The following is a 117089-nucleotide window of genomic DNA, read 5'->3' as shown; positions in this document are numbered from 1 at the left end:
GTATTGGTATAGAATTCAAAAGTACTACGCGGGTGCTATAATTTACAAATAATTTTCAAACCTCTTGCCCATTACCGACTAGGGCAGCACCTTGCCGCCCGTTCTTATAGCTACCGTTCTCTTGTGACGTAGATGTTGACAGTTTAAGTTAAAACAGCGCGCAGGCTCGAAACAGTGATGAAAACTAGATAGTGTAATCGGTGTGTAGCAGGTGATGGAGAAAGCTATGTATTGTCAGTGGAATCAGTGCATATGAAGCACTGGAGAAAGAGCGGAAGCGGTACGTGACAGAGTTTCTTACTCTTACCTAGAGGGAAAGCTGTGCTGCCGTCTATGGGAGTTTACATGGAGTTTTCAGGCGGCCAGTTCAGCCACCATGGGCGCTCAAAGCATCATGGGCCGGAGAGCTACCGAGTGCAGAACTTCAACTTTTGGCCAAAACTAATGCAAAGATAAACGTTGTTCCACCATAAATAATGTCCTAAGATTGAATATTGTGACTGTAAATTGCAAAAGAGAGAAAAACAGCATGTCAGTGTGATATTTATCCAATATAAGCGATGGCTCCTTCTCCTATTGGCTTAGTTTTGAGCAGCACAAATACCAATATTTCGCACTTATTAGGCAAACTTTAAAATAAAAAAAATGTTATGGAAATATTTATCGTTGTGCAATCACTTAAGGAAGTTTTTAGTGGCATTTCGAGAAACAGAAACCATTTATTGGCGACGTCTGCTTTTTCGCCTTCGCTACTATGGCTTTCGCGGTCTATGTACGCACCTTCAGATGATGATGATGACGAAAAAGAAACATCGCAGTAACGCCACTCCACGTACCCGAGAAAAACCGACTGTCCCGCAACAAGTAGCACACCGGCCCATGATTCTTAGCGCGTCCATGGTGGCTGAAGTGAAGCGCCCTCAGCTTTCCCTCTAGGTAGTGTAAGGAACCCTATGGTACGTGAACTGTGGCCGGTAGGAATTAGTACTAGCCGGATTGTTAATTAATGTGAAAGCGGTACATAGGAGAAAGTGGCGCAAGTTTGATATTGTAAGTGTAAGATAGCACGCACTTGTGGAAGCTAGATAGTGAACGCGGTGCATATATAGGAACCTCTGGTGGAAGTTAATGTGAGCGTAAGTATTGCAGAAAAGGTACCTGTAGGAGCTAGATAAGTTGGAAGCACTGCATAAAGCCCCGCTCACAGTAACTGGAAACCACTCCGCGGCACAGCGTGAAAAGCGAAGTCGGCCTCAGATATGTGTAATGATGTCAGGAGCAGATAGCTTTGCAAAAGCTGGGGGATCATCCCGCAAGCGAGACATTTTACGTGGGAAAGTCGCGCAGAAACCCAGTTTCTCGACCAAAAAATCCAACAATTACATAGTTCAAATTGGTCCCCCTTTCTCCACCTCCCACCCCACCTATTGCCTTCAAAAGCCACCCACAAATCCACCCCTCGGTGACGTCCACGCTACACTAGTCACATTACACCTGACCCGCCATCGCCGTCCGAAAGCGTGAGGGGACTGCATCCGCGCTCAAGGTGGCGGAGCTGACGTCCCTTCGTTAGGGCATTAGCTAGGGTGCCTCGATGCCTTCGCTGATCACTCAGGCCCCCACGTGATCAACTGGAAAGTGCAGAACGGGAAAATACCTTTTGAACCCATCGTGTGGAAGAAAAACCGGTTCGTGCGGCAAGCGGCGCGCAGAGGATGTTTTGCGTTGCATGTTTTCTTGTTAGTGTTAGTGTCTCTTAATCCTTACAAGCCTATAGTGTTTATGCTATGAATAAATTGACTAAATTCTTCAAAAGAGACTTTTTATCAGTTCCTTGACAAGCCTTGAAGCAAGAAACAGCATGAACGTATATGAAGCGAAAATTACAGCTACGGGAATGTCATTCTCCGTGGCCTCTGAGGAATATCCCACCTCCGGTGAAACTTGGCGAAACAGGGAAAAGCGCAGAACATCGCATGTTGAACATCTGGTTTTGATATCTTGTCATTATTTTCAGTCGATCAGCACCTGCAGCACTAGTATGAAGTAGCGCCTTGAAGAAAACGGGGTGTATAGAGGCAAAGTGAGTTTCACATGGCACACTAAGTTTTTTTTTTCGACTTCTTGACGGAGGGTCATCGTAAAGCAATGACTGCTGACATTTTACTGGCAGTGTAACCACTCACAGGTTGCCTCGATAGAATTATCAAAAGGCGGAGATGGTCATCATAGCCAAACTTTGTGAGTCGATACAACACATAGGTATCTACAGCAGTGCAAAACTGTCGAATTGCGTCGATATGGTCACAGCGCACAAAACTGATAGCAAAGACGGTCAGAGAAGACGTCACACAGTGCAACTAGCTTTTTGCCACGCAATGCTGCAATATATAGCTCGACGCTTAATCGCGCGCAGAAAACTAATTGTAAAGATTCAACTATTCTTTAACCAAGTTTCACGAGCATTAGCTTTCGACCGCAGCCACAGTTGCTGCTATCGCTTCGATCTTGGCTTGCTTCCGCGCTTGTTTCCGCGCTTGCTTCCGCTCTTGCTTCCGCTCTTGCTTCCGCTCTTGCTTCCGAGTTTGCTAAGCTTTTCAGCAACAGGCTGTTCATGGCTTCTCGTTGTTCGATAGCCTATTTACCTAAGTTAAATGAAGGAGCGGCACAGATGGAACTTCGTGAATACGGCGATGTTCAATGCACAGCTCTAAAGTGTGTTGCAGTTTTACACGAGGCTCATGATCGGAGATAGCATCATGCTCTCATACTTGGGCAAGACGATGAAGGCGACGATGTTTGCTGCACAGCGCAAGATGAATACCACAGTGTTTGCTGCGCAGCACGCAACGAGACAATGGGCGACTGACGAGTACGTGGTGTCATCTGTGGAACGCACATGAGATACTAGGGGCCGGAGATGGGGGGCACTTAAGCTCCACATTAAAGGGTATGAGCTATAGCGTAAGGCTACCACTCGACATATAAAGCCCCGCTCTAACCGAGCCATGCCTACGAGAGTTAACGTGAATGCAACTGTCCTGGCTGGCTGATTCTGATGTGCACCATCTGATATGAAAGGAGCGCCCCGAGTTTGCAGCTCCTGCCAAACGTAATCTCAGGCAACACTGCATCCAGTTAGTGCTCGTGGCCATGTCAGGTGCCACCTAACGCATTCCAAATTCTGTATCCATACGATTATTTGCAGATGATTGCATAGTGTTTAAGCAGATAAGGGAAACTTCTGATCATGGTATTCTTCAAGCCTCTTTGACAGCTATTGACAAATGGTGTGTGGAATGCAGCATGAAACCTAATATCAAGAAAACTGTACTCCTACGTGTAACAAGGAAAAAACATTTTAGCCCATTCACTTATTCCCTACAAGGCTCCGATATTAAAGAAGTAGCAAGCCATAAGTATTTAGGGCTGACACTTACCAATCAATTGGACTGGTCACCACATATCTCACAAATTTGTTCTTCGGAATTCTCGACACTCTGCTTCCTAAAACGAAAACTTAATCGCGCCCCCTCTAATATAAAACTTTTGGCATACAACACATTCATCCGGACTAAGCTCGAGTACGCCTCAATCATTTGGGACCCTCACACAAAAAAGAACATAACTGCTCTTGCAATGATACGAAGGAAAGCAGTCAGGTTTATTTTCCACAAGTACAGCAGATCTGATTCTCCCACACAGCTGATGGATGAAAATGACATCCCGCTCCTTTCAGTCCGCCGCAAAATGAACAGAATTTTGTTTCTTCGTAAGATTCTGTCACAGGAAGTTAATATTCCATTACCTAACTTTGTCCAACCTTCTACTGCCAGACGAACACGACACACTAGGGAACATATGCTGCAACCTGTCTTTGCCCGAACAAATTCATTTAAGTACAGTTTTTTCCCACGGACCATCTCTGATTGGAATTTGCTTCCAGAATTTCTTTTCCAAAGCAGTAATTTTAACAACGCACTGGAAGGTCATTTGTTTGGTTAGGCTGCTCAACTTTTTAGTACTTTATATCTGTTTCCTTTGTTCATGCCGAATTGTGCTGTATGTTATTGTCTATTTTTATTTGTTAGACTGTGCAATTTTTTAATAATTACTATTACTATTATGATTCCTTTTTGCTCTCCGAATTGTAGTGTGTATTGTATTTTTTGTTTTCTTCTGTGTGTGATTGTTACCTGGTATGCCCCTCCTGCTTGGGCCATAAGGCCTGCAGTATTTTGAAATAAATAAATAAATTAATTAATATGCCAGCGCCATGCTCGTGATTTTTCGCTCACAACCACGTGCTCACAACGGCGGCGCGATAATAGAAAGCAAAGGCTTACTTATGCCCGTGTTTAACGTCCCAAAGCGATTCAGGGTATGGGAGACGCTGTAGTGGCGAGCTCCAGAAATTTCAAACACCTGGGGTTCTTTAACGTGTTCTGACATCGCACAGCACGCGGGCGCTTAGCTTTTCGCCTCCATCGAAAAGTGACCGCCGTGGCCTGGATTCGATCCCGCATCCTCGGGAACAGCAGTTGAGTACAGTAACCACTGCATCACCATGGAGGAGCAGAAAGCAAAGGCTTTGCTCACGTGACTTGGAGACTAATGTCACTAAAACATATCTGAACATCGTTCTACCAACTTCGAGTGCGCCATTTCGAAGAGCAAGACGTGTTTCTTTCCCCTAGGCTGGTAGGCCGAACAGACATGGAGTGCAGAAAAGTAGAGGCCTATAAGTCTAAAAGCGTCGTAGGTGTTGAAAAAGGGTGAACTTAGTATAACGTTCGAAAGTACTAGTTTAACTTTGTATAGATGACAGATGTAATTGACTATGTCGCTGTCTTTTTGTCGCCACTTTCCAGAGGCACGATCGTGTGGAGGACCGTGATAAGTGCTGCTCAAGTTGCCATGAACGAAATGCACCTAACACCCTTACGTAACCACGCCTTACAAGCCTGTCCGCGCTGCCAACGCCCATGACTGTGACCAGACCAATCAGCAAAACATGACCAGACAAATGTTACCACGATGTGCAAGCTCCGCGCGCAGTTTCACCGTAACAAACCAATATAGTTGAGGCGAGAATTTTTTTAAACCGTAATTCATGATAAAGATGCACAATACTGTATTTTCGCATTACATTGTCTGATTGTTTCGTCTTTTTAGTGGACAGCACTCATACGCTCTCTACTCATAAGCTGACCCCCATCGACCAAAAATATCGACCGTTCTCGTTTGTTAATTTGGTCGCGCCTTATGCTTCCACACTTAAAACAAATAAAAACATGAATTCGTACCGGTCAGGTTCGAACATGGGTACCTGGTTTAGTAGCCGACGGTTTTATAATCACTTGGCCACCATGGCTTTTTTTTTCTTTATTGCCGTTCACTATAGCTTGTTGAGGCGACAGCATCACAACGCGAGGTAAAGCCAAGGTCACCGTGTGCTTCCGATGACCTTCAAACATCTTCGAGGTCATGTTGGAACTTAAACCACAACCAGTTTGGGTAGCTATGTTCCCACCACAGGTCAAGGGTCAAAGGTCGACTGACGTGGACAGTAGCTTAACACGTGAGCAGATGCGTGGTGAGGCACGTTATCGTTGACGTCAATAGCAAGTATAATTTAACTGCGAACTTAAGGTCGACGGCAAAACCGTACCAAAAGTTCAGCAAATCAGAATCCTCGGATTTTTTTATTCAAGAGGACGGATATAAGAACGGAACGATAACAAAACTCACCAAATACGGGGCGCAAGTAACAAGGATAGTGAGTAGGATTGCACTAAAGGGCAGAGGCATCAAAGAGGGAAGCCCAATGAGACTGATACAGGCGTACATAATAAGCCGAATATGCTTCCTTTCCTGAACATCAGTACCAACGAAAAAGATAAGATAGACGCGCTCATCAGACGTTGCGTCAAGAGGGCGCTGGGTCTACACACCTCCTCTACGGACCGCCTGCTAAATAGGGATTGCGTAACAGCTGGACGGAACTTGCTGAAGCGGCGAGAATCGCCCAACATGAGAGATTCAGTAGGGCAAGCACTAGCCACTGCATTTTTATCTGTTATAGGCCGTCATTGCACCCGTTTCCGTTTCAGTGGTGGACGACGGCTGCTGCGACGCTCGTCTTTCTCTCCCTATCCCTCTTCTTTCTTCTCTATTTTCTCTTCGGTCCGCACGAGACATCGGAGGTGGCTCAGCTACAGAGCTAGTACTAGGCCCCTGCATTTTCTTTTCTTTCTTCCTTCAGTCGCAACAACAACCACAAATGGCTTCGCACAGCACACGGACGCCTCACCGCTTCGCCTTCATCGAAACGCAGCCGCCGACGGAATCGAACCCGGGTACATCGGCACAGTGGTCGGACGTCTTAACCACTGCACCACCACGGCGGGGCTCGCGGAGATCGGCCCATGTAACTTTCCAGCTTCAGAGCAGAATATTCTTGTGTATTACATTCAAGGAAAAATGCTCCGCTATCTCCCGCTTGCAACACAAGAGGCACCTGAAACCCGATGGCAGAAAAATTAAAAAAAAAAAAAATCCCGCTCTCGAGTTCGTTGCATGGGAGCTTATCGCAGAGGCCACCGTTACAAACCTCCACAATTTGACGCGGCGGCTCCCACATGGCTAGGATGCCCCTTTTATGACGTTACATGTACAACCGAATCTGCAGCTTCCCGTGCTTTTTTCGCCGTGTGAATTTTGAAATTTGAATGCCTCGGGCAATCTGCAAGGCCGGCTGGCCCTCGTGCGGCAATCCAATCACCAACTTAGCGGCTAAAGAAGCATGGAAGAAAATACTCCATGCTAAAAATCTTCAAATAAAGTGTGTTCGTTCTCTATGCTGAAGGTTTGTTTCATAATTTTCCCGCGCGTGCTAATGGAAGAACAAAAAATGAGAAACCGAATCTATTTTGCTTTCGTGGTAAGTTTAATTTAAACATTCATGTATTCCAATTTTAAACTTTTTATTTACATTAAAATAACTTTTTTTTGGTATTATAATATGCGTTTTGGCGTATGATGTAGGCGTGTAGGTTAGAAACGAAACGGCTAGTCATGGCAGAATATTTGGCACTTGGAAACGACACTGGGCACCGCGTGCTGTGTCTGTTTTCTGCTACTGCTTGCTCTTCTGCAGCTTGAATCTGAAGTTGTGAAGTGCAAGCTTTTGAAAACGTGTGCTAAAAGGGTCGGCGATGCGGAATCTACAGCTTCGGCATACACTGACGAAAAAGCTGTCTGTTGCCGATGCCAACAGTCACATCTGTACCGACACTGATTCTGGAACCGTTTACATCATCAGTGGGAAATGCATCCTTTCTGTTGGAAGCGACTTAGAGGCAAGTGTGTAGCTGGGTATCCCTGAGTTTGTCACATTGCATGCAGTTTGCATACCAAAATTTAACAAGAGAAAGATGTTGCGGCTATGCATTGTAGTCAGTGATATGGTAACGTTACATGTTTTGTGCTGCAGGAGACGAAGACCCCGATTGATGAGCTGGACGATGACAGTGGCGAAATATCGAGCTTTGTGTTCTTGTCGGAGTACCGGTCAATATGCATTGCGAAGAAATCCGGAGACATTTTGCTTTACGACGTGGCTAACGGCAAGGTAAATTCATTTGAACGTAGTCATTGCGACGCAAAGCTGATTGTTGTCGAAAAGAACTGAACTTGCGTTTACTTGTTGGTTAGTGCCTGAATGAGTACAACAGCTGCCACGCGCTTCATTACCTTAATCGCTAAGTGCACTGCATTTCAGTTTCGATACTGTAGTCTTGAAGCGCACGTAACCTGAATGGCTGATGTCTACGTAAACAAAAATAGGGTGGTGGTGACTGTTCTGACTTCTTAGTTCGCCTCAAATCCCTTTCTTGTAGGCGGAGGTGGTTGGTTGTGTCTCGGGAGGCATTGTTGCCATGCAGTGGAGCCCAGACTACGAGCTTGTCGTCATTGTATCAGGTATGCACAAGTTTTTGTAGACTTGCGTTTGCTTTTTCCCTAATGATCCTCATTGGTTTACTAGTTTCACTTGACGCAGATACCTTGGCCACAGTACACTGGTACACTTCAACAGGTGGCTTAAAAGTGTAGGGTCCCAGCGAAGAAAGTTGCATCCCAGGCTTGGAATATTTAATCAAATATCATCATGAAGTGTCAAGTGATACTGTGAATGTCCCGGGCATTTGGCTGCTTTGGCCATTCCTGGGTGCCCCCTATTTCAGAGTCTGCTAAAAAAAAAAAAAGTCACAGCAGGTGAGGCTTCTGATAGCGTAACCGTCAAATAACGCCCTGTCTGCTGGCCACACCTGCTCTGACTTTGTTTAATATTGTGATTCAAGCAAAGATTACTGAAAATGAACTGGTGTTCTTAGCTCATAGTTTCAAGGAATTAATATTTCTTGAAGATTGTGATCTTTGCTGACAACATTGATTCAAACCAAAAACACGTACATGCACCATTAGTACAAAGTAAAGTGCATAGTTTGTCAAATTTCAGGGGACCATAATGCATTACTTGTTAGTTTTCCATGCTGTCACATTGTTAGCTTCTGTTAGTTTTGTCATTTCTCCCTTCATTGAGCTCGGGTGCAGATAGTGCACTATCGCTTGCATTTCTTACATCACTGTAAATCTCTGTGATTTGTATGTTAAAGTAAATTGCAGTACGTAACTGTTCTATTTCAATATCAGGCGAAGAAAAGCTGCTGCTGATGACAAAGGACTTTGATGTGATCTCAGAAAAGGACCTCCACCCTGAAGAATTTGGTGAATGTGAGTTCACATAGCTGTTTGTTATTATGTTTCATGCACATCCACAAGAAAATGTTTTACAGGTCATGGTTGTAGAGAGCGAAATGCTGCTAAAGAACCTGAAGTCTTTCTCAGATGACTTTAAATGTTCTTGTTTCTTTTCATATTTCCTTACCTCTTCACTGTACCTTGATCCACTGTTATCATGTCACATCACTTCTAATCAAGTTATTGGTAAAGGGCAGCTGAAGAGGTTTCAGATATTGACAAGCTTAAATGGGACAAATGTATGAAACTTGCAGGTAAAGAATGTGAAGTCTTTTTGGGCTAGCATTGGAATTGCCGAATGAAGTAGCTTAGGTGTTCAGACTTCTCTGCACTGCACTGGGCTGGGGTTGCATCAATGACGTCATGTATAGAGGTGCTCCATATCGAGTGAAGAAACAGTTGCTTGAATGGAGGAAAGCAACGCAACAGAATGTATAGCTCAAGAAGAGTTCTTTGGCATGCATAGGAAGATGCACGACAGCATGTGGGAGAAGCGAGGAGAAATCTAAAAAGTCGGCAACAGTGACGTCACTACAAGTTTCTACTCTGCTCTGCCGTATTGAGGAAAACACCTAACTTTAAATCCGTTATTACATCATCATTTTAAATGCTAGCACAAAATCAGTTCAGATGCTTTACATTTAAAACTTGTACATTCAAATCATATCTCGTCCAAAATTTAAAAAACCACTCATTTTCTCTTTAAAGGGTTACAACTGAGAACCCATTCTTAGTGTCTCGAATGTTTTCTTATCACATACACGAAAGCATGCTGACTCTCAGTAGAAAGCACTGACCATACTGCGCATGTCCACCATTTTGTTCAGTGTTGCCTCTCTTTGCTGTGCTGCTAGGTATTCTTATATTTCGGCGTGGTGCCCGTACAGTAGTTTCTGCTGCTAAGTTTTTGGCCACTTGAAAAGCTTCTTGCTTGCTCTGCCAGTGTCATAAATGCCGGGAGATGCTTTCTGTCTTTCCAAGAGCTTGACTTTTTGCACAGCTTATATTGTGCACTTTGTCTTAGTTTTGCATTTATGGCCAGCATACAAAAGCATTTTTATCTCAGCGCAGCAGCATCTATGTCCTTAAGGGATTTTACCCATTAACAGCCTCCCAAGTGCATCTGCAAGCTACAGAAGGAAAGCTATGTAGCTTTCACTGACTTTGCAGCTGGTGGAAAATTTGTCCCTGTCTAGGGATGAACCTCCGAGACAGTCATTCTACCAGTAAAATAACCAAAATGGCTAGCATATGGTTGGGCGAGGATGATTTGATAAACATCAAAATCTGGGAAGGGTCTTAGTCCAGCATTAGACTAACCGCAAATGTCTTTGTTTTATAAAAGCTAGGCAACTCACCTTAAGTGGTGGAGCAGATGCTGCATAAATATTAATTTTTAATAATTTGTTTATAACCTTCTGTCCTTGCAGGTGTACCTATTACTGCAGGCTGGGGTTCAAAGGAAACCCAGTTTCATGGCTCTGAAGGGAAGCAAGCTGCCAGAGTGGAAGCTAAGGTATAATTACACTAGCTGTACTCAGTACATTGTGTTGCTACCTAACGTTCCGAGGCCTTTTTGAATGATAGTTGCAATGATAGCTGAATGACAGCAGTCACTGCTACCTGTGTAAGGAAATGGTGAACTGCTGCTAGCTTTTTGTTTCATTTGCAGCCTCCTGAACCTGCTTACTGCTACCTGTGTAAGGAAATGGTGAACTGCTGCTAGCTTTTTGTTTCATTTGCAGCCTCCTGAACCTGCTTTCCCGTGGGATGACAAACAGCCCCGAGTCTCATGGCGTGGTGATGGACAGTACTTTGTCACTTCTTGCATTAACCCTGCGGGAGGTATGTACTTATTTATGCATAATTTCTATCTGTAGCTGCTGTGTAGGAAGTTATTTGGGTAATTAATTATTCACCAATATTATACATTTAATTTCTAATGTGATAGTGATCTTCCCCTACTTAATTTCCTCATTTGTTGAAACATTAGAGGGAAAGTGCTGCAGCAAGCTCGTTTGTACTATTCAGTATGTTGGCTGGGTTTTACAATATTTATCATTGCTAATTTGCTTCTTGAGATGTGGAGAATATTTTATGTGAGATATGTGTAAGCAAAACACCTACTCAAATTTGTTCCCTGAGGGGACTAGAGAACAAATATGAATTAATGGCTTCCTAGTCCAAATCAGAATGAAGTGGGCTTAGGAAGGGCATGTTGTGCAAAGGCAAGGTAACAGATAGTCATTAAGGGCAAGGGACCAGCTTCAAAGAGAAGGCAAGCAATGCAGGGTGGCAGCAGAAAGTTAGTATGATGATGAAAGTTATCATAATGATACGATGCAGGAGAAAGGTAATCATATTTGCTAGCATCATGACATATAGAATGCAAACAGGGCAACTGAAGCGTAAATACAAAGCACAAAGGCATCAGCGGCAGGAGGGAAATACAAGCGAGGTTCTCACTCCAACCTGCAGTCTCTGCCCTCATGGTGAAAGTCTACTGCTCTTGTATCTTTCCTGTTCACTCTTCTTGATCATATCCCAATCGTTTTCAACATGCACTGCTTTACCTCACTAGTGGTTCTACCAAGTTATTTTATTGAAAGAAATCAAATTTTTTACAGGAAATCGTAAGCTAAGGACATGGAGCCGAGATGGCATTTTACAGTACACCGGAGAGGATATGAATGGCCTAGAACAAGCTCTCTCCTGGAAGTGAGTACCTGATTTTTTCCCATAACAGCTTTATCTTCTTGAAATTGCCACATGTGGCACATATCATGTATTTTTAATTTTTATAACTAGTTGAAGAAGAATTAGTGATCTGCACCTGGCCTGTTTCTCTGATTGTTTCCAAGGCTCTTAATTGGGCTAGCTGGGTGCTAAGATTTCGACATGGTGGCTAGTGCACAAGGAAGATGCACACAGAAAGTAGGGGAACAAGGGGCACGCTTGACTAGATAATGCTAGATAGTGCGCTAGCCAATATGTTGAATCTCTGATTGTTGTTGATCATTATCTTAGGGATGTTAAATTCATGAATTTAAGGTCATACTTGATTTTTTGCAAATATGCTAGCACCCAACAGTAGTTTATTACGCCTAAAGCAATACGCATAAATAAAAAAAATAATATTGAGTGTAATGGATGAGAATGCCAACAGATGCTTAGTCTCCATAGCTGTGTGGGCTATTGCCTTCACACTCGTGGCCAGTTGTGTGATATCTATTTTGTCCAGAAAAAAAATAAATAAATAAACATTTAGTGGTACACTTAAGTCTGCTTAATAATAATAATAATAATTGGTTCACAGGAAGGGAAGGGTGCAATATCTGTCACACTTGTTTCTGTGGACACCTGAACAGCACATAAGGGAAGGAAGGAAGGTAGGAGTCAAAACGGAAATAAAGAAAGAGGAGAGGAGTGGTAGTGGAGGGCAAAGGAGAGGAAGGTGGGAGTGAAAATGGAAATAAAGAAAGAGGAGCCATAGTGGAGGGCAAAGGAGTAATTTCGACCACCTGGGGATCTTTAATGTGCACTGACATCACGCAGCACATGTACGCCTCTTCGTTTCGCCTTCATCGAAACGCAGCCGCCGGCGGTCGGGATCGAATTCAGGTACTCCGGCACTGTAGTCGGGCATCTTAAACACTGCACCACCGTGGTGGGGCACTTAAGTCTGCTTAGGTGCTGTAATGCGAACACATCACTCTTAATGCTGCCGAGCGAAGGATTTGAACACACGACCTTTTTTTGGACATGAACCCACAACCTTTAATGGAACTCAAACCCGTGACCATGCTTGATCCCGCAACCTTTTTTTGGAGTACTCAAACCGACAACCTTCTTTGTGACTTGAGCCCTTGGCATTCCTGGGGACTCGAACACTTGCTGTGCTGCTGGAACTCAAACACTTGGTTGCAGTTTGGCACTCGAACCGTCTACCTCCTCTCCCTCTCTCCCTAATATCAGTTTTCTTAATAATGATTGACAGTTCGTGCGGACACATTCTGATGGCAGGCTCAGTCCACACACTCTGCCAACAGTCTGTGACGACGGCACTCGCATTACAAAATGCCTGTCATACGCGTTGGCATTTCTGTACAGTAACGCACTCTGCCGACAGTCTCTGGTGATGCCACTTGCATTACAAAATGCCTCTCATACTCATTGGCATTTCCGCACAGTAATAATTCATTCCTGCACTTCTGGTTTCTTTACCCATCACTAGTCTATTGCTGACTGCAAATTTCTCTTTCCTTTTTGTTTATTTTTTGTAACATCAGTCGTTACAGTGAACGCATACATACTTCTCTGCCTATAAATTTTATGCGGTGAAGTAGAGCTTAATTTTAAGAGTGCTTGTGCACAGTTGTGTTTGCTTAATGTTGTTATTGCACTTCTTGCTATGCTCCTTCATGAAGACCAAGCAGCGAAGCACACATTTGGCAATAACCGCAGGGCTGTGTCAACAGAATTCTCTGATTGATCACACACAATGAGGACGCCACAGCTTGTGATGTGATTTAGCCGCCGTTGCTAAGTGCCTCCTGAAAAAGAAAAATATTATTGAGTGGGAATCGAACTGCTGCCCTTTCATTTCCATGTCGGGCACACTGCGTCTACTCTACTGAGGAACTTTAAGTCATTGAGATACTTTAGAACCCTTATGCAACCACTTCATGCCATAGAGAGGGCAACAATCACTAATTAAATTAAAGCAAAACTGAGTTTAAATTAAGGCAGCTAATTAGTAACACTACTAATTAAAGTCATATAGCAGTGCTATCGCGCCAACTTTTAATGATACATCTCCTTATTTTTCTTTTCATTAGCTCCAAAGAGGGATGGTATTCTCCTATAATTTTAGTACTTCCATTGTTTTCAGGCCTTCTGGAAGTGTGATAGCGTCAAGCCAGCGGCTTCCAAACAAGCACTTGATTGTATTTTTTGAGAAAAATGGCCTTAATCACGGCAGCTTCCAACTTCCCTTTGGTCCCAAAGATTTTCAGGTAATATATTCTTACTGTGCTCATCAAGTATGTCATCAGAGTGGTTGTAACCTGTTGTGCTGTTTCCTTCAAGGTTAAAGAAGTGCTATGGAGTCCGGACTCTACAGTCCTGGCTGTGGTTGGTTCGATGTTTCCTTCTGACAGTTCGTCTCTGGCTGCCACAGAATTAGGTAAATACTAACCCGTCTAATACTTGCCTGCCTGGAACTCCATTGTAAGTTAACTTCTATTCGCAGCCAGTTTACGCAAAAGAACAGACTTGAATTGTCACCAGCTGTGAGAGAGCTTTCAGTGACATATCAGTGATTTTCACGACGCTGTGCCAAATTTTCATTACTGAAATCAACCAAGAAGTGCCCGCGGTCATGGATGAGCGGTTAGGACACTTTACTGTTAAGACGAGAGACCCAGGTTCTATCCCACACCCGGTGATCGCTTTTTGATAGAGATGAAATCAAAGCATCCGTGTACTGTGTGGTGTCAATGCACATTAAAGAACTCCAGGTGCTCGAAATCACCCGATACCCTTCACTGCAGCATTCCTCACAGCTGGAGTTGTTTTGGTATGTTAAATCCCATAATGAAACCGAACCAGCCGAGAATTGCTCCAAAAAATTTTTTATCGGCTGTAGTAGTTCTGTGAAATACATAGTCAAAATATAATTTATTTAACCTTGCCATAGCATGCATCCAAGCGTCACTTTTTAGATTCGTAAAATATCATTTTTCATCTTAGAATCCAGCACTCCATCATGGTTCCTTATGCAGATTTTAACACCTGAAAGCTTGAAAGCCTGGCACAGGAAATGGGGACCTTTGATTATTTCACACAATCTGCATTGAATTATTTTCATTTATGTAGAATTGATACTAGTACATTCAAGAGAAATTCATGGCTTGAGAATAAATACAATTACCAAAGGGAAAAGTGTTTATATATAGAAAGAACCTTTAGGCAGAAAGTACAACCTCAGAAAATACTCACGAGCAAAAGAAAACAATGGAAGAAGCTCTTTTTGGAGCTGTGTAAAAATAACGAAGTAGAGTTAAAAAGGAAAACATCTTCGACAGTTACAAAGAAAGCAATTCACTTTTCAAAGCTAGAGCTGAATGCTTGTGGATGAAATGCTAATGGGAAATGTTCAGCACCTCGAATGATTTGTTGTTGCTGGCTACAAGACAGAAATGATGGAAACTATTCTTATTGATTGAAATGCTCTCCAGCCCTCAATGCATGAGGTCACTACAGAGATTCCTAGATGCACCGGGGTTTAGTTATGGTCAGGGAATGCTCAGCTTATAAAGATGTATATCATGGGACTCAACTTTGAATGTCTTCTAGATGTTGCTTTTTCTGGGTTGTGGCTCACCTTGTAGAGCTGGATTCTTCATGACTGTTTTGTATTTTCTTTTTTTGATGCCATTAAGTTTGTGCACTTCCACGGGGACACTATAAATGCAATGGCAATCTTTTTGAGATTGGTGAATTGTGAATTCTTGGCATGATATTTTGTTTACATTCAGAAGTCTTTGGCAACTGCACCACAAGGAATGATGTCTAAAATTAAAAATTTGTATTAAGTGAAAAAAAAAAAATGTATAATGTCATCACACATAGCTTACATTCAGAATTCAAGTGAAGGTTGAAATAACCTTTTGCAGAGTTCGAGCCTGCAGGTTATTCACAAGGTATAGAAGGGAAAAAAATTGCAGAAAGCAGTGCTGGAAATATTCTGCTGGAATCTTATGCACTTGGGTGCATTACTAACATGCAGAAATACTTTTCATCTAAACTCATTAATAAAGTTTGAGCTAAAAGCTAAGTCCCCTCTTGTGTCTTGTATTTCCTATATTTCGTGTTCCTTATGCCTTTATTGTTGCTGTGCTTGTACAGTTATGGCTAGCTTTTTTTTTTTTTACCTCCAGTGTTAGAAAATTCATCTCAATCTCTCTTCAGTGCTTCTTGATTGAGTGCCACAATGTTTCTCTCTGCACAGTGCTTCTGTACAGCATGAAGAACTACCACTGGTACCTAAAGCAGACACTGCAGTTCGATCCGAACAAGCAAGGGAGGCTGGCTGACCTTCACTGGGATGAAGGCAGCACGCTCACTCTGCACACCTTATCTGTTGATGGGCAGTATTGGTGCCACGCCTGGTCGTGGGCTGTGCACAGAAGCCAGTGTGGGGCTGAGGAAAGTACCGCCGGCGTTGCTGTCATTGATGGAGGTGGGAGTTCACTTTCAGATACACTTCATACCTTTGAAGTGCAGTACTTATATGCCTGTTGGTCGTTGGAGCTGCGTCAGCCTCGCCAGTGTAACCGAGTGGAAAAGAGTGTATAGAAGGCGCAAAAGCAGAGCCACGAGCTCCCAGCTGCTCACGCGTTAAAACACTCAAGCCGGCCCGCTGGGCAGAGTGTGGGTCTCTCTGAGGCGCTGATGGTGGCGTCAATAAAGGCCCTGGACGGTCTCTCTCTGGCTCCCCCCTGTTTCATGCTCTGCTCTTGCATTCCTTTCGCTTGTGAAAAAAAAAAGCTTAACAGCCACTTAGGATCGCTTACGTCATTAAGGCAAAAGTTGCTGCACACGATAGTTTGTCAGCATTGGCCATGCCACTCACAGCGTTGTGTTTCAAGTATAAATTGTCTGTAAAAATAAAGTAGTATAGCAGTCTCAGCCTGTTCTTTCTGAAGAATGAGTGATGTAACAGGTGGAAATGCTTCATGTGCTGCTGTTATATGAGTCAAAGAAGCAGCTAGGCATTGCCTTCGAGAGGACTCTGCTGTTCGCACTGCCGAAGCCAATGAGTAGCGCTCAGATTTGCATTAGGGAGTGTCGTAATTGTCCTCGGAGTTTTTTAGTAACGTATTGTTTTTATTCATGTTGTTTAAACACTCCAGTTTCCAGTCTCGGGCATATCAAGTAGGAATTGTACGGTGTCAGTTCTATAGTATAAAGCAGAAAGATTTTGGTGTGGGAAAATTGGAAAGTGTTGTTTTTATTCACAAAGAACAGTCATCATATGTCGAGTGGCAACTTAACACATACTGTTTTGACTAGTTGGTTCAATATTTTGTACAAAAAAGCACCATAAAGAGAAACCCCAGAATCCAGACAGGGGTGAAACAAACAAGATATGCATATGCCTTGCTAGGTGCCAGCAGATGGCAGTGGCAAGTGTGCCATTCCTTAATTTCCCTCAACCACAGTCCACTTTATTTGAGATTGGCCCCCTTCATACTATTGTGCTTATACAAAGCTGTCACTAGTTGAGACCTTAAAGTGAAGTATTTAACAAAGGCAGGTTTTCAGGGCTGAGCTCTTAGGTTGATGTCAGAGACCTTACTGAAGGAAGTGCAGGATCTTGAGAGAGAGTGCTAGTGATCCTTATTAAGCACGGAAAAGAAAAACAATGAGCCAAAGTCCCCCCATATGTGCACAAACTTTTGCAGAATGCAAAAAAGGGTAAAACATTGGGTATCGTCATTTTCACTGCACCTGTTCACTTCACCAATTTGTGCAGTCTGGGCTGTGAGCATTCAGCTGAACTGAAAGGATATAACAGCAAACACGACGTAAAATTTGTAAAATATGTCTCTTAGCATCCTTGGCTTCCAATAATGGTACAATCTTGTCTCAGTGCTGCAGAATGTGTAAGTGGGGGTGTCGTCCCTTGTTTGGTGCTACTCAGGTGACAGGGTGCACCTGAGAAACTAAGTGGGTAAATCTTCGAGGCCTTGGTGATCAGCAAAACTGGGTCTGACATGGGCGAGCACATCTTGAGAATGGCCATTCCAGGCTATTCTCAAGACGTTAAATGCATGCAAAAAAGAAGCTAGACACTAATATTACCACTAGGATGAAGTTTCTTGGGCTCAGCGATGCATATTGAATGGGCATGTCTGCTAAACAATATGTGTGGTCTCATCATGGGACATATGGCCGTTTTTTTTACATTTTTGTCAGTAATTTTTGTAAGAGTACCTTTGTTACATGCATTAGTTAGGATGCTTTTTGCAACAAATAAAACTCAACTATTATGTGTCACAGGATTGTTCCTTTTGTTTTTGCCTGCAGTCAACAAGTTTCCATTAAAGTGAGCAGTTTTTGCTTTCTTATTATATTTCTAGGTTCGCTTTTAAGTCTAGGTTTACAAGACAATCTTTCAGGTTAAGTGTGTTGAATGGGTGTTTTTGGTATTTTTTTCCACTAGAAATTTGTCTGGGTGCTTACCTTCCTGAATTTTAGTTAGCCATCAGCGCATGCTAACGGAAGTTGCAATCATATTTAGGTATTCCTGCATTTTGATGCGACAGTTTTAAAGGCCCCATTCTCAAAAAAAATTTTGGCATTGTCGGCGCTATGAGCGAGAAATCACAAGCACAGCTTTGACAGGTGGTAGTTGACAGGTAACACGGCTAGGCATTGGTTGGTCAGCGGGTTGTGTGACATCACAAGAGCACAGAAAATGGCAGGAACTACCGATCTGGGTAGCCAACTAACCCACTGTGACCCTTAGATTCTGGGTAAGATTCACTACTCCTAGGCCGTGCAGTTCTTTTCGTATGGCTTGGTTAAAATGGGTGGGTGGCCTTTCATATAATGTAGTAGCCTATGACTGTGTGCTAAGGAGATGGAGGGGGTAATTAAGGCACAAATTAAGGGATTAGTGATTAAGTGAGCTGCAAAGTACATATATGCAAACAAGGATCTGTTAAGGGAGTCAGGGCAATTAACGCTCTCAGATCGCGAAGCTAAAGTGTCTTCTGTGTTACTGTGCATGGGAATTGTTTGAAACACTGTGAAGGCAGATCTGTTAGGAGGTCACATTGCACAAACAAATTCTGTATATTGCTTGTTTCTTGTTCTGAACATATATATGACTATATCACATGAAAAATGTGCAGCCCTAGTTAACAGTCTGTGTTGCGCATGCACTCAAAGAGTGCAAATCCTTTTTTGCATACGGTCAAAGTGCTAGTCAGGTTGCCCATATTTTCTTGTTTCACACTTTCTAGGGGGTTGCGGGTTTCAATTTTTTCGCTCCTTTTATTTGCCCTTTCTTCAGATGCTGTGCTGACAACACTCTTCAAGGTAGCTGTTGTTCCTCCACCAATGTGTAGCTACAGAGTCAAGACAGCCGCATTCGTCGAACAGGTGGCATTTGGGGTTGGGCAGCATGAAGACGATTTTGTCATTGCACTGCGGGGCCAGAATGGCCTCCTTTTTGTGCTGTCTAATCCAGGTGTGTGTCTTTTTTTTTTCTTGCTGGCTGTGTACATCCTGTGAGTGTCGATACACTCACTGCAGGCATTCTTTGTTGTTGCTATCCTATTGCAAAAGGCAGTCAGCTCCGACAGTAACGATTAGTTGCATAAGATTATGCTCTGGTGGATAGTTATTCTCCAGAAAGCAGTATGAAAATTAATGTCTATCATTTATTATGTGCTTTATGGAGGATGCCTGTAGTGTATGACATTTGGTCATGGGAAAAAAAATAATTTTAAGAGACATTGTCATATCCTGTGATTGAGGTGGACAGATATCTCCCTCATTGCTATGTGTCGAGCTCCTTGGCAAGCCCTGAAGGGATCCTCTTGGGATGCTGAGCCTGCTTTACTGGCTTGTTGCAAGCTCGATTAAAATAGTGTTGCTGAAAACTTAACCAAAGTACTCTGGGCGTGCACTGTTGCCACATTAGTGAAATTACTGATTTGGGAAATCTCCTGCCTTTTGGAGCTTATTATGAATAGAATGCATATAAGTAAGTCTTGGCAGTTTCATTCTGTGACGTTCCAGGTTGTAATACACACTGCAGATTTTCATGCAATAGAGCACTACACGTGTGTGTTGGCACTTATGGCATCAGTTTCTATCATCTTTTGTCCGTTACTGTTCATGCAAATTACACTAGAACTAGAAATATAAGAGACCAGTGCACATGGGCACTGGAGGGTTGCAAGCCTGGCGTATAAAATAATGGTAATTTTATTGTAACTGTTTGTTTTCAGTAACCTTAGCATTATTTTTTCATGCATCTGCACTCTGCATTTTGTTGCCTAGTGAAACGTTGCTGTGCTAGCACATTCCACAACTCTCATTACAACACTTTGTTACAATATTTCCTACTTTTAACTCTTATACATAGAGCATATTATTGTTTGCCTTTCATGACAAGTTGTTTATTGTAGTACGCTTAAGATTCGTGCATTTGCTACCTGAACGAACCACAGCACTCCGTTTTATTTTTTTGTCTCTTCGCAGGGAGTTTTATAAAGCCACCCACTGAAAGCTGTGCATTGCAGCTTGAGTGTGCAGGCGGACGAAATGGCTTCAAGGTTACATCACCTATCCCTGAGTGCTATGGCCCTTACAGGTGTGCATTTTTATGTCTCACATTGTATCTCGGAAGCAATGCTCCTCTTGTGTAATTGAGAAGTTCTAAGCCGTTATAGTAGAGCCTGCTGCTGGACTAACATGTGCTTAATATGCAATAGGTAAGAATCCCTGGTAATGTTAATTAATCTGAAGCACTCCACTATGGGAGAACATTTCAAAGTGTGGCCAGGAAAACCAGAGGGTTGGTGGGAGGGCAGACAGCGTTCAGTGTTTTACCGTGCCTCACATGTGTCAAAAGAAAAAGCACAGACTGTACTGCAGATGCAGAGAAACCCCACAGATTGCATCAGTCTGCATTCAAAATTCCACTGTTATTGAAACACACTACAGTTCAGTTCAGTCGTTCAGTCGTGTCCGACTCTTCGTGACCCTATGGACCATGTCACGCCACGCTTTCCGGTCTCTCACTATCTTCCTAACATCACATAACTTCATCTGCAGTGCCTCGAGGATGCCATCTAACCATTGCGTTCGCTGCCTGCCCCTTCTCTGGCGACCCTCAACTTTTCCCAACATCAAATCTTTCTCCAGTGACTCCTCTCTTCTCATCAGATGACCAAAGTAGCTGAGCTTTAACTTTAGAATTTGACCCTCCAATGAGCAGTCGGGGTTTATGGTCGACAATATCGACTGATTTGATCTTCTGGCAGTCCAAGGAACTCTCAAGAGTCTTCGCCAGCACCACAATTCAAACGCGTCAATCTTCGGCGGTCAGCCTTTTTCACAGTCCAACTCTCGCGTCCATACGTCACAACTGGAAAGACCATAGCACGAGTTATACGGATCTTGGTTGGCAGACTAATGTCTCTGCTCTTTACTAGGCGGTCAAGGCTAACCATTGCTCTCTTTCCCAGAAGCAGGCGTCTCCTAATTTCATGGCTGCAGTCTCCTTCCGAGGTAATCTTGGAGCCCAAGAACAGAAAATCTGTCACAGCTTCCACTTCTTGTCCATTGATGCTCCAGGACTTGATAAGGCAAGACGCCATGATCTTTGTCTTTTTAATGTTCAGTTTAAGCCCAAACTTCTCACTCTCTTCTTGTACGCGCATCAGAAGTCTCTTGAGTTCCACTTCACTTTCTGCCATTAAAGTGGTATCATCCGCATATCTAAGGTTGTTGATACGTTTTCCAGCAATCTTCACTCCAGCTGAAGACTTGTCCAGACCGGCCTTCCTCATGATGCACTCTGCATATAGGTTGAATAGGCAGGGCGACAGTATGCAGCCTTGCCTCACTCCTTTCTCAATCGGAAACCAATCAGTAAGACCATGCCCAGTTCTGACTGTGGCCTCTTGCCCTTCATACAGGTTCCTGAGGAGACAGATGAGGTGAATTGGAACTCCCATCTCTTGGAGAGCTAGCCACAATCTGCTGTGATCTACGCAGTCAAACGCTTTCGCATAATCAATAAAGCAGAAGTAGATGGGTTTCTGGAACTCTCTTGCTTTTTCCATGATCCAGCGAAGGTTAGCAATTTGGTCTCTAGTTCCTCTGCCCTTGCGAACCCAGCTTGCACGACCGGAAGCTCCCGATCCACATACTGCTGCAGCCTACCTTGGAGGATTTTCAACATCACCTTGCTAGCATGCAAAGTGAGCGCGATCGTGCGGTAGTTGGAACAATCTTTGGCACTGCCTTTCTTTGGAATGGGGATGTAAACTGACCTCCTCCAATCCTGTGGCCACTGCAGGGTTGTCCAAATCTTCTGACATAATGTATGCAGAATGTTAACAGCGTCATGGTTGAGGTTTTGAAGCAACTCAGCTGGAATACCATCAATTCCGGTAGCTTTGTTCTTAGCAAGGCTGGCTAAGGCCCATTCAACTTCACTCTTTAGGATGCCCGGCTCGAGATCAGTAATCACAATCGTCTTATGTTGAGTTTGCACATTCGGGTCCTTCTTGTACAGTTCTTCTGTGTATTCCTGCCACCTCTTCTTTATCTCTGAGGCTTCAGTGAGGTCCTTGCCTTGTTTGTCGTTTATCACGCCCAGCTTAGCACAGAAGCTTCCTTTGATATCTTTGATTGTCTTATACAGAGCTCTTGTGTTCCTTAATTGGCTGTTGTCCTCAACTGCTTTGCACTGTATGTTCAGGAAGGCATTCTTATCTCTCCTTGCTATTTTCTGAAAATCCGCATTGAGAACCTTGTATCTTTCTCTTTCCCCCATAACTTTTGCCATCCTCCTTTCCTCAGCTATTTGCAAAGCCTCTTCAGATAACCAGTTTGCTTCCTTGCATTTCTTTTGCTTTGGAACTACCGTAGTAGCAACTTCTTGTATTATATCACGAACATCAGTCCACATCTCTTCGGGCTCTCTGTCTTCTAGATCTAATTCTTGAAATCGATTCCTCACTTCCACAGCATATTCTAATGGAATTTGATCCAGATCATACCTGAAAGGCCTTCTAGTTTTCTGCTTTTTCCTCAATCGAAGCTTAATTTTGGCAACAAGAAGCTGATGATCGGTGCCACAATCGGCCCCAGGCCTTGTTTTTACTGCTTGTACAGCGCTTCTCTGTCTCTGCCGGCAAAGAATATAATCGATCTGATTCCTGTACAGACCGTCTGGTGAAGTCCATGTGTACAGGCGCCTCTTGTGCTGTTGAAAATGAGTATTCGCTATGGTCAGGTTGTTTTCTTGACAAAACTGAAACACACTACAGGTAGCTACTAACGCACACCTTTCAGCTCACTTTACTGTTCTCCTTTAATGTGCACAGGCTTATGAGTAAATTTAATGTCATCCCTGCTGGTATTGGTTTCTTACTTGATGTTTTGTATATTGGCTACTTTTTTTATTATTATGATAGTGTCTTGATAAATCCAGTAAGCTATTGTGACAGGCAGTTGTCATTATTTAACCTAATGCTTTATCTGAACCTGTGGAGAACAAATTTAACACTTGCATTATTTATGTCATCTTGTTGCATCATCTTTCAGAAGCACCTTTTGTGTTCTGCAGCAAGGAATTCAAGATGAACTGGGTGTTTTAAGTGCATTATTCAGCCTTGTTGATACATTGTTGTTTTAAAGTGCGTCAAAAAGGTGCACATTTATAAGGACAGATGAAAGCTCATTTTCTTGTCACTGTTTATTTATCCGAGCTCATAATCTGAAAAAAGGGGTTGATTCTTGTGAAAGCTCTGTTCACTTGTCTTTGTCAAAGCCACGTTTATGCCAGCCTTCTTTAAGCTATGGAGAGGTTAAACAAGTTTCATTTGCACACCTTAAGTGTAGTGTGATGCAAACTAGATTCCATGTTGCACTGCTGCAGAATAGAATTTGATGGCATTGAAGTTCCTGAGCGTACACTCAGCCTGCGTCACTGGGTGTGGCCCTCCAAAGACTACCTGCTCTGCGTGTGCACATCTGAGGCATCCCATCATCTCTTGCGAGTGGATGTCACGCATGGAGGACAGACACGCCTTGTTGCAAAGTAAGATATCCACAGCAACTGCATTACTCTCTCTTTTGGCACTGGTTGCGTGTTTTTTTCTTATTTTCTTATTATTATTTATTTATTTTTGAGAAAGGTACTTTAATTGCGGCAGTACTCCTGTGCAGCTGGAAGCATGGTGATCCGTCCTTATGAGGATTTTTAGCACCAACAGGAATAGATAAATAAATCGCTGGATGTATGATAATGATGGTTCCAGCAGGCTTGTACCCTGCAAGAGAGCGGTTTTTTTTTTAGCTGTACAGGAATGTTCAGGAGGCATCTGGTATATACATCTACGACAGTATGACTCCACTATCTAATAGTATCTGTGTAGTGTCCAGATCACTTGCTCCATGATCCAGACGTAAGAGCGAACCCGCCTGTATGGCAACTGTGCTGTGCCCATTCTATGGGAGGTCCGAAGCAAAAAGTGGACGATGGTGACAAAAATAAGAAAGGACAAAACGTGACTGTAGCAACCTCTCAGTTTGTGTTGCCCTCCCTAATTAGGTTAACAAACAAAGCCAAAATGCTATCTTGTAACTGGCATCACAATATTGTATGCACACTGCAGTGGCTTGCTTATATATTGAAAGGCGTTTTTCTTTTCATTAGAATTCCTGTTTTAACAATATTTTGATAGAACATTCAACAATGCAGTGTGCTTTGTTGCGAGTATGACCTCCTTGCTTTTGAAAGCACTGCCATTCTCTTCCCCTTGCCATCTGCCAGAAGCCGTACATTTTCCACACACTTTGCTGCAGCCTCTTCGCATATTTAGGACAAAAGGGCTCCATCGGAACAGATGAGTCCATTAACATGAACTTTCACAAACTTGAATTGCCGTCCAAGTTCGTGCAGCGGATGACATCTAAGAAGGCTACGAGCTCAGAACATATGTGCGCAATATGCCAACCTGTAAAGAATACCAGCCCTGTCATTTAAAAGGCTCTGCTTTATGATGAATGGAGCTTTATTTGACTAAATTCTCAGTCCCTGTTGAAGTCTGAATGAACGAGAGTTGACATATCTTCTCTGCTACTTTTGATATTAGGTTGCTGGATCATAACATTAGACATGAGCTCAGGCCAGGTCAGCTGAATTGTCAACTTATATGACAGGTGTGTAACATGTTAAAAAAGTCATTTTTGGTACTCAGTTAGATATGCTTACAAAGATTGTTTCCTTTTCAGCAGCATATACCCTACTTAATTGCGAGAGCATTAGTATCCCGTCGTCAAAAAAAATTCATCCTCAGCATCGGCCATTTGAAGCCTTGCAGCCTTAAAAAAAAAACAGGAGCATGCCTCTGGTCTGAAGGCTTTCATTCAAAGAGCGTTATTAACCTCATGTTGACGAACATTGTCAAGTGGCATTGGTTTTAATCATTTCAAGCTTCACAGACTAGCACAGGGACCATTTTGCCCCCCATGTGAAGCACTGCAGCCTTGAAAAATAGTGAGCATGCCTCTGGCATGGGTGCTTGTCAGGTGACTAGCACCAGCACCTTTTGAAGTCCCCATTTGAAGCATCGCAGCCTTGAAAAAATGACTCCTTCTCCCATGACCGAGAGTAGATGTAAGCATGGAATGGTTACGGGCATAGCACATTGTTGTGGATGGTACCAGTCATTATCTTGAAATGAGTCTAATGCACAGCAGACCACAGCTGGAGCTTTTTTTCTGCCAACAAAGCACCATGTTCAGTCTTTCTCCTAGGTTTCCTTATCGCATCGGCGTGATGGCCCGCAAGTGCGTGGCTTTTAGTAGGCAGTTGCAGTCTGGGGCAGCTTCGTCACCTTCGGGAGTGACTGCATAATCATGGCGTTGTCGGCACGGGGCATGCAGTCAGTCTTCTGTTGTGGCGTATAACTTGCAAAGCAATCGCTTTCCTCAAGACTCTTCCTACCTCTCCTTTCATCAGGCTCTATTGCTCGACGCAACCAGCTGTGATGATGGCAACAATGAAATACAGAACGGTACAGATGCATACGTGGCCACAAAGAGACGCTGGCCTGACAAGGACGTAGAAGGAGCAGTGCTTCAAGGGCTCCCCAAGCATGTATATGACCATCTGATAAAGAGATAAACGTCATGAGTTGACAAAGGAGCACAGTCACAGACTGGATTCCAAATGCTACCTGGACCACCGGCATCGGGTGGCATTCCACGCGCGAGTGTGTGGCACCATTGCGCCATCCTTGGGGAGGGTTCAGAAGCCTGAGACAGCGAACTAGTCTTGTGAAATCTTTTTCGATGCCTGGATGTTCACATTTTAGTGCCCGGATGAAGGAGAATCTGTGCCTAGACGTTGGCTCCTGGTTTTATTGCAACGTCCCCTCAACATTGCCGTCAACAGGATATAAAAGCATGCCATGCTTAAAATCACATGCATGCCTCTGACAGGTGATAAGTGACCCTTGCCACCTACCACCCACAAGCACCCTGGCAACTAGAGCTGTGCACGAGCTCGGGCTGGCCCGAAAGCCCATACCCAGCCTGGCCCAGAAGCCTTCTTCCTTGGGCTAGGGCCGGGCTCGGCCCAGGTATATTTGTCTCGGGTGGGTCGGGCTGGTCCGGACGCATGTAACTTTTTCGAAAGCGTGAATACTGCCATAGTGCTATAAGTTGAATGCACAGCATTTTCCCGTGTCTTCCTCATGCGAGAGCTTCTGAGTTCTTTCCTGGCGTCAACCCGGCTTTCCTCTCCGCCTCCTCGCCGGGAACATATCTTTGGTAGCAGTCAGTGACCGAGCAGAGGGGTCGGGTCCAGGAGCACCACAAATGCCTCAGTTTAATGCAAACTTGTTTTTGCACAATAAGTTAATTCTGTATATGTGCTGTCTCTATATATTCAGCAAATTTTTCATTTAAAATGTGAGAACTAAACATTTCAAGATCTTGGATAAAATTGTCATCCTGAAATTATTTCCTTCTGTATCATTGCTTCGACTGCAAATATGGCATGACGGGCCGGGCCGGGCCCGGGCTTTAAATTTGAATGCCAGGTCGAGCCAGGCTCAGGCCCATTCAGTCTGGCCGGGCTGGGCTCGGTCTGTAGCAACGGGCCTGGGCCGGGCTTGGGCTCAAAATTTTGGCCCGTGCACACCCCTGCTTGCAACCTCCTTTGGAGCCTTGCAAGCTGCTAAGGTTACAAGCATGCCTCTGGAAGGCGATAGTTTGCAGGTGACGTTGCCTGAAACTGATCAGCCAAAGATGCAATCCCGCACCTGTGCTCATTCTGTTTCATTCGTGGATCTCGGCGAGTTGTGTGCAGTCACAAGACCAAATGGCATGGTCGAGTTGGAAGGAGCTGCCTACTCGGGCAGCTCCTTTCATAAGGAAGGGTGAGATTGGAATCGAACACACGGGACCCTTACAACCCCTTGTTTGAAGCCTCATTGCCTCGAAACATCATGAGCATGCCTCTGGATGGTGTCTTGGGAGTGTCCGCTTTTCTGACCACAAGGCTACAATGGCCCCAAAGGGATAAGGACAATTCCGTCCGTTTGGTGTCCTTAGCGAAACTTGAATGTCTCGCTCTTGTTGGGTACTTTAACGCTTGACTAGCAGCAAAAAAGGAAAAAAAAAAAATTAAATAAATCAGCTACGGATGAGAATTCCTTTTTGATAACTTACCTTCTAGCAAAATCTCGGTGATACGAATCTGCTTGATACAAATTTCGGGATGATACGAATTTGCGAAATTCCCCGGCTGGAGTGCATTTCGGAATGTGCAAAATTTAGGATGTTCCAGATACTCCCCCACACCACTACGAATGATGCAAACATGCGAACTGCGACCGCAGGCTTGAGCATTATGCACTGCCCGCCCATCGTTGACTTCGCGATCGCCAGCCACGCTGTATGTACGCATCACGGGCAGTTTTCGGTGACTCGTGGTCCGCAACTCGCCAACGTCGTGATTGTTTGTTGGCTCACGCCACGAAAAGCTTTCAGCGGCGCGTGGCCCACAAACCGCAGACATCACAACTGCAGCAGTTGGCGGCGGCGTACGTGGCCGGCATGCATGGACCGCACACCCGCTGGCTCCGCCATCCAGTCTGCGGCACCGCACGGCCCGCATGTCGCCATCCCCTGTCGTGCTGTACGAGCTGCTAGAAGTGCGCGGAAGCAGGCAGACCGCATATCGCCAGCGTCACTATCGTTTTCTACACCGCGAAAAGTTGCAGCGGCGCGTAGCCCTGAGTACTAGTCGGCGGCGCACGCGACGGGCGCGCACGAGCCGCACATCGTAGACTTCGCAACCGCTAGCTGCGCTGTGCGCATTGCGAGCAGTGTGGTGGTGGTGGAAAGCATTTATTACAAAAGGAGAGGTTGCTTGGCACCGCGAGAAGTCTGCGGAGGCACGCGGCGTGCACGTCGCGATCGCCTGACGCGCTGTGTGCACCACGAGGGGCGAGCTATGACCGCGCGACCGTAATAAACCTTCTCGAGCGTAAACAGATCTGCGTAGCTGCCTTTCGCATGCTTCTGCATACTTTTTTTTTTTTTTTTCGTTTTGATGGTATGAATATTCGGATGATACGAATTTTTTCGCAACCCCATGAGATTCATATCACCGAGGTTCTAGCTGCTTGATTAAAACTTGCAATGTTCATATTAAGAAGGATTGGTGTAGTGTATAGCCTGTGGGATCTGTGCAAGGAATTCGGTTAAATGCATGCAGTTTAACTTTAAAATCAGTCGGCTGGGTCAACGCTGAAATTTCTATCGCTTGGATTTTTCTTTTCTGTAGAAGGTCCACTTTTGTTAAGAGTGGTCTATTTTTCATTAGGGTTCCACAGTCTATGGTTTCAAGTCAACTTCGATATCAGTTTCTCTTAAAATATTATGTTTGTGGCTTTCGGGTTTGAATTATAGACTTGGAACTCTGAAAGTGGACACCATTTGTCTTTAATGACATTTCAGGTCGCTCTGTGTTTTAGAAGACTCTGTGCTGACTCTGTCTACAAATTTGGATGGAAAAGTTGTTTGCCTTCAGTACCAGGATGGCAGCTGCTCTACACTCAGTCCAGGTCAGTTAAGACATGTGATATGAATGTGGTCTTTTAAAAGTGCGACCAGCACCATGTGCTCGAACTTACTTTGCAAGTTGAGTTACATTAGTTAGCCACTTATAGTTTTGAGGTTTAGTAGCATTACATGGAGACTTCCTTTTTTTTTTTTTTACAGATGTGTGTGTGTATTTGGCACTCATAATCATTTGTAGCACTGCACCAAATCTAACACCGTAGCCAGATCACCACATTGTTTTAGGTTTCAAGTGTTCTTGGTCTGCTGCTTTTGCTAGGGAATAGTGGCAATGAAACTGTTTTCTTCATTTGCATTCGTAAACTAGCTATTTGTTAACTGAGGAATGTTGTCCAATTCGTGGAAATTCACGAGCTTAATTTGCTAGCGTGCCTTTTACAGTACTCTGCTTGCCAGACATGACCTCAACATATTTTTGTATTTGCTCGCTTTATGTAATTTCACAAAAACTTTTGTAAAGCTATGGAGAACTTTTATGCACATTTCAGCTTTGTCTTTGCTGATACTTGGTGTCTGTCTGAATTTTAGCGAAGATTACTTATCAGCAGGGGTATGTGAATTTTTCAGATTTTGAATGTGAGCCAAGTATGTCACTGACTCAAGATATAGATATTCTATCAATTCATTTTTTTTTTTTTTAATCTTCAGCAGCGACCAAATATTTCGACGTTCATAAACATAACTATGGCATGGTTACAATATCTGGACTTATTTTACGAAGATCAAGTTTAAAGTGCCAGAAAGCAGCAAAAAAGCATCCCATTCACCATGCTTTCTGTCATTTATCACGTAGACCTGTTGAGTTCCAACATTTCAACATTGATAGCCTTGGACATTGTGCAAAATTTGTTTTAAATAGGCTTTCTCACATATCATATTTGGAGCGAACAAGATGGTTAACTACCTGCATCAAACAGTAACAGCATGAAAATTCGTGGTTTTTTGTCTGATTTTACCATAATGCTTAACATACCCAACACCCACAACCATGAAATTCATCCCGTATCTTCACAACCCTTCTACCATGAGCTCAGCCACCTTATTTTGTCAGCTATAACATGTGGAGTAGCCAATTTGCTGAATTTCGCTCAGGACTCCAGGAGGGACTTGTTAACCAACAGCGGACACATTTCAATAACAAGAAATGCTACCTACCTGTGTGCTGTGGTACATCAGTGCATGTTAATGAGCCCCATGTAACCGAAATTATCCGGAGCCATCCATTACACCGTTCTTCGCTGCCTGAGTTGCTTTAGGACGTTATTCCGCATAAACCATAAACCAATTAAGCCATCATAAATCTACCCCTATCAGGGGCAGAGCAACTGATTGAGTAAAAATGCCACCTATGCCATCTCTCGCATCTTTGGTGTGCGCATAATGGCAGAAGTGACAGCAAGAGAAGGGTCTTAAAGCCAAAAAGTAGTCTGGCTATTTAGTTTTCCTTTCTGTAATTTGCCACGCACATTCGCCAGTTGCACAAACCCAGCTGCATACCGCTTTCAGAAACCTACCGGTGAATTGGTGGTTGGTCTTTTTTTTTTCGTTATAAGCAGTCTCACTTTCCAGGCATTTCATTTCCAGTTCAAATTTTAAAAAAGAATATAGCCAATTTCATCCCATATTTTGATGCCACTGAATACATTCTCCTCCCTTATTAACCTTGTTTCATTACCCCTCATGCCCATCATGTTATCTTGAGTTTTTAGTCACATGTCTGGACACTATAGACAGGTTGCATGCTGTTGTGCTATCTGAACAAACAGTACACATTTCTGAGCACGTGATAGTTTTTTTCGTATGGTGCTGATTTAGTCTAGCTTTGTTCACTACAGTTGCAAGGATTATGTGCTGATTTGGGAAAAGAAAAGAAGCAAATTGATTAGTGGTTTTTTTCTGAAAATTATTTTTGCAAACAGCACTCGAGACAGAATGAGAGGACAGAAGATAACACTATGTATCCTATTTTGCACTCTCTTTGCTAGAATTATGATGTAAATGATTACCCAGCTCAGCATAATGTCAAATCATTTGATTGTTTGCTGCAAAATAAATCACAGGGCTTTTGATCTGGCTGTAGTAAAATCTCAATATAACGAATCCTGTGGTATTGCAAAAAATTGTTTGTTATTTTGAAATATAATGAAAAATCTGCGATTATAAGCCAGTGGTCAAACCTAGGTGCGAAAATGACGTACCTTGGCAGTAGGCACGTTTGTAGACAAGTAAAGCCTCAAATGATACGTTGCAGTAATTCCAAAACTGATTTATTTGAAGAAATCAATTATTTTTCTTCTGCCGCATGCAGCAAACTACCACGCACTACATTACTCCACTGCTGTACATGCACCTTCCGCTTTGAGCAACACCTCATCGGGTGCTTGATTGCACTGAGCGATGGAAGTATGGGCTTTGTACATGTGCAAAAAACATCAACATTCTATATGACCTTATCTTCAGTGCTCTCTGAAATCTGAAAATCTTTTCTCAGTCTTTCAAAATGATCGCGACAGTCAGTGGGGCAATTCTAGCTGTTTGCAGAGGACGATTCGCTTTTTTCCTGCGTCGCTTTCTTGCAGTAAAAGCTGCTTTCCTATCTTTTTGGCACTTCGCTGGCTGCAGTCATCGTCACATCTCACACAAACTTTGCAATAAGATCATCCGTGACAAAAAAAAAAAAAAAAAAAAACGGCCCGCACGCACGAATGGAACGAACGACCGACCAATGAACAATACACAACACAGGAAGAAAAAAGGCAGGGGACTAGGCCTGCTGGCTACTGCATAATAAACCACAGCTTTGTGGGGGCACTAGGAGCTTGCACTAGATGTGATGATGATGATAGCTACAGCCCATGTACCATACACACAGAAGCGGCGGTTTCTGTTCCACGCGTGAGTTGCGAGCTGCGGCGCTGTTAATTTCAGCCTAATCCATAATGCTGATGTTCCTAGATTATAGAAGAAAAAATAAAATGTGTGCATTATTCTGAAATACGTATTGATTATTTCAAAATTCGTAATTTTGAAATAGTTCTACATTGAAAATTAGGAAATCTGCTGGGGATTATTAAAAAATTTGTTAATGTGGTGTTTGCAATAACAAGATTTCACTGTATAAGGTATTTTTTTGATGACGGGGACGGACGTAAGGTAACAGAAGATATCAGCAAGAATTGTAGTGGTATTTTTTTCTGGTTCTCACTGTAGTAACTGACTATAGGGTGAGGTGCAGTACTCGTCAGTAACGCTTGTTTCAGATGGAACGTTGGCTCCATGGCTTCGCTCTAATGGAATTCAGCTTGAGCTTCCAAGGCCGTGCACCACAGTTGCTGTTGGCGAGGTCCTGAGGCAGGTGAGTTGGTATTAATGGCATACAACAATGTAAAGTTGAAAGCCTGAATATTTTCGACAAAATCTTTCAAAATGTCTTTTTCGGGGGATTTTTATTACATTTAAGAAACTGATTTTAGAAGAATTTGGTTGCTTCATAAACACTAGGGCTATTCTTTTTTTTTAGACACTAAGTATGGCTTTGCATTTCTCTCTCGTTGTCTTTTTCCAGCCAAGGGTAATAGCACTGTCGGATCGTTTTGAGCTTTTCTGCGATGATGTGAAGATATGTGATGATTGCACATCATTCAAGCTTCATGGGAAGTTTCTTCTGCTCACCACACACCACCATACCCTGCGCTGCCTGCTGCTGGACTTTGACCTTGCAAGTATGTCGATATAGTTAGCATTATTCGTTTCAGTATCTAATCACCAGCTGCTTGGGCACAATTCTTGGTGGCTGCCTCTCATGTCCATGTCTCCTGTTGTTCCCCTGCTTTCATTTTCTCTCTCCCTTTTTCCATGTGATTCTTACAAAATATCTAGCTGGCAGTTATAGAGGCTTTCAGTATTCTTATTTTTTTTTCAAAGATCTGGAAGTTCAGTACTTCAGGACAAAGAATATACTCTTATGCATACAACATTGAAGTGTTGTGCCTTTTGGGTAACATCAATAATTGTGGCCCTATCGGAACTTTGAAAGCTTTTAAAGTTACCTTCAGACCTCGAATATTTTGTTTCTTCCCCTCTTTTATACTATTTCATCTCTCTCATCCCTTCCATGGTTCAGGTGTACACCTGTAGCGAAACAGTTACCACGCCTTTCCTTGCACCCTCGCTCTCTCCTCTGCACCTAAAACAAACACACTTTTCCTGGGAAGTCTTGCCTTATCGGTGAGCACCGTAAAAGCTTCTGTGAGCAAATGAAAAACTGACTGTGTAGAGCGATAGGTGTGGGAAAGCTGCAGTTCAAATTTTTGCTAACTTTGTAATATACAGGGCTCAAAGACTCTGCAGAGTGGTTGTGAACACTTGGTCTATAGCCGTGATTGTTTATCGATGTGCACAGACTTGGTTGCATACTGCCTTAAATATAACCTGCGTGTTGATTGGTCATTCTAGCTTTTGAGCTAGAAATACATGTTGTAAGTACAATTATTCTTGCTTTTGTCTTTAAAAGCATAGTCTGGGAGTGATAATAATTGAATTGAAGGTCCGTGAGGCCCCTTCCATTGTCGACCATGTTTATACACCGCATATTTTCAGCATATCCCTAGCCTTAGCCTTCTCTCTAAAGTACCGGGCACATTCTTGGCGCCTGCTTCTGAAACAATTTCAGACTAGGCCATTTCTTTTTGCACATTACAATTTGTCCTCAGCGCCTTACTTTTCATTTCCACACTCATTTTGTTGTTGTAAATGGCAAGAAATGTTATCCTCTCAAGTTCAGAGCACATTTGCATTTTTGGTTTTTGTAATGCATATTAAATGCCACTGTTATCATTACAATGCAGCCACTGTTTTTGTTAGTATGCTTCAGTGTTTAATAAAAAACATTTGCATGGTTTTATGAGCACAGAATGTGAGCTACCACAGGGAGAACTCAGTAAGTGCTACGTAATGGTAATCTGCGGTCACTACTTGGCAGTGTTCTTCTGTGAGCAGCATCATGTGCTTTGTACGTCACTCATAGCCTGAGTCACTTTAGTCGCTAAACCCTCTAAACTAACCGTGTGCTTTGCAGACCTTCTCAACGGCAAATCAGTGGAGTCCCTGAACGATGCCCCACGTGAGCTAGAGAGCGGTTCCCTACTTGTGACCAGTGTTCCAGTCAATGGTCGTGTTGTTCTTCAGCTTCCGAGGGGGAACCTCGAGACCATATCACCGAGGGCGGTTGTTCTGGACAGGGTGTGTGACCATCTGGACAGGTTGGTTATATCCTTTGAGCTCCTGTCTTTTGTGCAGCCCTTGTCAGCCTCTTCACTAGCATATGTATCTTTTTATGTTACAGGAGGGAGTACGGAGAGGCATTCCTTTTGATGAAGATTAACCGCATTGACCTGAACCTCCTTTGCGACCATGACCCATCAGTATGTGTTCTGTATTTATGTTTATAATGTAGAAGCTAAAAGTACTAAAAGTAAAATACTAAACTACTAAATGTACAAAAACTTAAACGTAAAATATACTAAAAGTAGCATTTACCATCGTGACATAATAGTGAGCATCCGTGTGCACGAAAGATGCTGCAGCTTTCCTAAATGCGAGTAATAATAGTGTGCTGATGTAATTGACAGAGTTTGCAGCTACCAAAGTTGACCCAGTACTAGTAAGATTTTTTTCTAGTTTTTATTGGGTCGCAAAAAGTATCCATCTGCACAAGTGTTGATGCATATTAATATTTACTCATGCAATAAACCCACTTATTAAATTTTTAAAGACGGTTGACATCAATTTGGAGGAAGATTCTTTATGTATGGAAAGAAAGTTTCAGCAATTATTTTTCCAGAGTAAAAATTTTATATCATATGCCCACCAGCTCATTTAGCCATCACAAACAATAGTGTGTAGTCAGCCATAATCATGATGCCAGAGTTTACATTATCCACTTCAGAAGGTGTCTTATCATACAAATTGCTTAATCCGACAGTTTTGCGGCAGCATGAAATTTAGAAATTAATTTTAAAAAGAAGGCAACACTTCAAAAAAATAAATTCTTCAACATCATCATCACATCACTTTATTACTTTAAAAACCCCAGTTTCAATTTTAGGTATTACAACTGAATTTGGAGGTGGGTTCGTTATGTGAATTGTTTCAAGCAACTCACATAATAAACTATGGTGATTCTAGCATTCATGAACACATTATAAATGTACAGTTTAATGAACCGAACGGAAGCCTCATTCTTTCTTCTTTTTTTTTTTTATATATATATAAAGAAGCCTTTGGTGAATTTGGTTGCCCAAGTGAAGTAGATGTGTAAAGGTTAGAAGCTGAATTCTTTTCCATAAACTTCTACTGGTCAACAATAGTATTGACATATGTCTTTATCACATCTTAGATGAAACCATTTCTCCCACATTTTAGTGTTGAGCATCTCATTTGTGCACGTTCGATTATAAGAATTATGTACCATGCATAATTAAATTGTAATTTTTCACATTTTCTTTTTTCAGGCTTTCCTGAGCAACCTGTCAGAGTTTGTACAGCAAGTAAAGGAGCCAACAGAACTCAACCTCTTCATAACAGCATTGACGTAAACCTGATTCCTGCGATGCAGTTTTGCATAAGTTGAAGGAAGTCCGCCATCAACATTCCTGGTGTTTCTTTTCAGGGACAAAGACGTATCAGTCACAATGTATGCATCAGCATATCGAGCCCGAAAGCGACCACCTTTTGCATTCTCAAAGAGCAAAAGAGATGAAATTTGTGATGCTTTGCGAGATGTCCTTGAGCGCCTAGACTGTGACAGGTAAAACTCGACCTGCTGCAATTTTTACGCTGTGAGGGCCGGTGAGACACGTGCTTTTCCTCAAGGCTCTGAGGACCTTGCAGATCTGGCTTTTTAAGTTCACGAGAAAAAAAAATCGACGTTTTGTCATAATTTGCTTGTGCCTCTGGAAAAAAATAGGCCTCTCTATCCTACATTGTATGTGTACAGTGACGTCATGACATCATATTGAGGGAAGTATGTCACTGCAGCCACATGCACTTTACTGTGGCCAGTTCTTTATTGAAATGTCTTTAAAATAAAAAAATATGTACAGTCGTCTATGGAAGGCTAACTGGGAATGCAGTTTTACTCTACTTATATCCGAGTTTACTGTAGCAGGATCCTACTGTAAATAGCATTTCAGTCAGTGGCACAAAACTTATGGTATCCACTCTGCATGCTTAAGTGCACCACTTTAACAAAGCTTTTTTTTTTTCTTTTAACAGGTACCTTTTATCCATATTGACATGTCATGCGAAGAAAACAGAACCAGAACTGGATGAAGCATTATCAAAGATCTATGGCCTCAAAGGTAAATGTGCAGACCTATTTTTTCTTGCATTCGCATTGTTATTGTTTGTCACCCAAGAAAATCTCTAGCAACTCAAAACAAATGTAATGAGCATTGAAAAGTGAGATTGTACCTGAGTGCAGTGATATATATATATACATATATATATATATATACATTTGAACCCAGTTATATCGAACCCGGATATATCGAATTTTGGTTATATCGAACTCACGAAATATCCCCTTGAAAATCCCATGTAAAAGTATAGGAAAGCCGCGTCATATATCGAACTCAATTTCACCGGTCGTTCGATATATCGAACTCCGCACCACGCACTGGAAAGTGCGCCTTCCCCAAAGACAATCGCATCACCCTTGGCCGTTTGCCGTGTGACGTTTTCAAGCCATGTGCGGAAGGAATGAGAAGGAACAGTTCGGCGACGGCTGGTCTGGGCAGCAACGCGTCCATTCCCCATAGGCGCGCGCATCTGCAGTTATCGTTTCCCGCGCGCCAACACATGACGTTTGCTTTGCAAGCCATGTGCATGGGTGTGACCGTTCTTTTGCCGAGCTATTTCTCTCCAGCGCGCGCTACACATGCGCCATGCCAGCTAAGCCCGTTTTCAGACAGACCCTCTGCGCGCGGCGGCTGACGTGGCTGGCTATGGCGCCTGCGGACGTTAAGAAGCGGCAGCTCTGTTTTTCTTTTCTTTTTTCTTGAAAGTCATCCTTATCGTTGTGCTGTGCAGGCGTTAAACGGCGGCAGTTTTTTAATTTTATTTGCGGGAGTCGTTTATCCTGCATGTATGATCAACAAAAGCACGCGGTCAGCTGCTGCGATCATGACGCCCGCCCCAAGCGCGGCGTGGCTTGTGCAATCAAGCCATCACGGGCACTCAGCCAAGTTCGCTCCCCGCCACCGCAGGAGCTATCAAGAGATAAACTCGCCCCGACGTTATCGCTGCGCAGCATCTTGGCACGCTGCCAATGAGCTGTGGATGAGACGACCGAAACGGACTGACGCGCGCCATCGACATGCAAGCGAAAACGCTCGCAATTTCTGCCGCCGCGACACAGAAACCTTTTGAGCTGCCGCGGTGGCTCGAGCGGCGAGAGAGACGCAGTTCCAACAAGTTTGAAATTTTTCGCTGTGTCGCTGCCGCTCGTCGCTGAGATCGCTCAATCGCTTGCATGTGAGCGAGCTGGCCTTTACGCATTTTTGTTTTTCAAATTCTCGGGTGCAAAAGTGGAGGGTGGGTTCATTTTGCGAGTGGGTTGATTACGTGACAAATACGGTATCGTTTTTTCGCATCGTAAGTGCCGTCACAAGCGGATTTCTGTATATCGAATTATCGATATATCGAACTATTTCGCGATCCCCGTCGATTTCGATATATCCGGGTTCGACTGTATATGAAGGAAAGAAGCCAACAGTCGGCGAGGCCAAGGAAAGCATTGGGGATTGTATTTTATGCATTTTATGTTTTGTTTTTTTAAATTTTTACTTAGATATATGTATACGTATATTTTATTATATATATATCCTTTTTTTCGCAGACTCTCCAAACAAAGCAGGCGTAACTTGTGACGCGGCCCTCAAGTATCTCTTTTACCTTGTGGACAGAAAAGACCTATTTGATGTGGCTCTGGGGACATACAACTTTGACATTGTTCTCATGGTTGCAGAAAAATCTCAAAAGGTATTTCTCCTAATTAAACAGTGGCTGGCTGTTGCTTAGAAGCCACACAACTGATTAATTGAGGTTCTTACTTTCGTGTCTTTGCCCCTGTATGCTTGCAAGCATATCTAATGCCTGTTTCTCTGTTTAGCTGCATTCGTTACATTGTATTCATTCTAGGAGTGTGAGAATATTATGCATTGCTTCACTTCAAGACTAACGTTGGCAGACGGTCTGCCAGGATGTCTTGTACTGAACTGCATTTTCAACACTAGCTTAATTTAGTTTGGTGATGTGTGACATTTCAGCAACTCTACTACTCATGGCTGCTTTTTTAACAATGTCCCACTGCTCTGCAACTGAGATCATAGGTAGCACCCCCTTGGTGTCTGCGCTGCATGCTTGGTACTTTCTTGTAAGTCAGGTATGAATGCATATATACTTAAGGGGACCAAGAACTGAATTTTAACCGTGCATTTGTTTATGTGCAGTGGAAAGCTTACAATTTAAATTGCTTGTTTTCACAGTGGTTTTATTAGAAACTGTAGAAGAGATTACTGTGAATTTTTCTATATGTATCCTGATATTGGGGACTATGATCAGCGAGCGCAATGGCGACTGCCTGGCGACAAAAGTGGTGTACTAAAAGCTAATGTACAAGTGTCACCTACCAGACAGTAATTAGGCAGTCTTCGTATAGAACAGCTTCCATTCAGTTTCCACCCCGCAGTGATGTAAATCTTGTCAATAAATGGTGAGCCATGGTTATCACTCCATCAAAAAAAAATTCAAAATACTGTAAGGCCAGCTTGTGACAAAAGCTGAAACCAGATCGTCGGTGATGCAAAAAGAGCATCGCTTTTCTTTGAAGGGCATACTGGAAAGAATTATAATAAGGAATTATAATAATTATTATAATAATTATAATACAAATTATAATAAAGCAGGCAAACGCTCTAGAAAGCAGAGAACACTGTGTGGTCATGCCTTTGGTACAATACTTATGATAAGGTTTCACCACAAGTTAGATTTTCAGTGCCGTCCTTGAAATTTGAATCTTCAATATGTAGTTCAGTATTGCCGTGCTCGACTCTTGCAATACGAGGCAAGATCTTTAATTTGCACCATAGCCTGATGACATGTTTTAGTTCCTTTAAGCGTATAGAGTAATGCACGTTGGTACTGATTTTCATTTCTGCATGTTTTGTGCTTAAGGTACCGAATCTTGTGAGCACACTCCTGTTTCAGGAAAAAGGAAAGTTAATGTGCACAAATATTCCTAAGGGTGGCTGTAAGAAAGCTTATGCAATGGCTAAGTGTCTACACCATCAATGTTCCTGGCAAAATTTGAACTCCACCGATATATTATTGGCCCAAGGCAGTTAACGTGCCTCTGTAGTTTTTGTAAAACTTTGGAAAGTGAATTCATTATGCTGCATTCATTATGGTGCTTGCAAACAGTCTTAGTGTGCGCAGTTTTGCAGAAGCGCTACATGTTTGTATGGTTAAGTGAGCATGACACATTACTGTGTGATGCATGCCATGCTCGTTCCAGGACCCCAAGGAGTATGTTCCTTTTCTGAACAAGCTTAACAAGCTTGAGCCAAATTATCGTCATTTCAAGATAGACATGCACTTGGAGTGCTACAAGAAGGCCCTCAAGAACATTAGCCTTTGTGGCAAGTAGCTGTTTCCTTTAAGCTTATTTTTCATTCATTATTCGTTGTTTGCTTCCTGCTAGTTCACAGCTTGTGGAGCACAAATGTCCAGCTGTCTGCAGAACAAAAAAAATTAACAGGGTGTAACTATGGTTGGTTGAACCTAGTTTGACGAGCAGGAGCTCGGTTTAACAGCAAAATCAGTCAGGGAGGCTTCAAAGGTCAATGGGCCAATATTAAAGTCAAGAACCATGTCCACCTTGGTGGACAGATGTCCTCACTTTGGTGGTTACCACATCAACATCATACATATTAAGCAGTGATCATTGGCAAAGGAATAGTCTTTGGGTGTCCTGATGCCTTTTTTATTATTTGTTACATTGCAGTTAGCACTGAAAATTTGTTGTTACTGCCATGATGATCACACTAAAATCAGTGCTTCAAAGCAATTTGTAATGAAATATTGGTGATTGCAATAACTGAGAAAAATAGTTATGTGAATCTCATTGCTAGCCTGCTGTATACTATGTGTTTGTTTCCTGCCACCTAGGTGAGGCCCACTTCAACGAGTGCCTCAGCCTCATCAAGTCTCAGAGGCTGTACACCACAGCACTTAATCTCTTTCCTGAAGGCTCTCAAGAATGCAAGGTACCACATAACTGCAGCTTTTTGCCACTTTGTAGCTATAAAAGCTATGAGAGTGAAAAAAAAAAAAAAAATCTTGTTAACAATTTCTTTAACTTTTTTGCCGATGCATGCCTTCTTTATTTGCCATTATTCTTTCAGCTGTCATGTTTGCATTAATTGGCATGCTGCTTAGACTTGCATCACGCACTCTTGAGCACAAAATTTTTGGGCTCATGCAAATTGCGAAAAAGACAGAATTTCTTTGCAGTTTGGACATGTAGCCAGACATGTAAAAGCCCGAACTGCGGTTTTGTTTGCAACAAATACATACGCAGCGCACTTCTTGATTTTACCCTGCTTCATCCTTGGAAATTCAGTTTCTACATGGTTTCGTTGCTTGGCTATTAATAATAATAAAGCATGAACTCGCCAGAATGGGGGTCGAGTTCATTACTTGAGAAAATGCGCGAGTTTTGACAGAGATGTACATGACTAGTCTTTTAACTCTCTTTCTTGGTGCTTTTACACGTCCTCTTCAAAGAGAGCCTGACTCAACTTTTGTTGAGTTCATGTAAACTTGGCATATGAGATTACGGAAGAAACTAAACAGCATCACTAAAACATGCTTAACAAGCGATAGTCTGCATTTAAATAAGATGTGTACCTATATATGCTTCCTTCCTGATAAAGGTCTCTCAAGGTTTTTTTCAAACCGTACTATATGTTACATAACTTATAATGAATTCATGTTCATTTATGTGTTCATTTATGTTGAGCAGTGCTACGTTTCCTGTAAAGAGCATTTAAAGGTGCTATTACAGGCGTGCACAGTGGAGTTGTCCACAGACCAATATGAGACGTGCAGTGGTTTCCCACCTGTAAACTGTGAGAATGCTCACCTGGGACTTGAGAGCTTCTCTATATTCCTTTCCTTTTTACTCTGTAAAATACATATGTTCAAAGATAAGCTCTCAGTTTTCCTGCACTACGTGTTCTCTCAAACTACGGGGCTGACAGTTGACTATTGGCAAATCAACACTCTTACAAAATATGACCTTTGAGCATCACCACTTGCATCTGATTTTCTTAGGAAAACTTCATGAATGATGTCTCGAAAAACGTCTTTTTGGGTGTCCATCTTCACGCTATTTTTTCTGGTGTCAATGAAATGTCTGCAGTCACGTTCACATAGTTAAATATTGTGTACATCACAAGGGCATGCAAGACAGTTAGGAACATTATTTTGCACTTTCTAGTACTTTCTGCAGCTGAACATCTGCTTAAATAACGGCTATCGCTCTAACTTCGTTGTTGCAGGAAGTGTGGGGAATCTATGGTGACTACCTCTTTGAGAAGAAGCATTACGAGGAAGCTGGACTTGTTTATAGGCGCTGTGGGAAATTGGAAAAGGCCGCAAGGGCTTTCGAAATGTGTCTGAACTGGAACCTGCTGCTCTCGACAGCGTACCAGCTGCAGTACGATGGCGAGAGCTTGCGAGCCCTTGCAAGCCGGACAATTGGCAAGTTCCAGTAGCTGCATTCTGTCTCTTGTGTTCAGCTTGGAAATGCTTGGCATACCACTTTTGGCTTATCAGTGCTGCATCTGAAAAATTTTTGTCAAACCTGTTAAGTTATGAATAACTTTCATTCATTTAGCTTTACTTCAAGAGTATTACATTCTGCACTTTATATGTTTCGGAAATAAGTTTTACTAATTAATTCGATGCTCGATCCTGTGGTAGCTACTGAACACATGCTTGTGCTGATCTGTGTGCATGTTTGTGTTGTAGGGAACAAATCTATTGAATGACCGTCTGGCCAAAATAATCAAAGCCAAACAATGCGACACAGTTGGCAGGCTTCAGAACGTTAGTGATAAGCTTCCAAACATCCTGCTGGAAATTGGTGTGCTCTGCCTCAGTAACGTTGAGTGTAAAGGAGTCTTTAGCTAACTAAATAAGGCTCATACTTTGTTCCATTCTTCTCAGTAGGAAAGGCAGTTGAACATTTGATAATAGGGTCAGAAAGGTCGAGGAAACATTGTAAGTTGTAATTCAGTTAGGGCTCCCTCACAAAAACAGCCCCAGTGCTCAGTAGGCCTTCCATTTTTAAACCATGTGCTTAGAATCTCTGTTCCGGGTTTTTGGTCAACAAATTCATCATATGCTGCGTAAGCAACAACTTTTAGTTAATTCTCTTATGGTTTTAGTACTTAGCCTTGACTTTTGTATTTGTCGTGTTTTGAAGTTCGCAGGCCTACAGTTCTGCGCACGCTTCATAAATGCGCCTTACTACTAATTACTGTGATTACTATAATTGAAAACTTCATACCCCGAATTAATTTCTTCTAGTCTGTCATATGCACATTATTATTTATTTACTTATTTATTTCTGTAACCTCCTGAAACCTAGAGTTGCAGAATGTCACCAATTTTTCTCAGATGTTCAGGTACGTTATCATATTTTTAATGCAAAAACTTGTCGAACTATCTTGTGCTGTTCTTGAACAGATAAACTACCATGTGCTGTTCTTGAACTTATGAATGTGTGCACTAGGTGATATCCAATGCACATTAGCTTTCCGTCAATGTATTGCACTGGGTATCTCTGCACTCTAGTGTAGTACATTATTTTATTGCTTGTTCTTTGCCCTGCTTCTAAAGCAAATGATAATAATGCTTTTTCAGATGCTTTGCTGCTTGCTAAACGTCATGCGGAGGCTGCCGAGATATCAGAGGCCTTTTTAAAGGTGTGTACCCGTCTTGAAAAGCTAGTGTGCAGACTCAATCACATTTGTCTGGAGCACTCAGGCAGTGCGCCATGGAAGAAATTAGTTCAAAACCTAAAGCAAGTGCTGACTTATACTGATAACACTTTTGCTCGTGCATAGCTCAACGGATGTGCGAGCCACACTGACGCAAGTACTTTGCCCCCAGCAGAGCAGCTGCAGTATGTGGACTAGTGTTACTGGGTCTGTGTGTATTTGATTTTGAACAGTCCCTTCAAGCAGTATTGCTCTGTAAGCCAGAAATTGAGAAATGCCTGAAGGTAAAAGGAGGGATAACAAAACAGTTACCTTTCACATGCTGTGCGGACGCAAAAACCATGGTAGCTTCCAAAAATGATGAAATAGTACAGGTTGTTACAAGCTTGATACTTGTTTGAGAGTCTAGTATTTTCACCTGCTAAAGGTAGGTGTGCAGTAAGGATACACAGTAACTTGAGGTATGTTGTGTATTGAGAGTAGGTAGTCTAGGGCTGTAAGATTCCATGCTACATTTTTCCCATGTGATTGGTATCACGGTGGAAATAAAGAATAGAAAAATTCTAGCCGCCACTTAAGATCTGTCAAGAGTGGCAAAGCAAAAGCTTTCCGGGGCAAGCTCTGCAGTGATGTTTATTTGATTCACAACCCACATTGCCATAGAGACAGCAGGAAAGCTAGACAAGGAGAATTAAGATGCGTTTCTCACTTGCCCGGCGTGGCATAGTTGGTTAGCCCTCGGCTGGTGCTCATAGGGGTAGGAGCTTGTTTCCCAGTGGAGGACGATTTTTTTTTAAAGGTTGAATTAAAGGTTAATGGATTTACTGAGTTGGGTTTGAATTAGATTATGGCCTCATTTTTGGATTGGCTTCTGGATTGGCTTCTGGACTGGCTTCTGGATTTGACTGGGGACTATTTGGTTACGGACTGGATTCTGGTTTGTCTTTTTATGCAAATTGTGTTGGATTGGTTTTGGATCTGCTTTGTCGGACGCACACCATGGATCAGCTACTAAAGGCTTTCACCTTAAAATGGTTTGGTTTGGTTTATGTGGTTTAATGTCCCAAAGCGACGCAGGCTGTGAGAGATGCCTTAGTGGAGGGCTTCCAAAATTTCGACCGCCTGGTGTTCTTTAACGTGCACAGACATCGCACAGCACATGGGCGCCTTGCTTTTCGCCTCCATCAAAAAATGGCTGCTGTGGCTGGGATTCGATCCTGCATCCATGGGCTCAGTGGTCGAGCACCCTGACCACTGCCCACTACGATAGGGGACCTTAAAATGGGTCTGGGTGAGATGTGTAATGTGGTGAATATATAACTGGTGATCTGCTGGTTAACAGTGTAGTTTCAAGGGAAAGAAATCATCACCAGGGACAACCAAAGATCAAGTTGAGAGGTGGGATTAGCAGTAAGTTTGCTAGGGCAGTGTGTCTGCTAGCTCGTGCAGGATGTTGTTCATCGGAAATTGCTAGGAGAGTGTTTTCCCTGCAGCGCTCATAGTCCAGCTACTGCTGCTGATGATGATGATTGTAATGGTGGCGGTTGTGACAGTAATGACACATTCTGCTTCTTTTTGTTTCCTCTCAGGATGAAGAAGAAACCATTCACATCTTGCTTGAAGCACATATGTGGGATGCCGCATTGGCTAAGGTTTGTCTCTGCACGGCAATACAAATGCTCAGTAAAAAAAAAAAAAAAAAAAAAAAAAAAAAAAAACAATGTGTGTACTGTGCACATTAGAAAAATGTTACGGGCAGCCCTTACAATGATGATTCGAGAGTTTGTTAGTATAATGACATGTTGCTGTAGTTTGTTTTATTATGCTTACTAGGCATAATAAAAATGTGAATCCTGGAAGACTTAAATATGTAGCGTGATTTCATCTTTTGCACCATGAAGGGTAAAGTTAGCATTAGTTTTAGTTCTGTTAAAATCATAATGACTCCAAATTTGCTCTGTTAGCTCTTAGAGCACTGTTCATAGTGCTTTGCTAAGCTAGGGCAAACTCTGTGTTCAAATTATATTTTAGGCTGGCAATGTTTATAGAGGCGAGAAATGTGAAAAAGGCTTGGCAGAGTTAAAGCATTAGCCGCTGTTTTTCTAGATTTGTATGGATGCTCTTGATCAAGGGTTCTCATTTTATTTTTTTTAGCCTTGGAAAATCCTGACAACTTTCAAAGGGTGTTAAGACATGGGTGCAAAGAAAGAGCAGGGAGACGTAACTCCCCTTCATATGATAACCAAATTTGATAAATATGGCTGCTGAGGTATAAAACATTTTATTCGTTTGTTTGTCTGTTTGTCAGCAGGCACAGTCTGCTGTAAGCAATTTAAGTAGGGTTAGTACCAGAATAAAGCAGGTAAAAAACACAAAAAGCGAGATCCAAGGCATACATAGGTACCTGGAAAGCACTGCATGGAATATAAGTGTTCTTTGGAACCAAGTTTGAGTGCATTTGTATAAGATTCTTGTCTAGCATATGCTTTGTGTGTGATGAAGAAAAAGGTTCTTTCTCTTTTCACCTCTTCAGATTCACCACTTTGGCAGGCCAGAATTTATACAGCAGTTGTGGAAGCCAGCTGTAAAGAGTGAGCTGGAAAGTGTGCTAGAAACACTGAACTCCCTCAGAAGCACATGGTCCAAATACACGACGAGACTGGCGTTAGTTCGTGAGCTCAAGGCCAGTGAAGAACAAGGTGACACAATATTATTTCGGAGGTTCTGTTGTCCGAACACTACTTTAGCACTATTGTAGGCATTCCTTCTGTTTAATGGCAGAGTTCCCATGATCCCCTACATGCTACTTGTTTCAGAGCACATTTCATTATTTGGTTGGTTTAGTGCACAGAATGTGTGCAAGTACTGACATGCGTTTCAACTAAGGCACGTGATGGGCTGCGGTGCTACCCTGTTGAGCAGAACGAGCTAGTTCTCAATTAAGTGTGTTTCCCACGGTAGCGAAACCACATTTTAGTTCCAAGTATGCGCTTAGTCAATTCCTTGTCTCCTGTTACCAACAATTTGACAAAACAATGAATGAAAAGCTTATGAATTAGAGATAAAACAATCTGACTATGCTAATTGCATATAGGTTGGCGTTTGTGGCCCATTCATGGGCTGTGCATCATTGCAAGCTTGCTAGTATCCAGCAAAAAGTTTGCAACAAATTGCATCACACTTTTCATGTTCTGCTTTGCAGATATCATTTTAGGAACAGTCAATTTTTCCTAAGCGCGTCATTTTTTCAAAAGCCTTGTAATGAACTAATATCTACTTGGTATGCTCGCATTTTGTAAGCACCTATGTCTCGTGGTGGCTGTAGTGACTTGAAGATATCACAGTGGCTGCACAGCAACTATAGTCTGCCATAAAAAAAAAAGTAATATAATTCCTATAAGCAAAGGTGTTAGGCAAGGAGACATAGTTCCTCTGGTACTATTCACAGTTTGCTTAGAGAAAGAATTCAGACTATACAGTCAAACCCACTTATAACAGTATTGAAGTGCCGCGAAAATATCATTGTTATAACCAGTAATCGATATAAATGGGCTAAGCCAAAACAACAAAGAAAACATGAGAAACTTAAGAAATATTATTAAAGAGAATGTAGCTTGCACTTTTGATATATATTTGCAGGCAAAAATATATAATCAATCAGCTTAAATTTAGTTTGACTGCTTCACGTCAATATTGTTGACATCTCTCTGCAGGGCGTCCAACTGCTGCACAAAGCTGAGTGAGAGGTATTTAGCACAAATGATGTCCCGCAGGGACTTGAACATTCTTAGGACTTCGTGATGTGGTTTGGCTGGCACGGTCGCTGTGTTCGTTAGTTTTCTTTTGCTGCTAGGGTTTGCACTCAGTGACAAAATGTAATTGTTATAACCAATAATCTACTATTACAGCATTTTTATATGCGGGTTATTTTATCAAAGAACTCGTGGCAAAGTAGACGGTGCTATGGCTGTCCATTGTTATAACCAGTGTATTGTTCAGAGAGGTATTGTTATAAGTGGGTTGGACTATATCGGAAATAGTTAGGGATAAATGTTGATGGAGAATACCTCAGTAATTTGTGATTGACCGGTCAGATTCCTGTGCTGAGTAAATCAGGGGACGGATTGCAAAGAATGAATAAACGAGAAATGAAAAAAATTAACAGCCTCGGAAATAAACAGCAGTTTATGATAGGATCTCATTCCTCTACCTTTCGCCCCATAAATTTTATCTCGCGGTCTTTTTACGACCAACATTACCCACAGAAACTGAATGTTATGGCTTCGCGTGTCATGTGCATTCATTTGAACTGCATCTCATTGTCACCAAGTGAAGTAGTGCAGACATGACAAATGCATGATTCTGGCTGGATAGCCTAACTGGACAGTTATAGTGGTTATAGTCTAGCGCAGTCCGCTTCTGCGGGGCATCACTGCACACATGCAGGTTGCCTTAAGGAAGTCGCATGCTTCTCGGCGGCTTGCAAACTTGCCGTGTTGGGACCAATCAGTGCATGCACATTGGCAGCCGTGCCCGCCATATCGGATTGTGCTAGCACGTGCACAGAGGCGGCGTGCAGAATCAGATCTCAGTAGCAGATAGTGCTATGCTATAACTCCCTATTACGGATACATATACGAAACGTGGAGAGCGGCGAACTTTGCGATTTTTAAGGCAGTTTTTCACCGAAAAGTTATTTTTTTCAAGTTCACGGATTTTTCGGACACCTCCCGGATCCTGCTAAGTTGAGTTCAAAAAATCGTTTGGCGACTGCAGGCTCACAAGGGGAGCCATAGATGGGGGCTATTCCGTCACATCATACCCTTAAAGTCTGAGCTTAAGTTCCCCTGAATTATTTGTTTTCGTCATACATTTTTGGATGTGCTTTCCTTAAACATTTTCTCTTAGATCGTCACTAAAAGAAAAAGATAGGCCTATGACCACTAACATTAATAACAAAAAGTCAGGTGCCTTTTCTGTGAAGGTAAACTGCCCGCAGACATAATAAAGTATAGTACCTTACACGATGGCTTCACTGCCACATTGCACATGTAGCATGCAAATGTGCAAGGTTCAAAACATGCATAAGTGCTTCGAATTTTATCATTGTCACACTGCACACCAGTGTACAAATTTATTTTGTTTTTCATGTCTCATTTTTATACATGGTACCACTCCAAAACAAAATGCAAGTATAATATCTTGTGCAGCCAGCCCCTCTGTTATACTTCTTTGATCTGGCAACAGTATCACTGTGTCATAAAAATGACCTAATGTCGTTGACAAGTTCACTGCTGTCCATAATTATGGATGAAAGCTTGGTTATTAGTACGAACTGTCCTGGGGTAGGTATCAGTTTCTTTTTACTATTATTTCTCACCTGCGCACAGTGAAGTGCCTTTTGGCACTATCTTCTGAGTTTGGCACAAGTCACGAGTCGAATTGTTTACCTAGTTGTGATCACCATGTGAAAACCAATATAAATATAGTGTGTGTGTGTGTGTGTGTGTGTGTGTGTGTGTGTGTGTGTGTGTGTGTGTGTGTGTGTGTGTGTGTGTGTGTGTGTGTGTGTGTGTGTGTGTGTGTGTGTGTGTGTGTGTGTGTGTGTGTGTGTGTGTGTGTGTGTGTGTGTGTGTGTGTGTGTGTGTGTGTGTGTGTGTGTGTGTGTGTGTGTGTGTGTGTGTGTGTGTGTGTGTGTGTGTGTGTGTGTGTGTGTGTGTGTGTGTGTGTGTGTGTGTGTGTGTGTGTGTGTGTGTGTGTGTGTGTGTGTGTGTGTGTGTGTGTGTGTGTGTGTGTGTGTGTGTGTGTGTGTGTGTGTGTGTGTGTGTGTGTGTGTGTGTGTGTGTGTGTGTGTGTGTGTGTGTGTGTGTGTGTGTGTGTGTGTGTGTGTGTGTGTGTGTGTGTGTGTGTGTGTGTGTGTGTGATTACCATGACTTGGTTTAGCTTCCTTCTTCTTTTTTTTTTTTAAGAGGTTGTCTAAGGGCGCTCCTATGCATACTGTGTATTGCCTAGCCAAGCAGGTTTGCACTATAAATGCGTGTGCCTTTACTGGTGGACTTGTGTTTTCATATTTTGCCATGGCCAAGGGGAAGGAGACATTGACGATGGTGCTTTCTCCGACATCGCTAGCGTGACCTCCAGGACTGTTGCTGGAAGTGTAGCCGGTGGCAGCTCTCTGTCAGGGTAATGAAATGCACTTGTCACGGTGTCTGCGCAGCAGTGCTTTGACATGTACGTACCTCTTTTAGGTCCATTGCCACCATGAGGACGTCAAGGAATCGTAAGAAACAGGAGCGGAAGAAGTATGTGTTGAAAGAGGGCTCCCGTTATGAGGACTTGGCGCTCGTCATCGCACTTACAGAGGTGGTCTCATCTGCTGACAAGCTGCAAGGCAAGTGTGCTGGGTGGTCTTTGTGGGGGCTTTGGCGGCCAGTCCTAAGAGAACACCGAAGACGGCACTTCATCCATTTTTTTTTCCTTTAGTAAAAAAATCGATTGTTTGGCTCCTTCTGGGCATGTTGATGTTTGCTTGACAACAAATGACATATTTGTTGCTGAGAATATTGTAGATGAAAATTTTCCTGTCCTCTTGATTGAAACTCATGCTGTGTACATCAAAAAGGACTTGTGATCACTGGTTCATGGTAGATGGTAGTGAAGTAGACCTTCGGCATCCACTCCAAAAGTAAGCGTCGATGCACCACAATCTACTTGTGAAATTGGCTTGTGAGTGCGGCACCTGTATTTCATAGTTTGGCCTTTTGTGGCTTACAAGAGCTCCGTTTTCAGGGGAAAGCGGTGTCTTCCTGATCTGGCTATACATACCAGTGTCACGTTTTTAATCTTTGTCCCCCGCAGAATAAAACAAACACTATTACATGCCATTCTGGCAGCATCGCTGTAAGTAGTAGCGACAGCCGACTGCAGCCCATGTAACCCTAATGCGTGCCATAATGCTAAGCAGAATTTCCCTGATTTCTAAATTTTTCAATTTTGTTTCAAGTCCATTCGAAGCCTACACAGGAAAAGTGCATTTGTGATCATTAGTACTCCTTTACATTATCATTACAGTGATAGTACTAAGAATGTTGTCTGGCACACCTTAATGGCCTGCATTTAGGTGTAATTTGTTTCACCCTGTGAACAGTCATTTCTGCCACCACCAGTTGAAATGTCGTTTTGGCCATGGTGTTGGCGAAGAAGGACTACATATGCGTATAAGTTTCAGATGCAGGTACTGTCTACTGACCTTTATGCAGGATTTTTACCCGGCACCTACTATTTCTTTAAAAGTTAGGTGCATGCATGTGCTACTAGATGTTTCTGTGAACACATTTAAACGTTCATAGAAATAAGGAGTTCAAAAAGAAACAAAGTATATTTTCAGGAACAAACTTTCAGCCACGGTAGGTGTAATTAACTGTGAAAAGTATCTTAATTAAGCAGTTAACTAAAACTTGCCAATTAACATTTAGGCTTTCACAATAGGGTGGCTAGTACTAATGGGTAATGTCGAAGCTATAAGCAAGGCAATGCAATACCAGTGTTTGGGAAGCAAAGTAATTTTCTACAGCCCCTGCAGCATGAGGAAATCTGGTGCTTTTTTTTTTTTTTTGCACAAAAGTGAAATTGAGCACATTAGATGCGCAGGATACTCAATGGAAACACGACATCCGCCGATGACATGTGGCAATGAGTGCGGTGGCCAATACGAACAGCAAGCTCTATTGTTGTATGCCATGTACATTCTTTCACTTTGCCGCTTGTTTCAAGAAAAGTAAAAGTCATTGCCAACTCCATTGTCGTGTATTTTTGAGAGCAACAGAAGAAAGTGCATGACACGGCACAGCAGAGCAAGCAATTCGAATTGGGTGCCATAGTCGTTGCAACATGTCATGAGCAGACATGCCATTTCTAGCGAACTTCCTACACACTGAACGCACTTTGTTCCGCTATTGAGCAGAAGAAAGCACAGAGTTTTCTTACATCCACAATAGCCGAGAGTATCTTGATAAAATTATCTTTCTTTTTTTTATATAAACTATGCCAAGGAATTTTTGGAAGTGTTCGCTGAAGCATACGTTGTATATTTGAAAATCTCATATAGTTAGTCGAATGATGTAGTATTTGGTATTCTGTTTGGTCTTTATGTTGATATTTGAGGTCTCAAAGTATGCATCTAAAATAAATAATGTTTGCAGAATGAGCATGGCTAAGTTGGGAGCAATGACATTACGAAGTCACATTTAAGACCAGCAGTGTAAGAAAGTGTCAATCAAATACTATAAAATAGCGAAACTTCCATCTTTCATGCCTTCTACTTGTGCGTAACACAACTCGCTGTGTGGTGAACTGAAGTGTCAGTGGTCCTGTAGTTTTGGCATCGAGTGCAATGCTGGCTGTAGATGCTTCAAGTGGAAGTTTGTTCTTGTGCTACTTTCTACTCATCTGGGAAAGCGACCGCTAGTGCGAGTGAGCCATTATATGGCATACAGTTTGAATTTTTCTTCGTGGGACAAATTTTTATCCAAACCATCTCTTTTTCCTACACACGAAGCTGCTGGGAAGAGGCACATAACACCCGCGGCTCAGCTGACTTTACCTCATGCACTGCATATAGGTTGGTTCTGTGTCTAGTCTAACTTCTCCAATTCTAGATGGCCATTTTTGTAAAAGGCCAACATAGCTTCGATGTATTCTTTCTTTTTTTTTTTTCATGATTGTGCCCGTCAGCCTTTTCTGCGTGCAAAAATTATTCTAAGCAAATTACTGCCCTTGTCTAATTCACTTCAAGCGAAAAAGGTACTATTTACATAAACCTGGTAAAGATACACCCACTGAAGTTTTTTCTTTATTGGGAATGCCTGGTTGCATGCAGACATTGCTTTCTCTTTTGGCATATTACAGTACGGTATGGTATGATATACTGTACATGGTGTTTTAATACCCCTTAAGCAACATGGGCAACACCATAATTTGGGCTCCAGGTTAATTTAGACCACCCGGTAATCGTTAACGTGTGCTGATATCGCAATGTACATGGGCCCCTTGCATTTCGCCTCCATAAAAGTATGGCCGCTGTACGTAACGTCAAATACTTGTCCGTGGGCTTACTACTTGAGTGGCCTAGCCATTAAGCTACCGCAGCGTGGCGAATATTCTTTTTTGAGGCAGGCGCCCAAGCCTGCCATAATGCAAATTTAAATAAAGTCACAGTACCCGAAATTTTAATCTGCGCAAAACTTTGCCACAATTTCTAGAGGAGTGCAGAGACCTCCTACGTGCTTTGGTGCTGTGCAGCCTGGACGAAGATGCCAAAAGTCTGCAGCATCAGTTTGCAGCACTGCTGGATACCATAGATAAAAGCATTCCCTCTGTCTGGCCGCCAGAGACAGGTGAAGGCTCCCTGGTAAGTCCTCTAGCGGTCCCTTTCGAGAATGTCACTACGTGACATCCTTACTTACACATCAGTTCAGAATTGCCTACAAATTAGAAAGCTAGACAGTTACGGCTCTAGTAACTTACTACCGATTTGTTCCACACATCATGATGAACAACAGAACTACAGAAAACTTCGTCTGATTTTTTAGCTACAGTCGATCGCGATAGTTCGATATATTGATAATTCGATATACAAAAATCGGCTTGTGACGGCCCTTACGATGTGAAAAAACGATACCGTATTTGTCGCATAATGAACCCACCCTCCACTTTTGCACCCGAGAATTTGAAAAAAAGAAAAAAAAAAGCGTTAAGGCCAGCTCGCTCACATGCAAGCGATTGAGCGATCTCAGCGACGAGCGATCTCAGCGACGAGCGGCAGCGACAGAGCGAAAAATTTCAAACTTGTTGGAACTGCGTCCCTCTCGCCGCTCGAGCCACCGCGGCAGCTCTAAAGGTATCTGTGTGGCCGGGGCAGAAATCGCGAGCGTTTTCGCTTGCATGTCGATGGCGCGCGTCAGTCCGTTTCGGTCGTCTCATCCACAGCTCATTGGCAGCGTGCCAAGATGCTGCGCAGCGATAACATCAGGGCGCGTTTATCTTTTGATAGCTCCTGCGGTGGTGGGGAGCGAACAGTGCCCGTGAAGGCTTGATTGCACAAGCCTGGTTCGATTTATCGCGCCTCATGATTGCAGCAGCTGACTCGTGCTTTCGTTGATTCATACATGAAGGATAAACGACTCCCGGAAAACAAAAAAAAAAAACACCTGCCGCTTTTTAACGTCCGAACAGCACAACGATAAGAAAGGATGACTCGCAAAAAAAAAAAAAAAAAAAAAAAACAGAGCGAGAGCTGTCGCTTTTTAACGTCCGCAGGCGCCATAGCCACGTCAGCCGCCGCGTGCAGAGGGTTCGCAACAAACGCTGCAGAAAACGTCCGACGCCTGTCTGAAAACGGGCTGAGCTGGCTTGGCGCATGCGTAGCGCGTGCTGAAGGAGAGAGATAGCTCGGCAAAAGGATGGGCACACCCACGCACATGGCTTGCAAACGTCATGTGTTGGCGCGCGGGAAACGATAATTGCAGATGCGCGCCTTTGAGGAATGGCGGCGCTGCCCAGACCAGCCGTCGCCGAACTGTCCCCTCTCATTCCTTCCGCGCGTGGCTTGAAAACGTCATGCGGCAAACGGCCAAGGGTGATGCGATCGTCTTTGGGGAAGGCACATTTTCCAGTGCGTGGTGCGGAGTTCGATATATCGAACGACCAGTGAAATTAAGTTCGATATATGACGCGGCTTTCCTATACTTTTACATGGGATTTTCAAGGGGATATTCCGTGAGTTCGATATGCCCAAAATTCGATATATCCGGGTTCGATATAACCGGGTTCGACTGTATATATTTGGCAGTGTAGGCATCAGCAGGTTGGTTCTCTGATCATTAAATTCATGTTAAAGAAATGATGTTTCCTTACTAAATATTACATCATATTTAGCTGCCCACTGCTTTGTGCTGTAACCTAAAAGAGCACGGAAATACTTTTTATAAAAATTTTAAAAATGTGTTAAGTATGGTTTATGGAGTCAACATCCTAAAGCAACTCAGGCTATGAAAGACTCCAAGCAGCAGAAGCAAATATGAATAGGCTTGTGAAATTGCCTGGCTTCCAGCAATTCATTTTCATATAGCGGATAGGTATATTCTGCGACACGACCATTGATTACATGAAGAATGTTTGATGTATGCAAATGGAAAGCACTCCATACAAAGGCACTGTGACCGAAGCAGCCGAGGACTGTTTCATTTCAGAACATTATAGCGTTCCTGTGGGAAATGTAATACTATGTAGTTGGTTTAGCTGTGGACTCAAAACAGCAGTAAAATGCTATGTAAAAATAGCAGTGAATTTTTACATACTAAAAAGTGCAGTGCCAAGAATCTAGCTACAAACTCTTTTCTTGTTAAGCAGCATTTAAGTTGCTTAAAGTTCTAGACACTGCACTATGAGGTGGGAATCATTATGCAATTACTCGTAAATGAACACTGCATAGTTTCAGCAAGCGTTACACTGAACTGGTTGGTTGTGCATCATAATGTAGAAGTGCGTTAACAAAATAGAGAAGGAATGACACAACACAACAAATGCAAACTTACAACTCAACAGCGATGAGGATGAGAAAAACTAAGAAAACAAAAGGGAAGAACAAAAAGCTAAGAACAGCAAGCATCTAACAGGCCTCACAGTGCCTTGCCTTTCTGTTCAGATAAAACACCTTTTCTTTCCTGGTCAGTGTAACCTAAGGGCTGCTCACATAACCACCTTCATCCATGATCGAAACCATTTCAAAGGCCTCCCATAACTCCCATTTGACCTGGTTTCTTGATCTTATAAGGATTGATGTTCTGTTGAACAGGAGTTTATAGTTATGCCTTGAGCAGTGTGCTGCCGGGTTGCCAGTTGTGACTTGTGTTGTCAGAACCTAGCGTGCATGAACGAGAGGTTGCAACAACATAATAACAGTGTCTCGCAATTCACAACTGGCAACCTTGAATAGCATTGCTCAAGGCATCAATAGAGCTTCAATACTTCTATAATCAAGAAACCAGTCACATGTCACACGGAAGTTCTGGAAGGCCTTGTCAATGGCTTTGATTGCTGATGAAGGTGGTTAAGTGAGCGCCCCTTCGGTTGCGTGGTCAGGGAAAGAAAAAGCAGGGAAAAGAAAAACAAAAAAGCAGGGTAGTGAGACACCTGTAATATTTGTTTATTTATTTATTTAGGAATACTGCGAAGTCATTTGACTCCAAACTATCTTTCGCTTTTTTTTTTTGTCCTCATTGGCGTTGTTAAGGATGTCGTCATGCGACGTTACTCCTGTATTTTGTTAGCGCTTCTCTTTGTGGAGGCCAATGACACAGGTTATACTTAAGTTGAGGAGAACGCAGAGAACTACGAAACGGAAAATGGTGGGTATAAGATTAAGAGATAAAAGCATGCGGAGTAGGTCAGAGAAATAACTCGACTTAAAGACATTCTAGTCTAAATAGAGAAGAAGGAATAGGCAATGGCAGGATGTGAAGTGTGAAGAGAGGGATAACCGATGTTCAATAAGGGTAACACATTGGATTCCAAGGGAAGGAAGGCGTAGCAAGTGGTGGCAGAAAATTAGGTAGGCGGATGAGGTTAAGAAGTTCTTAGGGGTCAAGTGGATGCAGCTAGCACAGGACCGGGTTAACAGGAGTAATATGGAAGAGGTCTTTGCCCTACAGTGGGTATAGTCTAGCTGATGATTTTATGATCCAAATTGCTCTCGCGTGACATACATCCTACACAGGTAAACTGCTGCTTGCATCTGAATGTGCTGTTACAATGGTTTGTGCATAACTTTCATTGCTTTTTCTTTTGAAACCCAGCCTCTCGGTCCATACTCGTCCTCGACTTTGATTGCTGAGGCAGTGCAGAAACAGAAGATGGTGGAGCATGTAATTTCAGGTGTGTTCCAGAACATTCTCTTCAGAAAATACAAGTGCTTAAAACACCACCTTTCAAAACTTGTTTCAGATCCAGCTCTCCGGCAACCACCTAATCTCCGAAGAAATTTCTGCTGGAAGCTTCAGATGTTAAGCTGATCACCCACCACCTTCTATCGTTTGTGTACAGGAAGACGGCAATGTACAGAATGACTGACTGTAAATGTCTTGGGATGTTTGTATACATCGCAGCGGCTATATCAGGTCATAGATTACAGCGATTGCCCCAAGATTAATGCACACTTTTTTTTAGTTAGTGTTATGGTACAGTAGGAACACAACCATGCCTTTGCAGTTTCACTGTGTGGCACAGGTTACTTGCTGTCCCTTATGGCTGCAACTCTCGCAACACTTCAGACTTGATGCTTATATAGCGGACAATGTCGGCAACAACATAAGCTAGAGATGACGTGTGCTAGCCATTATCCCATCACACAAAGAATACCAGTGCATCGTTAGAAGTGGCTAATTTTAGGCACAACTCATATTTTTATAAACCAAATTTCTGTGCTGAAAATTTGGATTAATGTGATTCTGTTGTACAGCATAGAACTCAAATGTTGATGTTACACCGTAGGAGATCTGCGTAGGAGATCTGTGGAATCAAGCTATCACCTGCAGTGTGTCTGAAACGTCGCCTCATGGGACCGTGACGGTGCTGCATAAAAGCCTGATAAATTTGTCTGGACAAATATATTGCATAACTCGAGCCTCTTTAATGGATTTTGTTCACATGTGCAGTTGTCATGTTCTCTTGGGAAAGTGTTGACAACGATGCCGAAGCAGATTTCAAAAACAGACGCACACCTTCTACTAATGGTGCATTCGGTTGGGGGGACGAGAGCAGAGGCGCCAAGCAGTACAGAGCAGTACAGTAGCACGCCGAGCGAGGGCGTTACTGTCCTGCCACGGGAACGCTCTCTGCGTTTCGAGAGCAGCGCGCCACGACCATGTGACTGCACTTCTCTCCGCAGCATTCTCCACCTGCCTGCAGTGGCAGTAGTTGCAACCCAAGGAGAGGCCAACGCTGTGTTAGAACCGCTTGTTTTGTATGCCTCTGTTCTCACAGCGCGGCGATCTGCCTTTTTTGGCCCTTTCGACGCCAGCAGCGACTCTCAAGCATGCATACAGCACCTGAGCAATGTTTTCCGCTAGCCCGAGCGCAGACGTTTTGCAGCCGCCATTTCGAGTGTCGCCGACTCAAGAGAAGAAGAAAAAAATATGGCGCGGATATGACGCTTTATGCCATGCAACTTCTACTCTCGCTTTAGACGAGGGAGCAGCCGGGAGTGCACTCGGGTGCTCTCAGCGGAGGAAAAGCCCTCCTCCTCTACCACTGGAAGCCAGTGATTCTACTCCTGCTCTCCCACTGGAGGGCGCCCGCTTGTCTGAGAGCACTTTCGAAGTGCTCTCGAATGCGCCTGCTCTCCCACTCGAATTCATTATAAGAGAGTCAGGAAAAACTTTGTCCTTGAGTGTGTGATGCAACAGGGGTAGAGGAACGCTACTTTAAGCATCCAATTTTTTTTCAGTGCAACGGAACTTTTTAGAAACACCTTTTCAGTCCTTAATAATTGTGAGGTATTGAGGGTTCTTGGGAGATAATAAAAATCGAGTTTTGTTTTTTTTTTAGATTGAAATCCATTGTCCCCTTTTTTGCTTTTTTCTAAATTTTGCTAAATTTTATGCATTGTGGAGAAAACAGCTAATGGTCTAGAGCCTCCAATTTTGTCTGAAATTAAGACCATAGCCTCGAAAATCTAGACAAAAAGTTTTGGTGACAACAACTTGCTTCTTCGTGCCAGAATGTAGGATTCAAAATAGACTGTTTAGCAGGGCGTTTGCTCCCGGTGCAAAGTTTGCATTTTTTATTAAAACAAGTTCGGCAAGAAATAGTTTTAATATTTTTCCTTGGTGTAAAACTTGCGTAGATGTTTTGATTAAAAAATAATGCACAGCAAAATTTTAGTGTACAAGCAGCAGGGGTCCGAACCTGCAACTTTTTGAAATGGCAAAAACCACCTCTAATGTGATGTATGATTTTTTTTCCGAGAATACTGAATACTTTGCAAAAATAAGATTCATTCCTTTGTGTCGAGACATTTGCCCACCACATATAAAGACTTCATAGAAAACAAAAAATGGTCATGGGACCTCAATTACCGTTCTTATCTGAACACACCCATGTATATATAACATATATTAGCAGTGGACTCTTTCTTTTCCCTTGACTAAAATATGTTCTTACTGTTCGCTCAACTCATGCTTGCAACAAACAAAGGGAAGCCTAATTTTACATTTTATTTGTGAGAGCTCTGCATCACTTCAGACCAAAGAGGGAAAAATGAGGTTCTACTGTTGAAGTGTCCCAAAAAGGAGGTTCAAAAAGTGCCTAATATACTTGCATCGCATGAAGCATATGACACTGAGCTTGCATGCTGCATATACTTGCATCGCATGAAGCATATGACACTGAGCTTGCATGCTGCATACAAGTCCTCAGAACTGAGCTAATAATTTCCAATGATTTTCTTTTTTTTTTTTAAATGCTGCTGCCAGTCGTGGCAACCAGCTGCGCTGATATTTCACACTAATTTTGCCTCTGAGCATCTAGAGACTCACGTGACATCACCGGGAAGAGGCTGTTGCTGGCTCGCCAAAAACTGCAACACATCTAGCTCCCTTCCCCCTCACTCCTCTACTGTCAAGCTGTGACGAGAACAAGTGGAAAAAATACACAACCGAGCCAGATTGGCTTGGTGGTGCAATCATGGCCGAAGTGCAATATTTTTCTGTTCTTTGTTTAGGAGCGAAAGCTCTACTACCACACGTCTGCTAAGATCAAGTTTGGTGAATGTTTGACCTTGAGTTGGTGGAGCGCACTTGACGGTGCAGGTGCAACGTGCAGAGTCGGCAGCACTCACTTCTTTGCACACCTGCCAAGCTCTACGGAGAGGCGCACCTGCACGCACTCGCCCGGCTCCACCGCTGTGATACCACCTAGTGACTAGGAGAGGGTATAATAGTTGCTTCACTTTAGATTCGCTAGCTACATCGCTGTATTACCACGTGGCTAGGAGACTGTTAGTTGCTTTGCTGGCAGTTTCTCCTCCAGTGTCACCTTGGATGAGGCACACGCTGGACTGAGTATGTCAATTCTTGGGTGGCAGCATCAGGCGACCTCCAATCATCAGCAGATCTTTTGGCTCTGTATATCTAGGTTTAGAAGAGTTAAACCTCGCCAACTTTTTTTCTTGCTCAGCTTGATGTAGTAGTTGAGAAGGAAAATGTGGAGGCTGATTTTATTCACCAATATCTCCGGTGCTATATGTATCAGATTAATAATTTTTTGCGGGAGGATGATAGGCAATTCAAAATCTATTTATATCACCGGCTTTCTATACCCGTTGTGGACAACCTTCTTGCAGTGTGTTTGTAACATGACCTTAAGCAGCGCTTCATTCATCAGGTCAGAAAAGCTGGAAAAAAGAAAACTTTTGCCTGACCAGAAATGTGGATTCAGCTCCAGGATCACGGCTGTGTCATGACGAATGTTACTTTGTTCAAAATAACTTCTAAGACAAAAAAAAATTGTATTCCTCTAAAATATTCATGCAGGTTTCCAAGCTTCTGAACAGCACTTATCTCAAATTCAAATGCACGATTCACTTTTCTAAGCATGGTCACCGTAAGTGTGGATAGTGAATATATTAGGCAAACGGTCAGGACACCACTTTGCCCTCTAAGTAAGCATATCACTTCTGTGATATAATAAATATAGCATCACCCATAAAGAACAAATATGGAAATGCATAATTGAGTCGTGACCAAGTCTTTTGTAATGATAACATGTAGCAGCTCATTATCTACTGCATAGCCCCAAGTAACTTTCCAGGGGTGCCAACAACTATGAAAAATGAAAGGCCAAAAAGACCACATCACTGTACTGCAAAGGGTCAATGTATGCTGACCTCCAGCTTTAATTGAACATCAAAGCTACACTACTGGGAAAAGCTGTGTCCCTACTGTTGCACAACCTACTTTAGCTTGACATGCGGTGAAGGTGGGGCATCTGGGTGCCACTTGTAGATCTTCACCCAGAGGGGAACTTCTTTTTTGAGAGCTTCAGTCAAATTGAATCGACAGTCATAATTTCGTATCCACTGTGCCCGGTGCTGTTGCACCTCTTCTTCAGGACGGTCGTCCACGCCCAAGTATGGACGGAGCTCCACTCCTTCAGGCACCTTGGGTTGACAAAGCATGAACCGAAGCAGATGTTTGAACACGCTATCATCCACACCCTTAAGCTCCCCGTTCTCATAAGCTTCAAAAAGTCGTAGGTTGCCAGATGTCCAGCAAAGGTTGCGAAGTGGGTTACTTTCATAGTAGTCTTCATGGAAGCGAAGTGTGTTGAGCTGATACACTGCAAAAGTCCAGTGCTGCCCATCCGTGTTGATGACCTGGCTCACCAGAGGGTATGTGGGATCATGGTATATGGTGAACCCTGCAAAAGCACAGCATCGGGCCCTCCTTGTACCTCTCCATTTACAATATGGATTACAGTTCAGGCTAGACATTTTGAATAATTATAGCCTATATCAAACACACTTGGAAATCCTGTTTAAGAGTATCGGGGAAAATCGTGTGCGATTTTCAGTCTGCAGTTTCACTAGTCTGATAAACTGAAGTGTGCATTATTGCACCAGATCTCTACAAGTGGCTCTTCTTCTAATCACACTTTTTGAACACTCTGTGCAGCCTTGGCACTTGCATGCTAACGGCAGTGACACTGTGAAACCATGTGACAAAAGTGAGCATGAGGTATGAGGCACAGTCTCTTGTATTCACTTTGCATGCCACTTCTCTGTCATGCAGTCAAGCAAACCTACTAATTTCAGCCCAATGGCAGCTCTTACATGATGCTTCAACCTCTGCCCACTGGCACTACTCGGCAAGCACTTGCAATGAACCTCGTGAGCCAATAACAGAACTCATGACAGGCAGTGGCTAGTAACCAAGCCCATCTGCAGCAACTTCAATGTGAAGGTTAGGCCTAGCCACATCTAGTAAACTGTGTGCTGCCACCACAATGGCGAGTGGCACGTCATGGCAAAATGCGTGCCATGTTTCTTTGTTGGTTACAGATAAGCTTAGCTATTGCCATTATTATACACTGAATTATCAAGGTGCAGAACTATTTTGTGATGCCCTTCAAAATCGACATGTCCAGGTTCAACGGTATCCTTATAATAATATGCAGTTTCCATCAGCTTATACAATAATGTCAGCTATGTGCATAGGGATATCAATATTTGCAGTTGTACATTATCAACAGACTTATGCATGTAACTTGCCTTTCATTATCATAATGCAGCGACAGACGTCATTCACAGGCAGTCAGCAACAGTAACAGGCACTATTTAGAGGCCTAGTGGCAGCCATCAATCAATAGCCACCAGATTAATTGGTGCTTCCATACCCAGTTGCGTTGCCACGCCATTGAGCCAGGCAAAGCCTGCAAGCAGAGCTGCGGCATTTGTTGCATCTTGCACCTCCTCAGCTGTTCTGAACGGGGAGTCATGGTGGCCAGTCAGCATACTGCGCTGCCGTATACTCAGCAAGGGAAAGTTGCAGTCGTGAAATGGCCATGTCCCTAGAAAAGAGTTTAGATGCTGTGGACATCCATACCCATTCAGACCACCTGCGACCACCACAACCTCGACAGAGTGAAGAACCCAGCTGTGTTCGACAAAACTCTCTTTAAAATTGCAGTAGTGAAAGCGGACGCAATGTGAACTTCTGACAGCAACGTAATGGACTTTAGCAGCAATCCTTTGAGCACAAACATACCCACAGACTTTGTACAAGCTGATCTGGTCACAGTAGTTATTTTTTAAATTAAGTGCATCAAAGCATGTTTCAGGTTCACTACACGCAAGTAAAGAAGTAACACTTCACACCAACACTGTATGGCTGCTAAAGCAGAGCGTTAAGGTACCCACAACAAGCCCAGGCTATTGACAGATGTCAGCATGTAAATTTTGTCTCAAGACTGCAAATCAAAACTTTATGGCTGTGCACACATTGGATTCTGTTATTCAGGTCAGGGCTATTTTCAAGATACTAAACTGGCAATGAATCAGTAGGCAGGCTAAATAAACACACAATTTTATTCAAGAACCAAAATATGCAGTCTGTTGTTTTAAACTTCAGTAAGCAGATGCCTGTGCCAGCCATATGAAATCTGCCTCAGTTCTATAAGTAGGCCTTAAGGCCATTTTGTACCTATTTATAGTTGCATTAAAGAATCTTTACAAGCCAGAACCGCACCCAGAATATGAGGTACATTGAAATGAAATAAAAATACCCACGTCAATATTTATCAACTGCAGTTTAACTCTGCTAACTGTGCCTATTCAAATCGTTCAATTTGAATGACGGAGCAAAAAAGCACCATTCTGAGCGATCCGTGCCGCTTCTGGACAAATATTCCGCTCAGTATATTACACATCAAGTGTACTTCAGTTTCAGTCAGTCTTTTTTTGGCCATATAATGAAACAAAAAAAAATTTAACCATGACACAAAGCCTGTCAACAGTGGGCGATGGCAGCAAGCATGGCATCCTAGATGGTATCATGGCCTTGCACCAAATATTGCTTAGCAGCAATATCACAGCACCAACACTCAACTCTGTAGTGATAAACAACGGCTCTGTATGAAAAGATGTCCATTCAACTTATTTTAGTTCATAAAGGGTACCCACAACAAGCCCAGGCTATTGACAGATGTCAGCATGTAAATTTTGTCTCGGCCGTTGCTGAGGAGACTCAGTTTTCTCAACCTCCTAAAGATTTTGAACAATTCCACACCGCCAGCTGTGTAGCAAACAACTGTCCTCAAAACAGTGCAAAGGACCAGAGCACGGCATGTGAGAAACTTTTTTTGTTTCTGTTGTTGCCGACCGTAAAGTTTATCTCAGAGTCTTGTTATTCTGAACATTCATTTCTGACACAGTAATGCAAAGAATATATATTCTAGATATTTTATTCTCCTATTTTCTGACTGGATGCATTATATATCTGTGTAAACCTTTGTGCTAGTCTCTCAAATTTTCCAGACAGCAGCTTGAGCATTCTAGTTATTCATTTGTGGCATTCTGTGCTGTCATTCTGCACTTTTCAGTCACAAATCTTAAATTTTGGCAATCATAATTTTTGTTTTCCTTTTAAGTAATATATATTCTGGCTTTTATTTAAGTCAATAATTGATCATTCTCTTAGGCAGCAATGAAGAGATTTTTTTTTTTTTTTAATTTGTGGGTTTAAGATATTTTTATGAACACCAGCCCGAAACCACCCTTTCAAGAAGTTAACATTTACCAATTTTACAAGTTTACATTTACATTTTACATTTAATTTTACATTTACAAGTTAACCAATTTTTTATTCTTTTTTTTAAGAGGTGCTTTCACATTTTGTGTGGGAACTTGTTAATATAAATCAAACCAACAAACCTGAGCTTGACAACTTAGTGCCACAGCCACAGGGTCATCACAGTGCATGAAATGAACGAAATGGCTTTCCAACTATGGACAATATGGCAAAGATGAAGGCAGCCAATATTTAGCTGGTTGCAATTTAGTCAGTTTTCACAGTAAGCAAATGTTTGAATATTTCTGCAAAGGAAATTTTCATTCAACTTACATAATAAAGCTTACTAAAATTCTTTCCTTTCCCGAATTACAGCCATGCTAGCCAACCCTGTTTGTTGTTATTTTATTTTTCTAGATAGTATATGAACCATTACCAGATCTAGCAATTCGCCGTGCCAACAGCACAGTGTCCCCATAAAACACTTGGCATACAAGTATGTTTGTTTAAAGGTATAGAGGTTGTCCACTTTCAATGCAGATAGTTAAAGACACATGCTTTTATTACATCACAAAGTGGCTCAACCTTGAAAAGTGACTGCCTCCAACCTTGCATCATACACAAACACTTTTAGGCTGCCGATTCATTACAGCATACTATTCTCCTAGTGATCATTACACTTTTTCTACTCGCCTTAGCTGGCTACAGCAGTGGTACTTGTACCACAGCCATATATTTAATCTAAAGGCAAGAAAAAGGCAGCCTGAGCATGAACTGTTGCCAGGTGCATTAATACGGAAGTAGAGGCAGCACTGGACCAGTGAAATGAGCCAACAGTGTGAATAAACACTCAAGATCAGGGGAATTTACCAGGAAGACTGGTTAGGACCTTGTGCCTCCACTTGAACTTCATGTAGGATGGATGGTAAGGAAATTCTGGAACTTCTTTACTACACACAAGAGGGTCATCCAGGCTCACTATCTGTTTGGAGAAATATGAAGGTGATGAGGAATAAGCACTATGTTACATGGTCGTGAACGTCGCTAAAATTTTTGCACAGTTCACAACTGTGTACAAGCAACCAGGCCCAATCCTTGCTGTTTTAACTATGTCACAGTTGAAATATGTTGGCTGTAGAACCTGATCACCGAAGAGGTTGTTTCTAACGAAGCGTCTGTTGTTCTCTGAAATATCTTGAGAACTTGCCAAAGCTGGCAGGTGGCAAAGTGGAGAAGGAAATCCCATTTCCAATTATACAGGAGAAGATGGAGGTGCCAGAAGATGGCTACCGTGGATGAAGAACGTTCTGATGACAGTGGAGGAAAGTGCGACCTGAGAACAGCTGGTGCTACATGAACAACTACATGGAGTGGCTACGATGAAAAGTAAGCTGAGGCGAGGAGTCCAGATGAGAAAGCGAAGTGCATGTGCCAGATGCTACTCTTCTGTTGAAATGGTTGTGTGTAAGCCTCCCTTGAAATTTAGCAGTGCTGTACGGAGCTTGTGAGTGGATTTCATGAAAATGGGGCCTCTCAACAACCGGTGTCTAAAATGTCAAAGATGTGCAGCAAGCACAGTGAGCCGAGCAGCAACAGCTTCAGGAAGTGCATCAGCAAAAGATGGGTGATCCTGCTCTTAAGCTGTAAACTGCAGAAGCATGCAAGTGCAAAGATGGACATAGAAGAGAGTGTGCAATTAAAGGTGGCTGTAAAGTAATATGTATGTGTGTCGTGTCATGCAAAGGAAAATGAAAAATTAATGGTATGCATTTCTACTGAACAGATCCATCATTTGCCTGTCAATTTTTGTAAGCATACCATTGATATTTATTTATTAGGTGATAGTCTACAGGGCTCATTGGACCGAAAAGTAGCAGCCGTATCCTGGAATTGAGAAAAACGTGTTGGGGAAAATATGTAAATGATTTCGTTATCAAAACTGTGACACAACCTTTCTTTGTACAGCATTCAGGATAGTGTCGTACAACTTCGCTTCCCATTTATCATTCTTCTGCTCGTCAAATTGGTGGCCAATTTGCGAAAGGGATTCGAACCAACGACGGTACCTTCATTATATGCCGTTCATTGTAAGTTGCAGGAGTCCACTAAGAAGTGAGACAAATACTATGCCTTTCTCTGCCCAAGAAACCAAACCAACTAGAGATATTTGACTTTGCCAAACTCTGTGTCAGTCTTTGAATTAAAAGAAATTCATGAAATGAAAAGGCAGTGTCAAAAACGTTACCACGTCTGCTCTGAAGGTGAAGCTTGAGTGTGCTCCTAATTTGTTTCATCTATATTTCAGAATTGTGCACTCCACCAAAAAAGTTGTTCGCAATGTGGAAACGCAGAACTGAAGCACAAAACGAAAGAACACTGCGTTCTCCTGAATCAACACAAACAGTGCCGTTACGGCACAAATTAGCATCTAAGTAGCTTGTAAGGGTGACGTACATCGCACATGATAAGTATGTAGCAATGAGCATGGTGCTTAATGCTGCAGCATGCCTTTCCAAGCCAGTTACTTCCAACACTGTTCTTCATGTATGATGCTTGCCAGTAGAGAGCATGATGAAATCCTTATGACAGCACTTTTGAAGCCACTGTGCTCATCCAAGAATGCATCATTATACCACCACTCGCTTGCCTTAATTATCACCAATCCTCCTTGGAGCATATTCTTCAGTGCCCTCATGCAAAGTATTGCTCGTGCCAACCTGTCCTTTGAAATGGTCAAATATGGCCTTGAGAAAATCAAGGATGCTGCTGCAAATGTGTCCAAAGCAAAAAGCATTCTCAAAGAGAGTTATATCAGCGCCTGGCTTAAATCAGTGCAAATTTTCAAACATTCACAGAAAGAATGACCATCTTGGATAATTCTGGACTCTTGATAGATAAATCATTGAAGCCAATCGAAGCAGTATGATGTGGCAAGTTGGGCGTGTTGGTACATGGTTCTCAGAAAAGCAGCGCAAAAAAGATGCGGACAAAGACGAGATGACAAGGACAGATGCTGATTCAGCGCCTGTCCCTGTCCTCTTGTCTTTGTGTCTTTTTTGCACTGCTTTTCTGAGAAGCAGTATGAGAAGCACTTCGAGGACTGAATGGAAAGGGCTATTGCTACTGCCTCTACGAAGATGGAAAAACTAGTAAAAAAAAATACAGGCCTTGAAACTATTTTCCAAATCAGAGATTTTTTATGCAAAGACGGTACAGCCACATCATCTCAAAGCCTGAATGCACATGAACATTCGTATTTTAGACTCACTCCTCAATATTATGTGACACAGCAAGAAGCTTTTCAATGTAAATATTTTTGCTATGCTTACCAAAAACAGAAGAAGCTTCAAGTTTGAAAACTTGAGAACATGCTTTATTGTGGCATGCTTCAGGGACTGCGTGGTCTCAGTGACAAATCATGCGCTGTTCTTTTGTGCTAACTGCTTACCAGGTCGAGCTGATTGCCTTTTTTCATTAATAGCATTTCAGTTAATAGAGATAAAGTATGTGTTATCAAGAAGCATTGGTAATAAATATGAAGTATAAGCAGAATGACTAATTTTGGTTTATAGTACCTAGCTCAATATTGCCTAGAGCCTAAATGGCTGCCTACTTCGAGGTTTTTATTGCATAAATTTCCGGGCCCAAATTGCGACTGTGCAGCCCACAGTGTACTGTCCAAAAAGGAAGTTAATATCACCCTAATTAGTGACTTCATCACGAACGCAAAACCAATAACATGAAGCAGAATTGCTCACAGGAACAAGTGGCTCTGTGATCCTAACTTGAGCGTCGGGGGTATCCTTGTATTGCAAATTCATGGGAATAGTTTCCTTGTCCTTGTATTTCCTCCGCTCATTGGGATAGTACCGGCCATGTACCCAAAAAGCATCGCAGCGTGGTGTCAAGTCCACCTGAAAGAGGAATGATGCAAGAATTTTGTTGCCTCAACATGGTTATGCATAAAGCGGCTGTCCTGCTCTGCGAGTGCAACTAAATGTACAGCTTGCGGTGAAATATATACGCCTTTTGTTCTTAATTATTTTGTTCCATAGTTATGATTACCAGCAAAACACCCGTGCGCTCATTTACATAAGGGCATACAGCTGTTCATTTTACGTTACGATTTCACATCTTCATGTTTCCTTTTTACTAACCTGCGCAGATTTCAGGTGAGGTGCGTCCTTGGCTAGGCCCTTCAAGAGCACAGACAAAACACCTGTGATGATATTCTTCTGCTTGGTTGATTCACTGTATTTTCGCCGAAATTTTTCGCTGCTTCCATGCGCATCCAGTTCTGTAGCGATGGCATCGACCAAGTGGGACTTCAGTCGAGCATACGCATCTTCAACATCCACTTGCCCGTAAGTGTCGGGCAACCCTTCGATCAGGTGCGTGCGCGTCGCGTACTGATATGCTGGAAGAGAGTTGTAATATAAGACATCTGGGTTTAGTGTGTAGGAGAACTGAAGACCCTTTTCGGCAAACATTTGCAGTTTCTGCGGAACGGTGGGCATCGCCTTGACGCTGTCTCGCCATTCTTCCCTCTCGCGCCTCTTCTTGGCCAGGTAAGAAGTGTCCAAAATTGGCGGGTACTTTGGTTCTTCAGTGTACGCGTATTCTGCGTCGATGTCCGGGTTAAGAAGCTTTGGGTAGTGGCTCGTGAACCTCAAATTTCTGAAGGCGCACATGCGCCGCTTCGCTAATATTTTGGTGGCCATTTTGCATACAAACATGGCGCTGGTTTCATGTGTTGCCAGAGTAGTAATTGTAGTAAGTCGCCCTTTGCCGAAATACATTGTACTAGAATCCTAGCGCCGTATCATATTGTAGCTTTTTACAATCACAATTATTTATTTTAAAAGGGCAACTTATTTTGCACCTTGTATTTTGACTTTTCTGGCTAATTGTAGGGCCATTTTTTTAACCTACACCAATGATGTTTTGGTTTTGCTGCCGCAAAACACCATTCGGGGTATTGGAGATTTGGTACACCGTTGTGGCTGGTGTAGGGTAAAAAAAAATGACCCTGGTATTTAACGTTTTTATTTTATTTTATTTTATTTTTATTGGCGGGCAGTCAATGTTTGTTGCGACCACCACTATGTAGCAGCACCTCCCCTCTGCCTTCAAGGCCAAGGGGTTAAGGAGGTTATAAAGAAATTTGTAACCTCCTTGGGGGAGGTGGCCAGCGCACCAAATTTGAACGCTCATAAGAAGGGAGCTGATGATATCCAAACCCTCGACCTCCGAATCTAGCAAGGACAGCGACAGCTATGTGTTAACTTCCTTGCGCAACCTATGACGTGAAGGCCGTCTGATTCGAAACCCTGCACCAGGAGCAGTGGCAGCCATCGCGGAAGCTGTACCGCAGGTACCTACATAGATGATTGAAGAACGCACACTGAGCTCAATACGCACTGGGAAGGTGGCTTTGACGGACGTTGGTGATGTCCTGTCCTCCTCGACGGGGGACGTCTGGACAGCACTACATGCCAAAATTACTTTCGGAGGAAATAAAAGGACATCAACAATTACTTTCCTAAATATCGCTCGAATGTAACAATTTCACATTACCAATTACAGCTTAGAAAAAGTAATAATATTACAGCTATTTCGGAAGAGTAGCTGCAATATAATTTTACCTTTTTTACCTGGGTATACGAAAAATGTTTTCCATATAAGCCTTTTAACAAGCCTAAGCGAGCTAAGAAGCCGTGGATCACACCTAAAATTCTTAAAATGATATTAAAAAAAAAAAAGGCAAGTTGTTTAACAAATTCTTACAAACACGAAATTCAGAGCATTTTTCTCTTAAACTGTAGCGGAACAAACAACTCTGCTTTAAGGAAAGCGAAAAACGCGTATCAACTCAACTTGTTTGATGGTGTATAGTAACTAGAACCAAGTGTGGAAGAAGGATAATTTGCTTTTAAACCGAAATTCGTCAAATCAAATAGAGACAGTAATTATCGACGGCTTCAAATACGCTGATTACGGCCTTGCCAATAAGTTTAATGATTACTTTTCTGAATTAGAAGACAGTGTTGATAACCCTTAGGCGCCAACCTATGTTAACAAACACATTAGTAATACTATATTTATCCAATGCTGTAATGAAGGTGAAGTGATGGAGGTGTTCAGACTTCTTAAACAAATAGCGGTGACCCCTTTGGCCTTAAATTGAAGCCTATTATTTCAGTACTGGATATTATTTGCCCACTTCTAACTCACATCCATAATATATATCGTTTAACTCTGGCATCCTTCTGGCAGGAATGAAAAAATTAAACTAAGGTTAATTGTTTTGCACAAATGTGGCCCAAGAGACGACATTAGTAATTATAGACCAGTATTACCGTTTCCAGTATTTTCAAAGTGGTCGGAAAGAATAATAAACTTTAGACTTTCTAGAATTTTTTTCTCTTTGTTTCTTTTTGAAAGATTTAAAGTAATCACACCGCTACAGTTTGAGTTCAGGCCAAAATGACCTACAGAACTTGCACTTCGGCATCTAAAAGAAATAATTATCAGCAACATAGAAGACAGGAAAATAATTTTAGGGATATTTATTGATTTTTCAAGAGCTTTCAAAACCAGCTTACTCTTATTGAAAAACTTTCCATTTATGATATTAGAGGCACAGCACTGAGGTTAATAGCTAATCTAGGTTATTTATATCACCGTGTTAACCCAGTTCCTCGGATAACAATTAAGTCAATATTCGCACGTAACCAAGTCCGAGAACTAATTATGGACTTCAATCTCTAAGTTATGTGCTGCCATCTCTAATGCATAAATTTGGATTTAGAAATGATGCCATTTGCTCCGTAACCGCCAACCCACCCGAAACCTGTTCCTTTAGTGTGTTGTTTTTGCGTGTCAGTGCAGTGCATTTGTGTTTTGTGTGAAACGTTTTGTTGTTTATTCATTATCAAATGTTGATTTTGTTTTTACAATTTACAAAATGTCCCCGAACGGGGACTGAAGTCTTGCGCTATATAGCAAGTAGGCTGCGTTTCCCCGTTGCGAGCTGCAATGATGAATTACGTATGTTAACTTTATTACAGCGGTTTCACCTGTCAGCTAGGAATCGACCGCGAACATCGAACTGATGCGGGAATTCATAACAAAATAAAAAAAAATGATGGCAGCGGGAACCTGCACTGGCTAGGCGGCGCTGCATTTGTTCCGCAGCGCGCCTAAAAAAAATGTTACTGTTAGCCGCTTGGTACGCGATAAATGACCGAACATATTCATCACTGTTACAGATACGCATGTGGCAGATAACGTCCTTGCCTAGGCACTCTCGATGTAGCCCAGTTATCTTACACGCCATGTAAAGCTTTGACAGAACCCTGGAAGCTCAATCTGAACCCTGGAAGCTCAGGTGGCGTGAAAACGCCCTACGCTGGGATATGTGTTACAGTGCGGCGATCGACACAGCAAACTTCACTGCAGGCTGCCTATAGTGAACTAGGTCAGTATTTTAGTTCACTATATTGACACCCAACCGCGCCGCTGGCCGCCATGCTTGCGGTGCAGGGGCCAGACGAACGCCTTCGCTAGCGCGCTTTCCTCGCGCGGAACGCATTGCCGCTTGTAATGAGCGAGCATGGGAGATTCGGCTGGCCGTCGCCGCGCGTGACAGCAGCAAGAAACTGCGTCGAAAATAACGCCACTCCGAATGGGCAATTGCGCTGTTTAGCGCTGCTCTAACCGAGGTCGAGAAGCGGGTCCAATGGACATCGTGGGCTGACTCGAAGAGCGGATAATAGTCAGTAGCAGCACTTCCGTGAAATAGGAGGGCCGGAATTTTGAAGCCTTTTTTGTTACCACACAAGAGCAATTTTTGTTTTTACACACAAGGGGTCGTCCACTGTCGCAATTGTCGCTCATTAAGGCACCAAGCTGGGCTAAGTACCCGTTGGTGGTTCATTTTTTGCACTGTGAGCCGCCTGTGTTTACAAAAGTCGACATTCGACTGTGTAGCCGGTATTCGGTAGCCCGCGCTTCATCCTGTAGTGTCTGTCTTTCGTGTTGGTATCTGTAAACACAGTACGTAAGTACACATGGAGTGCAGTGACCGGTTTAAGCTGGCAGGTCGCCGAGTTAGACGGCGAGCTTGTACGTATTATCAGCCTGATGCGGACACAGATTTCCAGTAGCGTACAAGCAAAAAAAGAAAAGTAATCGCCAGGGTGGTCACGACACCCCCGTAAACAAAGTGCATGCCTTACAAACTCATTTCAAGGTCCAAAACAAGACGAGGGCACATACTATTTCATACAGCTTTTGGGCAAGTTTAATGGGTTCCCTTCCTGCGCTTTTTCTGGATTCACCTCGTGCAAAATTTTCGTAGGTAGTAACCCCGAGACACATACAGAGATGGAAATCGTGTTCTGCTCAGATACGTCGTCCAGGGCAATGCTATACGACATGCGCAGCGCCTGTAGGGGCGTCACTGAAAGCCGCGTAGCGGCGGCCGTCGGAACCCGAGGCGGGCCTCATTCGGCAAGCGTGGCCGTGGTGCGCGCGTGCGATCTGCCGCTTGTGCGCGTCTCGCGGGCACTTCCGCGGGGACAGTGTGCGCAAGGGGATCGCACTTGATAATAGTGGACATGTGTCCGATATCACGGCTGTCTGGAACTACCTCGCCTCCATATGCATCAAATGTCTGCTGCATACGAGCGCCAACAAGATTGCGTACGAAGGGGAGGTCATTTTGAGTGCCCCGCTTTCATAACAGCGTCACGCTAATTCGTTAATTCCTTGAACTATGAACCAATCTTCTTTCTTTGCTTAATGGTACCCGCTTGTTTCATTAACATGCAATATATTGCTGCAGTAAACTAGGCAGCGTCGTCGAAACTGCGAGCGGTTTCGTACCGGTGCGACCGCAGGAAAACTCAGCGAGCTTGCAAACCAGCATTCTCAGCATCAGAAAAATAGCGCATATTGGGTTCCTGTAGCAAGAGTTCAGTCTGAATAGCAAGTGCAGCGACATGTTATGTTTTCATAATCTTGCCAGACAACAGGAATTCATACTGGCTCTGGTCATCAAAATAATTGCATGACCAATTTCAAAACGCATATTGGCAAATATCTCTTCAACAACCCGCTGCAGTGGCTCAGGCTACTCAGCAGGATCGAGTTATCGGGACCGCAGTCGACCGCGCCATCCGCGTTTTGGTGGAGGCGGAACACAAAATGCAACCGTGTGCAGCGCGACGTCAATGCACTCTAAAGAGTCTGGGTAAGTGTTTCACAAATTCAATGCGTATTGTATCTTCCCGGCTAGCGGAGGCGACAAAGTTTAAACAAGAAGTGTTCACGGAAGGTGCAATGACAAGCAGAAAACACTGAAAACATAGTTATCACTCAGGCCTGGCACACGGCAAATTTAATGCCTTTTTCATCGAATGACGCTCGTTCAAAATGATATTGGTTTTCTGCTACAGGAGAAAATATAATTAAATTTGATGAAAACGACATAATGAGTTTGAGGTACTCATCCGAATGCGATCAACGAGAAAGTGTGAATAGCTAGCAGCTTGGACATGTTGGTTATGCATGTTGAGGTAACAGCGCGGAACGTGGACGGGAGCACAAGATTAGAGGACGACACAACAGCGCTCGTTGTGTCGTCCTCTAATCTTGTGCTCTCGTCCACGTTCCGTGCTATTACCTCAAGAGAAAGTGTGCTATGTCGACATCAGAGACTCGGTGAGAAGATACACCAAAAATAAATTACAAAAGTGCACCGGCATTAAATACTACTTTACTCCTATCATTTTGCAGCTAGTCATCTATGTGAACTATGCCAAATAGCATCGTAAAAAAAAAAATAATACACTGGCACCCATCGTTGCCAGCCAACCCGTAGCCACTGCACTCAGCGCAGGCGGAACAGGTCGCTCCTGCTGCCGCGGTCCGCGGTCCGTAGACGCCGAGTCGCCGACACGGCGGATTTCTGTCGCCACCTTCAGAAAAGCATGCTCCGTTCATCCTAAATAATACGCGCTTAATTTGAGGAAGAAATCTAAAAAAAAAAATATTATCTTTACTGAGGATCGCCGTTATGTAACGAGATTTTAGAAGTGATAACGGCAATACAAGCAAATTTCTGCTTTTAGCGGCTGCTGCCGGTGTGACGCAGCTCATCCGATTTCGTTCTCTAGCTCCGCTGCTAAGACGTCGCCGAAGTTACACCTTCAGCTTACTGTAACAGAATTTGTGAGACAATTGGACTGATAGTAAGGCAGGTTTATGAATAGGAAATTTGCTATTTCTAAAACACTTCCAGCTACGGCTTTTAAGCGAAACCGTTTAGGCGTTAAGGCCTATACGACTATATAGGGCCTAGCACACAGCCAGAACGCCGTTGTCAGCCGCCTTCGCGGGCAGCGTCGTTGCGGTAATCACGCGGATTCAATGTGGTAAGCGTTATGAATTTGCCGTATGCTTTCTTGACGTTTTCGATGGGCCTTAATACGCCAAGCGAACGATCTGGCGAAAAAGTACGGGAGTTAACGGGACTGTAGTACATGCTGTGCCGTAGGGCGATACACGAAGGTTCTATAAAAGCGCCGTCAGACAGTATACACTAGATACTGCCTATTTTACGTGTTGCTCTTGACACTTGCTTTAGTGCGGAAAGTGTACGTTGTTGACACTTGTACGCTTTTCGCAGTCGAGCGCAGACGTACCCTTTCGTAAACTAACGCCGCCGACACAGCCTCTGACTTCGTAATTAATAGTCCTAATCACGAGGTTGGTTACAAGGTATGCAAGACATGAATGTCAATTTAAAGGCTGCTTTCGTTTACAGCGCCGTCATCTTCGTAACATATTGAAGGCACTCCAATATTTGCATATAAATCACAGTTACCATAATTTGGAAATGGCATTAGCTTTGATCGTGTAACAGCGCGTCGAAAAAAATGACATTAACCTGAACAAATGCCATTCGGTGCGATTGCTTGCTTTCTGCGTCGATTCAGCCGCGATTGACGTCCGCCGTCCTTCTCGTGAAGCATCACTGGAAACTTGTACAAACGTGTTCCTGGCAAGGTTTTATGTGTGTTCGAAAAATCAACTACGCAGCAATTCTTCCCGGACATTGCTAAAGGTTGACAGCGGCGTTATGTCTGTTAAACCGCGACCAAAGACGAAAACACGACACGCGCGCATAGACGCTGACGTGAACAGCGCCCGACCAAGCCCGCCTACGCTTTGCGGCTTTGGCGACAGGTGGCGCGGTCGGCGTTTTGCGCATCACGTATAGAGCACCGCAGATCCGCTGCATGCGACCTGGTCGTGTCCTCTTCCCCGTTCCTGCATCACATGCGGCTTTCCGGGTTCACAGAAGGGCCATTCTCTGAGCATTCATTCTGGAATAGAAAGAAACTGAATCGAGAAAACTGAATATATACGGGCTTCTGCCACACGAGGCGGACTTACATGGTTGTCTGATCTTTTGCGCTGATGGTGTCGTGAATCGTTCCGCCATTAGACAACATAAGTTCGCCTCGTGCGAAAGAAGCCCATATGTGGTCCTTTTTTGATCGATTACCTTTTTTCCAAGCATTTCACTCCAGAAAATCCTCCGTTCACAATGACGGTGAAACCACCCATTGAAAAACCAATGGGCACCCGACGTCATCAGGGATCAAGCCTGGTATCACATGAAATACTCATTTTCAAATTAAAGCAGTTAGAATATTCTAGTTTCCTTGTTGCTTGGATTTCCGCCTACGTAACTGATCGTTCTGAGTATAGGTACATGTTAACTCTGACTTTCTTCCTGAGTTGTTCTCGGGCCGTTCTATTTTCTGATCTTTTGTAATGACATAGTTAATATGATCCATGATCCACTGCTTAAAGTATTCGTCTCATTCGCTGAAGAGTGCGTTATATATAATAAAATTATGGTACCTGAACGCCAACACGAACATAATGTTAATACACTTGAGTGGTACCAGAAGTGGAACATGCTGCTTAACTCGGAAAAGTCTGTTTCGCCAGGAAGAAATAGCCACTTCAGTACTCATACTGTATCCAGGACCGCCGTTTAATTGAAATTCAGGAATAACAATATATTGGCGTTACATTAAATAATCGCCTCAGCTGGAACACGCATATTAATAACTCCTCCTCTTCAGCCTTTTGCAAACTCTATGCCTACTCAGACGCAAGCTTAAGGATGCTCCCGCTCATGTTAAACTTCTAGCATACACAACACTTATAAGGCTTTTAAGCTGGAATATTCTTGCATTGTGTGGGACTTCCATACGATGTGTAGTGTAAATGCTCTTGAGAAAATTTAGAGAAAGGTTGTGTGTTTTATTTAAATTCCATATACGATGGCACCGACTTGGTATCTGAAATAATGGCACAACATGGTATTCACACTCTCCAAGCAAAAAGAAAGTTCCCGCGTCTCAAATTGTTCTCTCTTTTAGTTAATCTTATGTCTTAGTTAATCGCAAACTCGCACTTTATCTGAGCCCTTACAAGCGCCCTCTTTCTACAAGACATGGCACGCCACTCCCATGCACTCACCTTAGCTCCTTACTTTGCAAGGACTAACTTGGACAAATTCTCAATTATTATTATTTTATTTTATTTTTTTATTTTTGCTAATAAAATTACAGGTTGGAATAGTTTTCCTACTTCTCTTCTGTCTTCGGATATGCTGGGATTAAGCATATAAGGAGTTAAGAATTTTTGTCTCCTTTGCATTCTTGAGTGACATTTCCGCTCATATATCTCATGTGTAGTAATAACCGCTCCCGCTGACCTATACAGATATGTGTTGGTTTGGTTTGTAAAGTTGAGTATTCATGCTTTTTTTTTTATTGTATATACCTGTATGCCAGTCCTGCTTGGGCGATCGGCCTATGGTATGTTATAAATAAATAAATAAATAAATGTTTTCTCCATTTGCGATACATCCCCATTATGACTGGAGAACAAAGCAAGAAAAGTAGAAACCTTCACGAGAGAAACAGGCGACGTTATAAAGGGGCCCAACTGAGAGCGACGTACGCTTGAAGAGTCAGAATCGACAGGATGATGGACGTTAGGAGCTGTGGTGAGGAGGTCCCGTATATGGTTGCATTATCTTGGGACCTCTATATTTATTAATGTATTACCAGGTTGCCCGAAAACAAATTTTAGTGCGAGGCTATTAAAGGCTTCATTTTTTTCAGGAAATCCGTAGCGCCTACGTTAGCATTGTGCGCGTGAAAGCATGTGCACGGTCATACCTTTTGCATGTAATTTGGTTTTGATTTTAAGAGAGAATATTGAGAAATTGAAGGCCGTCAGCACCTAAGATGAGTCCCCTTTTTGAATTTTTCTTAATCACAATGTGGCTCAAAATATCGAACGTCAAAAATACGCGCTGCGAGCTCGTTGAGTTGAGTTGACATTACACACACAAACACATTAAATGACGTCATTTTCCATTTTTTGTACATCAGTCCAATCAATAACCTCTATAACGTACATGTACAGGGGTATTCAAAAGTTCACAGGCCACAGGCTCTGCTTCTGAGCAGTATGTCAGGCAGCTACGACGGCCCTCAAATTTAAAAATATCTGTGGAGGATAGAAGAAGTATTATTCTAACCCCTGAGATAACTCATAGTGTTAATGGAATCTCAAGTGCCAGAATGTGCTGGCTAGAAAGTGACCCTGTGGCCTGTTAACTTTTACTTTTACTGTGGCCTGTTAACTTTTACTTTTACTGTGGCCTGTTAACTGTTACCCGCGTACATATGCGCAATGTCTATACACCCACCTGCGGAGACCTCGTCAAGGCATCTCTTTTAGTGTTTAAAATAAGAATATGTAAACAATGAAAGCAATAGCGCGGTATATAAGGCGGGGCTTCACAAATTCGACACTTTTTCTGGAGGATGAAATTGGGTAGTGATAGGCAGCTGTTTAGGCGGCAGAAAGTTAGTGGGGCGGTTGAGGTTAAGAAGTTCGCAGGGGTCCAGTGGATGCAGCTAGCACAGAACCGGGTTAATTGGAGGAATTAGGGAGAGGCCTTCGCCCTGCAGTGGGTATAGTCAGGCTGATGGTGATGATGATGAGGCAGCTGTTCTGGAGTCTGGGTGGGGATGGTGGCGATGTGTGAGTGGGCAGCGCTGTGGCCAAGTTGTGGGGTTCGCAGGGGCCTTCATTTTCCGGGCCTGAAACACGCAGAGCTTCAGGAGTGCCCCTCAGACTCCCGTATATGTTTCTCAGCAGCAAATCCAGTGGTCCAAGGACATTCTGTCAATACTCTATGCATTCAAGTACAGAGCTCTAACCCTCCACATCAGCGTGCAGTCGTATGCGAAGCGCGGGGCCGTCCTGCCTTCCGGCTGGAGGCGGCCAAGGGAAATTAAGGACCATGATGCACACACAACAGGGTTGCACGTTGCGTGTCCCTGTGTATACACACACAACCGTCGATAGTGGCGAACTCCGCAGCGGTTAGGTGTGGGACACCACCGCGCCACAGACAAAGCGGAACGTCGGAGCTTCGGAAGGCAAAAGAATCCCAATTCTGCTCCAGCGGGCGGTGCTGCTCTTAACGAGAATCGGAAGACAATGGGCCCACGGCGCAGCCAGGGGAGGGAGGACCGGAACATATCGCTGGATAGCAAAAAGAACCACGAAGGCGGAGAGAGGATTTGTGTAGGTTCGTTTCCGAAGCGGATGTCCCTGCGCTGCAGGACGGTCGGATCCAGTCACGAATCGTGCCTGAAAACCTTGTCCTTGCGTGTTCCGCGGAGAGAGGCGTCACCGCGCCCTAATGATGGTCTAGCAGCGCCGCCTCGAAGCCACGCACCTCGTCCGCGGCAGTCTAACGACGCCTGTCGCGGTGTCCAGACTACAACGTGTGGCGGCAGATAGGATAGTGGTTCTTAATAAACAAAATAGAATAAGAACGGTCAGAAATATATATATATATATATATATATATATATATATATATATATATATATATATATATATATATATATATATATATGCATTATTTATATATAGTGCATATATGCACTATATATGCATATATGCATATATAGTGCATTATTTACAAACGCAGAGAATCGTAAATATGTTTACGCGGTTCCGGCGAGACCGAGTGTCCAGCACACAAAGTGCGCATTGCGAGGTTTAAATCCATATATCTGGACGGCTTCTAAAAACAATAATAAAATAATCGGGGATGTGCGCTGCTTCTGTCACGTCTGCAGTCTGCACACGCTTGGTGCTTGTGGTGCAAGAGAGACTTTTCAATAGCAGAGACGAGTTGATGCTTTGCGCGGCGAGTGGCAATGGCTGTCGTCAACGGCGGGACCTCTCTTGTGATTTATGTGTGTGGCTGCTCGCTGCTTTTGTCTAGTGATGTCGTAATTCTGACTGGCTGGTCAAATGGAATGGAAAATTGGTCATGGGTATTTGTGGAATACTGCCCACTGTTCATTGTCAGTGCACCTTAAAGAGCCCCACGTGGTCACAATTATTCCGAGAAACTCCACTTTGGCACTTCTTTCCCTCTCTCCTATTTCACTCCCTCCATGATTCCTTCCCTCAGACCGAGAAGAGAGACAACACTGCACCGTGTATTCAGCAGATGACAGGTACTCGCCCCGGGCTCCAGAACTCCCTTCTCCCGGTACTGGGAAGGCACTCGCTTGAGCCTTCCCATAGGCTCGCTGATTACCGGGCATGAATTCGTAGCCAGGGTCCATATACTAGCTTGGCGGTGTGGTCGCTCTTATGTTTCATCAGTAGCCGGGGCACCCGGCTTTACCATTCGGTGTGAATGGCGGCGAGGGCAATGGCAGCCTCTTCCGTTTCTACAGAGCTGGAGGCTCTTATGGATGCCGTGACGACAGTGCTCAGCTCATGATTTATACGACGATGATATCTGACGCACTGTGTTGCTCGCATTCTGCCGTGCCCTTGTATCTGACCACAAGGCAGTTGGCAAAATTTCTGGAGTCATGAACTTTCCCCGGGGCCTTCGATCGTCCTTTATAGTGTTCTGGGTGCATATATTTTGGTATCGAGGCTACCTTTATTAGTTCACTGATCGTGACCGGTAGTGATTGTGGCATTAGGCTGTGCCCGTTCGTTTCCGCAGAGCTCTCTATACCTTTTGCAGCGGGTGTCTTCCAATGACTGACTTTATAGTAGCGGCGGTTGCTGATTTGTTACGCTAGCTTCGGTAATTCCTCTGACGGCCGGTGTTGGTGGCTCCTGTTGCATGCAGCCTTTCCGTGGACATAGTAGCTGGTGGTCCCAGTGGTAACCTTGTACGTCTTTCTTAGCAGCCTGTTGACCTTCTCTGTTTCCGATGGTCGTATTGTTATAGGAACTGTCCCGATGATCAAGATGACAAACGCGTTACTGTCTTGAAGTTGTGGTCTTTGCTCACACAAGAATGTATTTTACCTTCGTAACTGAAAAAGCTAGATAAACTATCGAACCATACATTAATCCATTTAACGCGTTCTGCTAACAATGCTCGCGCTTTTTGATCGCTTCGGTCTCATTATGCCGACACTTATGGACGAATATAAACCGTCCAGAGGGTAGTATTTCGGTATTTCTCACTATTCCTTCTTCCTTTTTCGCATTCGCCAGCCTCGAGTCTCCGATCCCCGAGCCAGCGAATGGCGCGCTGCTTCAACTGCGCTGTTAGCTTTAAGGTCACGGGTACTAGCTACCAAAGCGAGCGAAACGAATTACTGCCTTTCTCGTAATCAAGAGTAGGTTTAAGCAAGAAATGGTTACGAGCATGGGACCTTGGCACCATCCCTGGAGACGACGCGGGAGCCATCATTCCGGGCAGCGCTCCCCTCACTCTGGAGCAGCGCTCTCCCAAAGTCCCCTTAAAATCTACAGATGATGATGGAGTGTATGTTACCCTCTTTTCACCTTCTTTATACGACGTTATTAGAGATGACAAATTATTATTCAGCGTATTTCAAATGGACATTGAGTGATATCTCAACGAACGTTAAGAAATTAAAAATCATAATTGTTGTAGTTCGCTTGGATAGCATCTAGCGTTTGCATGTCCATCCTGTACGAGGGCGAAGAAGTCTTCTCTTTAAATCTTGTTTGGTCCCCGGATGTTCCCATTTCGGAGCCCGGAGGGCGGCTCTCGGTTTGGGCTCGACGTCACCTGAAGGTCAGCGACAACTGGAAACAAAAAATGCTCGTGCTTTTAAAACGTTCAAAACACGGTTAGCTTATTTGATATAATGATTGATCACAGTCAATGGGCTTACGGGGCCCGTATTCTGGAGGTGAGGTGACTTGTGGTGATTGTGGTGCTCATGAGTGGTAGCTAGAAATGACTTCGTTCGCTGTGGAGGGGGAACATAGAGTGAACACAAATCTTTATAGATTGACGATGGAATTAAGAGTGGTGGAATGTGTCGCTAAGAATATCTCCGGTGATGGCTATATGGAAAGGAAGGAGATAATACCATCTGCCATCTTGACATTGGAGTCACCTGTGGGAGAAAGAGTGACGGCCACTCCATGGGAGGCCTCTCTCTTTTACCCCCTTGCCACGCCATCCGGCCGCCGGCGGTTATTTACACTGTTGTCAGCGCCCGATACAGGAAGCTCTCGAACACTGCATCCACCTACTCCGGAAGCAGGGACAGGGAGACGCGGAAACCGGAAGTGGAGATACTCGACACGCAGTCTCCCTCTTTCTCGTTCTTACTTTTTGGTATCTATTTAGGGCTCCCTTTTTACCTGATGAGAAGAACGTGACACTCGTAGGTCCCGTACACGCCTTCGCCTTTCGTCGACTTCTGGTCACTTCCTCCCTGCTTTAAAGAAAGTGGAGTGGCTTTCTTTTTTTCTTGTCTTCTTTTCTGTGCACGACTGTGGAAATGTTTCCAAAACAAACAAAGTGCTCCAAACGTAAGCAGCAGGAGAACAAAAAACGAAAAAGAAAACCCATGGCCTCAACGTAGTGGCGTGAAGTAAAATGGATGAGTGACCAGTGACCTTTAGAAACTTCGTGTGTCCTGCCGTCAACACTGTGCACATCTTGAGTCACCAAGTTGCTGCAGAGTTTACAAGGAGACGGAGCAAGATGTCGCAGTTTGACCTTAGCCGCGGCACTTGCACGTTAAAGAACCCCAGGTGGTCTAAATTTCCGGAGTACTCCGCTACGGCGTCTCTCATAGCCTGAGTTGCTTTGAGACATTAAACCTCACAAACCAAACCAAACTTGCATTTCGATGAAGGGGAAATGCAAAGACGCTAGTGTGCTGAGATTTATGCAGAAGAAGAGCACGTTGAATGTCATCGACTGGTCAGGTAAGTCTGCAGTCCTCAAAGACGGCTTCATTTTTCTGGCTTGTAAAACACATATATATATATATATATATATATATATATATATATATATATATATATATATATATATATATATATATATATATATATATATATATATATATATATATATATATATATATATATATATATATATATATATATATATATAAAATCAGTCAGCATCATACCTTCCTATGCATTCGGCAAGTTGGCAGAGGTCGTCTCCGATGGCCCCTGGGTTCTTTTAGAGAACCTCCGTAATGGCCTTGTGTCGTAGCTTATTCTTTCCTCCATTAGCGGCTTTCACCTGCTTTGATCTGTCTCTTGATTCATGATGATCTTCGATTCGCTGAATGTAAGCTTACCCTCTTCATTCTTTTTTTTTTTTTTTCATGTCCCCAGTGTATGTCCAGAGATCACAGGAGCTGCGTACATGCTAAGCCAGATGGTGTTGGCTAAGCAAGTCTGTATTGGCGGACGGAAGGGCGAATTTGTATGTGCCTCGAATATAGCAAGAACCAGATTTATTTCCTACCCTCGACTCGCCGTTTTTGCTGGCCTTCGGAACGAATGTGCAACAGCGATAGTCGTACCTTCTCGCACGCTCCTTTTCTTTAGACTTTCCACTCTAAGGCCCTTCCTAAATGTTTTTGCGAAATCAGCCCATGGGTCCGAAAGAACAAATGGGGTCCTGAACTGGGGACACCACCCACATGCCGACATTGTGGAAATGAATCTTCTCAGCAGAATGTGCAGAGCTGGTTCGTAGAACTCTTCAGTCGGTGGATAACTGCTGCACAGTTTATTTTGTTTCCCGTCCGTGGTAAAGCCAGGCAGCTAGGGAATGCGGCTTTCAGGTATCCCACTTCTGAAAGACCTCAGCTGTTTCGTACAGGATTCTTCTCCTTTTAAATAATGATGAGCGTTTTATTAAAATTGCAGACAGTCGTGTGCGGTAAACTTGAACAAGCATGTTATAAAACTATACAGAGCCTCTTCATTTCTTCATTTTTAAATGCCACGCAGGTCATATTTAATATATTTGATTTAAATATTAATCTTGAAATATTTACGTTGAATTTGATAAAACCAAGTAACCGTGAATTATGGCGAACTCTTCAGTGAGGTTGCAGATTTCTCATACTGTATGCAAATGAATTTGACCGAACCAGTCAACCGAATAAACCAACTTTCTCTGGCATTCATCTAGTCCGAACATAGAATTATGTTCACGTCTATACTGACGGATAAGTGACTCAACTTACTCTGCATAACGGCCTAATGTAGAACTTGTCCATGTTTACATTGGCGGATAAGCGCCTCCGATATATACTAACAGATAAGTGACTCCGACCGAATCAGCAGCGGTTGTTGTTATACCTATTCAGCATATGGTAAACAACGTCCACCGATTCTGAGCTTGTGGCAACGCATGGTTATTCCCATTAAAAAAAAAAAAAGAAGACACAGTATTAAGCTTCAGTAGATGACATAGAACTGTTATAGTTTTATGGAGATTACCGCGCGAAAAGAAATTCAGACTGTTCTCAGCAATGGCATACCGACTAAAGTGCAATTTTTCGAGACCGGACGCAATCTGCATTCTTTTTTTCTTTATAAGCAGTGTGACGGCGACACAACTAGGCCCTCCATATTGACGCCTTCAAAGGATGAATCCGACCATGACCTTTACAGTTCTGCGTTAAGTTCACTGTAACCAGGCGCCCTTCTTACATAGACATGATGAAAAAACAGCGCTACAGACGTGGACGGAGGTCAAGAACAAACAGAACGGGCGCTGCTCTTGACCTCCGTCCTCCAACTTCCTGGGATGTCTGGGCGAGTTGACCTCCAACTCGCTCCAGATTACAGTATATTTCTTACACAAGCTGAGGTTAGCCTCCATTTGCATGCAAGTCTACCCCTTTGCTTTCTGCAGCGAGAAATGTAGTACAGGGAGACCGCATTCCAAATAAAATTCAAGAAATTAATTGTACGCGCAAATAGAACCGAGCTTCAACCACAAGTCCTTCAAATCGCCCGCTCTGAAAGCAGCATGCGTAAAGCCATCACTGCGCCAGGACATCTTACCGTTAAGCATGATTTAATCATTGCAGTCATTGTCGTCGCACGGAACCAAGCAAGCCAATGCTGCCCGCAGCATCGGAACTTTTACCGGTGCCTGTTGTCCGGATGATTACTTGGCATCGAGATTCCATCTTTGTCGCGGCGTTGTCCCCCTTCGTACGTCTCGCTGATCTGATAACGCTCGGCATTGTTGTGTGTACATCATCGTCACCGTGGCAGCCACCGCGATTCAGCGACTTATTTTTTCCCCGCATTTGTTGGCGAAGCCCGACGGGTTCGCGAGCTCCGTCAAAGCTCTTCGTGGGCGCATCCAGCGAGGATTAATCTTTCCTCTCCCCGCAACAAATCATTGCCGTGCATCTCCCATGGCGCCCGCTGGAAGCCACGGAGTGAGATGATTAGTTTTCGAATCGTGTCTGACAGACGGCTATTCATGTGAGCGCCAACGCCGAGGTCGGTTATTGCGGCGTGATGGTGTGCGACTGTAGGCAAGCAGATGGCTTAGAGACGTCTGGTTAGATCCTTGTTAACTTATACTTGCACTCTCATGCACTGCTCGTCGGTTGTTCATATTTCCTCTTCGCGCAAGGTGCTGCAGATCGTCGAGAGTATAGAGGTGATTTGTTTGAGCGGGCACAGTGTGAATGCCCGTGCCTTTTGATCATTATTATAAGACACAGAGAAGCAACTACGTGTGTCTCGTGTCTTCCTCTCAATCTGACGTTTAATTATGGTGCCTTTTTTGATTTCAGACCAACTTGGCATATTTTATCTCCATTAGACGTCATTGTAGTGGAACCACTTGCCAGCCGCTTTGATTACCGCTAACAATACCGAAGAACTCAAAAACCGGCTACGGGAACACTTCGCAGTAGATTAGACACTTTTCTTTTTTCTTCACATTTGATGCTGCACGTCCACGACGCCGATCTTTTTTTTTTTTTTTTTTGCGAAGTTTATTGCCGATTTCTTCTGTGCGCTTTCCTGTTGTTAAAACTACTTGTACAGTGTTCTTATCACTTTTTGTCTCTAATTGATATTATAGCTGCTGCTCGGATTTTCAGTCGTAACCTTTTCTACCATACCCTGAATATATATATCCTTGGCTTTTTTTCTTCTTTTAAGTTTATTGCACCCTGGATATATTTTAAGCATGATGGAATCTGCATTTTCCTTACACCTGCTAAACTTTTGTAGGGGTGTTGCAGACCATTTTTCTTACTCGCGTTACTCATTATGTTATGTTAAATAACCTTTTATACATGGTTAATTCGTGTAAAAATCTGTACCGTCCACCCTTCTCTAAATCTATCTGGTTGGGCCTAGGGGGAATGTGAAATAAATAAATAAATAAATAAATAAATAAATAAATAAATAAATAAATAAATAAATAAATAAATAAATAAATAAATAAATAAATAAATAAATAAATAAATAAATAAATAAATAAATAAATAAATAAATAAATAAATAAATAAATAAATAAATAAATAAATAAATAAATAAATAAATAAATAAATAAATAAATAAATAAATAAATAAATAAATAAATAAATAAATAAATAAATAAATAAATAAATAAATAAATAAATAAATAAATAAATAAATAAATAAATAAATAAGACCTGCCAGAGTTGGGACCTTGCCTTTTCCCTAACCTTTAGTGCTGTCGCGTTAGGGACAGAAAGGTAAATTTTGTTACAGTGAGAGTTGTATGCTTCACATCACTGTGTAGACATTGTGCAGAGATGATCGAAGGCAAAGTGAGTCGTGCAATAAAACCTGGCCTTAAGAAATGCGTTATTTTTTTTTTTTTACCGCTTCATAAAGTAATCAGAGTAAAACCGGTAAAAAGTAGAAAAGATATGTTGGCAAAATCCTGAAAAATCGCGACTCGCGTTTTAATTTCATTTTTATTGTTTTTTGACTCGTTAGTAGCGGAGAAAAGCTAGACGAGTTGTGAGCGCTTTTGTATTTCGCATCTTTGGCGCTTGCTTCAACAAATTCGCATCTAAACCTTCCTTTTGTAAGCAGCGAAACGAGGCAAGTAGAATAACCTGAGTCATCACCTAATTTTTATTATTTTTTTTTTCATCTGCAAAGACGTTGCACACTACATGAATGCATGTGTTATGAATATAGTTATCGGTGATTAGCTATTAAGTTTTTTTATTGTTTCACTTTCATTTCGTGCTTTTCGGTGTCCATACTTTCAACGCCTGATATAAATTGAAGCTTATCTGGGCTTGTGTTGCAAAGCAAGTCTATAATTGATGTAAAAAAATATAGCGCACCTTACATCACAGAGCTGCAACAAACAAGCATCAAACATTCTACCCAATAAATTATTGTACCAACGAGTGAAAATAACTGATACGCTGGAATTTCAGGAGCATGAAATTATTACTTGTTCGAAAAGAAATAGGAATGGTCACTGCGAAAGTGTGCCAACCATAGGAGCACGCCCCTTAAGATATAGCACTGACCTTGAAACTTATGTTCTAGCTTTGCGCTGGCATGGGGATGAAAACAAAAAATCAAGAGAAGCTTTTGATACCAGACCGGCCATCCTGTGCTCGCGTTTTCCAGAAGCTACTGGGGTAAGCTTCGGAGTTGGGAATTTTATATAGTTAATATCATAAGGTTTTTTTTTCTTTCAAGGAAGTCACGTCTGTATAGTTCGCGACAGGCGAGAACAATTGAATTATTTTTCTGTTGTCATTAGTTCCTGCTTCCTGTCTGGGAACACAACTTGCACATGATGCCGGGGGTAGTTTTTCGTAAAACGAAAACTGGCCGGAGTGTTCCTGTTTACAAAGACCTCCCGCTTATTCTTAGTATATACCGGGTGTTCGTGGGTACAGCGCGCAAATTCCCCAAGAACGCTCGGACTCGTCTCGAAGACTATGTCAGCCTTCCCACCAAACGCTTGCCATTCGGAGAGGCACTGACTAGCGAGGTTGGTGTCCTCTGACGAATTGAATTATTGTATGGACGTAGAAGATAAGCACGTCCGCAGATTACATGGATTCACTTTTGGGATTACTGGCTAGATATCATTGGGCAAATAAGTGATTTAGCGCACTGTTATTTTTATTTTTTGCAGGGTTAGTGTGTACACGCCCTTTCCCTTTTCAGCTGTGCTGACCTAATGCTTTTTTGGCTTGTCTTCAGTAGGCAAGAACAAAAAAAAAAAAAAAAAGAGTACGTACCAGCGCATGCGAATCGCACTGGAAAGCTGCCAAAATGACAATCTGGGAGACTTCAGGCAACGTGGAATTCATGCAAAACTTTTCTACAAATTCTGGGAATGAGTTTCTGACCGTATATTCTTTTTCATCTATTGTATAACTGCACCGTAGCAGTCTGCAATACAGCCGCCAATCCTCCCTAGCTCAGCTGGCTTCTAGCTTCCTTGTTTTTGCGATTTATTTTCAAAAGCCCACGTGATTTGTTTCCTATACCAGTCTTAATTACTCCTCAGCAAAATTTTACTGCGCATCAGGGCCTGAAATATTTCACACTATTCTCAAACTTATTTTAAAGAATGCAGCCCATTGGTTTTCATGACAATTTTAACCACTCAATATGAGCCCATAGAAAAACTATGCTTACACCATTCGCATCAACATGGCAAATAGCACCTTAAAGTATCCCAGGGGGGCCTCATAATGAATAGGTGTCTTAGGAAGCTGGACTTGTTCGCTGTGTACTTCCCGGGAACCATTAAGCACTGCATAACACGAGCTTGCCCTGGCTACTGACGTGCCCTATCTTTTTTTAAAAAAAACTTAACCCTGACCTGAATACATGGAGACCGTCATGCTCGTGTTGTTCATTTCTGCCCTGTGTCCTCGTCCTCTGCAGCGCTACAGTCTTGCTATGATCATGCATCAACAAGCCCCAAATATCTACGCTGTTAGAGGAATTGTGGCTTCTGTACAAAAGGACGATTCCATGGACTGCTCAGTGCAGCCTATTGACAGATAAAAATAGAAATAAAAGTAAAGTATAGAATCTTTGTTCGCGCGGGTCTGTAGAGTTTTTATTTATTTTTTTCATGGAGCAGAAACTTTGTGTTTTTCGGTTTTCAACGATTGAGAAAAAACTGTCCCGGAGGATATATTTCGGGATTTGTCGGTATAGGCTGAACGCGTGGAACCGAGCTAATTATGAAAGTTTTCCAGCTACTACAGCCAAAAAATAAAAGAAGATTTAGCATAGACTTGCCGTTTACCGCTACTGCCAGAAGCTTGCCGGCAGATGGTGGTTGGCGGGAGCGGTATTGCTATGCCAAAGCTCTTTAATTTATCGCCGTCCTCTCGCACGTATGTCGCGATGATAAAACCACGACATATACCTCGCCTGCTCTCATGACGCTTTGGCTTTCGCATTGAAACCCGACGCTCTTAAGTCGACAGACGAGCCTAATGAAAACCAACCGGATACATGCATGCATAAGAGCTTCGGGCTGCACTACGCCTGCTTTACAAGCTACTTTGCTCGTAGACAAGAGGTGGAAGCGTGGACACGCTCATGGATGCCAGAGCGGTACGATAGGAGGCGGGCAGCCACGTGACCCATGAGGCGCGCGAACATGTTGTCGCACCAGTTTGCGTGCAGCCGTGTCAGACCTGCGGAAGAAGTTAAGAGCCTCTGTATTTTGAAGATCTTGTCTATATGTGCATGGCACTGCCGACTATACAGCTTGTTGCCAAAACAGCGCTGTGTTTAGGTCCCGCTGGCTTCCCAGCTGAACGGATCAAACAGGGCTTATTGCAAGAAATTTTCTCTCGACTGATTCCAGACAGAAATGATGTTTAATAAGAGTAGTGCAGAGCAAGCAAATTAAAAAAAAAAAAGGTATTTGAAATATGACCGCAAAAGATACCACGATTAGCATTGGCCAGGCAAATTAAGAACAAACGGAAATTAGGATGCACGATATCCAGTGTAATACCACTCGCCGCCAAGTACCTATCGTAGCGCACCGAACCCCATGAATCAGCTGTGTTTCACCGAAGGGTGCCTCTGCTAAAGACCACTCGCGAACAGTGCCTCTACACCAGTGCACGCATCTGTTGTGACGAGACGCGCGGTTGCGTGAGGGCAGCGAGCAAAGCTTCATACCCTGTCGATGCATTCTCCGGCAGAGGCATCCGCTCGGTGAAAAAGGATGGCACGTGGCGCGGATTTGCGTCCGACTACCTTGCAATGGCTCCTGCTGTCCTTGCTCGATATCAGAGCGGGCCACGTGTCTGCGGTGAGCGCGAGCGGTACGGTGGCTCGAGAGCCTCGCGAGTAGTGCACGTGCGCAACCTCCCTTCACAATGAGAGGGGCTGCGGAAGCATGTTTCACTGTTGGAGTCTCCGTGTCTGTCGTGAGAGTGACCGTCGTTCGCAGAGTGCTCGACCTCAAGCTGACAGTAGAGGACAGGATGCCTTTTTTTTTTTTCTCCTTTTAATTTGCGCATTGAGGCGGGAAAGTAGCGTTTTAGTGGACGATCCGGGGTCGCTGAATGAGAGCGGCGGCTAGCCCTAATTCCTCTGAATAATTCATCTCTGTGTTATGCCTCCGAAGCCCATCAAGTCTCTCTTTCGTTTTGCTTTGCCGTGTTAGAACCGTGTGACGATGTTCAACGTAGTTTGAGAAGCCACGAAAGCGTTCTCGGGCTGTCAGTTTTCGTCCGTAAATACATGTGCTTCAACGCAGTCTGAGGCAAAAGAGGTGCCGCTTTGCAGGGCACTGAATTAATTCTGACAGCCCAGCCTTTTTACCAAGCACTAGAATTTCGTTTCACTGGTGGTTCTACGTTTCTCCCCAAACCACGTTATCCAGTGGTGTGTCACTACCTTGAACATGGGTAATTCTATCATGGTGCTTATTTATTGCAACAGTTCATATCAAATCACAATGTTTTCGATGCTAGAATTGGCTGCTAACCAGTTTTGTGCTTCATTACAGAAGTTTCATCAAGTCTCTGTGTTCATAGATTTTACTTGGTTTGTCTTTTTTAGATTAAAATTGAGTTTTAAACAAGATATAATATTCATTCTAGAATAGCGGCAAATAAATGGTTTCTTTCTTGCTGTATTATATATCAAATCGGTTTAACAAGAAATAAAGAAATTCCGAAGTAGAACTGGTTATAAATAATGTGAATGGAAGAGCGACACAAAAAGCAATAAGTTAAATGACCGCCGGAGGACATTTACAAAACGATAATTCAGTTCTCGTTTTATAAAGGTCGCCACAAACACAAACAATGTAAATAGTGTTTCTTTTATTTATTTATTTATTTATTTATTTATTTATTTATTTATTTATTTATTTATTTATTTATTTATTTATTTATTTATTTATTTATTTATTTATTTATTTATTTATTTATTTATTTATTTATTTATTTATTTATTTATTTATTTATTTATTTATTTATTTATTTATTTATTTATTTATTTATTTATTTATTTATTTATTTATTTATTTATTTATTTATTTATTTATTTATTTATTTATTTATTTATTTATTTATTTCCGCCCGCATTTCCGTCGCTTCTTGTGTTACGTGCACCTTTGCCCAAACTTGGACTTTGCCTCATGGCAACAGCTTATGCGGAAAAGCATGCTTTGCGGGGGCTAATTTTCTTTCCGTTAGCCCAGTGGCACCTGTCATTAGAAATAATAATAATAAAAAAAAAAGGACTTCCACAGTATTGTGCCTAAGCAATAAACGGTGGTGGAAGAGGCTCAGCGCCTAATTTACTTTGACTTCAGTAGGGCACGAAGTGTTTGGAACGTGAGCATGCCATTTGTTACCACGGCCCGAAAGTATGGGTCCCCCGTAGCAGCATTCGACATCGTAGCAGATTCCCAGAGAGGGCGAAAGGTTTTGGTGATTGGGATTTCTTTCTGGATCTCGATGCATGTTTCTTTCGTGATGAGGCTACCGCTTGAGGGAATGTCAAGCATGACGTGGCCCATCACATCAGCTTTTAAAACTCCCGTAATGCTGCAAGCATTCTTTAGTACGCTCGTTTGTTTTGTTTGTTTGTTTTTTTATATTTTTTCATAGTATATCTGTTGAATAAATCTATGGGGCTAGGGAAGACGCGCGCCCCAATGAAGATTTAAACTTGATTGCGAACCGTGCAAAAAAAAAAAAAAAATTCCCATAACTGCTGCACTTGCTGCAGCTAAACCTAACTGATATCCGGCGCCAGTTAGGTTTAAATTTTAAAAGCGCCGAGTAAGGCTGCGTTATGGTGTACTTTAATACTCTGCAATGTGACTTTAGCCAATGCAAAGAATGGAAGTGAGATGTAGTCTTTGTTGCTGCCTTTAGCAATGGGGCAGCCAGACTGGCGCGACAAGCAGGATGAGACCTAAGGGCTCTCGGCACACCTCGCGCAGCATGCTGGCTTGTACTGCAATTCCTCTCTATCTGCCTCTCTCTCTCTCCCTCTCTGCCTGCTTTCATTGCCCCGCCGGGGAGGTGTAGCGGTAAGACGCCCGACTACTGTGCCGAAGTACCCGGGTTCGATTCCGACCTCGGCGGCTGCGTTTCAACGGAGGCGAGACGAAGAAGCGTCCGTGTGCTGTGCGAAGTCAGCGATGTTGTTTTTGTGGCTGTAGGAAGAAGAAAAAGAAAATTCACGGGCCTGCTACTGGCTATGTAGTTGAGCCATCTCCGCTGCCTCGTGGGGCCAGCAACAGCCACCCTTCACCACCTCCCAACCCAGTAATATTGTGAGATAAGCACAATATTACCGTGTTGGGAGGCGGTGAAGGGTGGCTGTTCCTGACCCTACGAGGCTGGGACGGTAGGTCAACGCCGCTTTGGGCGGGGGCTAGCCAGCCACAGATTTTTATCCGTTGTAGGCCGTCATTGCACCCGCCACCACTTAGGTGGTGGACGACGGCTGTTGCGGCGCGCGTCTTTCTTTCCCTCTTCTTTTTCTGATGTAGATCCCCAGGTCCTATAAATAAATCAATTAATCAGTTAATGGTCGAAATTAATCCGAAGCCTTCCACTAACGGCTCCTCTGTCTCTCTTTCCACTTTCATTCCCACCTTCCTCTCTTGCCTTACGGTGCAGTTCAGGCGTTCACAGAAACAAGTGTGACAGATACTGCGCCTTTCCCTTCCAGTGAACCATTATTATTATTATTATTATTATTATTATTATTATTATTATTATTATTATTATTATCATTATTATTATTATTATTATTATTATTATTATTATTATTATTATTATTATTATTATTATTATTATTATTATTATTATTATTATTATTATTATTATTATTATTATTATTATTATTATTATTATTATTATTATGCTTGCTATCGCGTCATACCCTTCACGGCGGAGCTGAAGTGTAACCGTAATTTTTTTCCATCGATCGACTCATCCAGTTAGAATCACTAGAAGTTTTCCCCTGTGACAGTACAGAAGCTGTGTAGCACTCTGAGTTCAATATAAAATTAATCTGTCACCCACTATATATACAGCCCACTATCGTTTATATATATATATATATATATATATATATATATATATATATATATATATATATATATATATATATATATATATATATATATATATATATATATATATATATATAAAGCTTCGTCTCAATCAACACTGTACTTCTCAGAAACGCTTGCCACTTGCGCGGCAAGAGCATTTACTGCTGAAGGAGAGAAAACTGCGAGTTGGTTTGGATACAAATGGTCGTGTTGTCTCACTTCTACTCTGCTTGTCCGTGTTTTTCGGGCTGTTAGACAGTCTCATTTTTTTAGCATTTACTGCTTGGCACGTGTCATGAGCGAAAATTAACTTGGAGAAGGTAGAGTTTATTTTTCTGTAGAAAAATTCTTTTTACTGGCGAGGTCACCAGATATTGGTTCAATTATGGAAATATATCGCATGCACCTGTCGGACATTGACTTAGCAGTCCAGAATGACAACTCCCTTTGAATCCTTACTGCAATGAGCATAAAACCTACACACATGACTCGAATTGTGTTTTGACGTCATGAGGAAGAAAAAGGCACACTAGCGGAAACGCTAGCATGAACAAAGATTTTCATCCTTTGCCCCGTAAGAACTTCTGCACTAATGACCACGCCGAGAAAGCTCCCGATGTAGGTTCGTTTGTTAACCGAAGTCACGTGACTCTGTGTTGTTCTGGCCGAAATCTAATCAGCCGGCCTCTCAACGTTCCTCCATCTCCAGGCTAGTGAAGGCTACAAAGGCAGGCATGCGCAGTGCTATCGCTTACACCTTCTCCTTGGGGGAATCAGCTCTCCCGCCATGGTGGTCTCTCTCAAAGCTCGGTCAATTGAAGCCAAGCTGGGCTCTCCAGAGTTCCCGAGGTCTCTCGGTAACCCTATCATTGGCCGCTACAACGTGCCCGGTCCATCAATCGAATTTTGGAAAAAGCTGAGAAAAAGCGCGCTCGGCCACTTAGGCCAAACAAGCACGCCACGACTGGGCGGCGCGGTTTCGTGTATCTGCTCTTTAGTATGTGTGTGTATGTGTGTGTATACAGTAACGTGCGCGGGTGTATACATTTGTACATATATATATTTGGGAACTCACCTACAGTGGCCTTCTCCGATAAGGCTAGCTGTTCGGGCGGCACTGGAACGTATCTTTTGGGAACTGAGCGCCGCCCGTACAGCGGTCCTTATACGGGAACTGAGTTAGGTTATGGCAAAATCTCATTTGCATCGGATGCCAGAAGCGTTTTGGTGAGCCTCGGAAAACGTATTAAGAGCCGGAAACACCTACAGTTCCTTTCCTAGATCAAAGCGCTGTTCGGCATTGAAGCCTAAAAGGAAACGCACACATTTGGTTTATTTTTTTTTTTTGTCTTTCTCTGGGCTTTTCATCTGTCGACAAAAACTGCGCTTACGGTCGAATTAAGTTAATGTATTTTCCAGCTACTCATGAATATTTGCAATTAACTCAAAGAAACATATTACGGTCCTTTCATCTTTGCCGTCTACTGAATTCTGGAACGGAGTAGTTCGCTTCCGGTTTTCATGAAAACAAACAAAAAAAATTCTCAGACGTTTGTTTAAAATGCATTTGGGATGGTGGGGACTCCGGTCGATAATCACCGATGTCAGGGATATTCGTTGTGAAGGTTTTGCTACATCTAAACTTGATTTACGTTTGGTGAGGAACATAAAAGGTCCCGCTGCTTTATCCAAATTTCGACGCTCGAAGATAAATGTTTCTTTTTTTAATGTAACTACCACCCACTAAAGCTATACAATCATAATCACAATCACCTGTCTAAAACGTGGAAAGGTCTTACGCATCTAAAACCGTTAGTGCTACCTCCGATAAACATCGAGATATATATCTCGATATAAATAATGAAGTGTTTTTGCTTGGTTGCTTAATAATTTATTTTTTGAGGCTTTCTCATGAGTCTGGATACCTTCAAAACAAAGAGAAGAATATAAAATAGTTTCACGTGCTTACAGCCCGAGATAAACTGGCAGAAGAAGATGACGCAGACGCAGTGACAGACTTTCAGGCACACAGTTTGTGTCCCTTTGGGGTTAACTTTTTTACATTCTTTTTTGTTTATTTATTTGGTTTTTACCAAAAGTTTGTAACATACCTAGCGCAGTATTTTCGTCTTAGGACACCTGGACGAAAATGTTTATTATTTTTACTGTCACGTGATATCCACCAACCCGAATTTCGCAGTAGCCGTCGTCCGCATTTGGATACATGATTTCATTACATGATGTCGTCGCATGATAAATTTTTCTCGCTCATGTTACGTGAAAAATAATCGTGAACATGACCCATTGTTCAGCATCTTCTTGCGCGTACACAGATTATTCGCTGGAACTTCTACCAGCAACCAAGCCCCACTTTTTTTTTTTTTCGCATTCATAAAAATAGTCGTGGTTACTTTTTAAGGAATACAGAAAATGTAAATGAATATCTACGATACTCAACAAGAACCTGGTTTTCGATGTACCTCATATGTCGTGACAAACCACAGAAAAGGGGCAGAACGGTCTTCAATGCAAGACAGCGTCAGACCTAAACAGCCGAGCTCCTACCAAGAGAGAAAGGACGTGATCTGCTCGGCTCTATGGCGCCAACGCAACCGATGGGGCTGTAAGAAAGGCTCGGACGGGCAAACACGGCAGCGGATAGCGGAAAGGAAACAAGCGGACACACATCCAGGAAGCGGTGGGAGCTGCACTGTGCCGCGGGGCGGTAACAGGCGTGCTAAGTGAGTTTGCTCTCGGCGGTGCTCGCGCGCGGGCACGGGAAACGCAAGCGCGCACAAACGTTCGGCACAGCTTCGTCGCAGCACACACGAGACCACGCCTCCTCCTTTGCTCTTGCTGCTTCTCCGCGCCATGCCGTGCGCCGACACGTATATATACATAAGCAAGCAACCGAATAAGTGTGTGCGTCCACGCGGAGGTAACCGCACTCTGTCAGCACATAACTGAAGACTGGCTGAAGCCAGGCCCGACGCTGTCTGAAGGGCTGGCAAGTGTAACAGAACCCACGTATTTCTATCCGTTGCCCAGGAACTTCTGTGATATTGGAGACGATAAGTTGGTAACGTACGAGGGAATAGCGGGACCCTATCAGTTCGGGGAATAGGACGATTCCCGGGGCGCTAATGAGCATATGCTCAGAGTTATTGCCGCACCCACCGCCCATTCATCGCAGCATTCCGCAGGTGCGCATTGTCACCCCTCTTTACTCTCTACCCCTAACCGGTAGGGCCCCCCTATTTAAAACCCCCTACTGTCGGAGACATAAGTCCCAAGGCCAAGTTACCCGCCGTTCAGGCCCACAATTCTAAGTGCTTGAATTTTATTAAAATATGGCCGGTACTAACGCCTATAGTCATGGAAACGAGAGTGTATGGGCAAGGGTTACATCTGGGGGTCAACGCCTGCCTCGCGTGCATATTCCCAGAGGTATGCAGCTCTATTATTAGCCTCTGTGGCTTGAGACTACACTAATGTGCGGTCATGAAATGACGCGGCCGATGAAAAACATGGCACCTGTGCACCAAGATAGCTTTTCATGCTTTCCAATGATTTCGTCTTTGCTGTTATATTCTTTGCTCCTTATAAACCCTGACATTAAATTCGACATTTGTAAATGTGAGGGGTGAAAAAAAAATGGACAAAAAAGAGAATCCTGTCGAAAAACAACCCCCACGATTGTGTAACCATTTCATCCGCCCCTCTTCTGACTAATTCATTGGCCGGAAACGCTGTTCCCAGAGACAGCTGGACATTAGAATGCTCCAAACGGTGACGAAGGTGTGAAACGAAATTATCGGTTAGGTTTTCTGAGCTCAGGGTATCCGAGGACAGAAATGAAGAACCGAATATTGAGAGAGCATGAGACAGATGAATTTTTAGTATTTTGCGTCCTTTGAAATGCTACAGCATCTATGCCTGCACAACCCCGATCAACTCCAATGCGTATGTGAAACTGCAATATTTTGCTTCCTATGTTAAGTCACGAAAGTGGAAGTGGCACCTGTTACTCCAGCATCTCTGTAAGCAAAGCACACTCCAATTCCCACACGGTTCTCATACTGCGCCGTACTCTAAAGGGAAACGTAGGCAGTGGCACCTGTGACTCTATAGCATCCTGTTAGAAGGACTCACCCCTAGACCCAAGAGTGGCTCTTAAAATGTTCGCCCTACTTTAACTCGAAAATGTGGCAGAGATGTCCGCTTCTCCAACATCTCTGTAAGCCGGGCCCTCTCCAAGGTGGGGCCTTTTTATTTATGGCCCTATAATCTATGCCTAAAGCGTGACGGTAGCCGGCTGTACGGCCTATTTGACTCAAGGGAAACTGCAGGAATCGCGGTTAGTACCGCAATGGCATACGCCCGCTCCAGTCGACGGTGAGCTCCACAGCGTGGCGCTCTTGCCGGCGGTAACTTCAGAGGCGTGCTTTTCTGCCGCCGAATTTCCTCCTCATCTATGCTTTGTGACAGCGTATAAAACACAGAGAGGGGGACGCCGGCCGCAGCCTGCTTCTCCAATCGCATTAGCGAAGAGCTAAACGCTGCGGCTCCGTGTTATGTGTGCGTGCCCGCGCGTATGTTCGATTGTGCGCGCCTCGGTGTCGATGGAAGCAAAGAAAAGGAGGGGGAGGTGGGTACAAAGTATTGACGCCGGCAACTGCGCGCGGCGAAAAAGCTTTTTGGCGCTCCGTCATTTGCTGTTTGTCCACGGAGCCGCTGAAATGGCGGCGCCGCCTCTGCCGCACTCTTTTCCGGCCGCCGAGTCTGCCCGCTTTCTTCCCTTCTCCCTATTTTTTTTTATTTATTTTTTTTGTGTGTAAGTGTTTTCTCTCCATACCTGCGTAACCTTAGGGCATGTTACTCAGCACAGGCACACGGGCGCGCGCACACGCACGCAAACACAAACCTAGAGAGACAGGCGCACGGCACAATGAACGCCGTCTTGGGGCATTTAGCTATAGCTTTTACCGCCCTGAACGTATATGGCGTCCCCAAATTGTTCTCGCTTTGTCGCCTCTATAACACACTCTGCCTCGAAGTGCACCCATTCTCTCTGTGTAGCCTGCCTGTGTGTATATGTGCGTGTTGCGATGCTGCGCGCGAGTCTGCGCAGAGTTGTGGGCGGGGCACGCTGACTTGCCCGTTCTTTTCCGGCCGAGTTTGTGATGCACCGACGAACTGAGCTTTGTTTGAAGAGCTGGTTAACCGTCCTCCTCCCCACCCTCCATCGTCGCTCCCTGAGCTAAGTTATTGAATTCATATGCGCGCCCGTGACGTGCCTTTGATCGGCCCGACTTGTTCCTGCGGCCCGCATACCGAGAATGAAGAAGGGCTCCACACTGATGACGTAAATTTGCCGTCCTCAAATCGGTGTCGACAGCCCCATGGGTCGCGGTCGATGGAGGCGCAAATGCCGTTTTAATGCTTGGCAGTGTTCTTGGCGTGCTTTACCAGCCGGTGGGTGCTGGGCATAGGGCACAAGATTAACAGTGCGCCTCTTTCCAGAAAAAAAAAAAAAAAAAACAAAACAAATCACAAGGACTCAGAATTGCATTGGGTGTTGGCAGTACGATATTGTCATGTGGTGACGACAATGCAGTCGGCAACAAATGAGGAGGCTTGATCTTCACAGAAATCAACTCTTTATTGGGCTGACTTGCGCCCGCAAAAGAACTAAGCAATCGGCGGCGGCGATAGCAACAATAATAGTGCTCAGCGGTCGTCGATCAACGAATGTCTGTCGCGCCCGTCAACGCTCAATTTATAGGCGGCGAAGAAACATCTAGATAAAGCCGCAAACTGTGACTAGCATAACTTGGAACATTGTAGAAACACACGAGAGCGGCTGGAATCTTCGAGATACATGTCGACGCATCTGGCGCGACAAAGAAAATGATAAAGCATCTTTTCGGGACGAAGAGCATGAATAAACAAAAAATACAGAATTGATCCGCGCGCTAGATTCAGATGATAAAGCCGCATGCTGCAGCGGCTGTCGAAAAAGAACAAAGATTTGAATAGTTCGCGTCAGTATCATTACAAGCTGTTGGTGCAGTTACATATAGTTTTGTGTGCTTCTTACACGGTTATGTGTGCTTGTGGAACTCTGCACGTTTGTCTGGAGGTTGTGAGTTTTCGTTAAAAAAGTGTAGAGGCGGCGACACTGTTGAGGTTTAGCTTGCCGGAGACGTACTGTTTTTGACGCCTACCGGTTTACCGGACCCCCCTCCCCGTGCAAGCGCAGTGGCTGCGTTTGCGCCCACCCCTGTCAATGCGCGTGCGCAGGAGGGGTGCGCCAAACTCGCATACGTCTACACTAATACGTACGTCTCCGGCAACCTAAATCTCTCTAATGAAGATATATCTAGACGTATAGTTCTCACTTCCGGTCTCGTGACGCCACTGCGCGCCATCTATTGACGAAATTTTGTGACATGCGAACGCATTATTATTTCTTTTTTTTTTTTTTCCTGATCAAGCAATGCCATCGCAATAAAATGGGCTTGTACCAACCTGGCTAGAATTACGTCTGTGCAGACAGTGGCGTCACTATATAGTAAACTAGGGTTACTAGGGCTACTATCTCGCTCCAATTGCTTTTTTTTTTTTTGTATGTTCTATTTTAACGCATGACCTGCTTTTGCGCCCGTTCCCGGTGCGCCGCTGGGAAGAAAGTTTCGCAAGGAGGAGTACATGAAGGCGATGAATGATTGATGACCAAGACAGAAAAAGTAAAAAAGTAGGCTTGAAAATCAATATGCAGAAGACTAAGGTAATGTTCAATAGCCTAGGGAAGGAACAGCAGTTTACGTTAGGTAGCGAAGAACTGGAAGTAGTAGGCGAATATATCTATTTAGGACAGGTAGTAACCGCAGATCCGGACCATGAAAGGGAAATAACAAGAAGAATAAGACTGGGATGGAGTGCATTTGTCAAGCACTCCCAGATTATGACTAGCAGCTTACCGGCATCGCTCAAGAGGAAAGTATACAACAGTTGCATCTTACCTGTACTTACGTATGGGGCTGAAAATGCTAGGGATAACGTTAAGAGATAGGAAACGGGCAGAGTGGGCCAGAGAAATAACTCAAGTCACTGACATTCTAATGGAAATCAGGAAGAAGAAATAGGCATGGGCAGGACATGTAGCCCGAAGAAAGGATAACCGATGGTCGCTTAGGGCAACAGACTGGATTTCAAGGGAAGGAAAGCGTAGCAGGGGGCGGCAGAAAATTAGGTTAAGAATTTCGGAGGGGTCAAGTGGATGCAGCTCGCACAGGACCGGGTTAATTGGAGGAATATGGGAGAGGCCTTCGCCCTGCATTGGGTATAGTCAGGCCGAGGATGATGATGATGATGATGATGATGATGATGATGATGATGATGATGATGATGATGATGATGATGATGATGATGATGATGATGATGATGATGAAGGCGAATCTAAACGAAGTGGCGTGCATATGTGTCGCCAAGCTTTGGGGGTCAGTACAAGGCATATGCTTCCGCTGAAACCGCGCATGGTAAACAGGTATTTTCCTTCATTGTCCACTGGTGTAGTGAATGAAAGTTAATAGTGCGCGATCTCACTTGTCCAGTAGCACCTCAAACGCACCTTAAAAGGAAGAAGAAGGAGCCGAAGCAAAATAAGACGCCCTTGAATGCAGCCCGCCTTTTTCTCGAGTTCATTGCACGCTTACATCTATTCTCGACGATGAGATCGAAGTTAATCTTTATTTCCCTCGTGCAGTGGGTTCTGTAATTTCTCCTGCGCTGCATCTACCTTTGCTTCTGTTTCAAACATCGGCAGAAGTAACTTGAATTAGGGGCCCTCGCTTTTCTATTCAAAAGGGGTAATGTTTTCCTTCTATACCTGCACGCAATCGGCCCGAAAGCATAAACTAAAGCAGGTGTTTTCTTCATGTATGCATACACACCGTCTCTGGCAGTTTCGCTTCGGGCAAATGATGCACGCTTGTGCAAGCGGCAGTGTATACCCCGAGGACCGAACACCCGCCGAAAACCGGCAGGTACACACAAACCCCGAGTTCTCGCGCTGCTTCTCGCAAACCTTGGTAATGCTGCAAGTAGGAGGTACTGCGGAGCAACGAATGCAGCGCCACCGCCGGGTCCGCTAATTGTTTGCGCCCGTTGTTTTAGCAAATGCTCATCGGCATGCATAATGAATCAGTGGACGCACTCCTGCGGTACCGTGCGCACATACACATGCGCACGCACGCGTACTGGAAGAGCGCGCGCTCCGTCCCGTCGCTAGGCGAGACGGGCGCGCATTTCCCTAATTGCCCTACCTGAGCCCGAGGATAGGACGACGCCGCTGTGATGTCCCGGGGGCAAAGCCTGCGCTCCTCGCCCTCGCTGCAGATGCTCTCCTCCTCATTTCCGACTCCAGACACATTCCTCTCTCTCTCTCTCTCTCTCTCTCTCTCTCTCTCTCTCTCTCTCTCTCTCTCTCTCTCTCTCTCTCTCTCTCTCTCTCTCTCTCTCTCTCTCGCAACTGTTTAGCCATCGCGGGCCAATTTGCATCGGAAACGGTCGCGTCAGGCGAGGTGCTGCTCGGGAGCTGTGAGTGAGGCCGAGAACACGCGCAGAAAAGAGCTATATAGATGGCAGGAGTGCACGCGTTACGCGCAGAATATTAACATTTGTGTGTGTGTGTGTGTGTGTGTGTGTGTGTGTGTGTGTGTGTGTGTGTGTGTGTGTGTGTGTGTGTGTGTGTGTGTGTGTGTGTGTGTGTGTGTGTGTGTGTGTGTGTGTGTGTGTGTGTGTGTGTGTGTGTGTGTGTGTGTGTGTGTGTGTGTGTGTGTGTGTGTGTGTGTGTGTGTGTGTGTGTGTGTGTGTGTGTGTGTGTGTGTGTGTGTGTGTGTGTGTGTGTGTGTGTGTGTGTGTGTGTGTGTGTGTGTGTGTGTGTGTGTGTGTGTGTGTGTGTGTGTGTGTGTGTGTGTGTGTGTGTGTGTGTGTGTGTGTGTGTGTGTGTGTGTGTGTGTGTGTGTGTGTGTGTGTGTGTGTGTGTGTGTGTGTGTGTGTGTGTGTGTGTGTGTGTGTGTGTGTGTGTGTGTGTGTGTGTGTGTGTGTGTGTGTGTGTGTGTGTGTGTGTGTGTGTGTGTGTGTGTGTGTGTGTGTGTGTGTGTGTGTGTGTGTGTGTGTGTGTGTGTGTGTGTGTGTGTGTGTGTGTGTGTGTGTGTGTGTGTGTGTGTGTGTGTGTGTGTGTGTGTGTGACATGAAAGCTTTAGCAGGCCTTTAACTCCAAGCGGTACCATACGGCGATAATTAAGCACCTTCCGACTCTGATTTACACCCGGCCAAATATTCTACATTATCACAACAGTATCAAAAAAGCGGAAGAAATTACTGTACACTGCATAGTGGAGATGTCAAACATGGATGAAAACGGTAAGTGCACGGCGCGAGTATTGGGAGTTTCGGCTTTTTGCCGCATGACTTCGTCAAAGGCCTCTATAGGGCCATTTGTTCGATACTGTTGTGATACTGTTAAAGAAATGGCCGGGTGTACGCATTTGAGGAGAAGACTTGCTCTTAGCAGAGGAAAGCTTGACGAATCGAAGGCGGCAGTTGAGCGGTATACTATACGCGTCCGAAACTCATTTGTGAACAGAATTTCCTTCGTGATTAAAAAAATAAATTGGTACATTGTTTCTAGTTGCAAGGAAGTATCCATTGCTGCATTTCTCGTGTCATCAGATGCACCTGTTCAGAGATTGCTTTCGATTTATTAGTTGCCTTTTTAGCGGAGATTAAAAGCGCCCTCAGCAAATTCCTGGCTGCAGTTTGGATATCACGCAGGCACACTAGAAAAATGTTGTCGCGCCTTAAAAATACGACCCCCGTTAACCAGAACTGTCGAATTGTAGATTTCTTTTTCACGTCAACGTTTTTTAGCCTATATTCGCCTGGTTAATAAAAAAAGCTCACCGTCTAAGGCAGTATAGACAAGTCGAAAATGCACAGTGCCAGTGGGGCCCATATAATTTTGACGCGGGAAAATTGACAGCGATGAGAACAAAATCTCGATTTTCCCAACCAATGTTTTTCTTTTGTTTGAAGCCAGCTAAAAACAATCCAAAAGTGCAAATGTTCTGACATTTTCTTGCTTTCCTGTGTTGTGGTGCCCGGTCGAGGTTTGTTACCATTCTTGACTGCAAAAATGGTCCCCCAAGGATTCGGCTCTCTTCGAAGCTTTTGTTTCGCTGAAAGGCATTTATGCAACATGAAACTTGTACACCTTAGAGATGGAGATTCGTGGTATATGAGCAGTCATTACTGTCAAGCGTCTCATCAGGCGCATATCCAACTGGGAGAAAACAGAGAGAAAAAGCTGGCGCTGTGGCTGGGGGGGTCAGCTTTGTAGGTGGCAAATTCTGAGCAAACCTCTCGCTGGTGGTATAGCTAGCAGATTGCATGGACAGGCATTGACTGATCGGCGTGTTGCATGACGTCACGAGAGCAAACGACATAGCCAGAGTTGGCATGACGTGAGCTGAAAGTTCGTGTGGCTCCTTTCCGATGGGAGGGTGAAATGGAAATCGAACCCTCCATGACCCCATGTAGACTGGCCTGTGCAAGCACATACATACGGCTTTTTTAAAGTGGGCCTTCATACCACGTATGCCGAGTAGCATTTCAGAAAATGTGATATCTTGCGAATGGATGCCAATGAGTATGTATTAGATAATAGAGGAAGATATTGAGGAATGAACGAGTGCGCTATAGTAGAATTAGCATGTACACAAACGAGGATCCTCAAGCAGATCCGCAGACTGCAGCAACCTCCCCCCTCTTACCACCCCGTTCACGGGTACAATGAAGTTACTGAGAGCTCCGCCCCACCCCGAAACGTTGGCTTGGCTTGCGAGCTGAGGCACCCCCTCATCCCTTTTTCAGTGCCTCTTTCATACTGTGTAGCCATCTTCTTTCTCTTGTTCTATCCTATAGATTCGGCCTACTTGGCGTCTCGTATACCACCAAGTGCTTCAAACTTCAGCTTCCTTTTTTTTTTCAAGGTTTCCGCGGTTATATCTGCACTAATCGCAAAAGCAAAAACTGATCACGAGCAGACATATTTTTATTTTCATTTTATTCCCGATTCGTTATGACGGACTCTCGCTTATGGACAACATTGCGTGAGAACCAAATTTTAGGTAATAAAGGGGCAGAACTGTATACCGTTTATGTGCACGCATAGAAGTTTGCTTTTGAATACCAGATATTCAAAACAAGTCGTCAAACGGGGAAGGAAAGGATTTGATAACAAATAAATACAGAGAGCACTTCGTGAAGAGCACAATCGCACAAGATCTGCGCCATTTGCAAACACTTTTGCACAAAAGGTTTAAGGGAGGATAAAAACTTCCTAGTGCACACGCACAAAAGAGAAGCCTTTTAGCCTCGCAAGCCTGTTTACCGCTTGACTGACGTATGCATTATAGGCAGCACATGTTTTCGACAATGGGCATCCTCGGCGACGATTCTTGTCAGGGCGCGCGAACATCGACGACAGGACGCTTTTCGCTCGTCTTCATGGTCACGCAGGAAGCAGGTCGGGAATTCAAAAGAAAAAAAAAAAACAGTGCAGAGAAGAAACACAGCTAGAAAACAAAAATCGTGGGACCACTTTTGCGAGCAGAAATATAATTCCACTTCCTCGAACTGCTACACACAGTCAGCGAGTGGCCGCGTGCTACCCTTTCTGCGCTGCATACCGTTATAAAAGAGCGTGGCTTTTTCGCTGGAAGGGGTTTGTTCGCACGCGTGGGGTCCACAAGGGGTGGCATAAAGGCGTCTTATCTCGGTCACCGGAAAGAGACACGAATTTGAGACGGACCTTATCGACTATGGCTGCACACACGTTTGCTTTTTCGGCAATACGCCTCTAGTGTGTTTCAGTGCATGGCGTTGGCTTCTTCGGGGCTGCCAGCAAAACAGCAGGACGTCGTCAGGCGGCACAACGGTTGGTAATTCGCTCAAAAGGTGACTCAAAAGGTGGCCCCGAAGGAGGAGGCGTGGTGTTTCCTCTGAGTTGTCAGGGAGGCAGCGAAGAGGCCGACGCGGCGCATCCTACCACCACAACCACCATCTCTCCCTCATATCCACCCCCTTCCAACCTTGGGGAGAGTTGGTAAACTGCACAAGGGGGCGCGACAATCGGAAAAACGTTGCTCACCGCAGTCTCTGAATGCATGCATACGTACCTAGTCATGCCGAATACGAGATGAAAGAAGAAAAAAAAAAAAAATGAAGAGAGTACACATAATAGGATCGAGACGAAACGTGCCAGTCCGCATGAACAATGCGGCGTGAGGAAGAATTGAGGGAGGTAAAGAGGGTGTGTATATGAAAACGCCGTTCTTGCACGAAGTGTGCGCTTGTGTATGAGTGTAGGGGGCGGGAGAGGGGTGGTGGAGAAATGAACTGCGGTGTACGGTTCGTGGCGAAGCGTCGAGCATGTACGCTGCGGGCCCCCACAGATAATAGACAGACAGAGACGTGAGCGGCTATGGACGGGCGTGCTGTTTGCTCACTGTTTTGACCGGTTTTGACAACTTCCCTAACACGTCGCGCTCGCAGCCTCTTTTTCTGTGCGCGCGCCCGATTGCTGTTGGCTGCGGCATGTGGGCTTGATCCTGAGGCTGCGGCCGAGCCTAGCGCCATCTGTTTCTCTCTCTCTCTCTCTCTCCATTTGAAGAAAAGGGGCAAGCGGTGCAGGTCTGTCATTCGTTCATCACACACGACCATGTTGAAGGGAGGGCTGTGTGAGTGACTGTGTGCAGTACCAGGGTACGACGCTTGCGCGGTTTCAGCCGTCACCTCGGGGCAAGCGGAGAAACCCGACGCCTGGGCCGCGCCCGGCCAGGTTCCCCGCCCCACAAAGAGCAGGGGGAGACGGTTGATCTCGTGTACAACATACACACAAACACAAACCCTTTACGAGCACATACGAGCCAGTTCTTTCCACTTCTAGTGCGCGAATTACAGCGAAGTTTTCGACTGTGGAGATCCTCCTTGTGGAACCCCACGTTGGAAGCGGCGTAACGTCGATGAAGTGAGAGGTAGGATACAGGAGAGCGCTAACTTGCTAGTATGTTTTCACAGGAACGCCTTAATGTGCTTTCGCACACACACACTCCAAAAAAATGTCAAAAATCAGTCGCAGAAAAATGCACCACGAATATATGCAGCCCTAGGATGACAGTGACGCAGCCTTTCTTGAGGCTGAGTGGAGACCCAGTGGGGATTATAGTCCTCTTTTTAGCTTTAACAGAGTAAAGTCATCATCAGACGCAGAAGCAAGAGGCAGCCTTAGGACTTGGACATCAAAACACGGAGATTTTGTTTCCTTGGTCTCTGTCTCGTTCCTTCTAACCTGGTGCGGCTGGAATAAACTGACATTCCACGGCTTTGTGCCGACGCGGTGATCTTTCCTGCTCTCATCATAAGAGCGATTGCTTACGCGGCTGAAGAAAGTGTGTCAAGGTGTTGATGCGGCCGTAAATGGAGCCATATAACTAACTCTAAATGCACTTTTTTAAATAAAAAAAAAAAACTAAACTAAGGATGTTCTTTGTCATGGCTGGTGTCAGTTCATTTATGAGATTGGCTTTTTTCGTTCTGATGGGAGCGGCAGTCTGCTTTCCACACATACACACGCACACACGCACGCACGCACACACGCACGCACGCACACGCACGCACGCACGCACGCACGCGCGCGCGCGCGCGCGCGTACATCGCCAACAGGCGTGCAGTAGAAAACGGTTCTTTAAAACAATGGCTACACTCAGTCGCTTTCCGCCGTCCTACCTATGCAAAGAGCGTACTTCTTAAACGCAGTCATAAGGTCACGCTTCGACACTTGTCTGAGAAAAGGCTATCATGGGTGTGTCACGTGTGAAGGAACGTACGGAAGCAGCGCTCAAAGCGAACCACGTGTAAGAATTAAGAACCAACGTCTTCAATTTGCTGTTCAGAAGCTGAACACAGGCGACCAAGGAAAAATATTTGTTAGTTTTGAGCGCTTTATTAGCTGCAATTTAAACTATACCTTTTTGTGCAATGCTGCATTTGAATAAGAATTCCGGCAGTGTTTGAAGCGCCACAGTTAGCTTAGAGTAGTACGAGTTTCTGGTGAAATAACTAGCGGACCAGTAATTAAAAAAAAATAAGAAAAAAAAACACGGCTACAAACAACTGAGAGTTCGCAGGCCAATAATTACGTCCCGTATTGCAACCAACCAGCGTTCGTTTTCTATTTTTCGAAAACAAAACAGGCCAATTTGCGTATACGTGTATAAGCTACTAAAGCTCCGAATATATGGCGAAGTTCCTAATAAATAAAAAAAAAAGACAGCTGTCACTACCTCTGCCGCACTGTCCCACAACGGAACATCGTCGCAGGCTGTTGCGAACCCGAGACGGTCGACCGATTCGTACGCCCTTCTGCAAACTCTGCTGGGGTGCGCAGGTCCTCAGGGCCCGTCACGGTACGAACACGAGGCCGTGCCTGTTGTAAGTGTGTGTGTGTGTGTGTGTCACCTCGGGCGAACAACACATAACCAGCGCCACTTGGCGGCAAATCGTACGGACGCTCCCCCCCGTACGCGCATCCCGCGAGACTTCCCCGACTAGCCACAGCTATGCTTGCTGCCCTGGGTGTTAGGTGCCAAACCCCCCTCCCCGCTCATCTCTGTTTCCCCATCTCTTTGGTGTAGTGCGCGTTGTTCAGGAAGGCGCGAAATACCAGTTGGTGCAGCGTCCCGCCCAACGCGTATCCTGTTTCATTTCCTCCGCCTGGGGTTCGGGCTCCGGCAGGAGGGAGGCCTAACAGGGGAGGCATCATGTCGCCTTGGGCCATGAAACTCGATTCTGGCAGCGTCAATGGGGCTAATTTTTCACTCGTCGTCGCCTCTGGTCGGACGCAACGTTCCCCCTCCCTGCCTCTGATCGTCACCCCTCTCGCCCTGATCGCGCACCCACTTCCTTTCTCTCGCTCCTTTTGCCCTCTTTTCTTGCTCTGGAAGCACGCGCTCCTTCTTGTAATGCGCTTATAGTTAACACGAGACGGCCTCTGCTGGCAACAAAAGCTGTGGAACACTTGTGTGAACCGCTGTTCCTGCTGCCCTGCCCCTATACATTGTCAAAGGTAAATATGTTACGTTTATCGCCTACCAGGTCATGCAGTATGTATACTCCATAGAGCAACACCTAGCTACATGCAGTTTGGAATGCTCACCCATGATCTCATTCAGTTGTTCTTGCACGAAAACTGAAAGTAGTCAAATATTAAGCTTCCACCTAGATTTAAATAAACGCAACAACCAATGAGAGGCACTGGTATGAAAGTAGTCAAATATTAAGCTTCCACCTAGATTTAAATAAACGCAGCGACCAACGAGAAGCACTGGTATGAGCTATTAATACGAAACGCTTGCTTTAATTATTTGGCTCTTGTCTGTCCTATCATCACTCCAAATGCTGTATAATGCTGTCTGTATAATTAACCCCAATTATGGTCATGCACTAAACGTGGCAACGTAATGCATTAATCGAATGCGGCAATTTAGACGAGGTTTAATGTCTCGACGTGGCAATGGCTATATGAGACCCGCCGTAGTCGAGAGCGATAATTTCGAGCATCTGGAGATGTTTGACGCGCACAGACACTGCACCGTACATGGCCGCTTTAACGGGATAGCATGTCGCAGAAAAGACGGTGTCGGCGTTGTAGTTTTGACACGAAAATCAGAAGAAAGCAAAGAAACAATAAAGGTTTTCTCGAAACCCGCGGAGTCGAACACGGTTCCCTCGGAGTGCGAGGCGAGCACGCGACCACTCCGCCACAGAGCCGCCTTGCTTTTCTCCGAATAAAGGAGGGCCTAATTGATGTATTGCCTTAAGACTGTCAGCTATGTTTAGGTGCGTCATTAGAAATAAACTAATTACGGAAGTAACAGTTAAGCGAGTAGCGAATAACATTTCCGCTTTGCTTGGCTGCGATGCTGCGCTCACTGGAAAATACCTACCTTCGATCGTACAGCGCTGCCGCAACAGACGATGCGAGCCGCTGTCCGATTCAGAGCCTTATACAACCATTCGTCATCTTCAACGCACGGGGTTCAAACGCTATTGCGTTGAGCTCTTAAAGGCGAACCTTAAGCGTCCTCCAATTTTTTGCTTCGCCTCCACCAAGACGTGGCCGCGCGCTTGGACTCAAACTATAACTCGGTATATCAACAGTCGGAAGCATAGCCACTGAAACACCGCTATAAAGTCAGTGGAGGAAATAGTTGTCAACCTAAGCAGGCGTGCTGCTTTGTGGTCATAACTGCAGATAAAATTGCTTTCTCTTTAGATGTGCGCAAAACAGATCATAACACCTTACCCCAGAATATATACTGCTGCTGCTTCTCCCGTTACAAACTGAGACCATTTCAAAAAGAAAGCAGTAAAGGAATGGAAAGTAAAAACAAAGTGACATTCGGCGGAGAGCGACGCCGTAATAAACAAGACTTTAGTACAGCACCCTCCCCTCTTCTCCCCCTTCTCAAGCCCCGGATGGCATTGTTAGTAAGTCATATCTTACAAAAAGCATACATAGCGATTACCAGAGCTGGCGGGCACTCATCGAGGTTCTATGTGAAGCGATTCGCATAATAGAGCGATTTCTCAATGTATAGATCCTGTGTTGTCAGCGAACAGGACGGCAGCCAGGGCGACAGGTAATACCGGTAATTTTAATGTTCAAGCAGGCTGATAAAGCTAATGCATGTGCCAAACTCTTGATCATGTTGGAAATGTATACTTACACTTACCACACTGCAGAAATGCACAGAACGACACACATCGCAAGCGCTTGTGCCTTGCGTCGTTATGTCCATTTTGGTAATGTGTTCTGGATAATACGAGGTGTGTACGCACTTTGACCAGTCTAAACAGGCTCCGAATTAAGCTTCTGGCTATATAGATGGCACAACATTAGAACAGTGCACGCTTAAGGGGAAATGAGGCATAAAAATTCAATGGCGACGGCGATGCCTCTTCGCCGCATATGAGCACTCGATATTAACTTGAACAGATGCCACATGGATGCCGGCTGGTTTTAGGATTTGGACATTTTTTCGTGCAGTTTGCCTCGCACATTCTTCGATTACATACAGCTGTTGCATGTCATCTACGACAGAATATGCGTTATGCCTAGTGTTCAGGGACCTAAGACAATTGCGGGCGGGCTTCAAGTGATAGTGTATGTTGTACCAGTGTATTTTTTTTTTCCTACCCTGGTCCTTTCTCCCTGTCGCTCATCTCTTTGATTTCCTCTACCGCTTCCTCACTGTACCCTTAATTTCCACCGCCCTAGCATCAGGTGCTTCAGATATCAGATAGCAGATACCAGGGCTGGGAAGCATCTTTTCTTTCCTTCTTTTGGTATTTATAATAAATGACCATCGGTCACGCCTGAGCAAAAGACGGCAACGTTCACCTCGAATGTATACAACCTTAGTAAAAAGTCTTCTGGCCTGCGGTTTGCTTCCATGCTCTATACAAAGCCCTCAAGAGCAGATGTGAAAATATGAGGACGATAGATCTTCCCACCCAACAGAGTTTTAACGATTAAAGCTCTCCGTTACCTCAGCAATGTACAGCTGAAAAAGGCAAGACCATCTGACCAGAAAACTTTTGGCGCAATCTCTACACTCAGTATCATTGTTTTTGGGTGTAGGGATAGTGAAACAGGAGCGAAGAGGAGACGATATCTTTCTTCCTTGTTGTCTTCCATTCATAAGGCTTTTTATGAACCATCGATTAAAAAAAAATGTATTCACTAAGTTGCATTATTCCCAATTAGATCACGCGCTGGAGACCAGCCTCGACACTGAATGCAAGTCTCCGTGTTGTTGTCAACCGAACAAAAGACGGGGACAGAAATCGCTGGTGACACTTTTGAACACAAATAAAGGAAAAAGTAACGTATACTCGGTTTAGAGCTCGGCTGTATAGAGATAACATCATGGCGCCTTTTCACGTGCGTGGAAAAAATATCCAGCGACCGCAGTGACACCAAGCTTCACGGTGCCTTTGAACTTCTTTTGTATGCAATGACGCTGTATTTATAAAGCCAGCAAGAAGGAAGAGTAATAAATTTAATTTAAAAAGTAACCCCAGATTTTGTTAAACTAAATTCGACGTAGACGCGCTAGTGCAATCATTTTGCTTAACTTCGTCTATATAGGCTTTAATCTTGTTGATTGTGTTGCTGCCCGCGTACGCCGCCTTTGATTTAACGAATTGAATAAGGGTTGCCTTTTTTTTTTCTTTTTTTTTTCATTCAGACGAAAGAATGATGCATATATGTTCAAGGCAGGTTTATTACAGCATATCAATTGTATGAAAAGTCCAGATACGCCATCACGACGTCGCTGATCTTGTTTAAACATCCAGCTCTAAAATTCATAAACTCCGGTTTAAGACATGAACTGGAGAGCTAGTCGGTCAGACATAGCTCCAGGTGGTCCAGCGCAACGGCACGAGGCCTATAGACAAACACAGCGCTGTGTTTGTCCCCTTCTCTTGTCTATAGGCCTCAGCTATATTAAATGGAAGTCGATATCTGCAACGTCCATATGGTGATCAGTTGCTGTGTAGTCGCGGTGAATCAGTGTCGCCACTCTGTACTGAGGATAGTTGGTTGGTGTATGAGGGGTGTAGTTTAGAAGTTTTACAGTAGAGTGTTTCCTGCAATGCGATTATCGTTGGCGTTTCATCGGCCGGAAGGGATTGAATATAGAGCTGCAGATTACTACGATTCGAGCGGTTAGCCTCTGCACAGTTCCACTGCCACACCTCAATGGCCTGTCGATATCCTGCCATCTTGGGCTTGGGATGCAGGTGGGATCAGTTGAGATGCTGTATAAGAGAGTAGCTTTTCTAGAGCAGTTTGGATTTGGAGCTGTTTCTGCTGAACCTCCCTATAACTTAATTGTTCTCTTCATTTCTCCGACCACACATCTTCCTTCGTGGCAGTCAAGAACTGTTAGTTGAGTGTTTGAAGGAATATGCGTGAAAAATAAAATAGTTGTCTGTACTTGTACATGTAGATGTCTTGCACGAAATCTGTCATTAGCCTATCTGTTACAAGAAAAAGACGCATCACGTCATTACAGATAGTAGCCAAACGCTTAAGAAGCTACGGCCCGGGTCGCAGACGAAGTGAACAACTCCAGACTTGCGTTTCTACTCACGAGGTATATCGTGCAAGCCGACATTCGGAAACGGGGCTCATATAAATACATGGCACATATGTGCCAAGTGAATATACCGAGAGTTTAAGCGAGCATTTATTTATTTTGCTGTAGAAGACCTTGAACTGGGCGATACGTCGTCAACAGTCAATAGAACGTTCTGCGATCAGTCGTGAGACGTGTCAGCACACGTACGAGCGTCGAAGCGAGCTTCGTTGTTGTTGTTGTTGTTGTTGTTGTTGTTGTTGTTGTTGTTGTTGTTGTTGTTGTTGTTGTTGTTGTTGTTGTTGTTGTTGTTGTTGTTGTTGTTGTTGTTGTTGTTGTTGTTGTTGTTGTTGTTGTTGTTGTTGTTGTTGTTGTTGTTGTTGTTGTTGTTGTTGTTGTTGTTGTTGTTGTTGTTGTTGTTGTTGTTGTTGTTGTCCAAATAACTTATGGCACATACCCACAGAGGGGGATCGGCCAAGAATTGGGTAGCTTCGTTGTCGTTTTCTTTCCTGCCCGTCACGCGCGTTGAACATGCTTGTCGTCGTTCTCTTCAGCAATAGGCGCTGAACATATCAGAGCCCAATACCTGTTTTACAACTTTATTTATTTATTTATTTATTTATTTATTTATTTATTTATTTATTTATTTATTTATTTATTTATTTATTTATTTATTTATTTATTTATTTATTTATTTATTTATTTAAATGCCTTACTCGGCCCAGAAGGGCATTGAGTAAAAATTGTGCGTCCTTATCTTTTTATTTTTTTGCCTGTGTAGAATTGTATAAATGAACACATTCCCTCTACTGTTTGCATTTTAAGTAGATGCGAATATTAACAATTATTTGTAATCAGGTGGCCTGTTAACTATAGCCGACAATGACTACAATTGGCTGTTACCTACACGAGTGCATCAGCAGCCCTGCGCAGCCAGGCTTTAGCCCGAAGGATGTTCAGTTTTTATTAGCTTTCCTATGCATACATGGCAGGCTCTGTTTTAAATTCGTGTTTCGTTTGAACCTTCTACTCTCTAATGCCTTCGCATCTATCACTAGTTAAGTTGACAAAGCTGAGTCGCGAGCTTAGGCAATCTCCTCGAAGACACTTATTCAATTTCCGCTTCAATAGGAAAAGCATTTTTGTTTTCTTTTTCCCGTCATTTTTACTTTGTCGCAGCTCATCCATTGTGCGTGTACATACGACACACATCGTTTCCAATAAAGAACGCGTCATTTCCTTCAATCCCATCCAGTCCCCGCTAGAGCGACACCAAGCCGGATCCTGGGATGCAGAAACGAAATAGCGGGCGAAAAAAAAAAAATGGCGGGGGATGAGAGAGGGAAGACCAGGTGGAAAATCAATTTTGGGACGCCATTAAGGGCGCATAATTGGCAACACGATCCCCTGATTGCCCGGATTGAGTCGGCGTCTGCTATTCGTAGGCGGAGAATAGCAGACGAGCGTCGAGATCGCGCAGCAGCGCTTGCGGCGCTGTAGAATGCCACTTTGGGTCCCTTCCCCCTCCACTCCCCTCTGCGTGCACCCTTCGGGCCAAGCCAAGCTGGGCCAAGCTAAGCCAAACCAAGAAAGTAGCAGTGGTGGCAGCAGCCTCTTCCACCCTCACGAGCGCCCCGCGTTTTAAACCAATTTTCGGGGGGAAAAAGCGGCACATTTCACCACCCTCCCTACGTCCGCTCGAGAGACCGAGACACCGCTCGTATTTGGACTCTTTCGCTTGTTTTCGACTGCAGTGTGTTTGTGTGTCTCTGCACCAGCGGGATGAACCACTTTGGACTGGCTGAAAGGAGCAGGGAGGGCAGCCCTGACGCGGGTCGTTCCTTCAGTCGTTTCCTGATTGTCTGTGCGCGGGGCGGCGGGGACACGCGGCGAGGGCAATGGACAAATGTGCAGCGCGGATGGCGGAGAGTACTTTGCCCCTGCTGCGCGCAGCTCGCCAGGTAATTTGGGTTCCGCGTCGCCGAGCGTGAAACGGGAATTCAGTAGGGAATTGAAAGTTGAAACCTCGTTGTTCTTTCTCCCGGCGCGCTTCCGTTCTTCGTGTCCCCTTTTTCTTTCAGTCTCTCGCTCCTTGCTCGCTCGCGAAACGGCCTCTGGCACGACCACCGTTCAGCGCTTTTTACACCCCCCCTCACATGCCCAGAAGAGCAGTATTTTCGCGACTTCCCTTTCCCTTCGTGTTGCCGCCTATTTGTCGGCGAGGGCTTTGCCGTAGGGTAGGAATAAAGATTGGAGACTCGCAAAGCGCATCATTTGGAGTTGGTTAATTCACGCTTGGAAAAGGTTTCGAGTAAACCGCCCCCTCCTCGCTAGGTCGGCGTCGATAGAGAGGGTGCTCATCACCCCTAAGGTTGAGCATCTCGACAATGTTCGAACTAATTTGTCGTATCGCTTCACTTTCGCTATTTCCTGGCGCATGAAACTACCGCTGGAATTAGAAAAAAATTCTTACAAAGCAGCCGGATTATGTGTTCCCGAATTACTCCCCCTCGCATATACGCTTAAAAACATTAATAGTTGAACAGCTGATATAATGACAGTTGATTTAAAACATAATTGACTTATCGCGATGCCACAAAATCAGACGATTGATTGACTGGTTATTCATTGATTGGTTGATTATGATTGGTTATTGATTGACTGATTATTTGACTGATTAAGCGACTTTCGATCGATCGATGTCACATAATCAGAATGTCGCTATTGCCTAATGCGAGCCTATTGAACAAAACAGCCTCAACGCTTACTTCGCAAGTTCCAGTAAACGACGGTTATAAAACACCTGCACTGCCCGAAGCCGCACGAGAAGTCATTAACGTGTTTTGCGAGCTGAACGCGCTTGCTAAGCGGAATAATGAAGACTGACTGGCTTGTCCGCTTGTGCGTATATACCCTCGGGAGGAAATGAGGGCCTCCAAGTCTGGAGTAGCGCAATCCTAGTTCAATCACCGTCGCCGTTGTCCTCTCTCTGTTTTCCGTTTTTTTCATTTTATTTTCTTCGCGGACGCCCGCACAGTCGACGCGTGCCTGTAATTTAAATCTTTAAATGCGTATTAAACGGAGCGGCGGGGACCTGAATGGAGCATGCAAATTGTCCTATTTGCATGATTGTTCTTGAACGTTCTTTGCGTTTAATTTTCGTGCTCTTGTTTTGAGCACTGCTTCGGGGCCCAGTGTTCCGAACGAGTAATTTATTTTGTATTTAATGGTGACTTAGAGGAGCGCATTGGACGATGGCGCTTTTAGAAGCATTTAGTGTCATTTGTACAACCGCATTGCAGTATAGTACATGCAGAGTAAGTGTATGCGTGCTGATGCACTGAACGGATGGGAAGGTTTAGCAATTTTTTTTAGTAATTTTAGAACGTTTTAGTAATTTTCAAACGTAAAAAAATGGCTGACGTCAGAACCTCAGCTTATGCATATCTGTTAAATATAGAGACATTAGCTAGTGCAACTGTTTCCTCCCACTTTTTGTTTCATGTATACATTGAACTGTTTTAGGAGGGCAAGAAGATTAGCTTGCTGAAGCGGAGGAATACTGGCGTCGATGAAGTGGCGGAACAGGTCTGTTGAAGAGGAAGCTGGTACAGAAAGTGGAGGGCTCAGCGCAGTCATGGCGAGGCGCGGTGCGTCGTCAGTCTCTTCACGGAGAAGAGATGCGATGGGTTGTAGGCTCCCGAGACATTCACCGCGGCGTAAAGCAGTGTGGTAGTTAAACGGGTTACAGACCCAGAGCGCAGAGGAGCCAGCGGAAATATAGTTAGTACAGCATAGGGCAACGGAAGGAACTTTCGGCGCAGAAATGTGTGTGCTGGCGTGAAGAGAACAGTTTGGTCGCACACAGAGTCACAAGTGATATTTACAAGCAGGGCAGAAGAGGGAGGAATGTCGGTGTCTTCGGCGACGAGGGCTTTAGGGCATCGGACTAGGATTAGCGTTGTCTGACGCAGGCTCGGGCAGCGCAGAAAATCAAACTTCAGCGCGAGCACAATTGATTATAGCGGCATGACGCGACAGGAAATCCCAGCCTAAAATTAGAGCGTGTGAGCAACTTGGCAGCACGACGAACTCAATTGTATAAAGGCAATTCTGGATCACTACTCAAGCGGTGCGCGCTGCTAAAGGCTTGATATACTGAGCGCTGGCCGTTCGCAACGAAAGTCCTGGAATTGGCGTCTTAGTTTTGCGTCCAGTACCGAAATCGCAGCACCAGTGTCAATTAGAGCCATGACAGCAACGCCCTCGACGAAAACTTCAATAAGGTTGGCTGCCGACAGATGAGGACTTGGGAAGTTCGACGGGGTCGCAGTTCTCGCCGGAACTGCGGCCTCTAGTTTTCCTCACGTGAAGCGTTCTGTCGACGTCGCATCGGAGAGATAGAGTGGCGTCGCGGCGACGGTGAACGGCGGTCGGACATAGCTGAACGGTCTGGGGAGAAATGACGGCTTGCTGGAGGCTCAGTAGGCGCGAAATACTGAGGCGTACGTCAAAGACCAGTACCCAGAACCGTGAGTAGTTGGTGCTGACACTGGGAGACGGTTTCAGCAATAGCAGGAATATGTCCAGCCAGCCCGCAAGTGTAACAAATGGGCCGGTTATCTGTGGTGCGCCAGGGATTGCGTGGTCTTGGAGCTGGTCGAATAAACTGCGCAGGTTATCGAGCAGGACCAGGAGACGGCTGAACGTAGGCAAGTTGTGGCGGAGCATATGTATACGTGGTGGTCGGGCAGCAACAGTCGCATATGTCAACGGGGCTGCGACGGGCATGGATGGTGGGGCTGGTGGGAGAGATTCAGCTATTTGTTCTTGTATAATATGGCGCAGGAGCAAAGTGTGGTGAAGGCTCTTCATGGCAGGACATAAGGGAGAGCGGTCGAGCAACTTCTTCCCGAATGATGCTTTCGATTTGTGGTATCCATGGATCATACTTTTGCTAACGTACAACGAGCGCAGGAGCGCTAAATGTTCACCTGCATCTGTCAGGCCATCAAGCGACTCGGTGTGCATGTTGTTCGCGCGAGTATATGACCCTTTGTTTGCGCAGTTCATCAAAACTTTGACATAGTGTGACAACTTCTGCGACGCTGTGGATATCTCGAGCTATCAGCATCTGAAAGGCGTCGTCATCGATGCCTTGCAGAATGTGCTTGATCTTGTCGGCCTCTGACATCTGTGCGTTCACGCGCTTGCACAAGTCGACGGCGTCCTCGATATAACTCGCAAATTCTCGCCAACCTGCTGAGACCTCGCACGCAGGCGCTGTTCAGCGCGGAATTTCCTCACAGCCGGACGGCCGAAAACTTCAGAGAAGCTGGCTTTGAACACGGACCATGATGGAATGTCCGCTTCATGGTTCCGAAACCATAGATTTGCTACGCCGGTGAGATAGAAAATAGCGTTGCTGAGCTTCGTTTCCACGTCTCATTTGTTGTAAGCGCTCACTCACTCATAGGATGTGAGCCAGTCCTCGACGTCATGGTCGTCAGTACCGCTGTAGATGGCGAGGTCTCGCTGACGTTGCCGTATAGAAGTAGTGTTGACAAATACGCAGGATGAATAGAGTACAGAGACTAATGCGAAATCCCGCAAACTACTGAGTTTCCACAAGAAGGCCGCGCACAAACGCACCCGACATACCGTGTCT

The 117089-nt window shown here is 43.9% G+C and overlaps 2 protein-coding genes across 2 annotated transcripts; one reads left to right on the top strand and one right to left on the bottom strand.

Annotated features, from left to right (window-relative positions):
* Window positions 1-7109: 7109 nt before the first annotated feature.
* Window positions 7110-56488, top strand: Elp1 (elongator complex protein 1). The gene is made up of 33 exons (XM_084594343.1): window positions 7110-7361; window positions 7496-7633; window positions 7902-7983; window positions 8716-8796; window positions 10254-10339; window positions 10569-10668; window positions 11451-11541; window positions 13715-13838; window positions 13912-14008; window positions 15836-16066; window positions 18908-19084; window positions 20104-20215; window positions 23516-23677; window positions 28612-28718; window positions 31995-32089; window positions 32300-32456; window positions 33812-33995; window positions 34079-34157; window positions 35247-35326; window positions 35405-35542; window positions 36010-36095; window positions 37634-37776; window positions 39311-39434; window positions 39964-40061; window positions 41358-41559; window positions 42727-42788; window positions 44393-44455; window positions 45337-45502; window positions 48890-48986; window positions 49052-49194; window positions 52064-52212; window positions 55658-55736; window positions 55806-56488. Exons 1-33 carry the CDS (start codon window positions 7218-7220, stop codon window positions 55871-55873), a joined length of 3945 nt encoding a protein of 1314 aa, XP_084450469.1. The 5' UTR covers window positions 7110-7217; the 3' UTR covers window positions 55874-56488.
* A 3224-nt stretch (window positions 56489-59712) lies between these two features.
* On the bottom strand, window positions 59713-67895 carry mRpS30 (mitochondrial ribosomal protein S30). The gene is made up of 5 exons (XM_084594342.1): window positions 67303-67895; window positions 66904-67059; window positions 64016-64127; window positions 61254-61427; window positions 59713-60278 (listed from the first exon to the last, which is right to left on the bottom strand). Exons 1-5 carry the CDS (start codon window positions 67879-67881, stop codon window positions 59812-59814), a joined length of 1488 nt encoding a protein of 495 aa, XP_084450468.1. The 5' UTR covers window positions 67882-67895; the 3' UTR covers window positions 59713-59811.
* Between the last annotated feature and the right edge of the window lie 49194 nt (window positions 67896-117089).

The sequence above is a fragment of the Amblyomma maculatum genome, chromosome 2 (genome assembly GCF_055883805.1).
Source record: "Amblyomma maculatum isolate TAMU_Amacu chromosome 2, ASM5588380v1, whole genome shotgun sequence".
NCBI classification, from domain to species: Eukaryota; Metazoa; Arthropoda; class Arachnida; order Ixodida; family Ixodidae; genus Amblyomma; species Amblyomma maculatum.
The sequence above is the reverse complement of the archived record's forward strand: the minus strand, read 5'-3'. Positions and strand labels throughout refer to the sequence as shown.

Excerpts from the sequence above, each read along its gene's own strand:
- Elp1 (XM_084594343.1), top strand. The coding sequence starts at position 7,218 with ATGCGGAATCTACAGCTTCGGCATACACTGACGAAAAAGCTGTCTGTT. Across the intron at positions 28,719-31,994 it reads CTGCTCTACACTCAGTCCAG|ATGGAACGTTGGCTCCATGG; the intron begins GTCAGTTAAGAC and ends CGCTTGTTTCAG. Across the intron at positions 36,096-37,633 it reads AAAGATCTATGGCCTCAAAG|ACTCTCCAAACAAAGCAGGC; the intron begins GTAAATGTGCAG and ends TTTTTTTCGCAG.
- mRpS30 (XM_084594342.1), bottom strand. The coding sequence starts at position 67,881 with ATGTTTGTATGCAAAATGGCCACCAAAATATTAGCGAAGCGGCGCATG. Across the intron at positions 64,128-66,903 it reads TCACAGAGCCACTTGTTCCT|ATAGTGAGCCTGGATGACCC; the intron begins GTGAGCAATTCT and ends TTCTCCAAACAG. Across the intron at positions 61,428-64,015 it reads GGTCCTAACCAGTCTTCCTG|GGACATGGCCATTTCACGAC; the intron begins GTAAATTCCCCT and ends ACTCTTTTCTAG.